Source organism: Diadema antillarum, unplaced genomic scaffold (assembly GCF_040938485.1).
Source record: "Diadema antillarum isolate AM-2024a unplaced genomic scaffold, OU_Dant_1.0 seq00000633_RagTag, whole genome shotgun sequence".
Taxonomy (NCBI): domain Eukaryota; kingdom Metazoa; phylum Echinodermata; class Echinoidea; order Diadematoida; family Diadematidae; genus Diadema; species Diadema antillarum.
The window spans coordinates 2,439,771-2,583,949 of NW_027271550.1; the positions used below are offsets into that span (position 1 = coordinate 2,439,771).

Here is a 144,179-nt window from a genome sequence, read left to right on the forward strand (position 1 = left end):
ATATTACCCTTAATATCGGGCCGACAGTCAACCTTGCTTGGTCGACCTCGCATAAGTCAAATAATCACCTATGTCGAAGGTCTTTTCAAGTCCTCTTCACTTTATAATCTATTGACTTAATCCCTAATAAGTCATAAGTCAAAGTTATTTTTTCAGTCCAAATAGATTCGACTTACAAGAGGTTGACTGTACTTCAGTGACAAGTTGAGGGAATGTGTATTTTTTTCAAAAAATTAAACTTTGTAGTATTCTCTCATTATATTCCTTATCATCCCATTGAGGACGAGTCCCGAGGATACTCGGGCAAGGGTCTATGGGAAATGTGTGTTGTAGCAAAATTAAACCGCCCTCCACGCACATTTGACATCATAAACTACAATAGTCTTCTCTACCAGCAGTAACTGCACAGAAACCTTAAAAATTCATAACTTTTCGACAGATTGTCTGATTTTCTTCAAACTTTTACTGATGTTTTCTACTGATATTGCTGCATTCACTAAATCCTTTCAGCACGTTAAGGTGAACTTGTCCTTTAATGTTTTAAGGAGGTGTGCAAGTCATCATAGCAAATGGTTGGTGGTTTCTGTTTGATGAAGGGAACAGTTGTCACTCTGGTGTTGCTTCAACCACACAAGCTGTGAATGGCACTGCCAAATGTCATCTGACAAAATTTCACCTTGCAATGTACACATATCCTTGTATTCCTCTTTTTCTCACTACCCTCAACAACAACAACAAAAAGGCTTTGATTCCACAGCTTCAGCATTCCTTCTTATAAAATAAAATTCCCAGATTTATTGACATAACATTCGTGATATATGCAACTGAGAACAATTCACATGTCACAATCATACCAACATTACATTAGGCCTATCTTGTAGAAACCTGCGCTTTCAACTTGGGAAATAAATAAATCATTCCAGCTTTCAAATAAAACACCTTCAGTAAATGACCATGATGGATGACAACTATTTCATTCATGCTAAAGTGGATCTTAATAGATCGCTTATCTTGTTATGAAAACCTACCCATAAAAATGAATAACTTGGCCAGCACTGTAAACGAACATCAATAAAGTTGAGTAACTCTTTGCCATTTATTTAACAAGGCTCTGTTTGTATAAATGCCGCATGATACTGGATTGCACCAAACCCGATTGTCCATTGTAGGCACAACAAACACAAGTAATCAACCCAAGTGTAATCTTAATTTACCCAGGTCACTGGCCAAGGGTAGACAGAGTTGCATGAGCACTAATCATGTCTTTAGAGAGCATATGGTCTACAATACGGCACAAATGAGCAAGTATATTTTGTTATCATATGGTAAATAAAAGTGTATCTATAGCACCAATTGCTTTGCATTTCAGAGAGAATTCTCTATAAATAAATTCTTGCTTGTAACGCATGACTGTGTGCTCACGAATACAGTGAATGTCCTGAAGTGACAGCCCAACAACTCACAAATAATGGTGTAAACGCACAATTCACTTTATAAAATAATTCCAGAATGGGCACACTAATATAACTTTAGTTTGAATCACTCCAACAACTTTCAAAGGGGATGACAACATACAATTAGCTTTCTTCTCCCAACCCTAATCAATTTGTGGGCAAGCTTTCATTCACTCTTAAACACAAGAGGGGGGAAACAAGCTCATGTCTGCTTTATGTATTTGATATCAGCAAATCAAAACAGTGTTTTTACCAATAGACCAAAATGGTACAGTACTACATGTTTATTTGTTATGCGAGTACCAGTAATATACTAGTAAGCTTCAGCTTAAAGGGTTGTTACACTTACAGTTTCGGCTAAGATGGGGCTTCAGGTTTCCAACTTCTTTCGATGATAATTTTTCACTTTTGAGATATAGAGAAACCTAGTGTTATGAAATATGATATTTGAGCGAATATTTCTAAGAAGAATTCAAAGTTCATTCGACGAAAATTGGTTTTGGAATGACTGAAATACTGTATCTAAAACAATGTGATCCTAATACATGTACATGTAAAAGGTGGGACCCACCTTTTATCAGGATTGCTTATTACTTCCACCAAGGGAGGAGGTTACTGGTATGTTTTCGTTACCATTGGTTTGTCTGTTTGTTTGTTTGTTTGTGAGTTAATTTGTTTGTTCTTGTGCAAAATAACTCAAAAAGTAGTTTACGGATTGGATGAAACTTACAGGAAAGGTTGAGAATGACACAAGTAGCAAATGATTAAATTTTGGTAGTGATCCAGAAAATTTGGGGGAATTTATGAAGGATTTTTGATAGTTTGACAGGTAGGGTCAATGAACTTGGGAGTTCAAGCTGCGCATTTTTGAGGTTTTGAAACGCACACTTAAAGTGCGTGCTCTAGTTTCTGCAGCTGGGCGAGGCGCGCCACGCAGCTGAGGGTTTATGACATAACAAAGGCTTCTATATTGGGAAATCGGGCGATTTTTCAGCATGTATACCTATGGGTGTGGAAATCACTGATCTCTATGGAAGAGCCCGAAGAGCTTTTCCCCAGTGGTAGAGAGGAGAAAAATCTCTTTGGGAAGAGCAAGATCATCAGTGGAAAGTATCTACTCGACGGAGGTCTGCGCTCTCAGAGTGCTTTTCTAGTTTTACTTTGTTTTTGGATATCTAAGTCAAGCTGATTTTCATCAAGTAACAACTTTGAATTCCTCTTAGAATTGTATGCTCTTAAACATTTCATGAAGTGTCTCACAAAAAGTTAAAAGCTGGATCCTAACCTCAACCAATAATATACCACCCCTTTAAAATTGGATTATGTCTATAGTAATTGAGATATATGAATAAAAAATATATATATTTTCATCAATTATTAAAGGACTAGCCAAATATCAAAAGTATGATCAAATCACTGGCGAGAATACATTGCTGATGCTCAAGGCAACATTTTTAAAATTGCTGTAAATCACAGAAAACTTCATTGAAGGATTGAGCAAATCCACACCACGCCCTACCTACCAAATACCCTGGCTCTCATATGGCTATTTTGAGCCTCATTTAAGTTCAATACCCAACTTCATCAATGCACCATACAAACTCAGACTGTGATCTGCATTGATATTCACTGCCAGCAAGATGTCATGAAAAATCATGCAAGCTATGTCCACAAAGGCGATGGCTACTATCTGGCCTGACCGGTCCTACATCTGAGCAATGTGAGTGGAAGAGCTCCACATTAAAATGATGTAATAAAAGGGGCATTCCAGATGATTTTCATAATTTTGCAATCTGTAGTACGTAAATCAACAGCTCCATGTATAGATTTGTGGAATTTATTGTGGCCCTTGAGCAGAAAAATCAATACTCTGAAAAAAAAAAAAAAATTACACTGAACAAAGATGATGACATAGGAGCCTCACATATTTCAGAAATGTAGCATTGCAGTTCCTTCACCTGTGTAAAATCTATGCAGGCTTTCTTCCTTGCTTTGCTTCCTTAAGCCGCTACTCATGCATTCTTATGGTGAGGCTGCCATGTCATCATCCTTGTTCATTGTGATTTGTTATAAATTTTGAAAACACTCTTAATTCTCATCCCAATCACTACAAATTCTGAGACTCATTGCCAAGTATATCCAATTTATAGTTGTCCACAAGTCAAAATCTGAAAATCATCCGGAGGTCTCCTTTATGAGTAACAGTAGTTCTTGTGGCATGTTCACACAACTTGAACCAATCAAATCTGCATGCCAGCGACATTTCTCAAAGCTGTCGTCCTGAATCAAAATTTCCCTTCAAGCCTTCTTGAAGTAAATTGTTGTGATAAAATGTAGTCAAACTCTGGTCCATTACAAATAAATATGTGAAGTTCTGTGAAAAACCATAAAAAACAAAAATAACATTAAAATGGTGTCTCTAATCTTGTTGCAGCAAGGTTGAAGTTTTCTTGTTTCAAATCATTACATTTAAAATATGCTCAATGAAGCTCTGCCTCATTTATAACTTAATGTATCAGTTGCAAAACATAAAATGCAAAATGCCAGATAAACTTCTTGAAGCTTCATCCATAAGCGGAAGGGGAATATGACAGAAAAAATGAACACACCCTGTAACATGTATGATTGTCATGGGTTCTTTTTTCATGGACAGTGATCTTGTACAAGTGTGACTATTATGATTCATTTTTCATGTGGTGACTGGCATGTAAGACACAAAAATAATTCATATGAAGAAAATTATAACTTTAAAAAAATACTGTTGGCTCAAAGGGTACAAACACAGAATTTGATATTTTTAGGTAGTACTAGGGTAAGAACTTAATTTCTCAAATCTGTCCAGCTTCGATCAAGTAGTATCGGTACTGTTCCAAGAGCACAGAGAGAAGTCACAAGCATGATTTATGATCATCATGGCTGTGAAACGACAACAACAACACCTTCCATGCCGGGTATTTGTTGCCCTTGATCTGGGTTCGTGACCATGACTGGAATGGTCTGACCACTGAGGTCTCCTGAGGTGAGGTGGATGGCGTTTTGCATAAGGGAGTCTGATGACAAGCTGATGGTCACTCCCGTCTGGTTGGCTAGGGATGTTGCCAAACTCTCCCCAGAGGGGCTCTGGACTCTGTCCAGCTCATCAATATTCATGTGAACACCGGTGCTCGGCGGCAGGCTGTTCTGCGACAGAACGTTCTGGATTATGGCAAGGTCTTCCTCTATTGCAGCAATCGTTGGCGATTTTTCCACCATCATCGTCGGCGGCTGAATATTTGCCGCGCGCTTGAGTCTGTGTGGGGCTCTTGGTTTGCGCATGCGCTTGGGTTTGTTGAGAAAAGCACTGGTTCTCATTCTCACCTGTCTCGTTTTTGTGTGGATGATTTTCACAGGGACACTGTCCTCCTCCTCTTTCTCTTGTTGCAGCGCCTGAAAGGATTTCTTTTTCCTTCCCCTCTTCTTCTTTGTGTTGAGTTCCTTGGGTTTTATTTCATCCACCTCAATTTGCGTTGTATCAATGTTGCAGCCTGCATCAATGAGTCTTGAGGCAAGCTCCACACTAATGCTGGTCCCTTCGATTTCCGACAGGCGCTTTGGGCCTCTTTTGGCGTGGCACCTGTGCGACTTCAGGTACTTTTCCCGCGCGAAGCCCTTGTTGCAGCTCGTGCACCGAAAGGGGAAGTCGTTCGTGTGGAGCTTCATGTGCTCGGCAAGGTTGGGTTTACGGCTGAAAGTTTTCGAGCAGTGGAAGCATTTGTATGGCTTGATACCGCTGTGCGTGATGATGTGTGCCTTCAGCTTGTCGGCACGGTTGAATGCCATTTGGCAGCCTGCAACGGCGTGAAAGGGGCAGCGGAACTTCTTGGTCGGCTCGTGAATCAGCATGTGTCGTTTCAGCTTGTCCTTGCGATTGAAGTCGGTGGAGCAGACAACACAGGTGAAAGGCTTCTGCCCCGTATGGATCAACACGTGTGACCGCAAGTAGTGCTCGCTCTTGAACTTCTTGTTGCAAATATGGCACTCGTGCAAGGATTGGGTGCTGTGCGAGACAAGATGCCGACGCAAGTAGCGCTCACACGGGAACACCTTAGAGCATTCCGGACAGGGATAGGAGTGCGTGGAGGTATTTAGGTGATGGTCCAATGCTTCTGGAGACGAGTACTTGCTGTTGCATTTTTGGCATTTGAAATCTCTGAAAGACAAAAACGACAAAAATATAACATGCACAATGTTTCTTATCAGAGAATTGTAATCTTTGCTGCTCCTCCTGCAAATTCATAAGTTTCACGTGACAGTGATGCTCTTTGCAGTAAGTAAAGCACTATTCTCCTAATAGGTCTGTAGTACATCTTGACACTGTGAGGTGACAAGTTTCACATGATTGGTAAAAAATTGAAATGACATGTTTATTAAGTTTGTGGCACAACCCCAAATGTGTCAAGTGCTAATACATTCTTTGTTGACAGTGATGCTCTTTGCAGTAAGTAAAGCACTATTCTCCTAATAGGTCTGTAGTACATCTTGACACTGTGAGGTGACAAGTTTCACATGATTGGTAAAAAATTGAAATGACATGTTTATTAAGTTTGTGGCACAACCCCAAATGTGTCAAGTGCTAATACATTCTTTGAACCAGATAGCATTTGGATGGATAAAGTGTTTCACGGGGCAAAAATTCAAGAATTTGAGCATTTTCACTAGACCTTTGATCCATGCCCTTTGACCCCATGGCCCACATTTTTCTTCAAATAATCCCTAACTGGCAATATCCAAATTTCATGACATTACTTTCAGTTACTTTCAAAACAAGGGGATAATAATAGTTTAACACTTTTACATTATCACTTTTGTTGTAACACTTGACCCCAAGGCCCACTCCTTATAGAATCATTTTGTGCGGTAATGCATGAATATACCTAGCTTAACCCATTGGAAATGAGTTGCTTGTTTGAGGTCTGTGCTCTCTTGAGTGCTTTTCTAGTTGCATTTTCTTTTTAATCTTGTTGAGAAAATTTTTCATCATACTGTCTAATGTATCTCCATACAATTTCTCTCTCCTTTTTTTTTTGGGGGGGGGGGGGGAGGAGGGGGAGACAAAAAGGAACTACTGGCTGGTAGAAACAGACTGCTTACTTCTGAATAAGCTTGGGCCCTTGATTTGGGTAGAGACTGTGGGAGTACTGGTGGACACCCAGCTCGTTGAGGGAGGAGAACTGTTTGTTGCACAGGTGGCAGCGGTAGGAGAGTTCCTTCTCGTGGGACCGGGTGTGCTCCAAGAACTCATCAAGATCCTTGAAGGTGCTTGCACATGACTTGAGGATACACTTGTACAGCTGGACAGGACAGCACAAGACAAGTGATAGGACACAATATTGACTTGCAAATAATATAACCTCAGAAAAAGCAAGAACAGGCCATTTGGAACTGACGACAGATTGAATTGCAGACTAACACAAATTACCATTTAATGTACGAGCTGAAATTTTCGCATACAGATATTTTTGCGAATTGCCACTTGGAAGACATCTTCGCGTGTTGTTAATTTCACGGTTGCAAGGGTCTAACTGAACTTAGTTATTCACCCATTGTTATTTTTGCGTGTTGTTATTTTCGCAGTTCAAAAGCGATTCGTGAAATTCGTGAAAATAAAACCACCGCGAAAATTTCAGCTCGTACAGTACTGTGTCTACTCAAGGAAGAAGCAAATAATCTGGGTCATTTTGTTCCGTTTGTTTCAGCTTGAAAAGGAAGTAACATCAACTGGAGATGTGCTGTTTACTAAGAGCACTGGTCTCCTGTAGTATCTTCTTTTTTATTCATTTCATCACTACTATCAAATCTAATGCACCTCTTTTTTTCCTAATGCATCAAATTATCCACCTGATGTCTATGTCACAACTCTCCCTTTCACTTATACTCCAACAAAATGACAAAAGACTATCAAGACAATCTCTATTATCAACAGTTTTGAAGGAAGACAGCATCATACATGACATCTTAAGATTACCATCACTGCACTCATGTTTATATCTCGAGTGGTCATAATCAATTCTTCTTACATGAAAACTGAAGATTCATGAAAATAACCCAAACAAAGTGTGCTTCATACCTGCTCATCTTTGTGTTGTCTCATATGTGTTTTCAACTGGTAGTAGTTCTTGAACCGTTCGTTGCAAAAGTTGCACACATAAGAGTTGTCCACCAGCATTTCTTCTCTTGGTATTGGTTCCACAAGGTCCTGACTTCCGCCTATCAGATGACAAAATAACATAGTCATGATTGCACAGATTGTCTCAGCTGTAGCTCTACCTGAACCTCGATCTTGCTTCTTTACAATATGCACCAAGTTTTACAAGCTGAATGGTCGCAATGTTCGTCCTTCATAACAATGTCGTTTTTTTTGAGGGGATTGTTTTCACATTATACGACAATGAAATCACTTATTTTGCAACACACATTTTGAATGCCAAGTTTTATTAGGATACCTCTAACAGTTTTTTAGATACGCTGTCCACAAAATTGATTGTGGACGGAAGGACGGACGGACGGACAGACAACCCGAAAACATAATGCCTCCGGCGACACTTCGTGGCAGAGGCATAAAAATAAATAAATGTTAGAAACCTAAAGTTAGGTCTCAACTGAAACTATACAATCCCTTTAATACCGTAGTCACACTAACATTCCTATCTTTGGACACCATCATGCTTTATTACCTATTATCTGACCACCAATGCTGTGTAATCTCATCCCATCCTGTGACCACATCCCCTCCTCATCCCATGTCAATATATTTGATCTCACACATCTGTGGAGTAAAAAACACTTGTCCCTTTGAGATAAACAAAGCAAGCTCTCATGAGCTAGTTTGTCAGGCATATGACAAGTAAAAGTGCCAAGTCTTGTTATCCAGATCGGTTAAATTACTGCTAGTTGTGCTTACTTTTATATTTATCCACAGTGACACATTATGACAGGCAAGTTTGTAACTTATTTTTACATTTTGTCAATGACAACTCACCTGCATCGAGTCTGATTTTAGCATTCTTTGCAGAATTTTCCTCTCCGAGATTTGTGACCTTCAAAATGGGCTAATAATTGGAAAACAAAGAGAAAAGGTGCATGTTAACAAACATATTGTAGTTGACTGTCCACACAAAAATCTCATGATATGCAATGTGTGTATCTGCATCACTTATTCTCAGTGTGCAAAGTAACAGTACCCTTTGCTTTTACGCTTCCTTTCAAAAACTACTTTTATTCACAGCAGAACAGGATTTTACTCAACACTATCACAGCCATGTACAACAGCTTTACTACAAGACATTTATATCAGTTCACTAAACATCACAATAATTGTAAGAATATCACAATGACTGTAAGAACAATTGTTGCACATTTATTTAAAAAGAAAACAAGGCAATCGCCAAATTGTGTCTCGCCCACTCGCGTACAAGGAATTGATATTTTTTATAACTCCCAGAAGTTAATTGACCTGCTTATGACCTTTGACCTTGTGGTGACCTTCAACACCCTAAGGGACATTTATCATCCAAGTTTGGTCACAAACGGAAAAAAGGAATCAAAAGTAATGAGCCATAATCGAAACGCGCCATAAAAACTTAACATTGGGCCCTAAAAATTTGTTGACCCCTTTCTGTGACCTTTGACCTTGTGATGACCTTGAACTCCCCAAGGGACATCTACCGTCCAAGTTTGGTCACAAACGGACATAGGGATCAAAAGTTATGAGCCACAATCAAAACGCGCCCTAAAAACATAACATTGGGCCCTAAAAGTTTGTTGACCCTGTCTGTGACCTTTGACCTTGCGACGACCTTCAACTCCCCAAGGGACATCTTCCATCCAAGTTTGGTCACAAACGGACAAAGGGATCAAAAGTTATGAGCCATAAACGAAATGCGCCCTAAAAACTTAACATTGGGCCCTAAAAGTTCGTTGACCCCTGTCTGTAACCTTTGACCTTGTGGTTACCTTCAACTTCCCAAGAGACATCTACCATCACCCAAGTTTGATTGCCATTGTAGCAACATGTGTCGAGTTACATGTGATAAGAGAGTCTTGCAAGTAAACTTTAACGTATGACCTCAAATGACCTTTGACCTTATCATGTGACCTCTTACGGCACCATAACATGAAGGTACCCCAAGTGCATCCATCACCCAAGTTTGATTGCCATTGTAGCAACATGTGTCGAGTTACATGTGATAAGAGAGTCTTGCAAATAAACTTTAACGTATGACCTCAAATGACCTTTGACCTTATCCTGTGACCTCCAACGGCACCATAACATGAAGGTACCCCCAGTGCATCTATGACCCAAGTTAGGTTGTAATCCAAGCAACTTATGTGAAGTTATTTGTCAAAAGAGAGTCTTGCAGGTAAACTTTAACATAGAAAAGAGAGTCTTGCACATACTCTTTAATATATGACCTCAAATGACCTTTGACATCATCACATGACCTCTGACAACACCATAACATGAAGATACCCCTAGTGCTTCTATCACCCAAGTGTGGCTGCCATTGCTGTAACAGTTGCCAAGTTATGCATCATAAGAGAGTCTTGCAGGTAAACTTTAACATTTGTGACGGACGACGGACAGACGACGGACAGACAACAGACGGAGGCCATTTGGATCCCTTAGTCTCGCCTTCACCTCCGGTGGGCGAGACAAAAAGTATTCCCTGTTTAGATGTGAATTCAACAGGCTGCATGAGGTTTGCGGACATGAAGCAGCCTGATGTCTGACCAATGGAAATATCCTGCCATCAGTTGCAACCACTGTCACTCAGCCATCTTGCATGTGGCATGCAACTGGTGAACACACGTCTTGTTCTACATGTGGTAGTTCACTGCTGCCTGTGTCAACATCCGTCAGCAAGGTATGCCTGCATGATACTATCACTGCACATTTCCTACATCCCAGCCGTGACAGTAACTGCTTGACAATATCGACATCCACAACCCCATCATGACCCAATTGCTCTCGTGCGAGTCCTGAGCCCAATCACAGACGTTAGCAAGTGTTATACAACACCTAATTGGAATGTAGCTATCTGATTGGTTGATTGCTCATCATGTGACATTTTTTTAAAAGTTCCATCCCACGCTGTGGCCGTCAGCCGTGCAATTTTGTTTGAGCAAAACTAGATAGCGCATGGCCGACGTCACCCATTTCCATTTACTTCCGTGTTAAACTCACGATTGACCCTCAAGTTTTTGTTCCATCGCAAGGCACTAATGTCACAATCAACAAACATTTGCCACGCGCACTCAACAATTACAAGCGCGCTTACAACCGCGTACTTTTGTCACTCATTTTTGTAAACAACTTCCACCGACCGGCTTCAAGTATGTACACTTACACGTAATGGTGAGTGTGCGGCTACTCATTCGTCTCTCACAGAAAATGGTTCCATTTCCGTGCTAAATTCAAGAATCTGTGTGGACCACATCTATTGACGTTCAAGGTGTTGTACGAAACAAATAGTGTATGGTTCTTTACTCATGCAATGGAACAAGATTTCGCACTCGGTGAAAGATGAGGCGCACTATTCTACTCAGCTTCGCTTCGTTGAATAGAGCACCTCTATCTTTCACCTCGTGCGAAATCTTGTACCAACACACTCGTGACCATTTGTGTATATACAAATGGTCACGAGTGTGTTGGTACGAGTGTGTTGGTACCCTTATAAGGGTTGAATGCACAATGTGTCACTCACTTTGCTGGGAAGTGTTGCTCCTTTGCCTTCTGGCCACACCTTGTGCGTCTGCATGTGTTTCTTGACATTGGACTTCTGGGCAAAGGCTCGCCCACAGACGATACACTGGAATGGCTTCTCCCCTGTGTGGCTCCTCAGATGCTGCTGAAGGTCAAAGTTCTTGGCAAAAGTTCGTTCACAGTAGTTGCACCTGTTATGATTCAGGGATACCACAGAATGGTACATTCTTGAGTGAAATCTACCCATGTCAAGGCCAATTCAATGCTACGATCAATAACAAAATTACAATTAACCATGGTTGTTGTTGCTGTTGTTGTTGCTGTTGTTGTTGTTGTTTTTTGTTTTTGTAGTTTCAATTTTAGTGATTACATCAGCAGTGTTTGTACAAATTGTTCCCTGTGGTCTTTTATGGTCTTGTGTCCATAAATTCACTTGCAAGGTACACAGTTTGAATACCGCTGTGCATAGACCTCTCCTATTAAGCAAATTTCATTCACTAAGGACATCACACTGATAATAGCTGTCCTACAAATAGTTTTGTTTTCCCTTTTGAACATATACGACACAAAGAAGGGCAATATCTCAAGTGAGATGTTGCACTGCACGCATGAGTTACAGCGTACGACAGCTTGTATTACACTACTATAATGTTACAAGTGCATTTATCATTTTAGTGAAGTTCCCAACTAAACTGCACAATGAAGTATATACTGACAGACTACAACACACGGCACTGCATATATTTTGCAAGTCTTATAATTCACAATTTAGAACCTGTAACACAATTGTGATACAGGGGGCACTATTTTTGCATGTTACTTTTAAAAACATCAGTCCACTTGCAAAATTCCACTGATATACGTTACAATCAGCACTCTCTAAAGTTACAGTAGGACTTTCCTTTTCATACTTATATAACTGGAGAAGCTAACCTTAATTTGCCTGGTTTCTTGCTTCCTGTATCAGTTCGCCTCTGCCGTCGAGCTGTCAGACTGTAGATGTGATCGGGTCTGTTGAGTGACTCACCATCCGACCCCTGGCCTACCTGTACATTGGTCATGGGCGCAATGCGGGTGAGCTCCACAGTGGCGGCATCAGCAGAAGAAGAGCTCTGGGGGCGATGGGGCATGATGGTGGCCGGCTGTACCAGCGTCTGGTGTTGTTGCTGCTGCTGCTGTTGTGGTTGCTGCTGCTGCTGCTGCTGTTGTGGTTGCTGTGACTGCTGCTGTGGCGGCTGCGGTTGCTGGGCTTGCATCATGGGGGCCTGCTGGTCTTGGGGCTGTGAGGGGTTGGGCAGTGTCTGCTGGATGGTGATGTTGCCTGGCTGGACAATGTGTATATTGGTCACCTGCTTGGGGAACAATGAATCAAATTTCAAACGTAAGGTGGCATCTCAACTGCAATCTGATGATTGAAATAAGAATTAGAATCCCAAAGACTATCAAACTATTGCATAATGACCATATATTTTGGCTGTCATGATTCAAACACTAACAACATTCACCATCAGCTGTGTCAGTCCTTAATCAACATACCTCTGACACACATCATGGCATCCTGTCACACTGTTTAGCACTTATACCAATTACCGGGGATGTATATTCAGCCCAATTCACTTACATGAAAAACAAAGGAGCAGAAAATTTAGTCTTATTCAACCTAGAAGAATGCATTATCTGCTATGCTACATGACCATAATCATGCCATGTGGCTATCTTCTGAATCACTATCACTGAATCAGTCAGTTATAATGTTTCCTTCTATGAAAACTATTTGATGTTCAACGACATATATGCTTTAAAACTAGAAATGTCGCTATGGCGACTGATGCCTCCGCCATAATGCATGATTCTCCCCCTAGGCGTATAGTACAATGTCTTCACAATGTGTGATCCATGACAGTTTCACATAACTGGCAAAATATTGATATGACAGGTTTGTCAGAAATGACTTGAATGTTCACTTTCCTTGAACTGGGTTTGCTATAATTGTCGAAGAGTGCAGGTACACATAATGTATTTGGGGAATTGAGAATTTTTACTTGAATTCTGACGGACCCTTTTATAAGTTTATGCATTGAGTAATTTCCAAGGTATGAAGAAAGAGTGTAATTACAGTACAAAATAGATTTTTTTTTTTTTTTTTTTTGGGGGGGGGGGGGCATTGAAACCTGACCTTTGACCCTTAACCTTTGACCTTTGACATTCTGGCTAGAAATTTCCTGGAGAATCTCCATTAGGTAATGCATGTATATACAATGTATTAAGTTTGAAAACTAATAATGCAAGAATTTCATATACTAGTGTATGAGGGAAATAGTAAAATATTGGTAGTTGACCCTGACCTTTGACCCCATGACTATTGACCTATGACACCTAAATTCCCTAGATAATCTCTGCCAGTCAGTACATGCATATGTACCAAGTTCCATGAAGATACATCGAACCATTTGTGAAAAAAGTGATATTACAACATTTTCATCTAACCTTTGACCTTTTGACCTTTGACCTTATGACATGAAACTCTCTCTGGAGAATCTTTATGCAGTAGTACATGTCTACACCAAGTTTCAAGAAAATACCTTAGGGCATTGCATAGATATTGGGGAAATAGCAACATTTTTAGCATTTGACCTTGACCTTTTGACCTTTGACCTCTTGCCAATGTCACTAAAATCTACTCAACTAATTGTCCCATCATACATCATCCTTGGACCAAGTTTGGTGAAAGCTGCTTCATCCAGTTTTGAGTTATCACGTAAACAGATAAATTTCAGGATTTGACCTTGATCTTTGACCTTTGACCTCAGCCCAATTTCACTAAAAAACTATTCAAGTAATTGTTTCATCATAAATCATCCTCCGACAAAGTTTGAAGAAATTTGCTCGATCCAGTCTTGAGTTATCGCGTAAACAGATACAAATTCATGATTTGACCTTGACCTTTGACCTTTGGCAGATTTCACCCAAAATCTAATCAACTAATTGCCCCATCATACTTTATACTTGGACCAAGTTTGGTAGAATTGAAGTCAATATTACTCAAGTTATCGCGTAAACGAAAGCGGACGGACGTACGGACATCCGGACGTACGTACAGACGTACGTACGGACGGACGGACAACCCGAAAACATAATTCCTCCGGCACCACTTCGTGGCGGAGGCATAAAAATAGGAACACTCTGCACTCAAAAGAAAACTTATAGCCAAAACTTCACTAGTGGCCAACAAAAATGTCTGTGACTGCACTACCTGTCCAATATTGAGAGCTTGCTGCATGGAGCTAGCAGAGCTGGTCGTCCCTGACGACACGGAGGTGGCTGACGTCAGCAGACGGGACCCTGCCTGTGAGGTGAGGAAGGGTGTGGTAGAGAGGGAGCCCCCATTCAGCAGTGTGTTCTGGAGCTGTTGCAGGTTCTGCTCCACGTTGGCATACTGGGAGATCAGCACCTCTTCTCCCAGCACCATGTTGGCCTGGAGCTGGGCCAGCGGAGATGGGGGCACCACGCCCACCCCTCCAAGGGACAGCCCCCTGCCCAGGGAGGACTGGGAGAGGGCAGAGAAGGCGCTGTTGGTGGTGGCCTGGATGGGCTGCGGGCGGGTGATTGTCCCGCCCGCCGAGTTCATGAGGCTCGTCTGAATGGTGGCCACACAGTGCTCCCGCTTGTGATTCATGAATGAGTTGAGGGATGAGAACTGCTTCTTACACTTCCCACACTGGAAGATGTCATCATCATCTGTAGCTGGATAAAAAAAAACAAACAATAATAACACTCCTGTTACTTTGGGCGGACACATCTTCTTTCAGAATTAAATGTGGTAACCCATTAAAGACTAGTCCTGAGTATACTCCAGTAGGTGTCTATAAGAAATGCATTTTATAGCAAGATCAGCTAGTCTTCAATGAGTTAAGATGCTCTTCTTCCCCAGAGACTTTAAAAATGATAAAACAGCTTCAGTACTCAGTGATAACTGCAGAGAACCTACCGTTAGGTCAATTCTACTCATATAGCAATCAACTAGAGATCTCTACCATTCAAGTTTATACCAAATTCCTGGCCTCAGTTTTCAGGGAAACAAGACAGTTTATGAGAGAAGTTTATTCACATCATTCACATTTGAGCAAACTCTAAGTGTGGTTTGCAACACAATTCAAAAGTTATTTGAAAAACTACAAGAATAATCATACTCAATCCAGAAAATGCCCTTTGTTAATACATCAACACTCTACAAAAGCCATCACTGTTTAAAATAGGGAGTTGAAATAGACAGTTCTAAGTAAAAGGCCCTTGTTTTGTTTGTCAGATTTGATAATGTGTTCGGCACTTTCAGTCAGTTAGTGTCATATCTCTACAGCTAGAGTGCCAGCGTCACATCTCTCCAGCTGAAGTGCCATGATTCATACATTGCTTTAGATCAAGGTAAACTCAATATACCTGTAGTCCAATGAGCTTTGTGCTTTTGATTGAATTCTGTTACAATGCTATCTCATTCAGAGCATGAGAGATTAGAAACTGGGCCTCAATTTTTGTAACCACAACAGTTTACATATTTATTAGAGTAAAATACATCTGAAGAGATGACGACGGACTGTATTTGATTGAATAAAATTCAACGCTCAGAATGGCTGCAAAATCATTAAGATATTAGACAATTATATGACAGCTGGAACTCACATGTTTTCATGAAAGATACTGTTTACCATTGGGAGCAGTGATTTAAAAAATGTTTGAGATATTACATTTGATGCATCATATGTGTATGTCAGTTGTAGCACAAAACATTCTACCACATAAAGATTTCGTAATAAAGCTTAAAATATAAGAAGATATCACTATTTTCCCCACTAAACCATATCTGTACACGGTTTAGTATAAAAACATTTTTACTATTACTATTGTTCACATTTTGCACTTAACAATACTTACCATTGATTATACTGATTCAAATTTTTATATTGGTTGTTTCTATCCCTAATTCATGTTTCAGAACTATTTTGAAGCACTAAAGCTGGGTTTTTTGTTTCATGTGCACATGGTAAATGCATTTAAATAGTGATATTGGTCACATATGCATGGGAAAATTACAAGAGATACTGATGTCATTACCTATAAATAAACAAAGCTCCCTCTGACCAGCACACAAACTTTCTAAAAACTTCCTTTGTTTACATGTAATGGAATGAAATGAATCATATCCAAAGCATCTAATGGCTGTATACTTGCCACTTTGACGATGACCTTTTCAGAAAAGGGCATAGAGGTTGATGAACTATTGACCAAAATCATAATCTTCATTTGTTTTTATATATAAATTTGTATAGTGAAACAACTTAATACACCCATCTAATTTACACTTCAATTGGTTATGATCAATAGGACTGTTTGGTGAAAACTAGTAGAACTTTGGAACATTCACAACCCCTCTTACATTATTTGATTCAAATGGAACTTTCACTGCAAAGTTACTCTTATTGATCTTTCGTTACCTGCCAAGGTAAATTAAGATAATTAAAAAAAAAAAAAAAACATCTGCACATGCCGAATCATGTCTCGTAATCGTTAACCACACTGTAATAATCAACTCTGCGTTCACACCACAAATCAACTTGATATTTTGATCTTGACATCTGACACCATATTTTCTGCTTTCAAGTGACCACAATGTCCCAGGAATATAATATTGTAATTCTAGTCCCAAGAATATAATTCTACTCCCACAAGAATTTGGGATATTGCCTGGTCTCGGATTTACCGGTTCTACTTGATGCAAACAAATTTATACAAATTTATATTTTTTCATAACTACTCTCTCCTCTGTTCTTGCAATGCAATTTGTAGTAATGGTCAAAAATCTATGTTAAATCTCCAGTCTATGAGAGACATATGCCCAGAACATTGTAAATGCTGCAAAGAGGTTGAATCAGCCAATTTTCCATGGATCATATTCTTCTTCTCCCTCCTTTCCTTCAAATTTTTCTGCTTCTTCTGATTCTCTTCAACCTTTTTTTTTTCCGTCTTTTTCTTCTACTACATCACCTTCTTTTTCTTTTCCTTCTGTACAGGAGCAGCTATAGTTAACAAGTACAAATCATCTGTAGGCACTGGTCAGCATTATTCACTCATTTTTCAAGAATGTCTGTCACACACTTTAGATGACACACCAGAAGTTGGCACACCCAATATAGCACATAAATGGCTAAAACAAAGCAAAGCAAAAGCAAAAACAAACTAAACTAGAGAGGGGCCGTCAAAGGCGGCAGACCCACGCCTTGTACAAAGTCGGGGTAAACATACTGTGCATTCGGTCATCTACCAGAATTCGGTCACTTAATTGCCAGTGTCCTTTATCACCAGCCAGTGCGTTCTACCAAAGATCGTACACTGAAGTGTACGATCTTTGGTTCTACAGTCACATCACACGCAAATCACATCATTTCACATACGGTAACACTCATTCACCACAGGAAAGTCCTTTAGTCTCCTCCAAAAATCCATCGAAAATCCCAAATTCCACCGTCAAAAGTGCAGATTCGGAACTTTTCCAAGCGCGCGCGAATTAAGTCCAGTTTAAGAGTATTGTCTACGCGACGGGTCGCCGAAAAAGCGCTAAAAATCGAGAAATACGTCGTTTTCTTGCGGGATATTTTGCTTATAGCAAGCCGAGAGTGTGTTGATATCAAAGGTCATATGAGTGTACGATCTTTGATGGTATCCACAAAAGCGCAAAAGAAAAACAAAATTTACGTACCCCCTAGGCAATTACCCCTATGATTAGTGTCTACGGAAATTATTCAATGCAAGGGTTAAATGCAAATGTCTACTGCACCAGTATTCGGTCACCAATGAGCGCCGCAACGTCCCCGATGCTATTTTGCACCAACAGGGTAGAGCGCGATGCATTTTCAGCGGCCTTGCACACGCATTGACATTGAGCGCGCATATCGTGCAGTGTGACTGCGACCGAGCAAATGCTCCTCCAACGAAAAAAACAATCAATTTTAATTTGAAAAATCATCAAAATACGGGCCAGTTTGTGACGACGGAGAACGAACTTTCATAAATCCAGAAGGACATAGTCCTTCAAATAGGCCTAAACGTAAATTTCGGAATTCTTACGAACATTTGAGCAGCGAAGTCCGATCGTTTGGGAGTTTATGTTTTCGTATGGTAGCGGAAAATCGCAAAGTGAGAAACGGGAAATTTTCGGAGTGGTCACTATACCATGGGGTCAAAACTTAAAGGTCGCACAGAATTTGCAAGGGTCAACCGATTATCACCAAAATCTAATCGATTCTTTCCTGTCATTATCCAGACATCCCCTGAACATTTCGTGCAAATCCATTTACCCGTTCTCTTGTTATCTTGTAAACAAACAAACAAACAAACAAACAAACACACAAACAAACAAACAAACAAACAAACAAACAAACAAACAAACAAACATACGGAACCCTTTACATAACCCCCTGCCGATTTTCATCGGCGTGGGTAACAAAATCAAAATCAAAAGGCAAGCTACGAATAGGTCCCTTACCAGCAGTGGGGTCTTGGACTGCATTGGTGATGGTGCTGGTAGAAGTGGTTTCCAGGAGACTCTGCATCCCCAGGCCACTCCCATCAATGCCTGTCACAAAACAGTGAGGCGAGTAGAATACATTTAATGAAGGAAAGGCAATAGAATGACATTGTGCAAATTTGTAGATTAACATGATGTGGTTTGGACTTTAGGTTTTGCACTCTCTACTATGATACTCATCGCATCAACTCGGCTTCCACTCAGAAGTCTGTGAAGTTAAATCTTTAAATTGATCTAATAAATACTCTTTCCATCGATTACAACCGGGAGTTATCGTGTTGAGCGACAGCACCACATATCAAGGCTGAAAATGACACTATCAACAATCTCATGGGATTGAAGCTTATGTTAGTGATGTATGCTATGATACATGTTGGGAAATATTTTGTGCCATTTTGACAAAGCTTGTTCAGACTGTACTGAAGATATTAGCTTCAACATGAAACTGCATTAACGTTCCACATTTGATGATAAAATCCCAACAAACTGGCAAATGTTCCCCCTTTTTCTTTTCTTTTTTTCTTTTTTGTACGAAGCTTTGCATGCATTAGTTGAGAGCTCCATTTTATATTTAGAAAATGGGCAACTTTACACTGGACTTTCACACTGATGCCCATGAACCTTTGCTTGGCAGTGAAAGTAAGTACTACAGGAAAAAGGTAGGTTTTCATGGCACTCAATTTCCACAATACAGACTCTGTATTCAATGTGAAGTACAATGCCCCCGGTACATGAGTAAAAAACCAGTACCAAGGTTCAGCCTCCCATACCAAAATTTGACCACGTGCAAAGGCCACCATTGATGTAGCCAGCGGTCAAATTTTGGACAGTGTTAATCGTTTGTATGGTGAAATTATGGGCTGCATGCTTGCTTGCTTTACTTACCCGCAAGAGCATCAAAGAGTGCTTGTGTCATGGTGCACGGTGTGCTGATCGAGCCAGAGGATGGTTCCTGCAGATTTAACGATGCTGAAGGCAAAAAGAGAAGGAACAGACTTTAAAGCGCACTGTGTTATCGTGTCGATGGATGTACTGACTGGCTCATCGGTCTTCCTATCCTTATTATTTTAATATTAAATGGGGACAGACAGAGACTCCAACCCTCCCGTTTTCGACGGGAGATCTCCCGCCGAAAGCCCATTTTTGCAAAATCTCCCGTTCTCCCGTTTGAGATTTGATTTCTCCCGCCCTGGCTCTGTGTCTCCCGGTGAAAAGGATTTCTTACTTTTTGCTATCGTATGTTGAAAAAATAAGCCTTAGATAGCACCAGAGAACATCTAGAACCCTAGCGTTAGGAACTCCGCGCTTCGCACACATCAACTTGGAGTCTCCCGTTTACTAGTAGTAGTACTAGGGCCTGGGGTTTCGGGCGGGAGAATCTCCAGATCAGAAGGTGCTTGGGGTTGGAGTCTCTGGACAGATGCAGAGTAGACCTTAGGTAGGAAGCATGCAGAACTTAAATTCTTGTTCGTTGAAGATTTCGACCATGCAGGACAAACATTGCACATCGTAACATCGCACATCGTCAGCTTGTTGAAAAGTTGGTGAATGAAGAATTCACACTGTCACTGACTGGATTTCAGCCGGAGCCTTGTTCATCTAACAATAACATTCTACATCTCAGACACGTGCTTGCCTGGTCCAAATAAAGGAAGACAGACGGTCTACACCCTGAAGATGCTTCATAAAGTCAAGACTCTGCGCTTATTCCCACATTCACGATTCTGTACTGTAGCTGTAATCTGTACAAATCTATAATGGCACTGCCCACTGGCACTGCACTGCAGAAGCTGCACAATCCACCACAGCCACACAGACACTGCACTGTCTCTAATGGTCTGTATCGTATCAGTGCTGTGGAGACGACAACACAGTAGGGCCTACAACGATTATCTCGACTGACTCTGTCTATAAACGTTAGATTCTCTGAACTAAAAGGGGTTCTTATCATGTTCACAAACGAAACAGGTCGCTATGTGTCCTCTTGCTGACTGTGTATGCACGGTCAGCAAGCTTAGAACTCGAATGAGGATTCCTATTACAGTCACTTACCGACAGAATATGAGTAACTTGTTTGTAATTCCGAGAGAGATTACCCTTGTCGTTGCAGAATCTTCCCGCTGAGGACAAGGCTACGCGTGCAACAAGGCGACCGATGAAGACAGCACCCTAGGAGAATCCGAATACACACACAACACACACACCTGCAAGCCAATGCTAAGCTGCGTTTACACTGATGATACCAGTGCCGTATTATTTTTATGTGGCCGATACCCGTTTGGAACGCACCCATAACGAGCTGTTGGATTTTTGCAAGGCAGATGCAATGGTAGAGACCACGGAAGCATTTGGATTCTGGACAGCTCATTGGCCCGTACCGTTCACGCTCGCTGTACACGGCGCGGCGAAGAATGCGGTAAGATGGCGGCTGAATGACTTCAAACTGGTTGACCAATAAGATATCCAAATACATGTGTACTTCCATAGAGGTCAGTAGTTAGAGGCCCGTGGTGAACTGTGCGAAGATGGACAAATATCAGACTAAGAGATGGACAATGGCGCTAAGCTACAATAACAAAACTCACAATATTGGGGGAATGACCTGAGAAAAAAGTTCCAACTTCATGCCGATACAAGTGATGAAAGTGTTGACGATTTGGATTTTGTGTACTCAATATGTGGTTTGTGTTTCTATAGAGAAGTTCTATATCTTAGTTTTATTGAGAGCTTGGCGTGTTTTCCTCCTTACTTTTTTGTTTGTTCTTGAAGACTCAAGTTGAAATGTAGTGATATAGGCCTACATGTAGTTCAATCTAACATGCTTTGAAGCATCCGTAGGCCTATGGTCGCTTGATCTACTTCAAGTTACTAGTACCATTCCTTGACATATGATATGTATTTTTTTATTCTTCCTTCAATTAAATCAAACGAGAAGTGATGGAACAACATATCAGAAAGAAGTCCATCAGACTGACCTACTACATACTTTAAAAAAAAAACCATTCTTATGGTTGGCAAATCATATTTTTGCTGTGAATAACAAATCATAAATGGTAATGTTTCTCCCCCCCCCCCCTTTACCAGTATGTCACATGATTCCATCCGTGTCACTGCAACCTTTGAGTGTATATCTTGGTGCAAAAAGAAAGGTTGAAGATATTCAAGATGCAACCATAATCACAATCTTTCTGTGTTAAAAATGTGCTAATGATACTGAAACAAAATATAGAAATGGAAATTGAATGAGACATTGGAGGTTCCAGGAAAATATGTTAAGATTATTTTGCCTCCTTGTCCAATTCTCTATTGAAGTCATAAAACCCAGACACATTTCTCAATCCAGCCCAATTCAATGACCCCAATAATTGTTTGTTGGTTGATCTATTCCAGGGGGTCCTTATAATATGAAGGTTATGAACTTCAGTTACTAGTGTTCTTTCATTCTGCCGTGCATGCTGTATTGAAAAAATAAAACAGGAAATGCTGACTTATCCTGTGTGTTTACAGTAAACGTTTGAAATGTCTTCTGACTTGTATGATTGTGTATTTCCTCGCTGTTGATTATTGCATGTCAAGGGAGAATGGTTAATCATTGTGTTATATAGCATTGTCTATGCAACAATGTACTTCTATGATATTATTCTCTCTATATTATATACAATTCTCACACTCCCCTCCCTTCTCGGTCTCTCGCTCACACACACTCTCTTTCTCTATCTCTACCTTGTCCTTATCTTTATCTACAGACATATCTACCTACGTACGCACCAGTATAAGCATCTGCTTATCTCAAGACAGCTTTTAAGGTTAACATGTTTAAGAGGAAATCCATCCCCCCCCCCCCCAAAAAAAAAAAAATGACTCCAAAAGAAAGAGAGAACAAATCCCTACAGGACAATCTAAAAATGACAAAAATCAAATATGAAGGAATAGGGAAGATATGACATTTGGAAATTTCTTTTTTTTTCAGAAAACATTTCTTGACCAGATCTTTTGAATATTTAAATGAGTGAGTTGATGATGTCATGCCTTCACAATTGTTTTTTGCATGTATGTTATACAAGTAATGTATATGAAATTAAGGAAAAAAATATTTTAGCTAGTACATGTAAAAGCATATTCCTATACCAAAATATATCAGAAGTAAAATTTGTTCTTTTTATCTTGGGTGGTATTAAGGCAAGTTTTATATTTATACAGCTGAACATATTCTGTATAAAAATTACGAAATGGATTAAGAAATTGTGAGAGCATGATCGACGTCAAGTGGCTGATTTGAATTTTCATAATGACTGGTCACAAAGTATTTATGAAAAAAAATGTACATTTCAGAATGTCAGTTTCCTTATTCTTATCTGATTTTGATAGTTTTTGAATCGTTCTGCAGGGATTTCTTTTCTCTCTTATGAAATTAATAACATTTTGGAGTGGAATTCTTCTTTAAAAGCTTAAAATTGGTGGGATGCCAGTACAAGCACATTCCATATCTATTATCTCATCTATGCATATTCTGCATAAACACATACACACACAAATACAGTGCACTCCCGTTATAACGAAATGCTCGGGACCGGCGGTTTTCTTTCGTTATAACGAAATTTCGTTATAACCGAACAAATACAATATATAACGAAAACAAGGAAACCACGCATATACATCTGTATATCACATTATGTTTGCTGAATACTAATCGTACACTGGAAAGCTATGTGAAATGTGATGGGATAACTGTATTACAATAATAAACGCAAGTTCCACTCAGAAAGTGTGTGTGGCACAAGGAGCGAACACACAGTGGTGTGAAGCGTTCACCCATGCAGAGACGCTATAAATGCTTGTTCCGCTACGTATTTTCGAAAGCAATTCGCATTTCGTTATAACGGAGCACATTTCTTTTGTTTTTCTTTGTCTGTGGCACTCGGAAAAGACTTCGTTATAACGGAAATTTCGCTATAACCGTGTTCGTTATAAGCGAATTTTGTGCCATAGACTTTAATGGTGATAATTTTGGAACCAGAAGATTTACTTCGTTGTAACGAAATTTCGTTATAACCGTGTTCGTTGTAACGGGAGTGCACTGTAGGTGTATACATACACACAAATGGACACACAGACAACTTTATCATACCAGAAAAACATGGACACAGATAATGTCCTGATCTCTTTTTTATACTTTCGAACTGTAACAGTCAAACACTTTACAGGACACTGCAGACCTCACAAAATTTCAGCTGCATTGGCTGCTGTATAACACCAAGCACCTACCCAAGCAGTCTTTATGAGGCATGTGACAGTGCACTCCCATTACAACGAACACAGTTATAATGAAATTCCGGTTACAATGAAATAGCAATTAAGGCCCAAGGATCATCTGCTCTATGTGTTCTTATTGTTTATTTATTCGGATATAATGAAATTTCAATATAACGAAAGAAAACCGCCGGTCCCGAGGATTTTGTTATAATGAGAGTCCACGTACTGTAGCTCCTATTTAGCATCTGGGGAAACCCCCAGATATTATGTGTCCAAGGTTAGATGGTGTGTGGTGTCTCCATTATGAGTCGACTTCATGCTTGTTGAAAGTATTGGGAAGACATGTACAAAGTTAGGAATACTGTATATGTAATAGAAGTTTCAGTGTCACCATTGCTGAATAAGAAGGCCACAACTGTTGGCAATGTCACGGTAGAACCATACTTATACACTATAAAATTAAAAAATATATATGTATAAAGAGAATTCCACAAAATTAAATTTTTAATAACAAGTACACATTCCTTTTACTTGTAACTGACACATTAAAGGTAATACCATTCCCCCTGTCTTATGAAAGAGGTATGTCAAGTATTCTTTTATCATGCGAAAAAAAAGAAATTACATGTATGTTGGATTCTGTTATATCTTCTTTAAATCATTGTCCCACTGTGACATCACAATCGTTGTAGTCTTTTTATCCAGCAACAATAGCACGTGGATGCAACCCAAATTTAACATTGCATAACTTTTGAAAAGACCGTTTGGTTTTCTCAAACTTCACTGATGTGCACATCTACATACAGTGCAACAGGGTGTAGTATATTATGTAATCAGGCTAGACTCGGACCAGACAGGGTGTCTGAGCTCTGTCGGCCAGAGGGCTTAATATCACATCACTCGTATATCGGAGGGATTAAAGAGACAGGTGTCCTCACATCATGGTGGACCACCATACTGGTAGTAGCAATGTACCGACGTATTTATGACCAGGCAGTCCAGTGTTTTGGTCAGTCTGTCTCGAGCGTTGGCTGAATGCAGCTCTTCCAATAAAGTCAATCTCTCTCTTAACTCCGAGTGTGTCGATCGTGTTCTATTTGATTGTGCTCATAGCAGGTCACTTCACTGGCGACGAGGATATTTTTCGAATGCACCTATACATGTACTCTATAGGATGGCTCTCATCGGGAAAATTGAGGAGTTTCTGGAGGGGAGAGAGGAATGGTCGCAGTACGTCGAACGGCTGGACCTCTATTTTAAAGCCAATGACATTACATCTGAGGGAAAAAAGCAGGCGACACTGCTCACAGTCATTGGGCCTTCGTCATACAAATTGCTACGGAACCTGGTGGCCCCAACCAAGATGACATTCCGGACATATTGGCCTAAACGACGACTAAGCCCAACAACTATGAAGCTGCGGACTTATACCAACCACGAATTGGAAGTCGTGGGCATGGTCGAGGTGCACGTCGCTCACAATGGCCAGGTGAAAACGCTCCCGCTCATCGTGGTCAAAGAAGATGGTCCCAGCCTCCTTGGTAGAAGTTGGCTGCATGAGCTGAGGCTGGATTGGGCAAGTGTGCATAACATGAACGCCGCAGCCACAACCGACGTCAACGACATCCTGCAACGTCACGACGCGGTATTTCGTGAGGAATTGGGCAAGTTCACAAGTCTGCAAGCCACGCTTCACGTGAACAAGGATGCAGCGCCCCGCTTTTGCAAAGCACGGGTGATGCCTCGCAATACGGCATCGGCGCGGTGATCGCGCATCGCATGGAAGACGGGTCAGAAAAGCCGATTGCGTTCGCCTCGCGAACACTTGCGGAAGCCGAGAAGAAATATTCGCAAATCGAGAAGGAAGGTTTAGCTTGTGTGTTTGGGGTAACACGCTTCCATTCTTACCTGCATGGGCGCCACTTCACGCTCGTCACCGATCACAAGCCCCTCCTCGGCCTGTTCAACGAGGACCGCCCTATCCCTGCTCAAGCATCAGCTCGCATTCAGCGTTGGGCCCTCACTCTCGCGAGCTACGAGTATACACTCCGTTTCAAACCGACAGGATTACACGCTAATGCCGATGCTCTCAGTCGTCTACCACTCGCCGATGTGCCGCCCACGGTGCCGTTGCCGGCGGAAACAGTGCTCCTCCTCGACACGCTTGAATCATCGCCCATCACTACTGCCGACATTCGGAAGTGGACGCGCCGTGACCCGGTCTTGTCTCGCGTGTTAACCTACGTAGAGCGCGGTTGGCCTGAGCAGCGAGAGGACGTCGATGTCGACATGAAGCCGTATCATGTGCGCCGCGATGAGCTATCAATGCTAGATGAGTGTGTGCTCTGGGGAAATCGGGTGATCGTTCCTAGGCAGGGAAGGAAGCAAGTGTTGGAGACGCTCCACGCGGGACATCCAGGCGTGTCTCGGATGAAAAGTTTCGCGAGAGCGTTTGTGTGGTGGCCAAAAATGGATCACGACATCGAAAGTACATCGAAATCGTGTAGCAATTGCCAGGAAAATCAGCCAATGCCGGCACCCACACCGCTTCATCCATGGCAGTGGCCAAATCGTCCATGGTCACGCCTGCACATTGACCACGCTGGGCCGTTCATGGGGAAATATTTCCTCATCGTGGTCGATGCGTACTCCAAATGGCTTGAAGTGATCCCAGTTGGTTCGACGACGACAGCGTCGACAATAGCGAAGTTACGGCTACTTTTCGCAACGCACGGATTGCCAGATAAAGTAGTCTCCGACAATGGTCCCGCCTTCGCTAGCGCGGAGTTCAGCGTCTTCTTGAAGAAAAATGGAATCGCACACGCGAAGTCGGCCCCATATCACCCAGCGTCTAACGGCCTAGCAGAACGTGCCGTTCGCACATTCAAAGACGCGATGAAGCGCACGGGAGATAGTTCGTTGGAAACAAATATCGCGAGATTTCTTCTGCAATATCGCACAACTCCACACTCAACGACAGGAATCTCGCCCGCTGAAATGCTAATGGGTCGTCGTCTGACGACCGCACTCGATCGTTTGAGACCCGATATCGCGTCACGCGTGCATGATCGTCAGGAAAAGCAAAAGCTAATGCATGACAGCAGCTCGAAGTCGCGTACCTTTGCTGTGGGAGACAAAGTGTATGCCAAAAACTTCACCTCGAAATCTCCCAAGTGGTGGAGTGGAGAAATCGTTTCGCAGAATGGGCCGGTTTCATTCGAAGTCGCTATCGCCGACAACAGCGGTCGGGCAATTAAACGTCACGCGGACCACATTCGCAAGCGTTACAATTCTACGATATCGCCCTCGAGTGGCGGTACATCTCGACTGACGAATACCGCACGCGACATCACCAGCGATGAAGGACTAGATATCCAAGGAAGTGTAGACGCGACCGCGACGACCGACCCACCAGCGGAGCTACCACCCCCGGTCATGTCGCAGAACGACAGCGAGCTCCAACGGCAAGACCAGTTAGCGCCGAACCGTAAAACCTACCCGATCAGGCAGCGGAATCCACCTGACCGATATGGATTTCCATAATGCCGACAAACTTGGTAGATGACACTGTGTTATATCAGTTGAGTTGTTGTTGTTTTTTTTCTTTCCTTATGTGTTTTTTGTTGTCTGTATCCCTACACAGAAACGAAGAGTAATATCTAGGCATGCCTTCATTTATACTGTAAAAGTTCGGGGTAGTATAATCCCAAATGCAGCGAGTATGTTGAAAAATTTACTTGAAAATCGGCATTTCATGTCAAGTTCATGTTTGTTTTAACTTATTCGTCCATAGTCAGGAACATTGAAACATTAGAACAATGCCTTCAACCCCACCCCTTCGTTCTGGAATTCTGGGCGAGTTTATTGTCAAGGTGTACTTAATTGGCAACTACATTTTTGTACACAGTTTGGGGTTTTAGTTTCGTTGTGTGTATACATGTCGTGAGTGTGATGGTTTGGAAGTTATATTCTCTCCCTCATCATCTCTTCAGATGCTATGATTATTATCATTATTATTTGGTATGTTTCGTTCATTCACACAATTGTTAGGTGATGCTATCCTTATTTGGTTTGTTTGGGCAAATGTCTGACAATTTTGTTTTGTTTTGACTTTCTTCCGTATATTAATTTGGCATTGTTAATTCCAGGTCAGTTTAAAAGGGTGACCATATTTTGCATAATACATGTATTTTAATTCCAGGGGTATGCTGACCAAACTTTCTGTGTTTGTGAGGGTCGCAATGGTCACCATCATTTGACGATAGAGTATAGCTTAAGTGAACATGTGTCTCAAAGGACGCTAAGTCCATTGTACATTATGTAAATGTTAGTAACAAGCGTAGTCAAATGCTTGTTTATTTCCTGTGTTGTCATGCTCTTATTCACAACAACGACAATAAGGCCGCTTACACCCTATAAGCGAATAGTCCGTGCATGGCTGCTCATGTAGAATGTTGTCCTAGGAAACTTTGTTCATGTACTATCTGTTAATATGTTCTGAATGTTTCTTTTGTTTCTTTTTGCTTTGTTTCATGTTTGTAATGTCTAGGAAATGTACCCCATATTCTTTACCTGGTCGAATGATAAGTAATACCTATATAATGATAATATTTTGTGAGTTTTTTTTTTTGTGTGTGTTTTTCATTTAGTACTTTATTCAGGTTATTTGGCTATGTGAATGCAGTGTTAATGATATAACTGTTGAAGACTGACGTTTTCCAAGTTTTGCTAGCTCCTATAGAAACTCGTTCTATTTTGATGCAGTTGCAAGTTATCACTTTAATGGAGGTTGTAATCTAAGGGGGGAGGAATGTAGTATATTATGTAATCAGGCTAGACTCGGACCAGACAGGGTGTCTGAGCTCTGTCGGCCAGAGGGCTTAATATCACATCACTCGTATATCGGAGGGATTAAAGAGACAGGTGTCCTCACATCATGGTGGACCACCATACTGGTAGTAGCAATGTACCGACGTATTTATGACCAGGCAGTCCAGTGTTTTGGTCAGTCTGTCTCGAGCGTTGGCTGAATGCAGCTCTTCCAATAAAGTCAATCTCTCTCTTAACTCCGAGTGTGTCGATCGTGTTCTATTTGATTGTGCTCATAGCAGGTCACTTCACAGGGTATCTGCATTCACTGAATCCACACATATATTTAGGTAAAGTTGCTGTAAATTGCACTTCGTACGACTAGCTCTCTACTGAACCTTCAAGGAGTCAAAGCCATTTCAATGGGGTGTGCCGAAAAAGGTATCAACAGCATAATACAGCTTATAAAGACATAGACACACACACACACACACACACAAAAGGCATAATACAGCACCCATATGCAACATACTCTTGGAATAGCAAATGTTTGACTTGAGCAAAAAGGTCACAAATAACGTTTCTTGGGGGTTGTGATTACAATGTGACATTGCACTTTGAGTAATCTTTTATTTCATTTTCCATATGATGATACTTTTTGCAATACACCATTCATATATCAGTGTAAAAATGTTGATGGTGCATACAAACCAACTCCAGTATGAAAAATAGGTCTTGCAAGTATTCATTCATACAATAATTCAGGGCATGCTACTGCACATACCCCACATAATCATCTCTTGTAGCAAGATCTCTACTACTGATATATTTTGATGAAACTGGCATACGCTTGAATGTGATAAATCTGAAACGAAATATGGATATCCCATGTGGTACATACAGACGTACCACATCTTAGTTTTCATGTGTGCTCTGTTTCCTTTCATTTCTGATAATTTGCTAACAAGCTTAATTCTATTTATCCACTCCAATAGAAAACATGGTGAAATATTTACAGTCCGCTCCCATTATGAAACTCTCGTTTCAATGAATTGATAATTCAGCCGCTAAAATTATTATCTATATGTCTTTATATACTTAAATGTTCAGCTATGATGACATTTTCTATACAATGAAAGAAAACTGCCAGTTGCAAGGACTTCATTATAATGGGAGTTTCCTGTACCATATTTCATTCAGTATGGTCTTTTTGGGCGAGTAGCCTTTAAGCAAGAATAAACATCAAGCCAAGACTGTTTTTGATGATGTGCATGACCTTGGACCCGATTTGTTTCCTTGCTATCAACTCTGGAAACGGATGCAGTTCTTCTTTTAGACTTCAGACCAGTTTTGTACTTGCAGCAGTCACAAAAACCTACATTCACATTACGAAAAGGACACGAATTATGAAATATGACCCCATTCCCCTTCCCCTTTCCCATTACTAAATAACTTTGATAACTAGGAGAATATGTAGCCCTTTTCAATCATCCCAGAGTACTCACACAATATACTGCATATGCTAATCTCTGTTACATTCTGATGTACCTTGGTATTTGACAAATGAATGTATGATACTGTATAAACCTTGAAACTACCTCAATTTGAAATTTGTACACACAGCAGAAGTCAGAGTTGTCCTTATACAGGCAGCTCATTTGATCATTTTATAATTCTGATGTGCAGTGAATATAACATCTTCATTATACTCTCTGATGCCTCTACCACATGAAAACAGTTTAGATTTATCTTTCCACATCAGAAATACTTTACCATACTTGTGGTGCACACACACCTGCATGATTTCATGTTAAGCTGAGGAAGGTCCACTGATCACAGGTAGGCATCCATTTTTTCCAGGCTGAACAAACATTTCACTCAGCTACAAATGGGTTTGCATTCACAGCCATGCAAACTTAACATTACAGAAGGGGTAATATTGACATGTAAACAGCATGATACACGGGCCCAAGTTGAATATCATAGCTATGGATTGTCACGTTAAGGAAAAAAAAAAGAACTCGGGGCCAGTAAAATGTTTTGCACTCAACATTCACATTAGGAACTTCATTAGCCTCTACATTTCTCTGATATGATGGCATTTTAACTCACCTGCAGTCATTTATTAATTTTGCAGAAAATAAGCAATCCGGTGCTTGTAAGGTGCCATTGTTTGGGGGACTGCTGTATGAAGACAGTCATGCATAAAATTCAAACAGTTATTAACAGCAGAAGAAACTAGGCAAATTAACACACTAACACACAATCATCCATCTAAAGTTCAAACACTTCATTTGGCACACCATAGCCCAGGGTAGTGTCATATCCCGGGTTATGGCATTATGTAGCACCATCTCTCAGTAGCCCAAGGTACAGCACTAAAAGAAATTAAATAATGCAAAAATAATTCAAACAATATGGCAAAATTTAGTTGGAACCCCATGGAACCAAATAATATACCAAAACACTTGTTCAAATCTGTGAAAGTTACAAATTGCTAACAACCAAGTAACATGCTGACAGATAATTTGCTTTGTCTGAAAAAAAAGAAGAATGTAGAATACTTATTCAAAGAACATTACAAAGAACATTAAATGTGACTTCTCCCAATTATCCCTTTAAAAATTCAAAAGCCAATATTCATCACTAGCCAGTTTGTATTTCTGGCAATAGTCGCTTGCAAGCTCTTTAAAATGTAACAAAAGTCTGACATATTATCAATTGGCAATATATTTGTATATATATATATATATATATATATATATATATATATATATATATATATATATTCTTGATACTTTTTTTTTTTTTGGTTTATTTGTGGGTGGGACACTGGGCTCATGGATTAATACTTATGTGCTAGCAAAACAACAACCCTATATTCAGGTCGTCACGGCTGGTGGTTTTCTTTTAAATATCAAACCAAAACCCAGATGTTCTGGAATGCAGATGAGAGTACAAAAATTACACATTTTCATGCTATGCATATGTCAACATCTGAGTCAACACAGGATGTCAAAGCAGATATGATTCTTTCTTCATTTTCATTGAAGTTATCAATATAATCTGCATCTTACCATTTTTTTTTTTCATTTGCAAAAGGTTTTATTTTTTCATTTGCAAAAGGTTTTATTTTCTGTTTCAAAACATTACCTAATATAATTCAGCAACATCTCCAATCCACAGTTGGTACTCTGGATCTACATTTTGAATTGAACTACACATGCTTTCCCTCTCTTTCACTTTATAATAGCTGATTCTATCAACCTGGACAAATTAAAAGAGACAGTCATTTATTGTCCCTTTATGCTTGAGTTGAGGCTGATCCTGAAGGGAAGAAATCCATCCATTTGTTATAGATCCCTCCAATAACCTTCTCAAGCCACGAGAATAGAGTATCCACACTATCCTGGAAAAAAGGGATGAGCACGAAAACGAAAAATAACTCTTGTCAAACAAATTTACAAAGGAGCTTCATATCTTTCAAATGCACTGTGTCCTCAACACAATCATACATAACCCATGTACAGATTTGTAATAATAAAGCTTTTTGGACACAGAGGGGAAAATGTTAGTAAAGATGACAGCATAATGATAACAATATAAATGATGATAAAAAATAGCATTACTAACATGAATGAAATAATAATCATCATTATCATCTTTATGATACTACTTCAATTATCATTGAATAACAATAATGTGTAGAGTCCATAATTTTATTTCCAATGTAGCTCTTTATAGAGAGCACTGTGGCATAGTGGACAAGACTCATGACTCCCAATCAGGACTTCAGTCTGAATCCAGTCCCATGCTAAAGTCCTTGGACAAGATGTTTTACCCACAATGACCCTCTTCACCCAGGTGTATAAATGTGTACCTGGCAGCACTAGGGTAATAATAATGGCAAGGCCCTCTGGGAGAACAGTACTAATACTATTGAGGCTAACCCTGGAAAGAAAGGTCATATGATTATCATCATCATATAATTCCATGGACATATGCACACAAAACAGTGAAAAAAAACCCCAAAACAAACAAGCTTGATGATACATCAGAGGTTTTACTTCACAGGTGACATGTTACTTACAAACTTTGTAAAGGCAATTACCAGATTTTTAGCACAGTTTAGCATGCTTTTCACATGGTATCATCAAGTTTGAATTCACGATAGTTTCCAGTTCTCTGTTGTCTGAGTTCAGTGCTTGGAATATCCACACTAGTGGTTGGACAAACTTAGAAACAAATTCAATAGAAGAACATTTTCTCTTACCATGAAAGTGAAAGTATGTACAGCGTTTCTCAAAACCATCATGACTCCGATGAACCAGATCCATTACCTTTCTCCTCCTTTTTTTCATACTTTTTCGCAGTTTCCTTCAAAGTGCCAAACAAGTTTCCAACATCAGGAATCTGTAAGAAAAAAAAATACATGATAGAACTAAACTGAACTGAACTGAGCTAAACATGTTTAGCAAAATTAATACAGATATGGTTTGGTTTTATGGTCTATTTGAGAATCATGACTCATGCCAAGTAGGGCTGTATTGCTGATTACTTTGCAATAAATGGTGCAGTACATGGTGAAACTCAAGTAATTATGAATGTTTGCTAGGTACTGCATACGCTGAATATATCGCAAGTCGAATGCTATGCGCAAATTTAAAAACATGCAAATGCATTAAGGTTGATCCTGAAATGAATGTGACATGCACACAGACACTCCCATGCTCAATACTCCACAATTGCTAATTTATCTGTTCGCAAAATTACCGGGAAATCCCAATTCGAGAAAAATCAGGCTCACTAAATATGTGGCGTATACAGTACTTTCAAACATCATGTGCCTACATTTTTGTTTGGAGACCTTTTTTGTCATAAGAAGTCAAAAATGACTTTACCACCTGCATGCAATCTCCATCTATGTACTTACTACTAGGAAGTACCGGTAACACAAAATAATTTGAGACATGCTTGTCTGTATTACAGCAAAATGGATGCATGGACACCAGATTGTTCTTACATTATAATGCTGTGAAAGATACACGCCAAACACAGTTCCTGATGCGAACCCAACCTGAAAGATTAAAGAAAAATCAAGAGAGAAAAGACAAATTGTCATATGTTATGCATTACAAGTAGACTAGAAAGGCAGAGAGCTAAATGTAGTTATAGAGAACATACAAAATGTAACTCAAAGCTGCTGCATATAGCATTTTTGTCACAACATAACACAAACATCCATACCAACTGAAGTTAAAGCACACAACTAGCAAACAGTTAGAGGATCTACGCTTGACACTCCCAGGTTACTTGCTATTACAATCTTGTAACTTTGTTGTGAATGTTGGTTAATTATCTGCTTATTCAACTTGAAAGAAATTGAAGATTGAGATATGATGAAACTATCAAAATTAGAAAAATGACAAAGTTTGTACATTAACTTTAAAGGCACATGGTCCCGGTGGTTTAGTCGAATGCGTACGCGGGCGCACGGCGCTAGTTTCCTATAGAGACCGACACTATCGACTCCTCATTAGCGCTTACACTGTGACCCATTTCCCCGAGTCTGAAGAAGTCTGATCCACTGTAACTGTTAGTCAGTGGTCCGATCACAGTTCGGCTCATGATTCGGCTGAGGGGGATGACAGCAGTAGCAAACTTCTTTTGTGATGTCATATAAGCACATATGCATGCACCCTGGCATTACTACAGACTGCATGATGCACAGAGAAGACAACGAAGGCAACGTTACCTAGCAACATCTACACGCTTTTACTATTGATGACAGCTCAACTTCGGCAATCTCCATATCAATGCTAACGGTGATCGGCAGTAACTACACTACCGGGACTGTGCGCCTTTCTAAGATCAGTGGCGGATCTAGGGGGCTTAGGGGTCCTCCCCCCCCCCCCCCCCTTGGGCTCTTTATTGTTTTGTTGTTCTTTGTTTTTATTTTGGGTGCATGGCCCAGGGGGCTTACCCCTCTCCACGACACAGACGCAATTTAAGCTCTGTGAGTGTGAGTGTGTATTACCGTTAGATTCTAACTTTTAAAGACAGAATAAACTGACCAGAAAGAATATATTTATTATTAGTGGAAAAATGAGCAATGAAAATGGGGTTCCATCAGGATTCGAACCTGAGACCTCCGGAATGCTACCCCGGTGCTCTTCCGACTGAGCTATTGAAAGCCCTAGTTCAGTGTTCGTCCCAGAAACCCTTAATTCTCAATGCTCGGATGGTCAGAAGCTATAGCAGTGTGTTTGTGTGTGACACACACGTGCACACTTAAACCTGGCATAAACCCGAAGGATAATTCAACTTGGGGATAAATGCGAGGGATCACCAAAGTGATGCAGCTTTTTGAGTATGTAACAAATAAAGACAGAATAGAATTAACTTAAGGGTTTCTGGGACGAACACTGAACTAGGGCTTTCTATGACTATAGCTCAGTCGGTAGAACACCGGGCTAGCATTCCGGAGGTCTCGGGTTCGAATACCGATGGAATCCCATTTTCTTTGCTCATTTTTCCACTAATAATCTAGATTCTAACTTTAACGTAAGATGCCATCAGATCAGGGTGGCATCACTATTACTACTGTACTTGTGTTGTGAGAATTGTAAATGTGAGACTGAGTTAAGAGCATACAAAAAGACATTGGGGGTAAGGGTATCAGTATTCAGTCAGCTACCGGTATTCGGTCACTTATCACTTGTCACCAGCCAGTGAGTAAGTTCAACTGTCTCAGCACACACAGATCACATCAATTCACATACTTGCACACCCATTCACAACAGGAAACTCCCTTAGCCCCTCCAAAAATCCATCCAAAATCCCAAATTTTACTGTCAAAAGTGCAGAATCGGCGCTACTTTCCAAATGCGCGCGCGAATTGAGCCCAGTTTTGATAGTACGGGTCGCCGAAAAAGCGCTAAAAATCGACAAAATACGCTGTTCTCTTGTGCGATTTTTTGCTTATTGCAAGCTTGGAGTGTGATGGTATCCTCAAAAACGCAAAAGAAAAACAAAATTTTCGTACGTGCAGATACACAGTGTCTCAATGTAAAATTACAAGCTATTAAGGGTTGAATGCCATTGCTGATTCCCCAGTATTCAGTCACCAACGCAACAGGTGCCGTAACGTCACCGATGCAATTTTGCGCCAACGAGGTAGTGCGCAGCACATTTTTCAGCTGCCTAGAACACGCATTGACTTTGAACACGCATATCGTGGAGTGACCGAATACTGGTTGCGGTGACCGTATTCTGGGGAATTTTCAAGGTGATAATCTGATATATTTGGGGATTTTGTGAAATTCTGTGTGATATTTAACAAAATGAAAATTGAGATTAAAGAAATTTGATATATTTCACATACATTGCTGTAGATATGATGTATGTATGAATTATTTTGATTTGAAAAATATTGCAAAAAAGCTCAAGACAAGTGACCGAATACTGCTGGGGTTGTTACCCTGTAGTATACTTGGGTGACCCGCACCTCGTCATAGTTAATGTTTGCGCATGTTTGAATCACATTTCGCCACTGAAATTCTTTGAAATCCAACTCACATACACGAAAAATGCTGAAAATTCCAATGGAATCACAAGTTCACTGATCAATATCGAAAATTTGCTGCAATCGTCGTCAAACGCGAACGATGCGAAAAAGTTGCGCGCTAAGGAAGGGGCCCGCAACTCGTCACCCGCGCTCCCATAGACAAAGCACGTAAAAGACGTGTGCGGGTGACCGTGATGCTCCCATAGACATACATGTAAAAGATGCGTGCGGGGACAGTGGTGATACTTATAACACGTATTCCGATTAAATTTCAGATTTTCGCGAAAAACTGTTCGGTTTTCACCACAATTTGCTTGGTTGTGGTAGCCCTGCCAAGTTTCAAGTGTACTGAACACAGTCCCGGGCATAAATTTTTGTTTAGTGTGCTTAAAACAATTTTAAGCGGGGTGACGGTATTCGGGCCCCTGACGAGGTGCGGGCACTTCACTAGGCTGTAGCTGTACGTAAACAGCTGTAGCGTCGTATGCATAACGTAGCTTTCGGGATTAAATCTAGAGTAACTGCGTCAGTAAGCGGCCATGCAGCCGTTTGCGGCAGGTACAACATACACGGTAATATACCGCTAAACACAGCATTGCACTGTTACATGCACACTACATGTACACATACACTAACACACTAGCAATCAACAAAAACCAACCGATAAAATGGGCACGATCTCTGACGAAAGTGAAATTTTCTCACCTAAATGACAACATATCGCATCCAAAATAAAATTTTCGGTACTTCTTAACTTAACAATTAAAGGTACATGGTCCCCGTGTTTTAGTCAAATGCGTACGCGGGCGCACGGCGCAAGTTTCCTATAGAGACCTACGCTATCGACTTCTCTTTGGCGCTTACGCTTTGGCCCACTTTCCCGAGTCCGAAGAAGTCCGATTCACTGTAGTCAGTGGTCCGATCACAGTTCGGCTCATGATTCGGCTGAGGGGGATGACAGCTTTAGCAAACTTCTTTTGTGATGTCATAATAACAAGCACATATGCACGCACCCTGGCATTACTACAGACTGTGCGATGCGCAGAGAAGACAACAAAGGCAACGTTACTTAGCAACACCTACACACTTTACTCCTGATGACAGCTCTACTTCGGTAATCTTCGTATCAATGCTAACGGTGATCGGCAGTATCATCAACAGCGCCATCTACACTACTGGGACTATGCCCCTTTAAGAAATAATGGTCCAAGAAACTTGATTTTTTTGTCGTTTTCCCGATGCTCATGGATTTTGAAAACATATCCTCACATAAAATAGAACTTTCGCGAGCCGATGTGGGCCGCCATTTTTGTTCGGAAAGTGGATGTTACCATCGAAAAAATTCAGAAAAACACGAGAAAGACATCAACAACACCGCCAGAATTGTGATCTTGTTTGCGGCCAATGTATGTGCGCCCGCTATTTTCACGTGCTTTCGCGATGGGAATTGGCGCTTACGCAATGTTCAGGAGACATGTGAAGGCGTTCAGCTAAAGAGCGCGGAGCACGCGCGTATTGCATAGGGATTGTACATCGTGCCGCAAGCAGAAATACTACGTCGCATATTGCCCTTATCGCAGAGACTCCAACTCTCCCGTTTTCGACGGGAGATCTCCCGCCGAAAACCCATTTTTGCAAAATCTCCCGTTCTCCCGTTTGAGATTTAATTTCTCCCGTCCTGGCTCTTTGTCTTCCGTTGGAAAGGATTTCTTACATGTTTCTATCGTATGTTGAAAAAAATAAGCCTTAGATAGCACCAGAGAGCATCTAGAACCCTGGGAATTTCGCGCTTCGCACACATCAACTTTGAGTCTCCCGTTTGCTAGGGGTTTCAGGCGGGAGAATCTCCAGATCAGAAGGTACTTTGGGTTGGAGTCTCTGTTATCGGCGAAAATTGTGCCGGGTTTTGCCCTGGTAAATAATGAAAACTGCGTTGGTCAATGGTAAATTTCTTTCATGAAAACAATTGCATTAATGAATAATCTTGTCTATGATATATGAAATGGTTGAAAATGATTTGCCTGATTTGTTTACAAGTTGGAAAAACCCTTAACAATGCTTAAACTGCCGCAAACGGGATATTTTACTCTACTCGTCTTTTATTTTCTCATTTTCTTTCAGTTAATTCCGAGTCGTGTATATCAGTTCGGGAAACCCACTCACAAGGGGGGCCCCTCCTTATAAGTAACCCGTCCCCCTTATAAGTAACCCCGTCCCCCTTATAAGTAACCCCCGGGGCACCCCTTATAAGGAGTCTCCACGCTTTTTTGCAATGCAACGCGAAAATGAAAGGACTGCGGCAATTCGATTGATTATGTCCATAAAGCTTCACAAGTTTCCTAGTTACTCACGAAATTTGAGCAAAATCGGTTTGAGGCATCATATCTAAAATCATGGATTTAAATGCGATGTCAAACGACCCATGCGAATGCTGAAATGCGAGCGATTACTGGCGCGAGTGTCGCCAGGCGCGGCGGCGCGGCAATGCTTGAGTGCAGACGTGGCGACTGAGTGGCAGACTCAGTCGCCACGTCTGCACTCAAGCATTGCCGCGCCGCCGCGCCTGGCGACACTCGCGCCAGTAATCGCTCGCATTTCAGCATTCGCATGGGTCGTTTGACATCGCATTTAAATCCATGATTTTAGATATGATGCCTCAAACCGATTTTGCTCAAATTTCGTGAGTAACTAGGAAACTTGTGAAGCTTTATGGACATAATCAAGCGAATTGCCGCAGTCCTTTCATTTTCGCGTTGCATTGCAAAAAAGCGTGGAGACTCCTTATAAGGGGTGCCCCGGGGGTTACTTATAAGGGGGACGGGTTACTTATAAGGAGGGACCCCCCTTGTGAGTGGGTTTCCCGAACTGATATGGTTTTCGTCCCCCAAATCCTCAAATAAGTGGAAATGTGGGCCTTCTCCCCGAGGGCCCTGCGCCCCGAGTACCAACCCCGAGCCCAATCAATCGACAATCCAGTCCCACACAATAATATTTGTGTTACTTATTTAAATTTACCATGTTGAACAGACTGTCTGTAAATAGCTAGAACTAGACTAGACGTGTAAAAAGTTTTATGTAGGAATCTAGGACCTACTAGAGTCTAGTACCGGTACGTATCTAGAAGAAGAGAAGAAGAGAAGACAGATATTACCAAAAACCCGAATGCCATGGCTGAACGTCACGATACAGAGAGTTGGTAGTGTATATTCTAGTTGTCCACGGTGCTTTCTGGCCTAAAATCCCCGCTGTTGTTCCCGATCCCTGGCTGTTGCATAATACCACCGCGTACAGTTTGTACGTACAAAGTGTGTACTAGGTGAGGGGACCTTGGTGAGCAGTGCAACCAAAGAGATTATACCTATAGAGTAAGTAGTCGCCATACGCGTGCGTACAAATAGTGCGTCCAAAATTGAAGAGGGAGCGCACACTCAGCTCCTGGCACTGGATCTAAGTCTACGTTCAAGTCATATCTTCTCATATCATATCTGGAATGATATGTTATTCTTCATTACACATTTTCATTTTCAGAATCTCAATGTGTTTATTTGTTTGAATATTAGTTTTTACGATGGTATCATATCATTTGAACCATTTGGTAGAGTCCAGACCTTTTTGTTGTTCGCAAAATAAAGAGTGGGAACTTGGGTGTAGACTAGACAGTACTTGAGCATTATGACGTTTGTTTCGCGTACATTCCCACTCAAGCCATAAAATCAAACAACCTCAGCACCATTATGACGCTTAAACATGACCATTGTGACGTCACAATAAAACAACGCAAGGTCACTGCGCCGAATATTCAAGTCGAGCGCATTAAACAGTGCGCTGCCAGGATCCGTGCAATGGCGGCTCCCACAACGGGAAATGGCAGCTCCCTCGCGCGGCTGCCTCCCCACTGGACTACGCCCTCTTGTGTTATAATCTCTTTGAGTGCAACACAGACGAATGCGTGCGATCGTGATCTGTGTGGATTGTTGAACTTGCAGAATATTTTCTGGATATCAATCGTGGCATTGCCAATTTGATAAACAGAGTACATCATAGGTAACACTGAAAGTACTTAGTATTATGTAGATTATACACTGTATTAGTATTATTGTGACTATCTCTGATATAGGGTGATAATTAATTTGACCACTTTCATTGACAGATCTCATCCATTCAGTGAGACATTCATCGCTCCTTCACGAAAACACTCAAACTTGGAAAATAAATCTCATTGTTCATGTGCTCAGTCATGCATGATATTTGTCAAAATAATTAAGTATCGATTGAAAGAAGAAGAGTCCCCTTTCCTCACACAAGCAACATTGACAATTATGAAATAGTAGCCCTGCAAATACCTTTTTTATACAGTGCAGAGACATCTCGACCTATCCCCCCCACCCCATTGCCCCCCCCCCCCCCAATTCAGGTTGTTATCACTTGTGGCACATTATGCGCGTTCCTTTTTTTGTGGGGGGGGGAGGGGTATATATGACACTCGGTATAGAAGGGGCTTCATTCGGGGGGATCCATATTTAGATTGGGGTCTACTAAGGATTTTTTTCCAAGATGTATTTTTGATTTTGGATAGTTTTAAAATGTTCCCCCAACAACCCAGTGTATGAATAGGGTCTTGAATAGGGTGAGTTACACCCCCCCCCCCGAAAAATTCCTAAATTGGGGTTGTGCCGCGGCTTACTATGCATTTTGCTGCAAAGCATGTCAGCTGGCCTTCTTTTCGTAGGGAAGTATTTTCTCTGGTATTATTCAGCACGAGAAAGTCCCTGAATAATATTCCTCTCCATATTCATGAGTGCTGACATTGTTTACAAAGTTACTTTTGCACCTTGGCACTCTTCCCTAGCTAATTTCAGGGGGTAATTTTGTTAGCTTCCAAAAACCTCTTCAAAAATCCTGCGATGTAAGGGGTTCAAAATCAACACATTGCCATCCTTAAAGGGGGTAAAAGATACTGGAACAAGCATATCTATATGTGTATAATAGTTAACCTCTTTCACTGGGGCTATATGATTAGTATACGGGTTATACTCACTATATCTATAGTATACTCATGTTATTAATACAATTGAAGGTATATACCCACTTTGGTATAGCGATCGGGAACAGGCTTGTAATAGGGCCTATGACACTCCCGAGGGTGTTTGGATTGTTTTGAAGGTATCAAATGCGAGTGTTGGTAATTATAAATGCCCGAACAAAATAATGTGCATTATTTGTGTTTGTAAACTGATGAGCTAGATCCTTGTAGTTTTATAAGATTCTATTATATAGCAGCAATTTTGCAAGTAATGAAACAGCAGGCCCAGTGTTATTCATTGCAACGAAAAGTGCTATAAATGAACCATCATTATACTTTACTGTTATCTGTCAAGAACAATAATGTAAGCAATGAAAAGAATTTATTAGATATCAAAACTGGCCATATGTATATATATATATATATATATATATATATATATATATATATATATATATATATATATATGTTGTATATTATAATGTATAAAATCACACACTACTCCACAGTTGATAAAGTGTTTAGAAATTATTACTATCAGGCCTATGGCTACCACCAACAATTACTAATATAGACAGAAAACTCTGTCTGTTCGATGGAGTCTTTTAACATTTTCTACTTAGGACCAAAACTTTGGAACACATTGGCACGAGAAATGCGTGAACAAAGCAAAAGATCTACATTTCGTAAATGCCTTGTAGATTTCCTACTCTGATAGATATTATACTGTAACAAGTATGATTAGTTTTCTATGTTAGAAAATGAATGATGTACATTGTATAAATATTAACAGCCATTTCAACTAACCATGCAATAATTTTTTCTTTTGTGTTTAGCTTTTTAGTATGAAGATCAAGGTGACCAATCTCGACTAGCACTTGTGCTAACTTTTGGTTCCCTTGTTAACAACAACTTTGTAGAATTATGCTACACGTATCATATCTAAACATAAATCTCAAATGTCATCCTTTAATTATGTATTGTAAAGGAGTAATAGATAAGTATTTTTTTTCACATATGTATGTAATTATACAATAATGTTATGATTGAAAATGTACATGCTCAATTGTTGTTGCTAATAAAAACTTCAAACTTCAAACTTCAAACTTCTACTTTGATGGATGGATAGATCCCTGGAAGCCAGTTTTACAATCTTCGTGGGACAGAATTATCCTGGCGATAATGGAGACTGAAATTTATTTCTATCATTATTCATAGCCGTGGTATATAGGCTATATACCCATGGCCGGCGCAGCCGTGGGTGCCGTGGGGGCCCGGGCCCCCACACTTTTTGTGCACCATACAAAGGCTAAGGTGTCACCACTTTGGGCCCACACTTTTTTTAACCCGGAAGTAGGTAAGTGGCACTAAAATAGAAATAGATAGGGATCTTGAAGCATGGTAGCGGTATGTGTTTTCTCTGAAGACCTTTTTTTTTTTTTTTTTTGCTTGTTAGCTCATGAAACCCGGAAGTGGGCCCCCACACTTTTGAAAACCGCTGCGCCGCCCCTAAACATGAATTACCTACTCAAAGGTGATAATGAATTTGACCGACCTGCAACACTGTTACAGGTAATCATTCCAGGAAAAGAAACTGAAATAAAACACATAACACACAATTTCTGCCTTTAATGAATATAAATGATAACCTCGGCATCTGTATGGATTTTTGAAGTACACGTATAATGTTTATACTTGTTTGGAAAAAATATAGTGAAGCTGAATCATATAGGCTCAATGTATGGGTTGATGAGATCAGGGCCCCGTATGAGATACTTTTATATTTCTTATGAAAAGGTTAGTCTTACATTTATGTATTTTCAAGTTAATCCCCAATGCCTTGTAAAGTGACTTGGGACAATGAGTATAATAATTAACACTATGACTATCTGTACGTCTATACATGGGAACCATTTATTGCGATCACTATCATCAGCAATGCGTTGTGTCTCATCAGTTTCTCCGCCTGGAGTTGTGCCGTTTACTTCAATCGTTCTCGCCGACAGGTTAGTTTTGTTTTCACACAGTGGATAGGCATTCATCGGTGTAGCCATACGGACCCTTGATAGTGTACGAGAAAAATATTGGATTGCGGTCCATAGCGACAGAACATGGCGACCAGTGCCCTTACTGAGGTGAATGCGACTTGATCCTTCTCCAACGTAAGTGCCCTTCTCCAACCCCAGACGTAATATATGGGCAAGTACATGTCTGGTAAGTTTAATTTGCATTTAGACTGATGAATTTATGCTTTACAGGAAGCAAGAAGATCTCATAAATGTGGTATCATTATCAACAAACGTTGCGTCTTCTATTTCCAACTCAACAGAGACGAACGTTTGTATACGGCGCGGCGCGGCGGTCCCACTGCATTGCACTGTGTGTATGCCATGAATAAGGCACTGCATCGATCTGCATCTGCGCTCACTCCCCTGGCCCTGCACTGTCTGGCACTGATACTCGCTGTGTGTGGTGATGATGATGGGACTGAGAGTAGCTACTTCACAAGCTAGATCTAGTAACCTACCAGTAAAGAGACAAAGTCCAGTTGGGTGTCCAACACATCGACACCCTAATAATGTTTTTCTATTTGATAGATAAAATAGATTACTTTGTTGGCCAAATCGTGATATCGTTCCCCTTTCGTTCTTCGTCGTGTGCATCTCCACTACGCACTATGCACTATTAATGTTAGTTTATGCAAAGACAAAGTCCATGCCGGTCCATGGCATGGAGGTTGAAAGAAGTCCCCGGCTATCCCTATGACGAAATGAATGACGGTGAATGGAGTGGGGACCTACAACTTTTCGTGATAATGGCAATACTTAAGTTAGATATCTCACAATTTGCCTGAAATTTTACTCACATGTAAAGAAAATAGTTTCTAGGGCCTAGAATTCATAAATAAGCGCGCATTAAAAATGCGCTTTGCGGTAGAATACATAACGTTACATGCTTCCAAGATAACAGCTTTGAAAAGAGGTGTCCACTGTCGAACGCGTGGGTTGTTATTTTTTTTTATGCACTCAGCTCAGTTGCGCTGTAATTTTGAAACTCTCGATTGACAATACGTGGGAAATGCACTTGATGCTTTTCCAATAAAATGGTGCATTTATAATCTACGATGGATCGTTGTTGATCTTGTTTACTGTTATCGGGTTTTTCAGTAAATATTTGGGCGTCTTCAAATCCCCAGTGAAGAATGCAAAACCATCCCCATCGCCCATAGTCTCATGCGTGAAAGTTTGTTCTCTATGCCCAATGCTATATAGTGTCAAGAGCCGGTATTAGAGGGGTGTCAGTTTCAATGCATACAGTTTCGATTATATGCTGATATGTAGTCCAGTTGTATGATTTTCTATTTTACACAAATGTCCCTCAAACTTACACCAATCTTTTGATTGTGTCTAGATCCTATTGCAACTTTTTAATGGTTATCTTTTACCTCGTAAAAATTTCACTTTTCATTCTGATTACAACATGTTCAAAGATGTCTGTTAAAAAAAAAAAGAATTCTAAATTGGAATGTGCATGATTTGTATCTTTTCAGTTTCTTCCTGTGTATGTGTTTACCTTACAGAGTTTCCCTGTGTGACGGCTTCAAAATGGACACAAAACTTTGGAGGGAAATCATAGAAATGAGATGCAAGCAGCTAGATGAGAAAATATCAAGCCTATAAGCTTCCTCCCAACATTTTCACATTCCAAAAGAGACAGTGACTGTTGTGGTCTGAGCAAGAGCAATGTCTGATGTTGTTGCGCGAATCCTGAAGGAGCGCCAGCGAAGGCCGGGCCAGCTGGAGACGGAGACAAAGGGCCAGTTCTTTTGGCGAGTTCTCCGCGAATCGATCCGTGACACCACCAAGTTAGTCAACAATGCAGACAACAAAAACATACACATAGGCCATGGAGTGCACCATACGCGGAAGATCAACCATCTGGAGCCGATCACGGATGTTATCTTCAATCCACAGACAGAGGTAATTCTGTTCTTCATCTCAACTCAATATGTGTGATTTACAAGTTTACCTTGGACACGATTAATTTTTGTAAAAGTCTCCTAGAGATCTTGATTGATCTCTCAAAGATCTCGGGGAGTATGTCAGATGATCGCTTAGTAGTCATGATTGGGCTCATTGGGAACATTCGGCAATCTCCAAAGTCCCGCAGACGTTGATGAGAAATTTGCTGGAAAATTAATTTTTCGTCTTTCAATGATATTTCAAATGTTTGTATTAGCCATTCCACGTAGACACTATATTCATGTTGTCTCAGGGGTCTTGCTAAGTTGTGGTCTCTTAGTGGTCTTTTAAAGGTCTCCATTATGGGAAATGGGGGCTATGTGGCATTTGATGGGTGATGAACACTGAGTGAAGACCATGAGTGTCTTGAGGTAAACTGTGTCTGCATCAGCAGCTTAGGGGTTTTCTAGGAATAGCCTAACAAGCATGGACTAGACACTAGAAAATTTTTCTCTGCTTGTCATTGTTTATCAACTTTGTGAGCGTAGAGGGTCAATGTCATTGCATTTGTTGTTGCTTTTTTTAATTGATGTTTTGAAAGGAGAAAGGTGTTTTTATTGATTGATCAACCAAACTTTTCTTCACTTGTATAAAATGCATGTTGATGTGACAATTTCTTGTGACTTGATAGATCTACCACTCACTCATCAGACTCATATTTGAAGAGTTTTTAACCAAAATGCACTAAATCCATTGAAAAACAATAGATTTAGCACCTTTTGGAAGCAAGCTCTTCATTTATTGGAATTAGTGATTTTTTTTTCAAAGCTTATAGGAGAATTCCTTTTTGTAGCCCCATTCCTGTGCCAAGTAATGTGACGTGTGAATTTATTTTGATTCAGGAGTATCTGACTTTGACCACAAGAGGCATCAACATCTTCTATTCTGATGGGCGTTTCAAAGACCTGTTTGAACCAGAAGAGTACATTGAAAGGCTGTCTTACTGCAGAGGCTCCAAACGATATGTGGGCTGGACACCTTCAGATAAATTCATTAAGGTAAGTTGTGTCTTGGTGCGAGAATACAGAATCTAATTGTTCTTTTAGGAAAAACAAAACAAAAGTTCTTGATTTAAGAAACAGTGTCATAAAAGCAATAGATGACCAGTGATTTTACAGAAAGCATGTCAATGATAAAGTAGAGGCAGTTTGATTATCTTGTTAAAAATGCTTGTTAAATGTTTGGAGCATTTTCTTCTTCTTTTTTTTCACACTATAGGGTATTCATTCTGCAAATGAACAATATGTCTTGGTTGTTCCTTTGTGTTTTTGTTTGTTTGCTATCTTAACCTGGAAATATAGTCCAACCCAAATTACAATACGTTCCTGTAACTATCTGTGTACAGATCTTTGCACCTGATTATGAGCTGATCTCAGAAGCCAAGTCCCCTCACCCCATCACCTGTGTTCTCTACAACGAGCCACAAAATGAAGTCATCAGTGCAGGGGTGGGCCACATCATGGTAAGCTGGCCATCAGAAAATGGTCGTCAAAGCAAGTCGTGATATAGGTCCACCATCAGGGGAAGGGGTTTGAAGTGTTCAATGATCTTTGAAATAAACCCTACACTGCAACTAGTGGTAGATGCTTATAAATGTTGCCATGTTAACATAATGAAGTAACGGTGCAAACAAGGATAGTGTTGGGTATATATAATTGGATGATGCTTCAGGTGAACCTGTCATTGCAACATGTTGGGAGGAAATACTGTTTAGTCTTCATCCCTGTATTGTCAAAGTTTAAAGCTTGCTACCCCTACTTGTATAACAGTTTTCCATGTTAACCTTTTGAAAAGAATGTCACATGAACTGTGCTAGAAATAGATTTTAAGCTTGGTGTTCTTGGTATTATGTCACTTGAAATCTGTTTTCTGCACCATCTTTTTTTTTAAGGACACACCAGTGAAAGGAATGCACTATTCTGTAAAATAGAATCCTCTTATGCAATGTTCTCTCTCTCTCTCTCTCTCTCACTCTACTCCTCTAATAAGTCCTGGTGCTTCCGATATGGTGCAAAGCATCTTATCCCAAAGAAGACGGTCCAGGAACACCTGTTTGCTCAGGATACTTTCACCATGCTGGCCGTGGAGAACACCGCCAGCCGAGCTCAGCGCTGCTTTGCTGTCTGTGAATCCAACATTGCAGTGTTCAACCTGCACGAGGGCGCCCTGGTCGAATACAAGCGCAACTTGCATGTCAGGAAAATCACAAGGTAGAATTGCAGCCCCGTTGTGTTCTCTTTAATCTTGGATTTAAAGAAATGCATTAAACGAGTGACTTGAGGTCATCATTTACTTCATGAGAAGTACCAACAATTTCTTTAAATGTCCTTTCCTGTACACAGTCTTAATTGTTAAAATTCATTTATGTGTCAAATATATTTGAAGATTATTTACAGAGATTTTCCCTTAGGGATATCCAGTTATAAGCTCTTTCCATGCTGCTATGAAGAAATTTAGAATCGTATGTATCTCAGACAAATATTGGAAGCTCATTCTGCAATATTAGTATGAGTGCTATCAAAGTCATTTGAATCACATCACCTTGTTAAACAAGTCATGGAGATACATTTGCCCAAATGTTTGTGGGATTAGAAGCAGAATTCATAGTTGCATTCTTTTTCTTTTCTTTAGTTTTATCAGGTTTTATGAAGCAATTTACTCTTGTATTTTGAATTTATCTTCTATTTCTAAAATGTCTTTTCCTCTGAAAACTTGACTGCATATGAACTTCAGCACAGATTTTCTCAAGGCTTTGTTCATCTGGTGGCAAGAATTCCTTATTGTTTGCTTGATAGGTATTTAGAGAGGAAGTGGAACTAGTTTTATACAATGGAAAAGCCTAGAATCTGTGGAATTTAATTATACCTCAATCAGAAAGTCACTAATTTGTCATTTTATCAGACCTTCCTGGCAAAAAGTCACATTTTTAGGAATGGAATTAAGCTTGATGCAACATGTTCCCTTCTCCATTTCTTCCACATTTTGTGCCCTTCCAGCGTGCTGTTCTTCAACCCGCTGAAGTATCTGATCACAGGGGCACGAGATGGCTCTATCAAGGTGTGGGACAGTGACTGGCACCTCAAACTGGTGTTTGTGGGTCACCAGGGGTCAGTGACAGCCCTTAGCATCTACCCGTACGGACCCTACATCATGTCCGGCTCGGAGGACGCCACCATGCGGGTCTGGAGCCTCGAAACTTGCGATGAAGTGGACTTGTAAGTTGTTATTTGAGATCCATGTCTCTTTACTGTACTGCCGTCTTTTTCAACCCCAGTCAAGATAACTCTGTGGTGACTAATGATTATTCTTTTCTTCTTGTATTGACTTTCTAATATGAGCCAATTCCTGCGAGCTTAAATGCAATCTGTGTGCTGCTTCACAGTACCTGTTGCATCTTCAATTATGCTTGAAGTATAGATTATATTCAAATGTCGTCGGCTGAGAACCAGAAGGGCATTATCACAATTTTAGGGGATATTGAGTTAATGGTGCAACAGTGTAGAGCTTGATCTCCTCTATATTATGGTGTCACTTTTAAATTGTTCGTTTTCAGTAAAATGTTAAAAAATAAAACCACAAGGGCACTATTTTACCCAATATTTGGAACAGCGCTTATATATCTACCCTCTTTTGATTTTAACTAAACTTTTTATTACATGAAAATTTATTGTCTTGTTTTCATTTATGCTCAAATCTTAGAATATGATAGCGCCCTTCTGGTTCTCAGCTGATGATGTGTCAGGGGCTGGAACTGTTCAAAATTCTGCATTTGACCTCCCATCTGACAGTTGCTTTGAACGATTTTAGGATGTTTGATGTCATGTAGAATTCATTTTACAGGGGGACATATGTGGTCTGATGCACATATTACCAGAGTTACATTACCAGTCATAGTATTGAATGAATGCCAACATGTTGTAAATTACAATCAATATAAGAGAGTGGAGACTGGTGTAAACAAATTGGTTGATCGATCACTTGCATATCATGTAATGTTCTCATCAAAACAGAATAGAGACTGGTGTTCCAGTGGAGGGACTTGGGACCCAGCTGAGGAGTGATGACATCTTCTCCTTTGCCGGAACCACTGTTGACCTCTGGAAACTCCGCCACATACACAACCTCTTCACAACCATAGGGTGAGGATATTGACAAAGTCTATTGTGGCAAAAGCTTACCACATACAGTATTTTGTTCTGCAGTAGCTGGTGCTGTTTCAAGTTTAATACATATTTAAACTGTTCAAAACTTGTGTGGTAAGAAAGAATGTATACACTTGGCCTTGGTATTTGTCCTCTGGAATATTTTCATAGATTTGGCGTAAATATTTGTTGATGAAATGCTCTTTCTCCTGTTCTTTTCACGCTTGGTGAAGTAGATTTATAACACACATATTGTACAGTTCATCATTTTGCACAGAAGGAAAATTTACTGTGTTTACTTTCCATTAACGGTAGTTGCAGACAAGTGCATCGATGCTGTGCACATTCATGACTGAATAATCATATAAAAATGAATGTGATTTAGTCATTTTGTACCTGTTTTCTGTATTGATTCATTTCTATATTTGCTAATATTTACTTTAAAGCAGCGTATATGGAGATGCAGCGTACAGTTTAGTTAACAGTTCTGCTGATTTCCTCTTCAATCATTCCCTGATGCCTGACAGTAAGACTTTCATGTTGGTTGCTTATCTATCATGATAATCCTAATGTGTTTTGATTTCAGGAGTAAAGTCAACAAAATCCATTTGACAACACACCCAGATGTAAGTACAATGACTTTTCCTTTAGATCTCTGACACAATATCCATCACAGCTTAAATGACTCAAACTGTCAAGAATTTGAACCATAAATCAATGCAGCAAAAATGAACACTTTAGGATATGTTAAAGAGTAAGGGTGCATGAAATTATTGTACAGTTTACCAGTTAAAACCTCATAGCATCATGATTTTATTCATTTTACTGGTGATATGATTTATAAGTTAATTATATATGAATCCATACATGCTAGGCAACTTAAGAAATTATGTTAGAAGTGAAGTACAGTTGTCAAATCCAAAAAACTTTTACTGAAAATTCTGTTTGATTAGATTTATTGGTCTCTCTTTTTTCATGCAAGTATCACTTGCAAAGTGACCAAATGACAAGGAATTCCAGAATCAAATTTAAGTTCAGTCAGTTGACACTTGCTTGTTTGTGTGTATGTTGCATGATACAGGTGGTGTCGCGTGCTACGTGCGTCTGTCGGGATGGCACTGTTCGGATCATCACGCCTGGTAGTGGAGATGTCCTGACAACGTTCTTGGCAGAGGATGCCCAGAACGGAGTTGTCGACGCGGCCTATGCTGGCAAGGAGAGTGAGTCGAAATATTTCACTTGTTTTTCAAAATTTACCTGTATGTGGTTTTTATGACTTCGCTTCTAAGGGTGCCAAGAGCATTACATCTTTTGGTTGTCTGTTTGTTGGTCAGTCTGTCCATCCCACATATTATTGTGATTTAAGAAAAAATGCATTAAAACATGTAATGAAATTTCTTTGTACCTGGAACAGCTAAACTGCATGAGATGTGAATGCACTGATTGAAATATGGGGGCAAACTCCCTCCAGGTCAGAGGTCCACAGGTATTGTAATTTTAGCTAAAATTTACATTTTTAAGCTGAAACTTTATCTAGGAATGTGCAACGGTAAAGGTGGTAGGAAAGGTAAAAAGAAATAGACAATAGTTACCATGACATGATACCGACGAAAGGTCAAAGGTTGCTGTAGTCTTATTATGTGATTGTAGATGGAAAGAGTTGAACATACTAGAAAATCTCGTGTATGTCAAACATTTCCAGTGTGAAGTGTACAAGCAGTAAGTGTTTCCACTGCTCAATTTTCTGATCGGTTTAACATCTTTTGACTCAACAGATATCCTGTTTGCCATCCTGAAGTCTGGCAAGGTGATAAAGGCAGACACGTCCACCAATCCTTGCAAGATGATAAAAACCTGGAGCCCGCCCACGGCCAATCCTGCCGACCGGAACGGCCTGAACTGCATCTGTCTGTATGAATACGTCGTCCAGTCCACCATGCAGAACGACACGTGGAAGGGCATCCTGAAGTCGCTGACCGCCAGCAAGACCCTGGACGCGGACACACAGCTGAAGAGCACGGACCGCACGCTGCTCATCGGCGGACGGAAAGATGGGCACGTGGCTGTTCTGGATTGGAAGACCATGAAGGTGGTGTTCAAGACAGATGTAAGTCAAAATGCTTACTCTACTATTGTCAATTCCTGGATGTTAAAAGAGGGTTCATTGAACAGAAGTTTTGTTGATTTCATATTTTCTATCTAGGAGACTTTTCCTTTGTAACTCTGCTGTGATACAACAGGATTGCACATTTGAGATCCCTGCAAGCTAGGCACAGCATCAGACACTGTAACATACTAACATCCAAATAGGTGACAGTTTATCACGCTTGATTCAGGCTACTTAACAGTATTGATTCAATCACATGTGCAGACAAAAATGTACAAATTTGGAATGTACATTGTATCGTTAAACATTGCACCACTTTTGTGTTGTTTTACTCCACATACAAGAGCCACCTCACACAACAAATATTTGGTCAAGTGTCATGTACAATTTCAATGAATCATATAAAGAAATGGGCAAGCATCTTGTGTCACTGGAAGATGAGCATAATATATTGGTTACCGTACTCTCATTACTCTGAAGTTTTGTTTCAAAATCCAAGAGGGAAAGTGAATACTGAAAAAAGCTCACTGATTATCGTGATGTGCATTGTCTATTATATTCTCTAACTCCATGCTCTTGATACACCCCATCTCTGCTAGGCCCATGGCTACAAGGGTGTCCTAGGACTTGCAACCAATGCCAAGAATGATCAGCTTATAACAGCTGGACTAGGTAAGAGTGTGACCTTTGTTCAGTGTCTGTTGTATTAGCCCTTCTTAGCTTTTCATCTTACCTCTGTTCATACATACGGAAGCCTAAACATGCAGCAAGAAGGCAGCTTGTTGAAACTCACCAAGGCCTCTACTGTAGGACTAGAAGATTAGAAGATGACTTGAAACAAGGTACCTTGATGAGTTTAAAGAAGTCCCTGGCCATGTTCATGCACTCAAAAGCAAACCAAAGCAAATCGTTCCAGTGCTACCATATCATACCATGCCAGATTTGGAGTGTTCAAGTGCTCTGTTGAGAAAGCGCAACTCATGGGTTATTTGGGTTACACATTTTGTAGCAACAGGGTCATTCACTTGGCAGGCTAAAGCTACTTACAGATGTCCCAAACAAAGGAATAAACTCTTTGCTTTATGACATATGTGTGTATTAAGTGCATTCTTCTCATACCAACTTCTGGTATGGTTATGGTACGATTTTGGAGCACATCAGAAAGTGGTCCACTTTTGGCTCGCTATAGTACGGTACGGTACACTTTGGGAGCGTTTGAGCGCTACTCTGGTGCAGGAACGGTACTCTTTAACAGAGCGCTCAAACTCACCCCCTGTTTTCACTTTCTCATCTAAACGGATCATCTTGGCAGGTTTTAGCAAGATGCTCTCGATCTCTCAGCTTCGTGTTCTAAACAAGGCTTCTCAGTAAAGTTTTAACAAGTCACTCTCTGATCTTTTGGGCCTGAAGAATTTTTCATGCAAGTTTCATCAAATTGCCTGTTTTTGCTGCACATTTAAACTTCAGTACTGACTCTGCCCTTTAGACAGCTTTCTGACGTCAAAATAATCTTCTCATTTCTAAAGTAGATATTGATGTATTTTATAGTATGCTCTTGCAGAAAGTAGCTCAACACCCTTTATTAGTATTAGTGAAATAATCCAGTATGCTCTTTGTGATATATGTTGATCTTTTAAACTCACAAAAGATAAGTGTTTAGTTAGTCTAGTTTAGTATAGTAGTAGATTCAAAACTAACCCAAATTATAGTCCTGTCATCAAGACTGTAGGTTTTAAAGGGTGTGTACAGTTGTGGTTGAGGTGAGGATTTAGCTTTTAACGTTTTGCGAGATATTCAGAAACCACTCTATGATATGTCAAAGAGTATGCAATTCTCAGGGGTATGAAAAGTTTACTTGATGAAAATTGGTTTTGAAATGGCGGAGATATCCAAAAACAAGGCGAAGCAAAAAGATCCTAATAAAAGGCGTAGCCTGTCGCCTTTTATTATTGTCACTTTTTCGATATCTCAGCCATTCAAAAACCGATTTCCATCAAATAAATGTTGAATCCTTCTTAAAATTACATGCTCTTTCATATTTCATAAGAGGTTTCTCATTATCTCATGTTGGAATGTTCAAAACATGAATCCCCACCTCAACCACTACTGTACAGTCCCTTTAAATTAAGATTTCACACATTTGCAATAGCATCAAAATTAACATACCAAAATGATATGACCTTGCCTTGAGAGAGATTGGACAGTTATTAGCCAAGCAGTTTCCTAATGAAATTTTTTAAATGTTATTTCAGAAGTAAAGGATATGATGACTACTTATAGAAAATGGCAAAGTTGACATGTAGTCATAATTTGAAAGCTGTGTAATGATTCTATTAACTCACTGTGAACTCATGCCTGTCTTTAGATTGTGGAATGATCAAAGACGGTAAGTTGGAAGATTGCACCAGATGAAGTGCTTTGCTGTGATATTGACCAAAACAGTTGCTTTGAGTCCTCTAACTTTTGTTACACATGCCATGCGTCCTCTTTGTCATGAATTGATATTTGTTGTGGACGCAAATGGCATGATGCATCGTGTTTATTTTTGTTGTGGAAACAGATGGTTTAATATGCAGCATTATTATATTGATGTTTCAATGCATGAAATATTGTACTTGGATGTATTGCCAGTAAAGTGATGGCACGTATAAATACAAGTAAATGTGCACACAAACATGCACACTAGCCCTTAATAAGCTTGCGTGCTAAAGACTTTTCCCACTCTGCCAAACACAAACACAAAGTGTAATACACGGTAATCAGTTGTGTGATGTGTGAGACATCAGTCCAGATGTGCGTCCTTCCCTGTTCTACCCACAAACCCTTGTCACAATCTGCATAGCACAAAAATGAAAGCACCTGAAAATATTTGTCCTTTTTTATGATATGTGCATCATCTAAGATCGAGGAACATGTGCTTCAATTGTTGGACAGAGCATGGAACTTTGTCTATTTGCTGGTAGTGCATTATGAACCACTAGGACTGTAAGGATGAATTTACCCTTGATTTATAGTGTGGGGTCAGCTACACAAAACGTCTCATATTAGAGAATCTCTACAATTTTATGTTTGCTGATTTGTGTTATGATTTATGTTATGATTTACTATCACTGCCACTGAAATATGCAGAGCAAGTGATAGTGTTTATTCATCAGCAGGCCTTTAAGAAATAACACAGTAGAATGGGTTTGCATATTCTCTCAGCAGTTGCTCAATTGCATGGGAGTAGACACATGTGTCCAAGCTTGATGCATTGTCATGTATTTCAAAACTTTAGTGCTCTAGGATGTGAGGACAGAAAATATGTCACTTAGGTGGATGTTTTATTTCATTTTTTTTATTTGCAAGAAGAATGTCTGCTCACTCGCAATTCAACCTCCCTTCCACTGCCAAATCCCTTTCCCAAGTCACCACCATCGCCACCACCAGAGCAATCTCACATTCCCAACCTACCCACTCATTTTACACCACCACTTCACCCGTTATAATCCTTGCTATATCAAATTAGAAAAAAAAATAAGCAAACAGATGAATGGATCAATTGATGAATAGCTGGTACAATGCATATTTGTAATAATATTATATGATATCTAATATGATATGATATGATACGATATAGTACGATATGGTATGATACGATGTATTATGATATAATGGTATAGAAAAATGGCTGAATAATTGAAATAAAGTATGCTAAAGCCTCAGAAACAAGAATTAGTTCTCACTCAACATTCACTTCATATACACCTTGAAACACATTCTTTGACACTGGCACTCCCAGTCATATTTGGAGTTGGCACTGCACATGACATGCAAAGTGTCCATATGTCTGGTTTTCACACCTCTATTCCTTCTTTCTGGCAAAGTTATGATTGGGTAAGAGGTTGAAAGCTTGGGTTGAATGCACATGTTGACATGCATTTCTTTAGTGGATATCTGTTGGGTAGGAGATGATTCCCAGGCATTCACAAGTCAAAATCTGCATTGCATATAATTGCTTGTACAGCTGTATATATATGAATGTATGTGTTTGTAATTTAAGTATATTCATGTATCATAATTGTTTAATTTTTGCTTGCAGTATTCAAAGTGATATTGAGGGAGTGTACTACAGAGTGTTAAATATATATGATGGTATATTGTGGTGTACGTTCCTCTGGGAGAGATGTACTGTAAGAGTGGAAGTTGTGCTTGCAGTATGGAATGTTTAATCTCTTTGATTTTGTGGAATTAAAAATATGTGAAATTTATTTTTTCTCGACTCGAGTGAAAAACTACTCACACAAAAGTTCTGCTTTTATGGTGTACTCTTGTATGCAGTGAGGTAGAAAAAATATTAAAGTCCATATTTTAGACATATGCAAAATCTTGCAAATATCAAAAAGGTTGTGCCTGTTGGAACATTCTTAGGTCATCTATTTTCTCTTTTAATGAAGACAGTTGTTACTATTGAGTTTGGAGGGCATGCAGTGTTCATTGTCCTACACCTTCTCCTTAAATGCTGCTTCTACATCTGAGTTTGACATTGCAGTTCTGATAGTGAATCCAAACACCAATCAGTTACCTCTCCACAATAATGACACATACAGACCTAATGGCTTCTGATCATTTTAAAGGGCACTCTTGTCAATCCAGAATACATTCAAATTCAACTTGTGACATCTCACACAGACAACGTGATCAAGGTGTGGCGTGTCTTCCCATTTGCTGAGGAGGCGCTGACGCCACTCATGTCCATCTACTGCGCCCACACACCCCTCCACATGACGGTCATGAAGACGACGCTCTGCGTGGCATTCCAGGATCCTAACACAGCGACGTACAGTCTGGTGCACTACAACCTCGTCAACAAAAGTGAGCAAAGTGCTTTAGAGTCACAGCTGGCTGGAGATGATGATGATGTCTTTCATGTCGTGCAATGATAGTAGAGCCACACTGTTACACAGCTACTGAGTACCTCCACTAATTACTAACCCCTAGCTGTACTATAAGCAATGACTTACTGAAAATATAAATCTGTAAATGATTATGGGGTTATTTCACAAGGGGTATGTGTGACCTTCGTTGGACTTGGGTTAATGGCTGGCTATTCATACCCCTGTGCGTAGCCACTTGTACCATTTGTATTTTAAGGCGGTTTACCAATTCCGTATGGGCAGTGATGGCCATCCATAGGTTGAATGTAATTCAAGTCTAACTTATGAATTTGAGTGTATTTTTGTGAAATACTCCCTGAGCTAATAGCCCATATCCAAAGGACCCTAGAATTGAGCCACCTTAACCTTTTTTTGGTGTTGTTGTGGAGCCTAATGATGCATAGCTATTTCAATTATCACTTCATAAAGGTTGAAAGTGATGCTTAGAGTATCTGAGAATCTAACCCACTATTTGAAAGTACACTCACACCTTTTACATTCTGCATCATTGACATACGGTACATTTAGGTACTGAGATTGTTGATGGAGTGATAAGACCACCAGGTACGATGTCTTCCTTTTTCCCTGTAATAATTTTCTTTGTTTTGTTTTTTCCATTGTGATAGGTCGTAATGATCACAGTCCTGATGAAGACCACATTGACAACATCACAGGGCTCGCGTGCAACTCCCGCATGAAGATCTTTGCATCCTCCAGCACAGATGGCACCATCAAAATATGGGATGACTACAATAGGCTCATCAGGTAAAAAATTTTTACTGTCACTATTTTCAGCACATTCAATTCTTACAGAGTGGGGAGGAGAGTGAGCAAACAAAGAAATGAGATATCAGGGGTGCAAGGGTTTGTGATTTTTCCGTCTTATGATAATAGACACTTGAAAAGAAGATACAGGTGAATGCTGTAAGTGGTACGTAGTCAAATGATGATGTTGTAGAGTAATATTTCTTTTAAACCCTTACATTGGGATCAGAAAATCCCATGGAGCTAATGATAATTTTATATATAACACCCAAATAGATCCTTGTCATTTGATTGGTCGTTTGACATTGATCATTTGCCCCATTTTACGATTACATTATCATTCATGCAGTTGTTGCTCTATTTACCGTGCAATCTTGGATCCATACGATTTGCTCCATTGCACACACGCCATGAGCCCGGCACACTACGTATGTAAAACACTTGCATTTGCAGTGTGCATGCGATATTGACGGACAGTGTGCTAGCGTATAGCACTCAGCACTCTCATGATCTCATATCTTGCACATTCTCTCTTGTTTCTAAATTCATCAAACATGAAATGACAAGGATCTATTTTTAGGTGTTATATACAACAAATAATAAATGTTTTTCATTCTTGCAATGGACAGAATATTTCAATCAGTGAAAGACTAAATTATTGATCCATTCAACGAGGCGCAGCGAAGTTGAATCGATAATTTCATCTTTCACCTCATGAAATATTCTGTCCATTGCACTTGCAAACATTCATTATTTGTACAATGTAAACAGCACAGACCTCACAATGTGAACTAAATGTCTCCTCTTTGTTTTTATGCCTCCGCCACAAAGTGGTGCCGGAGGCATTATGTTTTCGGGTTGTCCGTCCGTCCGTCCGTCCGTCCGTCCGTCCCAAAAGGTCAAGGTCAAATACATAAAATTTTACTATTTCCACCATATCTATGCAATGCCAGAAGATATTTTCATGAAACTTATTGTATACATGTATTACCCAATTAAGATTCTCTGGTGAAAGTTTGGGTCATGAGGTCAAAGGTCAAAAGGTCAAGTAAAAATATTAAAACTTCTCCTTTTTTTTCCTGTACCTTGGAAATTGTTCAAAGTATCTTCATGGAACATAGTATATATACATGTACTGACTGGCAGTGATTATCCAGAGAATTTAGGATTCATGGGGTCAAAGGTCAGGGGTCAAAGGTCAAGGGCAACACTTTAAAAAACATTTTATTATTTCCTTCATGTTTATGCAACACTTGGTGTATGCATGTATAACCTAATAGAGAATCTCTGGAAAGTTTTTTTTTTCTTTTGTTTCTGCCTCAAAGGTCAAAAGGTCAAAGATCAAGTGAAAGTGCTGAACTGATTTTTTCCTCCATATCTCGGAAGTGGCTCAAGTTATCTTGAAACGTACTACATCTATTGTATTTATGCTTGTTCTGCCTGACAGTGATTATCTTATGAATTTTAGGGTCAAAGGCCAGATGAAACTGGTAACAATTTACTATTCAATACAGAAATTGCACTTTTTGTCCATACCTTGAAAATTACTAAATGCATAAACATATGAATTTGTCAAAGTCAAGTTAAAGTCCTTAAATCCCAAATACATGCTCTCCTATTCATCCAATTAAACCTAGGTCAAGGAAGGTGAACATTCAACACATTTGTGACAAACTTGTCATTTTAATATTTTGCCAATTTTGTGAAAATGTAATCACACATTGTCCACATGTACTATCTAGACCTATTAGGAGAATCATGCATTATGGCGGAGGCATACCAGTCGCCATAGCGACATTTCTAGTTGTTTTTACTTCTCCTGTTACATTTGTAGGAGCATCAAGTTGAACGCTGAGCCACTTGGTATCGATTTCTGTAGTCAGCGGGGAGATCTTCTTGTCGGCATCGGCAACCACATCCACAAGATCAGCCATGATAGCTGTGAGTATCTTGATGGGCGTGGCTAGACTTAATGTGATGAAGCTGATGACAGCAAAACAAAGAGTGTTGTCCAATGACATTTCTCTGTATCCCTCTAGAAGCCACATAAAAATGTTGAAGTATCTGTACAAAACCAGCAAGGTTTGACAGTGTTTGTGCCACATTCAAGTGGAGTGCAAATTGTTTTGTAGTTAGAGTTAATCTACGTAATCCCCTTCCCCACTGCATAATTTTTTATAAAGATACAACAGCAGTCACTGGACTAGGACTTGCTTATCTATAGCACTGCTAAAGTCATATGCTTTTTATCCAAGAATGATTGCCATTTATTGCATCCTCTTTAGTCTGTTGACCTTGAATATTTGATTGATCTTCATCAGTAACAGCAATCTAGTATATTCGTGTGTATATGATGTGCTAAGCTATTACAAAAATTACATACATGTTGCAACTTTACAATGAGATGTAAATTTTGCCTGTTGATTTCAACCTGCAGACATGCCACGGGTGTACCTGCGCAAGATGGTATCAATGGTCTTTCCTGAGGTCCCCACCGAGACACCCCTGGCCTATGAAGAGGAAGGCCTGCGGGCCCTGTCACCTCTCAGTCACAAGAGACTCAGAGCGGCTCACTCCTCACTCTTCAAGTGAGTATGTGTTTCTACTTTTAGAGAATACAGTGATATAACATTCACTGTAGAGAATAGCCAGCCAAACAGCCATCACAAGGAGGGTCACTATTCAGAGGGTATGATGTTTAAAATCCAAAACATCACAGCTGCAAAGCTGATCTCTCATCATTTTTTTTAACGCGTTTTTCTGAGAACTGCAAGTTTCACATAGAAATGGCGTGAAATATCACTGCAACAACCAACAGGGAATGTACCAAGTGTAATTGGTTCACCTTTCCAACGATATTTTTTGCTATTTTTTCCTGCAGGTTTGAACGCTTCCTTGACACACTGACAGAGGAAGAGTCTGAGCAGATAACAAGGGAACGGGAAGAAAAAGAGGAGGTAAGCGAATTGTATCCTCTCAAAAACAAACAACAAACAAGGGAGATCACTGAAGTTCTGTACCTGGTACACAATAGGGGAGGGGAGGGGGCGAACATGATTTCATTTTATATTCAGGAGCTGCTGTTTAAGAGAACAGTAACTATGCTAGCTGGATTAGTTTGTTGCACAAAATACAGAGGAGTGATAATTGCCGTGAGGCAAAAGACCCTTTGGTGTACTATAAATTCTGTAAAAACAGAAATTTTTGCATGCATTAAACTTTTGTGAAGTACAGTGAAACCCCGTTATAACGAGTTCGGTTATAACGAGGAACCGCTTATAACGAGGTGACGGCGTCGGTCCCGTTTTCCTTCGCGTGTAAACCTATGGCGGAACTAATCGGTTATAACGAGTACGGTTATAACGAGGACAATTTCGGTGCATCATGATAAAGAAAAACATAAGCGATTTGATCGGATATAACGAGGTTCCATGTTCTTGACTTGCCGCTTTCAAACACGCGACAAACGAAACATTGAAAACCAAATTCACGCTATCCAAGTCTCTTTCCCGTTTTGCAGAGTACCGTTCCGTCCGTGTTTTCTTCTAAACCACGCAATAAAACACAGAAATACCTTCCGATGTTCCTCTTATACTAAGTTATTGAATAAAATAATTCGATTTCCTTTTTCGCGAGATACGCGTCCTGTGGCAGTAGCGTAAAATAGTTGAATAAAACGTTTGTTAATCTACTTTCAATTGCGTCGGTGTTCAGAAAAGAAAAAACGCATTTAACAGTTTGAATAGCTCTAGGTTTGTTCATTATCGATAACTCTAGTAACACTGCAATTCACTATGAAGATTTTTCTTTCTTTCAGAATGGTCTATGAGGTACAGATTTGTGTGAAAAGGATCACGACCTTCAAAATTCAATCCTGTCGCATATTTTTCAAGAACGGATGTACAAAACGCAAAGAGATATTCGGAAGAAAATAAAGAACGCATTTTAAATCCCTTCGGGCGCAACGATCATTATTATATTGTATAAGACTACAGCCATGACGGCCGAAATGATTCATGAAATCATCGCATTCCCGCTGGGCACAAACAGGTACAGATTTGTGTAAAAAGGATCACAACCTTTCAAATTCAATCCTGTCAAATATTTTTCAAGAATGGATGTACAAAACGCGAAGAGATTCTCGGAAGAAAGTAAAAGAGGCTCGGGCGCAACGATCATACTACCTATAGGTTTACAGCCGAAATGATTCATGAAATCAGCGCATTCCTGCTGGGCACCAACTGGTACAGATTTGCGTAAAAAGGATCACAACCTTCCACATTTAATCCTGGCCCACATTTTTCAAGAACGGATGTACAAAACGCGAAGAGATTTTCGGAAAAAAAACAAAGAACGTATATTTTTTAATCCCTTCGGGCGCAACGATCATGCAGCCAAAATGATTCATCAAATCATCGCATTCCCGCTGGGCACCAACAGGTACAGCTTAGCGTAGAAAGGATTAATTCCACATTCAATCCCGCCGCATTTTTTCAAGAACGGAAGTACAAAACGCGAAAAGATTTTCGGAAGAAAATAAAGGACGTATTTTAATCCCTTCGGGCGCAACGATCATATAATTACAGCCAAAATAACGCATAAAATCATCGCATTTCTGCTGGGCACCAACAGGTACAGCTGTGCGTAAAAAAGAATCAATCAATCCCGCCGCATATTATCGACCAGTTGCTAATCTTTCATTTCTTGGAAAGATTATAGAGAGAGGTGCAGTTCGGCAGATTCAGCATTATCTTTCTGATAGCAATTTACACTCACCCCTGCAGTCTGCGTACAGACCATTCCACAGTTGTGAAACAGCATTACTCAAAGTGTCAAATGATATTAATCTTTCTCTAGACCATGGCAATGAAACCATACTTGTTCTGCTTGATTTTTCATCGGCATTCGACACCATCAGGCATGATGTTTTACTGCACAGGCTGCAACACAAGTTTGGTATCACATCTCTTGCTTATAAATGGTTTGAATCATACTTGAAGCAGAGAAGGCAGACAGTTGTAATAGAGAAGTTAGAATCCTCTACTCATGTATCAGATATCGGTGTCCCCCAGGGCTCTGTGGTTGGCCCAGTGTTGTTTACCATGTATTCTTCTCCTTTACACGATATTATCATGTCCAACCGAATGTCAGGGATGTGTTATGCTGATGACACTCAGATATACATTTCATTTCAACCTTGTAACATGCAGGATGCAATCTCTCGAGTAGAATGTTGTATCAGAGAGATTAAACTATGGTCAATCCAAAATGGTCTTAAACTGAATGATGAAAAAACTGAGATCTTACACCTTACATCTCGATTTCGCAGAAGAATGGAACTTCCTGCTATAAAGATTGACAGTACTTCCATTGTACCTGGTAAAACAGCCAAAAACCTTGGTGTGATATTCGATCAGAATATGGTCATGGACAAATTTGTTTCAGAGAAATGTAAATCAGCATCCTTCGCTTTATATAAGCTTGGAAAAGTTCGTCAGTTTTTGGATGTTAAGACCACTAAGAAGCTTGTTCAGGCTTTTGTTATATGTCATTTAGACTATTGTAACAGTTTGTTGTATAATATCTCTGACTCACAGTTACATAAACTCCAGGCAATTCATAATGCAGCTGCAAGATTGATCACCCGCACAAAGAAGAATTCTCACATAACCCCCATTTTGAAACAGCTCCATTGGCTTCCTGTTCAGTCACGTATAGTTTTCAAGATACTGTTACTGACTTATCAGTGCCGCCATTCAATGGCACCAGAATATCTCAGTAAGTTCTTGGTCAGGTACGCTCCCTCTCATAAGTTAAGATCAACTCAGAAAAATTTTCTCCAATGTCCTATTATCACAACAAAGTTTTATGGTGAGCGATCTTTTGCCCATGCTGCTCCCACACTGTGGAACGCTGTTCCGTGTTATATAAAAGAAGCTCCCACAGTGTTAAAGTTTAAAACTGCTCTCAAGACATTTCTGTTCAAAAAGTATTATGAATGAGTTTGGTTCTGCATTTATGGTACACATATTGTACACTGCATTATTTCTTTCTACTTCATCCCTCTCCATAAAGCGCATAGAGACACCACGGTAGTGATATGCGCTATATAAGCACTGTGTTATATATATATATATATATTTTTCAAGAACGGAAGTACAAAACGCGAAAAGATTTTCGGAAGAAAATAAAGAACGCATTTTTGATCCCTTCGGGCGCAACGATCATACATTGTATATGATTACAGCCGAAATGATTCATGAAATCATCGCATTCCCGTTGGGCACCATCAGCGTAAAATACGTCGCAAGTTACGGTAAACAACGTATGTGTGTTTCTACTGTTTTTGCGCTTGAAAAAACGTAACAAGCGCATTTTATAGAATCTGATTTTTTGTTCAGTGTCAGTTCACACTACATTTCACAAACGAAAAGACATCATTCTTTCAGAATGGTTCAATACAAGAGGAAGAGATAGATGTAGAAAGAATCACGAATATGATCCTGCCGAGTAGGCCTACTTCTCAAGATGGTATGAACAACTATTATGCGATGAGACATTTGGAAGAAAAATAAAGAATTAACGCATTTCAACCCCTACTTTGTTCGTCTTTTTTTTTTCAATTCACAAATAATTTCCCTTCAATTCTCTCAATAAAAGCGATCCATAATTGTGTAATAGCAACGCAAAGGACGTTCTTAAGTTTGATTGATGGGCATATGACGTCATGCTTATGTTTTTCTTTGTTTTTGATGCGTACGGTTATAACGAGGTACCGGTTATAACGAGGTAATATCGCCGGTCCCACGGACCTCGTTATAACACGGTTTCACTGTACACGTGAAGCTAAGATTTGTGGAAATAAAACGCATGCAAAAGTTTTTGTCCACAAAATGCATTGAACACCAGTTGCCAATTTGCAAAAGTTTGATGCTGTGAATATTTCAGGCTTTACAAGTATAACATTTAAGTAAAGTGCAGTTTGTGGGATGGCCACAACTCTATGTATATGTGTGTGTGCAGATCACACTCATTGATTTGAGCCCTCTGTACACCTGGTATAAACATTTTGTATAAGTCATGTAGTTGAACAGGGCAGATATTGAGGATACATATCTGATCATCACAAAGTGCATATCATACTTTTACCCATTGTCATTGTTTTCTCCCCCCCCCCCCCCCCATCATCAGGCATATGCCTTGCTTGCAGCCAGAGAGGAGGAGCTGCGCAAGCTGCGAGACGGTGAGTTTGAGTTCACCAAGCTCCACGCCATCCAGAAGGGCTCTTCTGCTGCCAACCGGGTGAAGGCCTCGGCGTTCCGCGGCTACTGGGACAAGGTCCACCTGGAGACGGAGAGGCCCAGCATTCCAGACTATGACGACTGGGATCTGGACCGGCCCGTGGTGGACTACGACCCCCAGAAAGTGTGGATGAAGGAGCGCGAGCCCGTCGGCTTTTTTCCAGATCCCAAGCTGGCCAGGAAGCCACACCGGCGGCATAGAGTGCTGGACCCACTTTACGTGAGATAATCTCAGATCCTCTTCTCCCCAATCTTCTCAGTCTCTCCTTCTTTTTCTCTTCTTGTTCTGGTCCCACTGCTTGCTTTAATCCTGAAGATTATTTCAGATTTTTATCATGACCCCCCTCTCCTCCTCCCTCCCCTCCTCTTCGCCCTCTCCCTTGCCCCTCCTCACATTTTCCTCCACCCTTCCGCCTCGTCCTCTCCCGTCCCTCTCCTTCTTCCCCTTCCATCTTTTCCATTGTGCTCCAGCACATGTAGAGAGAGGATGCACTTGGAAGTACAGTTAGCTCTGCTTAAGTCAAATCTCTTTGGACTGAAGAAAAAAAAAATTAACCTATAATAGAAAATTTCATTTATTCAGGATGAAAAATAAGAGGAAATAAAAGAATTGGTGTTGAAAAACCTGTTCGACTTTAACAGGAGATACTGTACTTCTGTGACTTCGACCTATACAGAGTCTACTGTATACGTGGTACAATTCCTGATGAAGTATGTTTGATGTTGGCTTATGCTTGCTAATGTTGTGTGTTGTAGTAAGCAACCTGCTTCATAGAAAAGAAAAGACAAACTCGTAAATTTCAGCCGAAGGAGGTATTCAATAAAATGTATCATTAATTCCTTTTTCCTTTATATGATGAGCCGCTAATGGAATATCATGGGAATATTGAATTATATGCTTAGTACAGGAAAATTCACATTGAGTGTTCATTCTGATATTAACTCCTGTGACCAGAGTCAGTTTATAGACCGATTCTGTGACGCGCTATGTGTATTTTTGGCATGGGCAGCGACATTAACGAGGTGTCTCAGCCGACCCCCCCTCCTCTCTCCCCCACCCCCTTCTGCGCGCGGAATGAAAAACTGATGCATGGTTGCTTCAGCCAATGGGCGTCTCGTACTGAGTGCGCAAATGCTTGCTTAGTGCGCGAACCTTTGTTACATGTGTGCGATAAACATGTTGACCGTGGGGTGGGGGAGAGGAGGGGGGGTCGGCTAAGACACCTCATGGCTGCGCCCAGTGCCACAAAATGTCTGCTGCCCTCAACGAACCCGAATCGGTCTATACAGATACTATGCATTTTGTAAGTTTTCAATATCATTTTCTTTTTAAGATCTATATTTACATTTACATCTGACTCAGATGGGCAAATTGGAAATGGGCACCAACACCATCGATGATGAAGGTGATGAAGATGAGACAAAGGATGAACGTGAGGAGAAGCCAGAGAAGGAGGCAGACAAAAAGCCGGCTGAAGTGGCCGAGGTGGATGGAGGTACGGGAGACCAAGGGGAAGTTAAAACAGATGGGGACAGCAAACTGGTCAGCGATGGACAAGACACTGAGGATGAGAAGGAAGAAGTGAAGAGGGAACAGAAGAGCAGAGTGCTGCCGGAGGACAAGGAATTCCCCCTGCCCATCCACCCCAGGGGCTTCATCCCCAACTCTGTCCTGGTCCGTCTCATCTGGCCCCCTGAGGAGACTGCCAAGATGACGGAGGACAGATACCGCCCCCCTCAGCTCGATGAAGACCAGCTGGCTCAGATTGAACTCCACAGACAGGTGAGATTCCTAGGTGTCAACTGCAGGGCAGTGGGGGCATTGTACTTTCTGTGTTTCCATCAATTTTTATGTAGCTTGCAGGCTAGGAATTACACCCTCTGAAAACTACAGAACACTAACATTTGGCTGAATTAGTAAATTCTGTACAAAACTTCTCTCATATGGTCGTGATAAAGAGCATGACGTCCACTGAAAGCTGTGTTATTTTTGTCTCAAAACAAGTGATTTTGTACAACATGGTCACATGCAAACAGACTTTATTTATCCTCGTCAAGATGGTATTTTGTGCTATACCGCGTAAAAGAACATACACGAAATGTAACCTCTAGAGTTTGTGATATTTCATGTACATATATTTTGGTTGTGTGTGGACTTGTCTTAAACAGTTTACCTTTTTCTTAATGTTTGTAATTTGTAAGTCTATAACACATTTAGACATGACATGAATTAGTAATGTGTACTTCTAAACATTAACAACAATGATTTTTTTATTTGCTTTACAACTAGCTCATTTAATCTGTATGATTTAAGTTTGCATAAGTTTGAAGTGATAGATTTACCAACTGATTGATTTCAGGGTATATGTGGCATTACAAGAATATGTTGTTTGATCCTTTGTGATCTTGACTGACAGGAGTAGTGTGATTTGTTACATAACCAACACTTCCTATCTTGTCTTTGCCAAATGTCACTGTCGTTTCTTCAGATGACGATGGAATCCCCAGAGGTGAAAAAAACAACTGCACAAAAAACTGTTGCATCATTCTTGCAGTTTTATTTTCCACTGTTTCCCTGTCGTTCTGGCACGGTTTATGCATGCACATCACCTAAATCTGCATTTCTTTCTCTTTGCATTGAGCCTATTGTTGTTTTTTTCTGTTTTTCTGTTTTTTGTTTCTTTTGTTTGTCTTTTTTAAAAACATTTCCTGTGATTATGATGGTCTTGCATGGAAATCTGCACACTGACAGCATGGAGCTAGCCACCTACCTGTTTGTAGGCCACACATTCAATTTTGTCTGTACATAATTTGTAAATCAGGGCTTTGGTAAGAAGGTGAGATTGGGTCCAGTGAAATGTCAAGCCAAGTAAACTTTTACTTCATTCTGTGTAAGTGGGATACAGTAATAACCTTGGGTAAGTCAGTAAAGAGGCAGAATCTGTACTTCCATTCTGCATTGAAAAGATAAACATTAATTTTTTCTCTGCGTAGGCCTACCAGTTTGTTTTCACTTGAAGAGGAAGGTTTACACCAATGTCATTTTACAGTAGGTACCCTTTGCACAGCCCCACACAAACTTACATTTTCAATACCATTCAGGCTAATGAAATTGTTTATTTTCAGTATGGTGCTCTGACAAGAAATTATATTTGATTCGACGAAAAGAATAAGAAAGCATATATTTTTTTTTTTTACGTTTCCAGGGCAAAGCAATGAAAACTTTTTTTTAAAATTATGTATTTCAACATTAATACCAATATGAAATGCTGCAAGAAAATCATTTCCTTTAGGTGCAATTATATTTCAGTTAGTTTTCTTCCACCTGCTGCCTTTGAGAGTGCATGGGGCCCACAATCATGGCACCAAGTTTTCAGTCACTACAGAATACGCTTTGCAGTGGTTTGGCGGCACTCTGCCCTAGCTGCCTCTTCACACTCCTCCCTCTGTCTGTCTGTCTATCTGTCTGTCTGTATTCAGAAGAAGCTCAGATCCAAAACCGCACTGCTTTTCAGCACGAGATACGGGCTGAGAAAATACGAGAGGAGCGATCAGTACTCCCGGTTTTGGAGGGGATCTGCCCGTAATGTATGTTCACAGTCGAACCGGAATTTGTGTACCATCGCCAACATGGTGTTCCACTCATGTGTTCTCCATTGGTTTCATGCCATGACAATTAGGGTGATGATGTGCTTGCTCATGAATTATTCATCAACAGAAACCAGATCCAAGACTGTCAAATTCTATTGAGTCATTTATTTACAAAACAGAGACACAGTCTTTCCTTGTCAAAAGAAAGATCTCACTGAAACATCACATGTTCAGTGGTCGGGTCTCCCACGGCATGTTAATTTCACTTGATGTTGGATATTTCACATGATTTCTTATTTCAAGTATTTTACAAAAATCAAAATATCTGTCGACATGATCAAAACATTGACAAGGAAAACAAAAGAAGCAATAGTACCTACAGTATGTCAAACAGAAATGTAATTCATCGATCAGATATGGATAGCAAGTGCAGAGTCTGGATGTATTTGATTTTGACTATTGCTCTTATTGATATTGAAAATCAAGATTTACCAGCGAAAGTTTCAGCAGCCTTATTTCTAATATTCTGTAAGTTCCATCACTGGATACATCTACTCACCTTTCAAACGATGCCATTAGAAAAAAAAAAGTGAAAATATTTTGAGCTGCATCACCGAGTCCTGTGTCACATCTTTCATCTGTGCAAGACATCATAAGAAGTATTGCTTGTGAAGATGTAAAAAAGTGGTAAAATGACTGTCCCATTGAGTGTTTCGTCCATCAGGCTTGATGTGAACATTGCACCTCACACACAGCACATGGGCACATCATCATGCACACTGCATGTTTCTCCCCCAAAGCACTCTTCCACAATCCCACATATACAATATGGTGTAATGGCTGATGTCTTTGTCACAAGTCCATCACCAAAGAAAAAATAGAATGTGTGTTTGTCATGCACTGTCCTACAGTTATGCATACAGGGTGTGTTTTGTCATGTAAAATTTGAGTCGGAAATTTGGAAACTGCAGAGCTGTCATGTTTCATTTTCCAGCAGAGTTTCTGTGCAACTGAGCAGTCTGCAGTTAAAGGTTTTGTACATTCCATGATGTGTTGTGGATTCAACAAGTGTGAGGATGATAGTGAATCATATTTGTTTATGATTATCAAAAAGAGAAAAGAAAGAAAAAAATAAAATAAAATCAGCACTTGCAGTCCATGGAGAACTTTCCACCACCTCTTAGCAATCTTTCCATCTCAAAATTCACTTGTGCACCTGGGGCATTTGACTAAGAATACAGCATTTCTCATAAGACTTTCAGGCAAGAGTGCCAGCATTGAGGGGTGAACCAGATTAAGTTGAATGCTTCTACACCAAGGATGCCATAGTGCCTTTATCTTTCCTTCATTGTTGTTGTTTTTTTTTTAGCTTCTGAGAAGTTGAGAACTTATGTCTTTTAAATCCAGTATGTTGCAACTACAATGAGATATAGTTCTTTCAGAGCTCTCTTGTGATAACATGAAAACTATCAAAGTTGCCCCAAGGATGAGGTTTATTACAAAAGTACTTGCATAATCTGTACAGACAACGTTAGGTATAAATCACTTATTCTCAAATGCCCAATGTGGATCCTGGAAATCTCGAAAGATTTGTATCCCCCCCCCCCCCCTCTATTTCCTATTTCTTAAAATGAATGATATTTCTCTACAAAGCATGCATCTTTTGGGTGACATTGGTGCGGTATCTCTTTCTGATGTTGTTCTCATCCTTTCATAATACTTTACGTACACTGTATATTGGAGGTTGTCTTTCTCTGAAGAGGTCATATGTAACATTTTCTCTAACTTTTGATCCAACATTTTGCGTCAATTGATGCTACATTACAAATCCCAGATTTCGTCTGGATATTAGTACTTCTTAACAAAAACCTGAAGTAGATCAATGTGAAATATGAAGAAAGCCAAGAAGTTTCATTTGAAATTTTTTATTGCCAAATTCCTTATTACAAGGGGAAAAAGACGTGGAAATGATTATTTTATCCCACTTTATTAAGAGGTTCACTCAAAGATAGTAGAATAATACAGTGGGTGGGCAACTGTGTTTGTTTTGTTTGTTTGTTGGCTTGTTTTCTGGTGACATCACTTTTTGGACCAAGCAAGTCGAAATAAGAAACACTAGTTTTTTGTTTTTTGTTTGTTTCTGTTTACCGCTTCCGATTACTTCACAAATATGCCATGGTACCAAAATGTAGGTTTGATTTATCCAATTTATTCCAAAATTGATAGTGCTGTCAATCTTCATATTCATCACTGCAAAAACTGCTCTGTTTGTTTGTTTTTTCATCAAAACATTACAATGTTATTGTTTATTGCATGTTATTTTGTCAAGATGTCAGGTCAGTTACTAAAAGCACATACCCAATTCACCGTGAATGCTGAGTGCATATCTCTTGGTGGGAATACAGCATCTGATTAGAGTTCATAGTCCAGTCTATTGAGTGATGTCACACACTGAAAAATGTACAGACTCTTCTAATCCGTGGAGAGTGAATGTTTCCATCCTCAATCACTTTTTTTGTCTCTCCTTAATCCCATTGTGTCATCCAATTTGTAGATATGTGTGATTGCGTTCAGTTAAATCCCGCTCATCCTGTTTGTATATCCATGCAAACGAGTGGTGAAGTGAGAATAAGTTCAGCCGCAGTGTGATGCTGCTTTCATACTGTGCATTTACTGTGTAGAATCCACTCATTACGTTTTTCTTCCTCCATTATTTTTCCTCTCACTTTTTCACAAAATTGCTTTCATTGGATCAGCGAGTCATTGTCTGGTCTGAAGAAGATGAGGTATACTGTTTTGAATTTTTGATTCTCCTGATTTTTAGATGATAACGTCTCTTCCCTCTATGATTTGTAAATGATGATTGAATATTTCAGTTGTGCCCTACAGCTGTAACACAAGGTTGCATGCTGCTTGACTAATATACATATCTCTGAATACAAAATTGATCATCACATTTAAAATCTGAGATGAAATAGAGCTAGAGACTGGTGATAGGAGATTGAATGAACACTACTGTTATGTAAATGAATACATGCATGCAATATTTAATGAATATATATGTAATGCTTTGTAGTCATACTTAAATGCAAATATTTGGCAGTTTTCTTCAGATGAATAATGAGTAAAATAATTATCATCCTCAGTTTGCGTAATATAAACTGTGCTTTGTTTGATCTTTGGACTTTAGAGGACAAATGGCTATAATTTGATAATTGTGTTAATGGAATTTGTACTGACTCAACAGCTTGGCTGTGTGATGTCTCAATGCAAATCCACTTGCAGTATTCTGCAGTGGGTTTGATGTTAATTTTTTTGTCTGATTCTTTAATAGACCAAGCATTTGCAAATGATTTGTGACGATAATTGACATTTGATAGTTTCTAGAGTGCCTGGCTATTTTTAATGAGCTAATATTTTGCTTAATTTATAGCATAAAATAGCAGATTGATTATTAATGCTTGTTCTTACCTTTGGAGTGTTTTAACATGACCTAACACAATCCTAATTACAGGTACGTTCATTTAGATATTAAACATGTTGAGAAATTATGATAAATGAAACCATATTTCATTTAGGTCATGAATGTTCTGCTAATTTCCATTGTAAACAAAATCACATGCACACAATTCAAAGAATGGCACATACACAATAATATTTGAGTGTGTGTACACATGTTTTGTGTATTCGTGTAGCATGCATGTATGTCAATCTTGACATTTTCCACCTTGTGTGAGTCAACAAAATTTGTCAAGTTGATCATCCACAAAAGTCAGGATTTTCTTCTCCAGCAGAAGACGAAAATCGCGAGCAGAGAGGGCAAATTTCGCGTAAGTCAAAGAGCTTTGATTCGGTGGTCCCAAAGGTTTGGACTTACATGGGAGTTTACTGTCTGGGAAAAGAAGAAATCAACTTCCTTCAAATACTTTTCAGAGGGTTATCTATGCTAATGAGGGACAGGTGCTCTTTGCTCGTGTTTGGTGGGGGTCTTTGTATTTTTCTTGCTTCAAACAGATTTTCCAGTAATGGATGTTTGATTCTGACATGTAAAAAGGTTTTTTTTTCTCTTGTTTCAGAGGATAAATCGATAGACTTCTCTAAATTGTGCAGGTCATCCTTTATCATCAAATAGAAACCCAGTAATGACCTACTAAATGTCTTTAGGAAAGTCTAGTGCAGTGGATTTGATTTAAAATGGATGTCTCAGTACACCAAGGTTTTGCATTGTGGTGTGTTAACCTGTTGAAAAAAAAAAAAAAAAAAATTAATGACACACTTTTGCCGTAGAACCCTAGCACGAGTACACTAAAGCTCTAAATTGGTTGGAATTAACTTACAAATGAGATTTGAATTAATCAACTTGATTGAAATCAATGTAGTTCTAATCATTCAATTTTTTTTTAGTACAAGTCTAGAGTGAGACAAATAATAGTTTCTACTCCTAAACTGAACTGAATCACCCTTTCCTCGTCAGTTTGAAATGTGTCACCCACACAGTTTCCAGTGTCCTTCAAACCTGCACTTTCTCCTCGTCCAGTCAAATGTTAACTGATATATAACACCCCTTTCTTTTTTTAACTTCCTCACTTCCACACCCTCCCCCCCCCCCCCCCCCCCCCCCCGTATAACAGCTGCTAAGTTCCACTTTTCTTGTGTGCATGAGCATGAAGAATGCAATCTCTAAAAATCGTTTTGCCTGATGAGCTCACATACACAATAACCGTTAAGCCGTAATGGCATGGCATGAATAGCACGCAGGCATGAATTATACTGACACCAGTGTTACTTTATTGGTTTATTGGCCGCTACTCTGAGATCATAGTTTTGAATTTTTCCGATGTCCTTGTATGCAACCAGGATTTGCCCACGGCCGATGGTGATCAGGCAGAGGTAAAATATATAACTCACCGGTTGAAAAATTTGTCTTTCCATGTACAGCACTAAACTATATTGTCACTCACAGATGAACACAGTCCTACTTGCATGGAGAGCATTGTAATACTGAAAAGAACACTTAGCTCAGTCTTGATAACTGTCTGCACAGCTTTAGTGCTTAGTGTTGATCTTTTTATTTGTGAAGCATGAAGAAAGCCCAAGATGTGTCCTCTATCAAAAGCCATGCATGTGACCCACAGTGTAAATCAGTTATTCATGCTTCACCCACATCAGGAAAGATCGGGAATTGGTTCGTTTAAATTTTGTTTATCACCTCAAGGCAGTTAAAAAAAGATGAACTTATTTCTCGGAAATTGACTTTTGTAAGGTTTTAATACAGTGAGTAATTATAATACAAGGTTGATTTTGCTGAAGTGCATTAATGCTGAAGTGCCACGTCAACTCCATTTTTCTGTAAACCATTCAAATCTATAGATCGACTTCATAAGAAGTACATCTGTATACATGGTTTAATAAACAGACATTCTTCAGAGACAATATACTTGAATGTTTGATATTCATCTTGACAACCCGATAATCACCCAGTATTGGATGTTTTCTATCAAAATCCACTTTTACACATTACAGACAACTGATATCTCATGTGATTAAGTGTCCAGCAGGCAAACAAATTCCATTTTTTTCTATTAAATTGAAATGTAAATAACATTTGAATGCTCTATGAGTGTGGCATATTCCAACAGATACCATTGTGAAGTCATGTGTTGCTGCAGTAACCTGTAGGCCTACTAAAGAAAATATTGCATGGAATTCAATCTGAATACATGAGAACGACAATGAGTCAACTTTGTATGACATTCGAGGTGAAGTCGAATTTGTTAAATGGCTAAATATTACCTATCATCAAGTTCATAGTTACACAATATTGCTATAAGTTATATTCCTAACATATTACTCCTCGCTGCTGCTTTTTATACGTGCATGTTCTAAAATCTCAATTATTACCAAAGAGGTACCTGTACCCCCTTGCTATAACCAGTTAGATAACAGAGATATATGTATACACCTGCACAAGATTGATAAATTCCAGTAACTGAAGGTTGTGTTACAAGAATCATGACCCTATTGTGTAATTAACAGTTTACCGATGTTAATGAAAACAAAAATCAATGTACATGCATGTATATCACTTAATTTTTTCCTTCCACCGCTATACTGCTTTAGACAGAGCCATCTGTACTAAATATGTGACACTGTGCGCTTCTTTTCGAAGATTGACTTGCCATGGATTTTACATTTAGGAGAAGCCCTTAAAAAAAGTCTATTATTCTCAGAGCAAGGGAGCAAGGGTAGAGATATGCTAGATTATCTCAACAGTTAGAGATATTTGGTATGATCAAAATTGTGATTCAAGATTAGAATGCTAATGATCCTATTTTATATCTAAACTAGCAAATTATTAGAATTCAATCTCATTTCTGAGAAAGAAAAACTCCTGTAGAAATTCAGAGCAGTAAGTTCTCAATCATCATCATAAAAAAAGAAAGAAATCTGTCAATAAAATGTTGCAGGCATGTATTCCCATGACTAGAAAAAAAAAACTGACTAGATTTGTGTCCTAAAGTCACCAAAGATCATTATGAGAAACAACTGCAAAGAAATTTATTTCTCAATTAGTTTCATTACATAATGAACAAGTGTTTAGAAAAGAAAACACCTTCTACAGAAATTTACAGCTCATTTAATATGTGTATTTTTTTTTTTTTTTTTTTTTGGGGGGGGGGGATAAAACATCTGAGGTATGAAACATCATTTGTTTCAAATTATAGATCTGTAAACCTTTGTCCTGAATGAATGTGGTAAGTTTTATGTGGTCTTGTCTTTTGAGTGACAATTCCTGTGTTATTTGTTTATCGTTCATTCTTGCAAAGTGCCCATGAACATGCCTGTGTACAGAGTGGTTTTCTGTCTTCATTTGTGTTTTGTCAATTTCCAAATCCACTTGCTCCATTGTTCATGGAATTTACCGGCCCCAGGTATAATCTGATGTTGTACCATAATTAGCCAAGCCACTGTGTGCGCAATGTTCATGGACTCCACCAACCCATACCAGTGAAAGTGAAATGATTTCAATGATGTGATTATCTTAGTTTGAATACTTTCCCTTACCAACATGGAATCATGTGCAGATTACTGGTGTACATTTGGGAGCACAAGGAAAATGTTTGTACAATGACTATTTGATTAGGCCAGTAATTATGTCATTAAAAAAAAAAATGTGTAAAGATCAGCTCAGCTGCCATCATGAGAAATACTTTCTTGATGATTCACCAAAGTGTCTGCATAGAACAAACCGTAAAACTTTGTGGTTAGTTTGTGCTAATCCAAAGATGCTGAAATTCTGATAGACAGTGATTATTTCATCAATTTAGGTGTTTTCTTATTTTTTTCCTCATTATTTCATTTATTTTTACAGTCAAAACTATAGACGCAATCATTGTATGTCATAATGACATAATGATTTCCATTGTTTTGGGAAGTAGACGGAATGTAGTTTACCCATGATAATTTCACTTACAAATTCATTCAGATGTGATATATCCACATGAAATGCACTCTCTGTGTTTGTGATTTCTTCGATTATGACAAAGAAAATATGAGGTAGAAAGAACCAGATTTTGTATTCCCTCTCCCATACCATATTCAGCTGATATACTACGATGTGGTAATATGCTTGCAAATGGATTTGCATTCAAATCGCATAGATTTCTTCCAAGTAGTGACATATAATTGGAGTGTGTTGTGCAGCACAGTGAAACTGATTCATGCTGTTTGCCACTTGGCACTTTGTTTCAAAGGAATTGGAGAAGAGGAAGAAATCTGTGGAGGAGCTGGAGTTTGGGCCTCCGTCCACGTCCCACCTCGCCAAGAGGCTCGGCATCAACATCGAGAAGCCGACCTCGCCCAAGGAGATCGAGGTGGAGGAGAAGGACCCCACCCCGACTCCGCCCCCTACTCCTCCACCAGAGGAGCCCAAGGAGGAGCCCAAGGCCCCGCCCAAGGTGGCCACCAAGATGAAGGTGGAGAAGCTGATCACCAAGCCAAAGCCGCCTCCCCCCAAGGAGAAGACCCCGACCCCGCCCCCCTTGCCCACCCCCTCCCCGCCCCGCCCGCCGACACCCCTGCCACAGTTCATCACCCAGTTCAAGGGAACCGAGTGGTTTGAGCAGTACTTTCCCAATGCCACCAACAGGGTGAGCTGCCAATTGATATCAGGCAAATTTTCTCACTCACATAAATTCTGATCTCTCAGAGCTGATGACAAGGAACCATTCAGCACTTGTTTACTCCACCAATTTGATTTTTTAGCATCTGGATCTTATGGCATATTTCTAGGGCAATTTTTGCTGTCATGGTTTACTTCTTATAAGAATTCAGTTCAATTTTGGTTGGGTTTTGACAAAGACTAAAACTAACCAATCATTAGTAATCACATTGACTTGTCAGCTTGGATTGATATCTTAACAGACAGAAGTATCTCAAGCCTTGTTCAGTGCTATATTTCCCCCTTCCCCCGTGTAAACTTACCTTGCTCCCTCCCCTCCCCCCTCTAGACTTTCCCCAAGCCATGGACGGTGACGGCCTTTGTGACCATGCTCCTGCGACTGATCAAGATCGCTGACTACGGGATGAAGACACCCATCCTGTACTCCATCATCACTCTCCACCAGCAGGACCCCATTGCCAATGCCGACAGCGTCCTGGACATCATTCTCGCCATCCTCAACAAGAACAACGGACCCACATGCCACGACGAGGACCAGAAGGTTAGACTTTTTACGTCATGATAACCTTGGAAACCAAAGTTAACAAACTAGTGGCTAAGGAAGCTATATTAAGAAATTACTAGCCAGAGCTCAAAGTTTACCATTCATTGCTTATAATGTCATGTGAGGGTTTTTTTTTTTTTTCTTTGTGCTCTCTTCTTCCTTTCCTTTTTTTTTCCAACATTTTACCTATTTCTCAAATGCAAGCAAGTGCACTGAACTTGATAGGAAGCTGGAGTTGGAGAGTTAGAAAGTTTTGTCAAGTGGGTTGAAATAAATTTAGCTGCCGTTTGGGTACATGCACTGGTGGTATTTTTCCACCAAGATGACCTTAAAGTTCCTATTAAACCTGCCTCTTGTCGTAAAGTTTAGCCTTATTACCTATGTTATATACCTATGTTAGTAATATCTCTATTGATTTCTTTAATTTTATTTGATTATGCAACCAACTATGTATAATTACCAAAGTACATGATAAGGTAGGTATGCTATTTGTATGATTTCATTTGTCAGTGTATAATGAAAATGCCATGTTTTCTGGGAAGGGTGTGCTAAATGCATGTTGTACACATGTATATGCATGAGTGTATTGTATGTACATATGATACTCGGCAACAGTATCCAGAAAAATGCAAGCCAGAATTTACTTGCTATACAAAAGCAAAATTCAGTTTGTTGTGACAGAAAATGAAGGTCCAACATGACTGTGGTCAATAATGTGATTCATGACGTATTCATTATCTCTACCTCCCTCTTACTCAGGATTTCATTGTTGCATGCCTCCATTTCATCAAAGCGTATGGAGTCTTCAACAAGAAAGTTGTCATAGAGATCATGGTGGAGTTTGTTGATGGTGATAAAATGGTCAGGTATGTATTTCAGTACCAAAGCTGAAAGAAGGGCAGTTATCAAATTCCCATACTTAAGTTATCTTGATGGTTTCCTCTGGCATGATGACTTGATGAATGTTATATTTCAATGAAATTTGGGAAGATATTTGAGGTTGTGTTGAGTTGTTTATTTTTGTTTCTGTTTTTTTTTTTCCAGGGGCTTTAAAGGGACTCTGTTAATTGCAGCATTTAGTCATTATGATATGTTTTTGGGATCCCTTTTTTTTTCAATTTTCAGACGTAATCTTTTCAAATATTCTCAGATAATGCCAGCAAACTTGACCCAATGACAAAATAAAATCATTGTCTGTCTAATGGTAAAAAATGTGCAGTAATTATTGTTAAGATATCATTTTCTGGTAGCTACTATACAAATGCCATAAATTCTTATCCGGGGTAATATTAAAAAAATGATAATAATATCATAAAAAGTGTTTGCCATTTAAAATCACATTTCCTTAAAGATCTGTGTCTCTTCTGCAAATGAAAGATGAACAGAATTCAGACAAAGTGATGATGTCTTTCATTTTTGAGACTGAGAGCAACTTGAGCCACAGAAATAAATGTCATATGACAGTACGAAATTTTTAATAACCAATGACGTAGATTGACAGAGAAAAGTTGCATCCTCTACAGGGAGATGGCCCACGACCTTTTCCTCCACATGGGACTGGAGGACGTCCACAACTACTTCTTTAAGGAGCTAGACAGCTGGGATGTGTGGAGCATGGAGGAGGAGAGCCGTAAGAAGGAGGTCAAGGAGATGGCCCAGATGTGGCTGGACCAGTGGATGGCCCTCTTCAAGGTATGTTTAATATTAAACCCTTAATGCTACTTCCCACCCCCAAGAAAGTGTGCACCTTCTTCCCGCCTTGCCTTGTTATAAAATAGTCTTCTTTACATCAGGGCTTAATGACAGGCAAGTTCCATTATGAGAGCCAAGAGACATCACGCATTCCTTAACCTGTTGAAGATTAGTCCCAAGTATACCCGTTACTCAAGCGGGTGTGTGTGGGTAAAGTGTGTTAAGTGAAATCAACTCGTCGTCAATGGTCATCAAAGTGTTTCTCGCCTGGAAGCTGGAAGTGTTACAGTACAACAATGTGTATATCTAAGCGTAGGGTTTCAAACATACACACTGCACCTGTCATGCCTTATATGGCTCTTGTTTTGAATATGTCCATGCATCAATGAGCACTGGGCAAATTTCTTTTTTGAAAAAAAAAAAAGTTGAAAAAAAAAAACTTACAAGGAACAATGGACCTTTATAAACACTTCGTGACAGCTAAAGGTTAAAAGCCAAAATTACAATTTTTATTGAAACAGTTATTCAATAGGGACACTACTGCACATTTACATTTATTCCTCGGCCATAATCGAGCCCGACAATGGGCCACCAGAGAAAAGACTAAAACTCTTTTTGCACTCACTTTCCTTTACCCTCTCCCAGGGCCACCTGAAGCGCTCCATCGAGCAGCTACAGAAGGGGAAACTGACAGGCAAAATCTCCAGGAAGAAGAGCATTGACAAGGGCAGCAAGGCAACTGGCTCCCCCACCAAGAGGATTCTCAAACCATCTGGGGAGGTGAGATTGATTTCGCTTCTCCAATGTCTCGATCATCACCCAATAGTGTCACATACGTATGAATAATTTTATCACAAAACTAGCTAACTCCATTCTTGTTCATTGGAGATATTTGCTATTCAAAATGCTAAAAAAAAAAAACACATGAAAATATAGGATATCTTTCATCATAACTTCAAGAATATTCCTTATGTTACAGCTGAGGTACACTGTACCACTGGAAAGGTTTTATTTTACTCTATCTGATGATGGACTTATTTCAAGATGATTTAATATGGCGCTTAATCTGTTTATGATCAAACTCTTCGTACAATTTGCCTATAGAATGCCACAGTAAGCTACAATGCCATGATAGTCCACAGTAATCACATCCAAACACAACATGATTTCACCGGGATATCAAATGCAGAACTGTGTGTTTAGAAATGACAGCATTTGGAGAAGTAATGAAAGATGACCAAAGGAAAGCAGATGTTTGTTAAACGATTCAAGTGGTTATCTGGCATTTAACAACAGCTTGAGTACTGCACCTGCAGAGTGAATGATTTAACTCTTTGATTGCCAAGCCACCATCTTTAATCTGTCTGTTCTTTCTTCCTTGCCATGCATCAGAGTTCATTGCCCTCCATCTCTGAGCCAGGTTCCTCTTCCCATGAGTCAGACAAGCACTCCGAGGGCGGGGTGTCCGAGACCAAGACAGCATCAGCCACCTCTCCTGACCATGCCCCCGAGGAGACCTCCTCACTGCAGCCACAACCTCCCCAGCAACAGAAGTCCCTCACAGGTATTCATATAGGCATCCAGTTGGATGCCTATATATTCACAATATTTAGTGTGTCCAGGAATTTTTATGCCTCCGCCAACGAAGTGGCCGGAGGCATTATGTTTTCGGGTCGTCCGTCCGTCTGTCCGTACGTACGTACGTCCGTCCCGTTTTGTTTTTGTCGATATCTCAAGAACCGTGTGGTGGTTTTACATCAAACTTGGTATGAGGGTATATCCAGGGGGGATAATACTTTGTTTGGATTTTAGGGTCACGGGGTCAAAGGTCAAAGGTCACAGGTTATTTTGTGAAAAAAAAGGTTGAAAATTCATGTTTTTCTCCATATCTCGCAAATGGTTCAAGGTATCTTCATGGAACTTAGTATATATGCTTGTTCCAATGGGCAGTGATTATCTAGGAAAGTTGGAGGTCATGGTTCAAAGGTCAGGGGTCAAAGGTCAAGGTCAACTCCTCAAAATATCACTACTTTCCTTATATTTATGCAATGCCTGAAGGTTTTTTTTTTTTTTTAACTTGATGTATGCATGTATGACCCGATATATATTCTGTGGGAAGTTTCTTGCCAAAAGGTCAAAGGTCAAGTGAAAGTGTTGAATTGCACTTTTTCCTCCATATCTCAAAAGTAATCAAGGTATCATCATGAAACTTACATATTTATGCATGTTCAACCTAACAGTGATTCTCTTTGGAACTGTGAGGTCAAAGGTCAAAGGCCAGGTTTAGATAATGCTATTTTCCCATTTGATACTGAAATTATACTTTTTCTCAATACCTTGAAAATTACTCAATGCATAAACTTATAAAAGGGTCAAAAGTCAAGTAAAAATCATCAGTTCCCCAAATACCTGCACTCTGACATTTTAATCATTCATCCAATTGAACCTAGTTCTAGGAAAGTGAACATTCAGCACATTTGTGGCAAACCTGTCATTTTAATATTTTGCCAATTGTGTGAAACTGTCATCACACATTGTCAAGACATTGTACTATAGACCTATTAGGAGAACCATGCATTATGGCGGAGGCATATCAGTCGCCGTAGCGATATATCTAGTTTGTTTTTTAAATGAAACTTTTTCTGAAATTTTGTTGAGAATGCCTCATGTGTCTTCAAGATTAGAAATGACTGCGGGCAAAGTTTGGAGGATAGTCTTTGCAGATGCAAGGAATGTATCACTGACAAATTGAGTGTGATTTACATATGAATTAACAAATATAAAACTTAATTATCAAATACTAGTTATACATACAATAGGTCGATATGATTTTATGACAAATTTATTGAGACTCATGGTTGACTTTTGCAATGTTTTTGTTTGTAAATTGAGGCTTACTTCATTTTTTTCCCCTTGAACTGTACTCCACTTTTGCGAATTTAACCACTTGCAAAGTTGTTGAGAAGTCCCGATTCTCGAAAAATTAGACTTGCTAAATATATAGCGCATACAGTATATAGTTTAGTGAATCCAGAACTCTCCGCCATGTCTTCACACCACCACAGTGACCTTCAATGTCCCGCCGGACATGTCGGCCCTGGACAACATCCAGCCGATCGAGGCCATCAACTACTTTGTGGAGATGGAGGTGGAGCGGCACCTGGAGCGCCTCAAGATGGCCGCCGTCAAGGAGCAGCGGCAGAAGGAGGAGGAGAAGAAGAACACTGTCCTCGTCCTGCCAAAGATCAGGAGGTGGGTGTTTATTTTGTTGACAAGAAATCAAATGAATAAACAAAAGAAGAACACTGTCCTTGTCCTGCCAAAGATCAGGAGGTGGGTGTGTACTTTGTTGAGGAGAAAACAAATGAATAAACAAAAGAAGAACACTGTCCTTGTCCTACCAAACATCAGGAGTTGGATGTTTACTTTGGTGATGAGAAAGCAAACAAACAAGAGAAAAATGTGTCTGAAGAAGCTTTACAGTTTACCAGTGATGTTATTGTTTGTGTGGCTCTGTGGGTAAGTCTGCTTTTTTGCAAATGCACAGAAACTCTTCATTTGACGTTACCCTGAGGGTCTGTGGATGTGCATCTATGCATTAGTGTGTCTCTGTTTGTGTCTATAATGAATGTATGGTATGTATGTGTTGCGTGTCAAATCATGTGTATGTCATGACACAGCAATGTTTATAGATGCCTGGAATGTACACTTCTCCTTTCTTGTTTCAGCTATTGTCAAGGATTACCTATAATGAAATGTGTACTATACATCTCTACCTCCGCTGCCTCTATGTCTATGTGCAGCTTACATGCTATGTATGCCAGTATCAAAGGCTGATTTTATCCCCCTCTCCCAGTGAGGCTCATCATCCCAAGTAATTAACAGCCATTTTTTACTCTCCAAAATGCTGTCAATATCAGTGGATCGGGATCAACGGTGGTAGGAAGGTAAACTAAGAGTCCCCAGTCATAAGAGGGACCCCAAGCTTGCTGTGCCGCAGAACTTTTATATGAAATATTATACAGTGAAATACATTTTAGTTTGTTCTTTTTTATATATAAATTGGTAAATGTCTCTACAAAAAAAAAAGACACAAAAATACAAGTGTACTTTAAAACTGCAATACATCTTCGTTATCATGTTTATCTTATGTATGTAGGGTGATGGAAGGAGAAGAAGACAAGACATACATGTGATGTAGATGGAATAGAAAAATAAAGCATTGACACAGATTTACTGTTCCGTCCATCACACCTGCTGATTTTAGTTTACAAATGAAACGAAGCTTTGTAAATAACATGCACTAATTGGCATAATGATTGATTAAAGCTTTGGTTATGCAATTTGGCTTTGGGACTATGCACCAGATGGGCATAAATTGGGCAAAAATTTGAAATATTGCATGGCTCACTTTAAAAGAGAAAGGAGGAGCATATCCTAAGACAATCACAACAAGACATTTAGGCTTTCTAAACTATATGAACTTTTATTGGGAGAGTCCAATATGCTTCATCCTTCCATCCTCCAATTTGCTTTAGAGTTGAACAATTTTCAGCTGTGAAATGCAGGTTCAATGATATTCTAAGTATAAAACAGTAATAAGTTTGAAAAAAATAAAACTGTGTGTTTGAAAATGCCATGATATGCGTGCAGTGTGATTTGCAGTGATATCTCACAGTGAGTGTTATGCACCAATCGTCAACCTTTGCCGGAGCTGACTCCACACAAGTCAAAAGCATCACCAAGTTGAAAATCATTGTGATCATTCTAATGGATTTCCTCTTCCTTCCTTGGAAGACAAATGAAGAATAATTTATATGGAGGCTGAATTTGTGTTAAGTAGATATTCTATCTCCAGTGTCACTGAGTTCAACTTGTGTGAGGTTGGCTGCCATTCACCAAGTATGCAACTTGACTCTTTGTACATATCAAGCAGGAGCTATATCACCTGAGCTATTATTTACAAAATTTTAACATTTGATGGAAAGGATTACCATATTTCTGCTACTTTCTCTCAAATTACAGCATGCAATTCCTTTATGAATTATAAAGAAACTGTCCATTTTCCGACAGTTTTGATACAGAAGAGCAAAAAAAAAAAAAAAAATGTTTAGTGCACTCACATTTGCTGTTTCACTCTCTCTTGCCAAATGCTTGTGTTTTGTTAGTTTCTTTAAATTCTTTATATCTTACTATTTCACAATTAAAATACCTGTTGCAAAGAAGGGCATGTTTTGGGGTTCAGAATCTTGTCTCTATTTGGGCATCTCCACCTAACACACATTCGTGTGTGGCGGCATTTTACTATGATACAAGTATGGGCTTTCCCAGTTAAGTTTTCTTCTTTAAAATGGTTTGTTGTACACATTTTTCAACTGCTGCTAAGCACTGCTTTTAAGAGCACAGAGGTTTACGCACATTCAGAGAGAGAGAGAGAGAGAGAGAGAGAGTGTGTGTGTGTGCAGTGGATTAGAATGAAAAGTAAACTGAACTTCAAAGCATCCACAGACGAAATTTTAATAAGGTACATTGGTCCCTCCCCCCATGTCATGAGTAACAGTGGTTTACTTCTTTTACTAATGACTGAGCAATATAATTGCATGAAGGTGATTTAAGCATGTCCTTTTTTTGCGTGTTCATTTGTGCAATCAACTGAAGGGAGGAGTCTGATGAAGATGACTTCATGTCAAGGTTTGTTCATGTCTTTTGCCATTGATGAGTTATCATCCTTTCAAAGGACTGGGAAATCTATTGCGTTCATCATTTCTGTAGGGGTTTGCTTTCGGAGAGGTTATTTGTTTGCTAGGGGTAGAACTGGTGAGATTCTATGAAATATGTATTATAGGGTTTATTCATCATGTGATTGCCTTAAAAAGTCATTACTTAAACTTCATGTCTGATTTTCATTCATTTTAACCACTGCTCCTTCCATGAAAAAGGCACAGTGATGTGGAAATATAAAAATTGTACATTTCTCTGTTAGGTATGTACTCCTGTTTTAAGAATATGAAATGCCCTTAAAATTGCACATGATCAATTTAATCAATATGGCATTCTCACTATGAGATGTCCAAGGGTTGTTAAAAAAAGTAGTTTATATTTCCTCCTACTTTAGTATTCTATTAGTTATGCTCATGTCACAGCCATAGGCACTTGCATTGCCTATTTCAGTGTTCTGAATGACATTGTTTGAGTGGTTGTCACTGTCAACCATTTTTGTTTTTGGTCACTTTTTTTCTGTAACATTTTGAGGTCAGCATCAAGTAGCCTATGTGCTGAATCTACACTCAGTACCAAATTTGATAAAGTTATCGTATAATTGGTTTGCTACAGAAGGCAAATAACATGTAACTCCTGGTTGTTGAATGGCTTTTACTGATTTGTGTTGCTCTTGATTTCCTTTGCAAATATCATAGAGATTTCTCTGATGAAGAGCTGCGAAAGAGGTAAAGACGTATCACTGAATGTTTGACTGCAGTGCTAATACTTGGGTGTATTGAAGTGTAGTATTGCTTCTTTACGAAATCTTTCTCACAAGGCTTAATCATTTGTTTATGTAGAGTGTTTTTATCTCAAGAACACAAGATATGTTGCTTCAAACAAGTACCAGTGCTGTTTTTGACTGAACTTGACCGCTGTGAATGATCATATGTTACAGTGATACTCTTCTCCCACAATGTCAATCAATCAATTACTCAAGTCGGGTAGTACTCCCAAGATCCATGGATATTAAAAAGTTAATTCCAGCGGACTTAGTCTTTCATGATCTCAGCAATGTCTTGCATCTTTTGAGACCAAGTGTCCATCCTTAATGTACTAGAGCCAACAGAGCTGCAATCAGTTACTTACCATCAAAACTCATGCAGGAGCAGAAGTCTCCTTGCTGTCTCTAATTTTATATACCAGTATATATACTGTATACGCTGAATATTTCGCAAGGTTTTTATTTTCGGAAATTTCGTGAGTCGCGTGCTATTCCCGAATTTAAAGACACACGAAGATATGTATTGACTCTGATCCTGATATGAATGTGATGTGCACGTATGCATTTCTCCATTCACTACTGTACTCCACGATCATGAATTTAACCACTCGTGAAATCATCGGGAAGCCCCGATTAGCGGAAATTTACTAAATATGATGTATGGCTTATACAGTATCTAAGCTCATGAAGATGCCCACTCTATGCTTTTCTGTAGCAGAATTGTGTCTTCATGTATTTGTTTATTGAGGCATTGTAGAGATAGATTTTACCAATTGACAACTACTGTAGCAAATTAAAGCATAGTGTCTCATAAGGATTTGGCATGATCTAATCAAGGTATAGAGAGACAATATATTCAGCCGTGGATAAGTTTAAGGTATGCCATCATTATGAGCAGTTGGCTCTTTACATACGTACATATATTAAGCTACACTTGTTCCTATCCTTACTGGCCAAATTTGACAGAAATCCATCTCGCCATTGCCATCTTTTTTCTTCTTTTTTTTTCTGTCCTTGTAAAGGCTTGGGATCTTGTCAGTCTGGATGTTACTAACATAAACTGTGTGTGACAATGTCATTGAATTTGAAATTTATGCGATTAGAGCAAGTGAGGATTGTATAATGTGTGTGTTTGATGTGAGTACCACCATTTTGTGAACATATAGCACAGAAGCTGCACCTAGTTTGTGTTTGTTGCACAACTGAAGTCTACTGCCCAGATGGCTACCAGTTGCACATAGCAAAGAGCCTGCATACAAGTCAATGCTCTCTGCAAGGAACCTTATAGGCAAGAGAGACTTCTTTCACAGACAGTTTGACTTGTTGGTGTTATAGACAGAATTCTTCAATGTGGGATATTATGCAGCCTCATACTGCATTGTGTGGTATTGCTGTGGTGATTAAGTTACCTTGTGTTAATAGTTAAGTAGATAGGTCATACATTCACAATTCTAAGTGCTGTAATGTGTCATCTGAGCTGCTAGTGAGAACAAACAATATTTTGTACGGAAATGAGTGAGTATTATTTTGTATGAGTTTTCAGACAGTACCATATAAAGAAACATAAATGTCAGTTTTTCCTTACATGCAGCTGTGGATGTAATGAAATGATACAAATGTGATAGCATTTTTTATATATTTCATACGATTTTTTGTGTTTTTTATAATGTTTAGAGGTCATGATGTCATGCATACAAGTAATTTGATTTGGGGCTCAAGTCCAACTGTGGAGCTGTAAGAAACAAAATATTTATACCCCCGCCAAACGAAGTTTGAAGGGGGTATATAGGAATCAGCGGACGGTCGGGCGGTCGGGCGGGCGGTCGGGCGGTCGGGCGGTCGGGCGGGCGGTCCGTTGCAAATCTTGCGTCGCGAACTACTTCCTCAGTTTTCAACCGATTCCCATAAAACTTGGCACAGATGTGTGCCTTGGGTTGTAGATGTGCAAGACGTATTTTTTGACAGTACCCAAAAGTACGTTGCCATGGTAACGGCATATTATGGGCAAAAATGGGTACAAATCTTGCGTCGCGAACTCCTCCCACAGTTTTTGATCAATTTTTATGAAATTAGGTACAGATGTTCATCTGAATATGTTAATGTGCAAGACACATATTTCCGCAGTGGCAAAAGGTGCGTTGCCATGGTAACGGCATGTTATTGGTAAAATGTAGGGCAAAATGCTTCATGGCAAAACTGCTTCATCAGTGTTCTTCCAATTCTCATGGAATTCATATTGAGTGTTTGTCTTAGGATATAGGTCAGCATGACACATTTCTTGACAGTGACAAAAAGTATGTTGCCATGGTAACAGCTCACATATTATGAGCCAAAATGATGGAAAATTTTGTGTTGCAAACTACTTCCTCAGTTTTTGCCCAATTTCCATGAAACTTGGTACAGATGTGTGCCTTTGGTTGTAGATGTGCAAGACGCATTTTTTGACAGTACCCGAAAGTACGTTGCCATGGTAACGGCATATTAATGGCAGAAGATCAAGGAAAGATCTTGCGGATTTAACTACTTCCTCAGTTTTTTGACCAAAGCTTATGAAATGTGGCACACACCTTGATCTTGGTGGGAAGATGTGGAAGACATATTTTTCGGACGTGTCGGAAGCTGCGTTGCCATGGTAACGGCATATAAATGGCAGAAGATCAAGGAAAGATCTTGCGGATTGAACTACTTCCTCTGTATTCGACTGAAGCTCATGAAATGTGGCACACACATTTGTCTTGGTGGGAAGATGTGCAAGACATATTTTTTGGACGTGTCGGAAGCTGCGTTGCCATGGTAACGGCATATTAATGGCGGAAGATCAAGGAAAGATCTTGTGGATTGAACTACTTCCTCAGTTTTTGACAAAAGCTTATGAAATGTGGCACACACAATAGTCTTGGTGGGAAGATGTGCAAGACATATTTTTCGGACGTGTTGGAAGCTGCGTTGCCATGGTAACGGCATTTAAATGGCAGAAGATCAAGGAAAGATCATTCCTTGGGTAAGACTGTCGTCACGGGGTGGGGGTATTAATCACCTTCAGTGATATTTCTAGTCATGGTGTGCATTGCTCAGCCACTAGCAGTTTTGATAATCTAGCGTAATTTCATTAGTCAGCAGTCGGCACTGCTCTCCATGAAAATTTTAACTCTGAAAAGCAATTGTAGTACCATTATTTTATATACTCTCTAAGGTATTAACTCATGATGCATTGCACTGTGATTAGATTCTTGAAAGATTGGTTTGAATGATATGTCATTTTATTGACAGTCACCAGCATATATATTATATCTCTTAGTCAATGCCTTACCTTGGCTTGGAAATATTGACTTCTTTTTTTTATTTTTTTTTATTTTTTTGGTAAAAACTTGTCTTCACAATTAGTAAAATGTTATTATTACAACAATCATGATATACCTTTCTACCCACAATGCTAATAACATTCAGTGAAGGAGGTTCATCAACTGACTTCAAAGCAGCAAGGTAAATAAACATTCACAAGTTTTTGCTGTCTAATCACAGTTGCTTTAAAAAAAAATGAGGAATGTGCCTTAAGTTTATTTGCAAGGTTAAGCATCTTATGCTTAAATTTGATATGTGCAATTTGATAGTACAATAATCAGACATGACATTTACTGTATTTTTTTTATCTATGTGGATAAGGAGTCTGCAGAAAGTATGTGATTATGGATTATTTCCCCCAGTTACTCATGTTAATGAGATCAGCACTTTTGTGATATAATTTATAACAAGTCATGCAATATGAGATGGAATATTAAATCGAAATGCATTCATTAATGTAATATTTTCACAAGTCGGTACATGTACATACATTGTATCATATGTACAGTAAATAGAGATAGAGAGAAAGAAAGAAGAGGGAGAGAAGGAAGAGAGAGAGAGAGAGATGGTAAAAAATATGTATAAGATGTTGAACATGACATTACTTTGCTTGGATTGCAAATTGGTGTGCATATGCATAAGCACATAGGTTACATATATTGAAAGAAGACCTGCACATGTTTACGGATTGCAATTCAATAGATGCTCAAATTAAAGTTTTTTCCATCCTCGGCAATAGTACCAGTTTCCCTAATCTTTGATCCATTGTTGATACGTAAGATCATAGATTTATTTATTGGCTGTGTGTAAGGTAATTGGTAGTACCTTGTTCAAAGAGCATTGTCTATTGAGTGAAGTAGAATTACATGAAAACAGAGTCCTTTCATAGACCAGTGAAATCACTTTGTTATATCAAAAGTTTGTTATAGCAGTGTTTGAAAAACAATGTGACATACAAGGAACACTGAAATCTGGGACAAGAGAACTTACTATTAGAGTCTGTTGTAATCATTTTTCTTTATAATTAGAGTTCACTGTACTATATATGATTTTATTGACAATCGTCCATGATATCTTTCCGTGTTTACTTTTTGCATTATTTTTTGTTGTTGTTCATGCTTCCATGTTGGTGGTTTTTTTTTGTGATGTCCTCTTATAGAGAATGGTGGGAAGAGATGAAGAGGTATGACATGTCTTTCTCGTCATTTCTATTTCAAGAGAAGCATTTTAAGATCAAATAATATAACTTTCGAAATCAGTGTAAAGATCCTAAACATTCATTTCTTTTCTTTTATAATGCAGCTGAGATAATTTCAACTCAGAATCACTGTTTATGTATTCTTCAGTGCTACAAGCTGTGCTTTATGAACCATGAAAATGGTCTAGCAGATCAATTTTGAAATTCTTTAAAGCTAAGTGTACTAAGTAATTCGACCAAAATTATAAACTGAAATGTTCAGCAAGTTTCTGATTTGCAAATAATTTGGTTCGTTATGCACAAGATATTTCAGTAGAACACCGTGAGAGAAACCAGTCTCTACCCTGAGGGGTGAATATACTGAAACACATTCATTTTTTTTAAATGTGTTTTTTCGTTTTGATCAGAAATTTTGAAGAAATCAACATGACATTATGTGTTGTTAATCATATTCCTGTATGTATCAAGGTTCTGCTTTAGTTAGTACAGAAACATTTGTGAGGTTCAACAGAATTATATCTACAATGTGTGCCAAATAAAACAACAACAATGCAACTTTCTGTGTTCTCATAGGGTAATAGTTCAAGTAAAACTTAGAACTTAAAACTTCAGACTTCAAGAAACGGTCAGTATGCAATTGTTGTTATTAGATGGTACAGCTCTCGCTTGCATCTTTGAAATAAATCTTATCATCTAAATTCTAAATTCTATGTCTATGATGTTGGAATTTTGAAATCACCTTTTTCTGTTATAACTTACTATTATATGTGTATTCCACTGATGACATGCAATCATTAGAGCGAAAAAGAAAAAGAAGAAGCAGAAAGAAGAGAGGTATTGTGTGACGTGTCTTAGCACATCAATAACATCGTTTTCTTCATTTTCACCTTGCACTCTGTTTTCTATTAAACAGAATTGCTAATTTTGTAACTTGTTGAGGGTGTTGACCAGAAATTGATGATTTGTAGAACTTTTGAATGATGACCAAGAAGGTGAATATAGGTGTACCATAGTACAAGATCCTTCTGGTGGTCATAGTTCAAACTGTTTTGTAGAAAATGAATATCAAATGGTTTGTGTGTGTGTCCCTTGACAATCTGACCTTGGAGTATTACGTTAAAAAAAAAAAAAAGTTTAAGGGATATTCTTCTTTCTCACTAGTGTATTCATTTATCATTTTTACTGACCCGAGGCATGTTTTTTCTTTCAGCAAATGCCATCTTCAAATAAATTTGATATGATAATGAGAGTTTATGAAAGAAGGGTTTCCTTCAATATTTATGGAATCTCTGAATCACACCAATAAGAGCTAAGAACTTGGTGAATGATTGTTGTCAACAAGGTGAGATTGAGAACATGTTAGTTATAGTTTTCCCTAATTTTAAATCCATTAGTCATTGAATTCAAGATAGAAATCATGCCAATCCTGGTCAGTTGTGAAATTAATAAATAGTGCCATTGAAGAGAATGGAATTAGGAGAGTAAGATGCTGAATTCTATGTGTTAAAAGGGAAATGCTGTGCAGAGAGAAGAAAGATTATGGATAATTGTGCAGGTACTAATATTTCTGTCACGTTCTTGACATAATAATCTCCTTGAATTATGATTCGTACATGTCATTCATGAATGATTGTTGTCATATCTATTGTGTGTGTGTGTGTGTGTGTGTGTGGATGTGTTTGTGTGTGTGTGTGTGTGTGTGTGTTTAATTCCTTATGCTTTTTTAATTCTTTTTCTTATGCACTAAGAGCAAGAAAGTAGACCTTACATTTGCACCAGATCACATTCTATTCACAAAGTGTGATTTAACCATTTATTCGTCTTGCAAAAATATATACATATATTTTTGAAGTGAAAGGGGCACTCATCTGCAGTGTTGCATACTTGTTACGATGGTGTGCTATGTTCTCATGCACAGAAATTTAGGGATGAAAAAGCAGTCTTATAACCAAGTCTGCAAGAGATATCTGTCAATGAGTCATGTTCGTGAGTTATGTTCACATTTGCATTGTCATAAATTGTCTGTCCTAGTTGGAACAATATCACTACAGGTTGACCTAGTAGAACTTTGTAACAATTGTCTAACAAAGTCACGAATGTTATCACTTTGATTAATTTCATTTGCGTTCATGTATTACAGTAATGTGACATGCTTTGTGAGAAGTTTATAATTGATTGAACATGCAATATATTTACATTGAGAGCAGCTGTATAAAAAAAAAAGTTGTTTTCTGACTGCATATTGGAGGGCACAGTGTGAGTATTCACTGTTACTTACTTTTGCTGTGTGCACCATACATTTCAATGATGGATGGAGGTAAGGAATGAAATAGACCAGTTGATTATGTATTCAGATATTGATCATGTCTAATTCATATCTCTGTCAATCAATGTAACACCACAAATCTGATTGTGATCTGCCTGAGGCTTGTGTATTCTCAAAAACAACATTTAAAAAAAAATATCAGCTATTGAAATAGAACTTAGAGAAAGCACATGAAGTGAATATAGAGCTTGTCATTTTCTATCTAATTAAAAAAAGGTCAGAAAAAAGTGGGAAGGGTGATATTATGACTGCATTGGTTAACTGGTCTATTTGTTCAAACCTTGGATCTCCTATATGGTTCCCTGTTGCATTCTCTCCTATCCCATGCCATCATATTCTAGGACAAGGAAAAGGTAATTGAACTGCTGGAAGGGCAGTGTGTGATGCAAAAGCAGTAAACTGAATGTGATGGTAGTGTGTGAATGAGGACTGTATAGTAAGTGAATGAAGAAATAGGTGGCCAGATGTGAGTTGTCTAATGTTGAATTTGCCGGAATTGTTGTGGACGCTATCAGTTTAAGGTTTCACATCTGTTGAATTCTGATCACCTTCGTTTACCGGTACAGTGCACTCCTGTTATAATGAACATGGTTATAACAAAATTTCAGTTACAGTGAAATAAAAATTCTGGAGGATACATTATCCGGTTAGAAAAAAATTTCGATATAACGCAAGAAAGGTGCCGGTCTCAAGGACTTCGTTATAACAGGGGTCCACTGTATAGTTGATTTACTGTAAAACTTTGAACAGCATGTACTATGCAATACTCAGAGTGGGTACATGCTTGCAATACTCAAAGTAGGTGCATGCTTGTACAGGGGTTACACATGGTCAAATCTTTGTCCAAGCTGTTAATGTCTTTATCCAAGAATGCTGATGGAGGGCCTGATTTAATTTCCTCCTTTGTGTGTGTGTGTGTGTGTGTGTGTGCACGGATCTGTCGAATGGTTCAGATGAGAGCAACTATAACTTTTTGTCCTTCCTGCTTTTATTTGAATTTTATTTAGACATGAATATATCTATTATACGACAGCAAAGTGTAAAATCTTATTCACGGTAACTTGCTTCCTACTTTTGTGGATGAAACAAGAACTGATATACAGTGATTTTTTTTTTTTTCATTTCCTCACAATGACTGCATCAAAGTTAAAACTCATGCTGTTATATAAAGTTATTGTTGTTTTGGTTTTTCTTTTTGTCAGTGCTCAGTAAATTTAGCTAGTGATCTATTGCTATATGTTTCTTAAGATGACATATCCTAATATTTATCAATCAAAGAAATGAAGAAATTTGCCCATGCAGTTGACCTTACTTCATCCAAAAAAAAAAAAAAAAAAAAAAGGACAAAGTTGATGTGTGTATTAGCATTGACACATCTTTCACTCCAGCCATGGTGGCAGTGAATGAAAGGATGGCATTCCCGCATTTAGATTCTACTAGAGGCTTCTGCTCGATATGCTTTGCAAGACATTTTATGTTGTTAACTCAAATCAGACAAAACACAACAATATGATTAGTTCTGTTATGTCACATTTCTATTTCCTTTTGTCTTTATGTGTGTTGTGTGTGTAATCCACAGTAAGCCCAGTCTAGTTCGTCTCGGTGAAACCCACACCAGTACCTGCAAGGACAAGCGAGAGACAGTTTTCCAAACAGGTTAGTGTCAGTAATCTCTTTAAAAAAAATATATATATATATTCTGTGCTCCTTGATTTGGTGCAAGTTTTCAGATACACCCTGCAGTTCAACTTGCATGAGTATTCAGAGTGCTGGAGGAGCTTATATATCATTCATTGTTTACGAAATCTTTAAGAATTTGTCATGTTTTGTCCAATTCTTCATGCTTTGATATGAAAATTATTACTCATATTCATGTCACAGAAACATCTTCTATTTTTTAAAGTACTAGATGCCAAACTGTATTTTGACATTAGGAATTGACTTTAAGATTTAATAGATGATACAGCAGATAAGAAATACTGAAAACATTTAAACTGACCTAAAAGAGCTGTCTAATTACACTGAGCAGCCTTGTTACACTCAGCAAATCAGTGGATACCATTTTTGAATTGACACATTAAAAGATTCATCAGGGATATCATTTATCTAGAACTGTAAGTACATTTTCATTGCTTCCAAAAGGCATTAAAAAAAAAAAAAAAGATCCCTGGATCCTTTTTCCTGCAGAAGATAATGCGGTGAAACTCAAGAGATAAAAGCAAACCTGCAGTAATAATGTTAAGAGGATTGGGGTAAACAAACAAACTCTTGTAACGATGCATTCTGGTTGCGAATGAGAAGAGGTTCTGACAGATATTCTCAAATGAAAGAATACTGTCCGAAAGTACAGACAGAAAAAGTAGTCAGATCCATGTTGTAACAACCAACAGTTTAAAGGGCAACAAAGCCATCTGTCGCCTTGCTGATGACTTCCCCCACCCCTTCCCCCCATACAGAGTTGAGGTTACCGCCCCTCCCACACCAGCTGCGCAAGAAGATGGAGGCAGATGGCTTGTACAGCTTCACCAGCAAGATAGACTTCCCTCTGAAGACCTACGTGCTGAACCCGTTCCCATCACCAATCGACCTGTACGACCAGCTACACCAACCCATTCTCCTGACGCTGCGGTCCTCCCAGAAGTACTTTGTTCCCGGCCAGTCGGTGGTGCCATCAGAGAACTACAGATGATTTTGAGATGCGGACGAGATCGAAGGGGTAGCGCTCGATGGCATCAGTCATTGCTGCTGATTTGTCTATGGGATATCTGCTTGTGGCACCCTTTTGATGAGCACTTGCTATGAACATTATAAGAGTATTTATTTAGCTTTATTGTACATATTACATCAGTTGTAATATATTCGACCCCCTCACAATGTAGAGGCCATCAGTGATCAATCATTTAGATTATGGATCAAATTTTCAAAATGACAACTGCCAAATGATGTGTAGTCAATCTTTGGTAATTTCAGAGCTGCCAGAGCGGGAAAAAAAGAGATATGAGATACTGCGGATATATATGTTGCGACCTTTTCTAAAAGGTTTGATGCTAATGACGTAAGTACGAGTGGTCTTTGAATAGTGCAAATTTGGTATCAATAATTCAAGTTTAAGCATTGTCACAAAATTAATAATTTCCATGCCACTGCAAATGGCAATCTTCAAAAGGGATAAAGTGGTGGGGAAGAAATGTTTGAGTTACTCTTTTTTTTTTTTTTTTTTTTGGGGGGGGGGGGTATCTTAAGGTTGCTTGTTGGTTGGTTTTTGTGTTTGCAGTTTTCTTGATTCTCTGACAAATGGCCTGACTCTTGCCTCTAATGTGTAGAGGTCACTCGGTCCATTTATATTCTGACCATGAACCAGCGTAATTCTCCATTTGACATACTGTAGTAGTCATAGCAAATCTTCCCATAAGGACATCTTTGTTTTGTGAAGGAAAGAAAGAAGTGTATGACCTTTGTTTGATGAAAAAGGGGGCATGACAAAATGCATTGTCCTATGCATGGACTTCTGTAGACCTGTATGAATTGCATTCTCCTCATCTTCATAATTTTTTTTTTGACAGTTTGTGTCCGCCAGACCATGCTAAAGTTTACACTTCCTGCACAATCAACCACTGAGAGCCAATTAAAGACCTTTATTTTAACAGTATACTACTACTGTGCTTTTCCACTGAATTTCTGCAGTGATTTTGAATATAAGATATCTATCTTATGATATATCTTTATATCAGAGATGTAAAATCGACAGGATTTTTTTCCTTTTTTTTATGACTGCAAGAACAAGAAGAATACATCTGAAATATTGTGAAATACAGCATTCCAAGGTTTGCACCAATAATTTCAAAATATATATACCTTGAGCATGAAACACATTATTTGACATCAGTGATCTTTTGCAGTGATTATATGTGGATACCAAAGCATTTCTGCCAAAAAAAAAAACAAAAAAAAGTTATGTTTACGTTCCTGACATTATTGTTAAATAAAGGAAAACCTAACCACAGGTCAGCAGATATTGTGCGATGCTATGTGTGTGTTTTGCAGCAGAAATGTCATTATGCAATGAAATAATAGCATTTTCCTCATGATAGTTGTAAATACAGTATGCACTCACCCCTACAAATGACCACTAAAAAATGCCAGCTAAAGATTTCTTTCATGCAAGTTATGGAACAGCTTGACTTTCGTTTGGCAACTAGAAAATTCACCATGCCACTCATGCATCAAGTTCTCTCCAGTATGCGTGTCTGCTGATATCACTGCATGGAAGTGTGACACAAGATATTTGTGCAACTTACAGTAATGCTGTGCTCAGAGTTTGTTTGTGTCATAGTGTGTCTTATTTTGATGCCTTTTTATATCTTCATGTCACATATTTATGATTCTACCCTCGGCATACAGCATCATTACCCAGTATTCATGTATGTACACCCAGGCAGAAAGTATGTCAGCTCAGCAATTGGTGTGTTTGGGGGTTTGTGTCCTGCCAACAGCCTGTTGATTCCAAGGTCTTTCTATCTCAAGAGTCTCAGAAATTGTATGTGGCTATCAATCACACTCAATTCTCATGCCCATGTTCAGTATGAAGTGAGAATTGCAAAAGTGAAGAAACTCTAGCTAAACTCTAGCCAGCTATCTATGCATTTCCTGAGAATGCAAAAGAAATGTATCACATAAAGTTTGGGAATATGTGATTATCCAGTGAAAGTAGGTTTTTGTTTAGCGTGGTACTTGGTTTTTTTTGACCTGTATTGAACATTTTGCTACAAAATGCTACTCCTTCGCCATTTCTAACCCGATTTCGATTCCGTTTGCTTTATGTGATGGCACTAGGTGAGGGCTTCAAAACTTGTACACAGAATTTTGACCTTTGACTTCTTTGACCTTTGACCTTGATTTTTTGACCTATATTGTACATTTTGCTACAAAATGCTACTCCTTCGCCATTTCTAACCCGATTTCGATTCCGTTTGCTTTATGTGATGGCACTAGGTGAGGGCTTCAAAACTTCTACACAGAATTTTGACCTTTGACTTCTTTGACCTTTGACCTTGATTTTTGACCTGTATTGTTCATTTTGCTACAAAATGCTACTCCTTCGCCATTTCTAACCCGATTTCATTTCCGTTTGCTTTATGTGATGGCACTAGGTGAGGGCTTCAAAACTTCTACACAGAATTTTGACCTTTGACTTCTTTGACCTCTGACCTTGATTTTTGACCTATTGATATTGTACATTGGTTTTCTTCGGAATTGATCAGTTATTTCATTCCCCCCCCCCCCTCTCATTTACATCATACTCTGTGATGTCACAAATGAGCAGATTCTTATGTAGTATGCACTTCACTTTTTATCTGTCAAGTGATATCGAGTAAAAGCAATATCGTCATTCGTTTTTACCAAGCAGTGTTACAGCATAAGAGATTCAAGGTGCATTTCTGCAAAAATCATGTTCCCTTGTCCAGAGTAAAAGAATATAAGAATTCTAAGAAAAATTATAATCTTTATTCAAAGTCAGTGAAGACATACTCTTATCTTGAAAGCATTCCGTGAACAAGCCGTCCATGACTAATCTTGATGACACATGAACTGTAACGCAAGATCATCATTTGGAGAGAAATTAGTCAAACTTCATACCAGGTTGAATGTGCGGCAGAAAGTACATGTATTCATAGGAACCCAAAGTATCAGTAACATAAAGGTACCAATTGCCTTTTTCTACTCATGTTTGAGATATACATAGTGCTCCCTGCTGCCTTACAGAAAATCTTTTTAAAAGTAGGATCACATATTAATTTTGCTTTGTTTGTTTTTGGCAAAATATTATTTTCATTCTTTTGTTGTTGTGTGTTTGTTTGTTTATTTTGGTCACAAGAGTAACTCATTCCAACTGCAGTCCTTCAGTGCGACATGTAGGGGCATTCCAGTCTATTGTTTCATATTGGAAAATTGTGTATGTGATGTTTTGATGATAATGTATACATGATGATGGTGGTGGTGGTGGTGATGATGGTGATGATGATGATGATGATGATGATGATGATGATGATGATTATGATTATTATTATTATTATTATTATTATTATTATTATTATGATAATTGTGATCAATTATGAAGCATCTGTGGTGTCAAACTTCTGTCCGTTGCTGCACAAAAGTATTATGAGCTGATGCAACTTGTACCTGTACAAAATGTATTAAATGAAATATACCTTTGGCCTTTGCTACTAAAGTGGCCTTTTGAAAATCTACCCGTCCATTCTATGATCCACCCCATATCCGTCCAATGGAAGAAATCCACCTATATCTGTATTCATATTTTGTATCACACTTTGCTATGTGTATATATTATTGTACAGTATTAAAAAATGCCTTCAGTATAATAATGAAGAACAATGTGTGAAGTCTGATTGTATATACTTTGCAAGCAGGTTGTCATAAGTCTACATGATGTGCTTTTTTCAAGCACTTAAAAGGGGTCTTTTGACGGTGATTTAAATGTAGCGAATTTTGATAAATTTCGGCGAGCGAGCGCAGCGAGCGAGCCGAAAATTTTTGTATTTCAGCTTACAAAACATGGAATTCTTGCCATTTTTTGCTTATCAAATCTTACAATTCTAATCAAGATATAGTGACGGCCTTATAGATAACGATTTATACCAACAAACTGAGGACTTGAAAAAAATACTCTAAATTAGTGCGCGCGAGTGAGCCGAAATTCGTATATATTTGTCCGCGTCATCATCAAGTTTTGTTCTTACCTTCTTTTTTATATATATTTGGCGAGCGAGGACAGCGAGCGCGCCGAAAATTTTTGTATTTCAGCTTACGGAACATGGAATTCTTGTGTGAACACAATAAACATTGTCATTTTGTCCGCGTCATCATCATGTTTTGCTTTTATCTTGTTTGATTTGGTTTTCTGCCCCCCCCCCCCCCCTATATATCCATAGGCTGAGTGTTGTAGAGTGTAGAGAGAGAGAGGACCTGGTGTACTGTCCAGAGAAACAGTGCAATATATGGTTTTCATATATTAGGAGTGCTTTACTTTGGCTTGGTAGTACGTCATTACCTTGAGATGAACAGGTTTGATTGGGATAACGAAGCTTGACATGGAAATCAGGATCAGTTTTTAAAATATCTTTTGGTTTCAAAGAATTTTCAGTCATTGCAACTGTCACCTAGATTTATAAAGCTTCTTCATGCTGTGCTTTGAAAAGTTACCATAAACATTACCCTTATCATTTCCAAAGAGTTCTCTATTTACCACCCTTTTATATGTATATGTATGTATATATATATATATATATATATGTATATATATATATATATATATATATAAAGATAAGTAACAAAGCTGCAAGAAAAGTTCATGCTGTATTCACCAACGGTTTATTTCTTCACACAAATTTTCGAGCGTCTCGCCGCCCTTTCTCAAGCGTATCAACACTTGAGAAAGGGCAGCGAGACGCTCGAAAATTTGTGTGAAGAAATAAACCGTTGGTGAATACAGCATGAACTTTTCTTGCAGCTTTGTTACTTATCTTTTTATCTTGCCAACACGTGGACTACCTTATCAACATATATATATATATATATATATATATATATATATATATATATATATATATCCCAAGTGCGAGAGATCGTTCCCTTCCCAAACGTGCGTGGTGCCTCAATGTTGGTTGCATATATACTGAAAGAAATTAGACTGAATTATACAGAAAGAATATATATATATATATATATATATATATATATTTTTTTTTTAATGTATATTTATATCATCATCATCATCCTTGTTTAATGTCCATTTTTCTTATCACTGGGGTTGGACAGGTCATTTCCTTAATGGCTCCAGTCTATCAGGTTAATATGGGTGATTTCGACACCTTTTGTCCTCTTTGATGGTTTCTTCCCATGTCTTCTGGGGTCTCCCATGTGGCTTTCTCCCAGCAACTGGGAAAGTGTAATACAGTAGATTATGCCAGGATCAAGCAAGCAAGCAAGCTAAATAATGTATCTAGTTAAAGAAAATGTTTATCCAAGCATGTGTTTGTAATTCATAGTACATCACTGTTTTTGAAATAGGGCCTTATATTTGTACACTATAGCACTCCCAGATTTATTCCAGAAAATAAAGATCAAAGACAAAGAATTTGAACCGCAAGTGACAAACTTGATGATCTTCAATAGATTTTAATTTCCTTATTCTCCTCATCAGTATAGTGGGGGAGGTAGAAGTAGTTTTGTATGGTGTACATACAATATTACTAAATGGAAATGTTATATGCTTAATTGTTGATGCTGTCCCAAGATATGAAGAGTTTGTTCGCAAAAACCGATAAGTCCATATTTGCCAAATGGAGATATTTACGATTAAAGGTCAAGAAAAATAAAGTGAATAATAAGAAAATTTTTGCTTCTTTTGACCATGACTTCAAAAATGTACCTTTATATGTAGTGACCAATATTTCATTTAAAAGGTATTATTTTGTACTTTATGACAGAGACCATTACTTCAAAATCTTCAAAAATGGACTTATCGCTTTTTGCGAACAAACTCTTCATATATAAATAAGATAAAGATTTGACTTTTCTTGTGTGACATATCTTTACAGAAATCTGCTCAAAATGAGTGAATGTACACTTGAAGAGTTTGTTTGCAAAAACCGATAAGTCCATTTTTGAAGATTTTGAAGTACGGTCTCTGTCATAAAGTACAAAATAATATCTTTTAAATGATATATTGGTCACTACATATAAAGGTATATTTTTGAAGTTACTGTAAAACGAGGAATTTTCGCGTGCATTTTAATTTCGCGAATTTCGCGAGCGCCAAAATTTGCGAAATTAAAATGCACGCGAAAGTTTTTGTCTACACTGCATGCATTGAACGTCAGTGGCAATTCATGAAAATTTCATGCTATGAAAAAGGCTGTCGGCTCCAATTCGCGAAAATTTCATGCCACGAATTTATCATGTTTTACAGTATGGTCAAAAGAAGCAAAAATTTTCTTACTATTCTCTTTATTTTTCGTGACCTTTAATCGCAGATATCTCCATTTGAAAAATATGGACTTATTGGTTTTTGCAAACAAACTCTTCACTTCCTTCCAGTCACATTACGTGAAAGATTTTGAAGAATAAATAATACATGAGAATAACACAAATGGTGAGTAGACTTACACCTGCTCTTTTTTGACAACACCATATGATCAGAGTAGAGAAATATAGAGGCAATTAAAACAGGAAGTTATCATGCCTGATGATTACAGATTCTAAATTTGAATGTGAATTCAGAATCTTGATACCCACAATAGGTTTATAATCACATCATTACAAATAAAGCATAACCATTGAGCTCATGGTTATTATATTTCTTTTACTCATTATAGGCCGGGTCTTTTCTAGCTACCAGGTAGGCCCTATGTTAGTCTAGTTGTTATACTTTTTCCTCCGATTTTTTTTTTTTTTTTTTTTCAATCACTAGTCTTCTGCTGTTCATCATACAGAGCTAATAAGGTATTTTGTGCAGGTCACTTGGATCTTGATTTGTATTCCTTTTTTTCTCTCTTCTTATTCTTGTTCTTTTGTGTTTCCTTTCTTTTAGGTGGGAAGAAAAGTTACGATAAACGAGGAACGAAAATAAAAGGCCAATCAATAGAGGGCGCCGTCTGAATTCATGTTATTCAATAGTTGTACCCTTTTCGTAAACCATCGAATCAAAAGGAAATTACCCATGAGCCTCATTTGCGTAACTTTCGTACTGGCTTTTCTACACGTTTGAGTCTTAAAGATAAGATATATTTATATGTCTGGTATTTGCACATGATTCTATTCATTTTAAATAATATATATATAAAAAATAATTATTTAATATGATTTGATTTATTTCAGAATGAATTGTTCTAAACTATACATATTATTTATGACTGTAACTGAGGCATATCAGAATCGGGTTCAGGTCACGTACTTCCGTGCAATGAAATCGTGGTAACAGCTAGAATCGCAGTGCATACATGTGTAGAACTTTACCTTGTACTCGACTGTACTTTAGTCTCGTCGGACGTTACGAAAATCATGGCTGCAGCTCTCAGGAAAACAGCGGGTCTCTTGCGGGTAAAATCGGGGCTTCTTAGTCCCAAGGCAAGTATCATTTTTTTCTGAAATTACGATTACGCTGAAGGGCAATATCCGCAATATCGACTCGTTTAAATTATACTAAACCAGGCCAGGAGAGCAACTTGATACCAATTCACTGTCACTCACTGCGGCAGTGTCAGGAGTGAGGAGCAGAGGAGTCGTTGAGTTTTATCATTTTTTACTTTATCGGCTCTCCTCTGCGGTAGACAGAGTCACAGTTCAGAAACGTGCCGGTAGATGTGTCGTGTCCGGACACGGCAACTTAACTGATTAGTTGAGTTTACGAGGCGATCATGGCTCCTAAATAGTCTATATCTGCTACAGTTATCTAAATTTTTATCTGATTTATGGTATGGAGTAATTTATGGTAGGAATACAAATGCCGGCCGGCGTTCCTGTGATGACCGGCGAGTTTGCAGCTAACAATCCAAACATGGTAGGCCCTACTGAATTTCGAATACCACTATGGTTGGTCCTACTAAGTACTAGTACTACAGCCATGGACAACCTAATTTTTATCTGCCTGATAAGAATATTTAAGACTGAAATTCACATAAAATCTTGACTTACGTGATTGAGAAAATCCAGCACTATCAAATGCTGTTGTCCCCTTTTCAATTCGAAGTTTCAGTGCAAAAATATCGCCGTCGAACTTGAGTGCCCTCTTTTCAGCTCCCGCGGTGTCACTCCTTTGTTAGATCGACCACTTTATTTGTGTTGACAAAGCACACAAACCGAGTTGTACTGAACGCCGTGTTGTACGAAGCTTTTTAGAATGCGTTGACATTACATTACAATTCAGTTAAAATATTCTTTTGAAATTTTGTCCTCGATTTACACCGTTAATGAACAGTGAATTTTTGTTTTCCCGCACAAACTCATTGACAGGCAAAGCCAATACATTTTATGTGCTCTGAGCGCAGTGCAGTGCACAGTAAGCGTTCTGTGCACCAAAATTAGTTGGTCGGTTTCAAAAAGGGTGGTCGATGTGTAGTAGAGTTACCATACTGCTCTGCACACTCACAAGTAGACTCCACACTAGAGTAAACCACCAGCTTTTGGACACTTAAGCTTTTCTGCAATATTTGTTCAACTCAAATAATACATACAAGATTATATCTAACAATGTATGCTAGATATATCGAACTACTTCTTTTCGATATTGATTTTGTTAAATACATCAAAAAATTTCACAAAATCCCCAAATATTATCACCTTGTCAATCCCTCAGAATTTGGACGGCCTCTCCAGAATTCGGGCACGTGCTATGCAAGTTCAATGTCAATATGCATACAAGGCTGCTGAAAAATGAGCACGCGCCATACCTTGTTGGCGCAAGGTTGCATCGGGGACGTTGCGGCGCCTGTTCATGTCCGAATTCTGGTCACTCGGTAGCTCGGCACTTGCATTCAGCCCCTGTAGTAAGCTGTACATTTATTCACTGTAATCACCACGTACAGAGATTTTGTTTTTCTTTTTTGTTTTTGAGGATACCATCACACTCTGAACTTGCGAAAATCTTATAAGTGAAATATCTCGCAACAGAACGGCATAATTTTTCAATTTTTAGCGCTTTTTCGGCAATCCTGACTCTCAACACGGGACCTAATTCGCGCGTGCTTTGGAAAAGTTGCGCTTATTCTACATATTTGACAGCGAAATTTGGGATTTTAGATGGATTTTTGGAGGTGTCTCGGGCACTTTCCTGTGATGAACGAGTGTGCCAGTATGTGAAACGATGTGATAACTGATATGCGTGTGTTGTGACAGTAGAATTTGCTGGCTTGTGATAAGTGTCTGGATTCTGGACGCTGGCCGAAAACTGAGGGTTTTACTCAAGCTAGACAAACAGCTTGATTCATCTCTAATTTTATTATGGTATTCAATAATTGCTTTTTTCTTCAATCTTTCTTTTTTTATGCCTCCGCCACGAAGTGTCGCCGGAGGCATTATGTTTTCGGGTTGTCCGTCCTTCGGTCCTTCCGTCCGTCTGTCCGTCCGTCTGTAATGAATTTGTGGACAGCGTAACTAAAAAACCGTTTGAGGTATCCTAATGAGACTTGGCATGTATATGCATGAGTGGACGAAGTTGTGCCTATTAACTTATGGGTGCTCATGCTCGAGGTCAAAGGTCAAAAGGTCAAGGTCAAATGCTAAAAATTTCACTATTTTCCCCGTATCTTTACAACGCCTGAAGATTTTTTCTTGAAACTTGGTGTATACATGTAATACCAAATAAAGATTCTCCAGAGAAAGTTTCGAGTCATGAGGATAAAGGTCAAAGGTCAGAGGTCAAGTTAAAATTTAAAAATTGCACTTTTTTCTCCATATCTTGGAAATAATACAAGGTATTTTTCATGGAACTTAGTACATATGCATATACTGACTAACAGTGATTATCTAGGGAATGTAGGGATCATGGGTCAAAGGTCATGGGTCAAAGGTCGAGGTCAACTCCTCAAAATGCCATTTTTCCCTCATATTTCTGCAGTACTTGCCAGATTTGTCTTGAAACTTGATATACAGTATACATGTATTACCCAATGGAGATTCTCTGGGAAGTTTGTTGCCCAAAGGTCAAAGATCAAGTGAAAGTGATAAATTTCCCTTCTTTTTTCCATATCTTGAAAGTGACTCAAGGTATCATCATGAGACTTAGTACAGCCATGTATTTATGCATGTTCTACCTGACAGTGATTCTCTTGGGAATTTTAGGGTCATTAGATCAAAGGTCCAGGGTCAAAGGCCAAGTTAAAATGCAATTATTTTACTGTATGATACTGAAATTACACTTTTTCTCCATACCTTGAAGGTTACCCAATGCATCATAGACTTATAAAGGGGTCAAAAGTCAAGTAAAGATCGTCAAATCCCCAAATACCTGCGCTCTTAGGCAGTATACCCATCCATCCAATTAAACCGATTTCAAGGAAAGTGAATATTCAACACATTTGTGGCAAACCTGTCATTCTAATACTTTGCCAATTAAGCCTATGTGAAAGTGTCATCACACATTGTCAAGACATTGTACTATAGACCTATTAGGAGAACCATGCATTATGGCGGAGGCATACCAGTCATCATAGCAACATTTCTAATTCTTTTTTATTTTCTTTTTCCAATTTTGAAATTTTTTTGTTTTATTTTTCCCAGGTTAGCCTTTTTAGTATCTTTTCATTCATTTCCCACTTTCAGCTGATAAGCCACTCTTAACAGCCACTCTAGCTCTTACTCTCTCACTTCAACTCAAATTGACCTCCAAAACAGAATATATTCATTTTAGATTGATAGAAATTTAGATATGTCCACATGCCGTATTTTTCCCTATTGGTACCTTGCAAATTTGCCTGCTTGAGAGGCTCCCTGTGGAATTTCCAGTTATTTTTCAGCTAAAGAGTGTCGAATGTGCCCGAGTCCCACTTACAAAGAACAAAAGCAGGAGTTACTTGCACGTGTTATTGGAAGTGAGAGTACTCTCGCACCTGATTAGGCAGTTTCATCAATGAATGAAACTACCCCTGTTCCAAATAGGCACCTGCTTCAAGCCTAGATAAATGGTTGTGATCTATGTGACCATGTAAAACACTATTTACATTTATTCAAGTCCATTCTTTTTGTACCTTTCACATTTAGTGGCCAAGGCGAGGATTTTTGCAAGACAGTGTAGTTATGGTAGTGCACTTGGCTTACAAACTGTAGCAAAACAGAAGTTTACATGGTTTTCTTTTTCTATACATGTATCTACCCCAGAGGATTTCAATTTTACAAATGAATGACCTAATCAACTGTGGATACTTGCTGGAGCAAAGGAATGTATAAAATGAAATATTAGAATAACAGCATCATCTCAAACTTCATCCTTGTCTATCTTAATTCCAGGCCCAGCTGAGTGGATTTTCACATATGTCAAGGACTAAAAGAGTGGTAAGTTGATGTGTATCATTTGCATTTTGATAGTAAAAGAGTATCACCAACTTTGCTTTAAATGATGAAATTGCCCCTAATTTTTATATTTTCGTGTGTTATTAACTTTGCAGCCCAACCGTAAACCACCAAATTGTGAAAATTATAATCATCCTGAAAATAACAGCATTTAAAGCAATAACGATGCACTTATTATCAGTGTGCCAATATACTTTTTGATGTGCATCAATCTTGTTTTCTGTTATTTGATTTTCAAACTATGTGTAATGCTCTTATTTATATGCTTGGAAATCAGTTTGTATACTTAGGCATGACAATAAATTATTGAATTGAATTGATTTGATTTGATTTGATTTGATTTGATTTGATTTGATTTGATTTGATTTGATTTGATTTGATTTGATTTGCTTGGAATTTGATTTCAGATTTTTTGATTTGATTTGATTTGATTTGATTTGATGATTTGATTTGATTTGATTTGATTTGATTTGATTTGATTTGATTTGATTTGATTTGATTTGATTTGATTTGATTTGATTTGATTGATTTGATTTGATTTGATTTGATTTGATTTGATTTGAACTGGATGAATGAGTGTGTTATGTTTTATATCTCCCTGACACCCTGTCAACCAGGCTCTTGCAACACTCGGCACACTAGCAGCAGGCAGTGCGGGTCTTGTGACCGCTCTTCACATGTCGGTCAATGCTGAGGAGATTGACATCCATCCACCTCATTTACATTGGCCCCACAATGGCATCTTCAGCACCTTTGACCATGCAAGGTAAAACAGTCAGGATGACACACTAGCATCAATTTTTTTTTCCGCTTAAACTCTCCATTTTCTGTACTGTTCATTTAATGCTGCTGTTGTGGTTGGTTAGTTTTGTATGCTGCCTGTTCTTGATCAAATTTGTGGATGATGTAATGCAAGAACCATTAGAGGTATCCAAGTGTACCTTAGCATATGTTTGTATTAGTAGACAAAACTGCTCCTTTCAAGTTGTGAGCATGCATGCTCGAGGTCAAAGGTCATAGGTCAAGTTCAGAAAATGGTTCAAAGAATGCTATAATTACTTAACACATTTGGGGGTAGTGCCATCAAACTTTCAAACATATCATTTCAATATCTTGCCAATCATGTGAAACTGTTGTCTTACATTGTCAAGATGTACTGTAGACCTATTATCAGAATAATGCAATATGGCAGAGGCATACTACTTCCCATAGCAATGTTTCTATTTTTTCTGTTCAAAGAAAATGATTATATGGCTGCATGCATTGATGGAAAGAAAGGTGAATACAGTCTTCATGATTTCAATTTTTTGTAATTTTTGTTTCCATTATTCTTCTTTCAGTTTGAGACGAGGCTACCAGGTGTATAAGGAAGTGTGCTCAGCCTGCCACAGCATGCAATATCTGGCTTTCCGCAACCTAGTTGGTGTCACCCACACAGAGGCAGAGGCCAAGGCAATAGCTGAAGAGGTGAAGCAGTGAAATACATTTTTTTTTTCTTTTTGGAGGGGGGGGGGGGGGGTTCATGCCCGAAGCCTTGATGGAAACCTCAGCCATGTGAAATTTGTGGCTTCACAGCTCTATATTAGTGTGAGGAACAAGTAGAAATTCAAATCACAAATGGTCCTGATAAGGCAGTGTAAGAATCGTGGTTACTTGGTAGATATATTTGTAAAGTTTAGAGTCAGAATACTGCCAAGCATGGATATCTATGAGGATGTCTCTATTCATGTTTTACTTTTGCTTGGGCTTCCCTTCTCCCCTTCCCTTCTCTTTGATATATATATTCTTCTCTGAGTTAGTGCAAGGTTGGACACTCCTAACCCTTTTTTATGTGTTATTTGCATCCTCGCCAGTGCATAGTTTTCTTGTCCTCTGTGTAGCACACAATGTGTTCAAAGAAAGATGATAAGACGTAGTAAATGTTATAGAAATTAAGGATGGTAGGAAGAGAAAAACAAGTTAACATGAAAAGAAAAAGAAAATAAGAGAGGTGTAAAAGGAAGAATGGCTTTATAGTCCCATGCAGTCCAGTAGTTCACTTTCAAATGCAGCTTGAAAAAGATGGGTATGAAGATAAGGAAAGTGCTTGAATTAGTAGAAGGTAAAATGTAGAAAATGGTATTGAATCGTGCTCCTTGTGATATTCTTTTTGATAGTACCAAATTGTGGATGGACCTGATGAAGAAGGAGAGATGTTTGAGAGGCCAGGAAAGCTCTCGGACTACTTCCCCAATCCATACCCCAATGACGAGGCTGCCCGTGCCGCAAATGCTGGTATGTGCCATTACGACAGACTGTTGTGTGTACTGGATTTAAATCTTTGGCAATGATGTTCCACAATGTCATAATTTCAAATGTCAAGTCAAGTTATTTTGTTTAGCCTAGTTGATTTCTGTGCAAAAACTTGGTGAAATATGCATGGTTTGGGGTTTAAACATAGAGAGGAGTATTTATCTTAATTCTTGCTACATTGTTTATGATTCATCCAGTTATTGAATTGTTAAATCAAAGTATGTTCGAGACTGAACCTGACCAAGTTATTAACCTCAAGCGTGACATCACCAGGTGTGATACAATATTGTTCGGTATGTACAAGACCCTATATAGAGCATGATAAAGTTTTTTTTCTTTCTGAATCAGCTGTTCTTATTCATTCATTGACACTCGGGTCATTACAGTCAATAGAAATATGGTTAAACCATACCAAATTCTGATTGTTCTTTATCATAGTATATCTCTTTTGATTACCAAACTAATCGTAAAGCGATGCCTGCAACACCCTTCTATGTTTACAGGTGCACTTCCGCCTGACATGAGCTACGTCTGCCTCGCTCGCCATGGCAACGAAGACTACATCTTTGCCCTCTTGACTGGCTACTGTGATCCACCTGCCGGTGTAGAGATCAGGGAGGGGCTCTACTTCAACCCCTACTTCCCTGGCCAGGCCATTGGCATGGCCCCACCCATCTACAATGAAATCATTGAATATGAGGACGGTAAGTGATGAAATAGCCAGCTCTGCATTGTACATTTGCACCTTCCCTCAGTGTTGGGTGATTGTATGACTGTTATCATTGAAATCATCTGTCCTTCTGTCTTTTAATGGGCTCTTGCTTATTTGAATAAAGTTTGATCCTTTGCAGTTCACAGAATACTCTTCGAGGGCATGTATAATAAATTTATGAGTGGATCTTGAAGCAAAATTAGTGATTGGTCAGTAGAATGCGGTCAGAAGAAGAATAAACATATGAAGCAAGCCTAGTTTCGTGTAGTGTCATCCGATAGCATTTTCTGTGTTTGATGTTTATGATGATATAACAAGATGTATGTTTATGGAGATAGATGGCTCAATGAACTCTTGTATTGAGGGATACTGAATGTATATCTTTGGACAACAAAGCTGATTGCATTATGCGTTGTCTTCATTTCGTGTGTATGGTCTCTGTAGGCACACCAGCATCAATGGGACAGATTGCTAAGGATGTGAGCACCTTCCTTCGCTGGGCCTCTGAACCGGAACATGACCAGCGCAAGAGAATGGGACTGAAGGTATGTTGTCACTAATTCTTTGTAAGCTATGGGATATTCTCCAGAATTTGGATTGCTTGTCTTACACACACACACTCTCTCTCTCTCCCATTTTTTTTCCTCTATTTTTTTCTGCTGATTTTGCACAGTTTGTGAGGAAGTGGCCAGGAGAATCATATCAGATTTATATGTCTGCATAATGTGAAGCAGGTTTAGGGAAATGAAGAATACACAGAATGTATGGGGTTGTGTGCATGTACTATTTACGACTCAAGCAAGGTTTTCTCGTATAAGACTTTTAAGGATGACCTGCATTGGTTTTAAGGATGACCTGTTTTGGTTTTAAGGATGACAAGTTTTAAGGATGACCTGCATTGGTTACCAAACTGCCGCCTCTGATGTTAGATAGAAGTAAGGATATAAGTGATTAACTACGTATAAAACCAGTTGAAAATTTCAAAGAAGATACTGACTGTAGAGATCTAAGCTGCATTTTGTTTTTTATCATCACTTCGTAAGACTTTTCATATTAGTTATATTTCATTATGAATGATAGAAAAGTTTGACTCATGCACAAGGTATATTTCATGAATTGTGTAATGATAAGGCATCAAGCTTAAAGAGGAAATGCTGTAAGCTAAAGGCAAAATTGCTGTGCATTTTCTTATGTAACACCTGTAGAATGTAATGCATAGAACTTATAAAGAGAAGTTTGTGTGAATATTGACCGATTCTGTGAGGCGGTTTGTGTATTATCGGCATGGGCAGCGCCATTACTGCTGTGTCCCGGCCGACCCCCCTCCCACTCCCCCACCCCTCTCCCTACATTAGCACGCGCACAGAGTGAAAAACTGATGCATGGTTGTTTTAGCCAATAGGCACCTCGTACTGAGTGCACGAATGCTTGCTTAATGCGCGAACCTTTGTAACAAGTGTGCGTACTCCTGCTACAAGTGCGCGATAAACATGTTGCCTGGGGGGTGGGGGAGAGGAGGGGGGGTCGGCTGGGACACCGCAATTTGAGCTAATGGCTGCGCCCAGTGCTACAAATTGTCTGCTGCCCTCAACGAACCCGAATCGGTCAATACGTGTAGTATGATGCAGACCATTCATGAACATTGTGAGGATGAAAAGATGAAATCTAAGCTGTGGTTGAGCTGCAGTGAGAGAGCCAGAGAGAGATAATGTAGAGTGACCTGTAGGAGCACTTCTATTCATGTGTGTATTTGTTCTCTTTCTCTGAACACCTCCAGGCTCTCTTGATCCTCAGCTTGCTACTTGGCGTCTCCTACTACACCAAGAGACACAAGTGGTCTGTTCTCAAGTCAAGGAAGCTTGCATATCGCCCGCCGACAGCGTGATTGGTCTCTGGCTTTCATCCTTACATCATTCTTGAAAGTTGAAAGATCCTTCCAGTCTTTATAGGATATCCAGACCCGACAAACAAATCAGGAAGAGCAGACTGTACCAATACTCAACCTACCCCTCTCCACAGAGCTTTTAAAAGGAAAATGGGAACACCAAATGCTCTCAGTATATTTATATATATATATATATGTCCATGGATAGGTGTGTGAACATCATTTTAAACAGCTACTTAACCAAATTTGGTCAAGCATGGTTTAGTGCAAAAGGATGTCGACCTATAACATGAGCTATTCCTGCCAAGCATTTAAAGTTTGTGCTCTGTACTGTAATAGTATGCTTGTCTAAATATATGACATTGACCTTCAAATAGGCTCACTCGCAGACTCTGTTGTTAACATTGCATTAACACGTTGATGGATACAGAATTGAGCAATATGCAAGGGAGAAGACTGTAATTAGAGTTATTTGACCCTTTTTATGGAGTAAATTCTGCTGTAGAATATTCCTCTCAACTTTGTGAATCGCTGAGTGAGTGTAATTATGGCATCACTGAATATTTGTAAATACTGATGTATGCTCCCTAACATAGAAGTAGGAATAACTGACTTTGATTATGACATAACAGACACTCACCCCATACAGTAAATTAAGCTTGACATTTTGTTGGAAGGTGAAATGTTTGCTGATATTGTGCTAGAAGAGGTAAATGGATGACAAATGCAATGTGTTATTATTCTGTCAATGGAAAACATATCTGTTGATGACAAAATCAAGTTCTTGCACACACTCTGATGCAGGGATTTCCAACTTACCAGCATTTTTACCCCCTTGAAGCACACTTGCATTGTACATAAAATGAATTTATTTAAATCATCCAGATACCTCTATCCTATAGATTTGCACATCTTTTTACAGTTGATGTTGGGATCACATATTCCTTGTTCTGTTAAAGAGTGGAAGTTGAATTGAAGGAGTGAACTGTTCCACTTTGGGTGGAAACTTGGGCAGGAGCTCTTTTTCCTGTTGTGGACTTGCTAGTATAATAAATGAGTATGTTCATTGACATATTTGTATGAAATCTGGCCTTTCATTTGACTGTATCTTTGTCTTATCATTTTTCCTTCAGTTTCCTATTACACGTGTATTTGAACATGTACTTGAGTTGTTGCTGAATTTGAAAGTTTACTAATTGTAGCCAAAATTTTTGCAATTACATGTATGATGCATGCATTTGTTGCAGAACATGAATACCCAGTGTTTTATTTCAGTACATCACTCGTAGCATGTCTGCTTCATGAGAAAAAGAGAGAAGAAAGGGGGCGGGGCGGCGGAGGAGATTGAAAGAGAAAAAATAATAGTATTCTTTGTACTTGTACTTTCTACCCTTTGGCTGTGGAGGGTGTCCAGTGCCTTGGCATTTAGCAATACATTTTGATAAGGTAACCTGTACTCTGTATTGTTAATACTATAAATTGAGTGCAAAGATACTTAGGTGTGTAACAAAAATAACAGCTACAGTACACACCTCCATGAAAGTGGAATACTAGTAGCTCGGAATAGAAATAAAGGCTTTGACACCTAGATATTCAGCTTGTTCCAAAAGAGATACACCTTCACCATAACAAAATTGAACTACACTAGACAAAACAAGCAGGATGTTCAAGACAAAGTGTAGTGAAAATTATTCCTTGCTCTTTCCAAATGTAAATTTTGAACTCTTGATCAGCTGCACTATCAACATGAACAAAAGAGCAGACCCATTTTATGTCAATTTGCTGATTGCATGTTGTGTTCTGAATTCATCTTTGTACAGCATAGCTTACGAATTTTAGGTATCATGTACCTAAATGTAATACAGTGTACCGGTAAATACCAGTTTAACACTGCACACAAGGTTGAGAGTAGAGGGGTTTAGAGCTCGGCTGATTCCTCAAATATGCATGCGGGAGAAATCAGAATGCAGTTGATTCACCCTTAGGCAATTTAATTCACAAGTTTGTGGTAGATTGACAAAGTTGGATACATTATCACAACTATATCAACACAATCTGAGAAATGATGTTGCCACATGCATGATATTTATTGCAATGTGATTCACATGAATAATAAGAAAAATTGAACAGACTTCATTGTCACACCTTGATGGAAATAAAGATATTGTAATTTATATAGCAGCGGCGGATCCAGAGGATGTCATGCTCCCCTCTTAATTTTTGGTTAAAACAAAAGAAATAAAAAGAAAAAAGTGTGGGAGGGGTGCGTGCATCCCCTCTAATTTTGCAAAGGCACCTCCCCTTTACGGAATTCCTGGATCCACCCCTGTATAGGTAGCTTCAACAGAAGTCCACTACACATACACCATGGCCGCCAATCTTCAAGTAGGGCCCTGGCCAGCCAATATTCCTTTTTTTTTTTTTTTTTTTTTTTTTTTTTTTTTTTTTTTTGGGGGGGGGGGGGTAATTTGTTGTTGTTGTTTGTTTTGTTTTCTTTTTGTTTTTTTTCAGAGGGAAATTTTATTCAAACAAAAATATTCAGACACAAATAGAAGCCATTCTACATGATATAGCACAAAACATACAAGATGACTGATAATCACAAATGCTTTAGATTTGAATTAGATTTCAGCTGATAAATGGGATTAAAAAAAAAAAAAACCTTCAGGTTTTTCCTGACATGTATTCGTCCATCTTTTTTTTGTGTGTGTGTGTGATTTTGTAATTGACAAATTGAGGAAGAGTGTAATTTTGTTGTTATGGCAGAAAATATGAAATATTTTGCTTACCAAAAAAAAAAAAAAGAACACACACACACAAAAAAAGGACAATGTGCCATTTCTTATTTTCTATGGAGCCATATATGAACATACTTTTAGTAATTTTAATCATATTCTATAATATAATTTCGTGTTTATGAGGAAAAAAAAACATCCATGTAACATTACATTCCCAAAACAAACGAGAAATTGTTTCTATATATGAATTGTCAGGGATGCCCATAGTAAAAAGTACTTTATTAATCCTGGCAATTCCATGTAAGATTTGAAAGTGAGAATAACAGTCTTGTTATCAGAGAAGATTTATAGGGAATACTGTATATTTTTCACTAGTCTAAACTTTAATTAGATATTTCTACCCATATTCAGATTTAGGTGGTTGAAATATCTTTGCCCTTAGTTTTTTATTCATATATCAACATACTTTTGGTGATTTTTAACAAATTAGCTATGTCATAAATTGCTCTGAAATGTTTGTTATGTCCAGCTATTTCCAAAAGTGTGAATTTTTATTCTAAATCTCTTGACAAGAGAGCAATAAGATCTTTGGATATGTGGCTTCACTTTTGTATACATAGATGAGAGTGAACTTTGCTGTCTTAACCCTAACTTGGGGAGGAAGGGTCTGGGAACCCCGGCCCCACCCACCCTCTTGGGAATTTTTTTCACTGCCTAAGACAGGCTAGGACTTTTCCACTTGTATTTCATGACCCTTTTCTCTGTCTTCTGCATGTTTTAATGCCAACAACACATCTGTTTGGGTCAGACCCATACTATAGGTGCCAGCTTATAATTGCTGTATAAGAACTCCCAAAATATTCCCGACATCATAAGAGTCAAGTTACACTGAATTTAGAGTGTATGAATAAGATTGTACATCATGATTTGCCACTTGAAGAAGAAGTGGGTTAATATTTGAGTTTAATTCAAGGGATTAGTAAAGTTTTGACTTACTTTTCAATCTTAACCTTTGACCTGATGGGTCACATTTTTTTATATCAGCTCATTTTGTTGGGCTGTTGAAATTTTTGTTAAAGATTGATTTAACAATTGAATAGATTGCTCTTAAATGTTTGTATATCATTTTTAAACTCTGTAGTTGTTCTCTTAATCCAATTCATTGGATGGATTGAAAAAAAATGCCTCCAAACAGCTTTTTTTGGATCAAAATTAGTGTTGTCCCTGTTGACCCCAAATTTGGGGTCAAAAGGGACAGCATCATTTTATCAAAAAACATACTTTTCCACCAAATATTTATTTTCTTTCACAATACCAAATTAAAGGTATTTTAGGTGGACATAAAATCCCCACATAAGATTGAGTCTCTGGGCTGCATGAAAAAAAATACAATCATTAGAACTTTAAATTTGTCCCTATTCACCCCGTTTTACGGTATTGCATCTTTAGGGCTTTTTACACTTGTGTTTCTTAACCCCGGACTTTCTCTGACCCAGGACTATCGTTAGTCCCGTACCAATTTTTTCAGCTTTTTACACTCGCCAATTAGTCCCGTACTATCTCCTGTCCGGGGCTAAGGAGAAAACTGCCCTTTTTACACTCGTATTTCTTAGCCCCGGACTTTCCAAACCACATGAATATTCATAATTACGCTGTGTACTGTACACGTACACGCACGCACCGGCAGCACTTGATTACCTCGTTTCTGATTGGTCAGTGAGGGTCGGACTTCGTCTCCGTCGCTTAGCCCAGGATTATTTTTTCGTTCTGTTTACACTCACTTGCTTGGCACCGCAATTGCGGTGCTAACCCCTGCTATTTTGCAGGGCCAGATAGTACCGTACTATCGGTGGGGCTAGCCCACTTTGGCAAAAACGAGTGTAAACAGAAAGTGGGCTAAGGATAGTCCCGTACCAACGGTGGGGCTAAGGCCCCCCCTTAGCCCCACCGTTGGTCCGGGGCTAAGCAAAAATTTACAAGTGTAAAAAGCCCCTTTATTTCATTATCAGTCACTGTTTTGTTTCTTGTTTGTTTGTTTTGTTTTTTTTCAATTTGCCTTTTCCACCCAGAGGGGACTGCATGAATGACAGAAAAATATTATGAAGATTAAACAGGCACCATTTGGCTCTAAGTTGTTCAAAAACTTATGATGCTCCTCCATGCTCCTTAGAATATAATTTAACTTCAAAATGCTCTTTTCCAGACATTACCTTTAAAAAAAAATCTCATTCACACGAATCAATACATACTAAATTTGATACATGTACCATGGGCCTATGCACATCACGATGATCGAGAAAAAGTGAGCTCGCACGTACACAGAGCGCAGCTAGCTAGCTAGCTAGCTCACTAAGAGTTCTGTGAGCTAGCTAGCTAGCTAGATATTCTTGCGGTCGGCTACACGTCACTTCCGGTTGACTGGAGTGAAAACAAACAGCTTGCAAGCGCTAAAAGCATGCATAATGCGCATACTGCATGCTGTGCATGTTTATGTGCGACGCGTATTATGTGCAAAGGTACTCTACGCAGACATGGGGACTGTTTTTCATTATTCATTTTGTCATTTGTGCCATCATTCATGAGATACATGCATCATGTCTTGCCAGCAATATTCTAAAAATCTGGATCCTGTCGATCGATCGGTCCCGGTATTTTGCCAAGTTGAAGGCATGCCGGACTGGACCTGTGCCCGTATGAAATCGCGGCAGGACTCTGGATCAACGAACCGACAAAATGGCCAGATGTGCAGTAGAACCTCTTTGAGTAGGCCCTACCCCGATATCTACGCTTACTTAGTACCTCATAGAAACTTCAGGTAGGTCTATTAGGCCTAACGTTAGTACTGTAGTGCTTAGGATAGCGTCTAATTTAGAGTAGGCCTAGGGCCTAATCCTGCCGCCCGCACAGCTGCAGTACCAGCTTGCGCTAGCGCTATGCTCGCGGGGCGCCCCGGCAGAAAACACGTACAGAATACCACTCCAGGCTCACGCGACATAGAGAGACCATGACCGCGCATGCGCATTTCGCAATTTCGGCGCTGAATATGAATTTGACATGAAGCGTTACATCGGCTACCGCGACTGAAAACAAAACGTTTTGCCAGTGTTTGCGAAGGTTAGTAATTCGATTTTTAGTCGCATTTTTGGTTGAATTTAATTCTGTAACTACTTTTAGTCCGTAATCAAGCTTTATGCTTCTCCTTGATGTCGGTATCGGTATTTTTTGATGGCATTATTCTGTAACCTGCGGTGCATGTTAATAGTAGTCTAGACCCTACGAGAACGTTGTTACAGTCCCAGACATGAGATTTCATGATGGGAATTGATAATATGATGCAAACGTCGTGCGAAGCTTCTATTTATACAGCGACTGGGCTGTGTATCTATAGTAAATACGCATAACACATGACACACCCCACCCCCTGTGGGCATGGCCGTGGTGATTTGTGGATGTCTAGGGTCTAGTTTACTTTAAATATAGAACCCACATTAAATTAATTTACTGCGGATTCTTCTTCTACCACCCCAGTCCACGGATCGGATCCACTATCTGTGCAGTAAAATTAATTCTGTCTTGTTGTTGATGCTGGTATGGCGTATAGCAGAATTTTGCATGTGAGGCGAGGGTTGTAACTTGTATTTGTACAGAATAATATTTCTAATTTAATTATTCTTGGAGGCACGTACTGTGCTGTGGGAAATCTACTTTTTTTTTCACTTGACAGGAAAAGGCAAATTTCCTATTTGAAAGTAAATTGCAGAGCAAATGGGGTGCGCTCATGTATGACATCTCAATCTTTGCAAATTTATGTTTGATTGATCACAACTTCAAAAAAAAAAAAAAAATCGTAACTTTCTCAGTTTTCACTGGAATTTGCTCAAACTCTCCCTGTCCTGTTCCTCCAACGTTATATTTCGTGCTTTTAGTCACTCAAAGTCAAACTAACTTTCATTACAGGTGGCATATCTAACAATTAAGTATACACCCACTCTCTCTCACACGTGCAGAGACTCCAACTCTCCCGTTTTCGACAGGGAGATCTCCCGCCGAAAGCCCATTTTTGCAAAATCTCCCGTTCTCCCGCTAGAGATTTTATTTCTCCCGCCCTGGCTCTGTGTCTCCCGGTGGAAGGGATTTCTTCCTTATTGCTATCGTATGTTGGAAAAATAAGCCTTAGATAGCACCAGAGAACGTCTAGAACCCTAGGAACTTCGCGTTTCGCACACATCAACTTGGAGTCTCCCGTTTGCTAGGGGTTTCAGGCGGGAGAATCTCCAGATCAGAAGGTGCTTGGGGTTGGAGTCTCTGCACGTGTATAACCGGTCAACACATGAATACATTGCTTTGCCTTTGTTAACAAATCAGATGTACAACTTTTGACTGCACATGTTCATCTCAAACATAAATGAAAAAGGGTAGAATTGCATAATTTTTTTTTTTCAGTTTGAAACTGTATTTAATACTCACTTGAAACATTTGATTGCGTGCATCTAATTTCTTGATGCTCTTATTCCGATTCAGGCCCTTGAATGATTAAAGTGAGACCATCATCATCATGGCAGCATATCTCTTTCCCGTGCTCAGTTCAGCTGAGCTGGTGGCATGTCTCCATGACATTATGGGAGAATCGTTTTCTGATGAAGATTTCAAGAGTCCTCAGGTTAGTCTTTGAATTTGAATTCACAGCCATTAGTTAGATGGATACAGTATACTCTGTAAATGTGGCATAGTGGAATTCAATCTTTCTAATTAGACAGAACACAGTAGTGATGAAATTCCGGTAAATTTGGTAATGTTTTCAAGTTAGCTTTGAGTAATTTATAATCAAATATGACTTGACAGCTTTGATGGTAAATGACAAAGACATACATTTGTAGTATTTTTCTTTAATGTGCACTGAAAAAGCATGCATTCCATCAAAAGAAATTGGTGGGAGAAGGTGCTGTTTTCAGGCTTACTGGACATCAGCCTAGTCAGGGCTGCACACTCACCCTGGTGCGACCTATCTGTCGGACCAGTAGGTACCCAGTTTTTCCATCTTTTACTGAAGTCCTTTCTTGAAAAAGTTACTGGTCCAACAGTGATTTTTACTGTTCAGGGACCGTCGGACCAGTGCCAGTGTGTGGCGTTGGCCTAGGGATTATGTCTGGTCCATTTCTACAATACATTGCCCTCCCATTATAATGAAGTCTTCGAGACCTGCAGTTTTCTTTTGTCATATCAAAATTTTGTTATAGCAGTAAATTACATGAAAATGTATAGATGGTAATTTTGGGACCTGAATTTCTACTTCATTGTAAAGATTATTTTGTTTTGTCTGTGTTCATTAGAATTGGAGTGCACTGTATCATCTTCTTCTTTTTTTTCTATAGTGGAACAGAATACTTTTACCCAGCTTACTTCTGAAATGGAAAAAAAAAGATGCATACACTAGGCTGTATATCATTTCTTGAAAAAAAAAAAATACGGTGCTAGGAAGAAGATGTGCATGTGTTTGAGTTCATTTTTCTGTGGTATCCCAAGATGACCGCAAGGATTACAAGGACATGTTGTTGCTACTAGTGTTCCTATCATTTACCATGACCGATAACCAGCCAACTAGAATACAGAATCTGTATGCTGCCTTCCTGGAGACCATTGTCAACACACAGCTGGACAGAATCAACCAGCCACAGTGGACGGCATCCCAGGTTGTCATGCACCCAGAGCTCTACGACGGCATTTTTCCCATCATGAACCTGGCTATTGCCATGTGAGTAGCAGTCCCAGAGATTGCATGTAACAGTAGGAAATTTGTCCCTGGTTAAAGTGGAGTTCTTGATAAATAGAATCAAATCAAGCAAACAAAACTGTGAAAGTTATCCGTGAAGGAAGCCTCAGGTTACCAAAATGAGAATTTCACCTTTCACCACAAAGGAATATCAGCTACTATATCTTTGCAAATTTGATGAGGTCATGGATGATGTCATCCCATCACTGATGTCCCTTTCACTGGTACACAAATCTTAACTAGGTTACCCTTTTTCCTCAAAATTAGACAAAATACAACATATCTTCTGAATCAAATTATTCCTGAGGTTGAAAGATAATGTATAAACAAAGTTTTCAGTGTACTTCAAGGTTGACATGAAAGGAGTGCAAAGAAAAAAAAAAAAGATCAGCAATACAAGTCAATCATAAAATGAAAAATTGTATTTTTCTTAAGCAAAATTCAAAAAATTATTCTTTTCACTTTCAGTCACTGGTCTTATTGCATTTTCAACATCAATTATTTTTGTCTCCTATTTGTATCATACAGGCAACGGTTAATGGTAGCGTGTCAAGTGACAGACTTTAAACTGACTGATCTTCTCAATCCAAGTAAGTCAATAAAGGTTCCAACATTGTTAATAACATTTTTGCATAACAAGAATCTTTTCTTCTGGTTAAAGTATGTGTAGTAAACCCAAAATTTGACCATGCATGCTTGCATGACCAAAATGGATTATTCCACCAGTAGCGTTTAGGTAAAATTTAGATGCCATGGTAGTTTAAACAGAGTTTGTTTGTCTGTTTCTTCTTTCTTGTAAGGGCATCCTTTTTCCTTTTTGATATAATTATCATCCAACAAGGTCTTTTGTGGTGTGATTAATATTTATTTTTTAATCTTTTGGTTGCTTTTTTTTTTTAGATGCAGAAGTTGTGTAGTCCTTTACTATTGTGTTTATTCTCATTTACAAGTAGAAAGGAACATACACACTTGACTGGGGAGTGTGAAATACAATGAGAATGATTGGGATTTTACTGAGTGATGTTGTATAGTAGTTATTTTTCTAATGCTGCTCTGGCCCATTTCATGTCTTATGCAGAGCCCAAGAGGACAAGACGCTTTGTGAGTGCCTTGATCAACTTCTGGAGGTTCAGCGTAGAGAGAGAGGAGGCATACAACAATATTCGTCAGGAAATTGTATGTCCCTTCTTACAAAGTCAACTTGCATTTCTAATCCGTAACATGACTAGTTGACAATGGTTTTGCCGTTGTTTTTGTTAGGATCGAAGATTCAAGTTTCGAGTTCATTATCATTTTTTGTCTGTTGTATTCACAGAATTTGGGATATATATCACTGAATATATTATGTTCATTCAATACCCATGTGTTTCTAAATGTTGCACCTGACTTTGCACATGGTAAGACAGGGGTTACATACATCAGGCTTGATTTTCCATTGCCAATATTTTCTTGTACCCATTCTACTGAAAATGCATCGCCAACTTTTTATATTTTCCATGATGCATAGAGGTGTGCCACTGATATGGCAAACCTAACTATACTTTCCTTTCTGAATTCACACATACTTTGGGGTCTGTCAGAACTTTACCTATCTTTTGCTCTGACATGATGCATAATATTTCTCACATCACAGCAAGGGTCCATTGCAGAGCGAAATCAGCTGAAGGAGAAAATCAATGAACTGAAGGAGAAGATCAATTTGATGAAGATGACACGGGCAGAGGAGGAGGTGAAAGTCAATCAGGTAATCAGACTTGGGTTAGTTTGCATGCTAGTATATTACACTGTGTAATCATTTACCCCATTCCTTCAGTGAGGTACAAGTCAAATACATAGGACTATTATTCATTTAAATCTCAGACAATGTGTGGATTCTGTCATTCAGCCATGCTTTCTTTTTCCTTTAAGCTAGAGGCTGTCAAATAATTGTAGCAGTACAATCAGAGCTACTGAAGCATCTATGCCAGTTTTGAAGGCTCATTTATTTACAAAGTACAATTACATACAATGCACACATAGCCATGTGCATTGTTATTATTTCTGTGGCAATGTCTGCTTCTAGGTAGTTTTGTCCCCTTTGAAGGATAAAACATAAATTCTTTAGCCCTTGCAGGTTTCTAAACCTCCACACTGAATGATGAAAATATTATTATTATTACTATTATTTATAGTGCGCTTTTCCCACAAGGCACAAAGCACTTACAATCAATTCAAAGCATGTACGACAGTATGTGTAATTGGATTAATGTTACAGCTACGAACTAGTTGCTACTAAAAAGATGTGTTTTCAAGGCTTTTTTGAAAACACTGACTGATGGAGATTGTCTAACGGTAAGTGGTAAATTGTTCCAGTGCTTTGAAGCAGACACAGTAAATGTCCTATCACCGGCTAAGGTGCGAGTAACAGAGTATGTGAGACGAAGCGGATCACTGGATGGCCTCAAATTTCTGGTAGGTGTATATAAAGTCAAACAGGCGTCTAGATATTTCGGAGCTTGATTGTTGAGGATTTTATAGACAAACAAAACTAGTGTGAAAATATAATTTCAAATTATCAAATCCCCCCCCCCCCCAAAAAAAAACAAAACAAAACAAAACAAAACAAAACAAAACAACCCAACAACACATACTAAATAACACATGATGTACAGTTCCTTACATAATCTTTACAACACTTTGGCAATGGAGCTTCCCATAGTGAGATATCGCTTGTAAATTTTGAAAACTTGACTGACCTGTCTCTGTCCGACTCCTAGCTCCTGGGCATCATTGACGAGCTGGACGGCAAGATGATGCCACAGCAGCAGGAGCAGGCATCCATCCAGAGGGAACTGACCAGGCTAAAGGCTGCCCTGGCAGAGAAGGTCGCTCTCCTGGTGAGTGGCTTCATGAACCCCCTCCTCTCACCCTGATCTATTCACTGACCAGACAAGAACCTCTTTTAACGTCCACTGCTGTGATGACTGGACATGTATGCTTCAACAGCTACATTGCTTTGCTATTCTTATTGAACTGCAGTTATTAAGAGGCAAATTGCGTATTGCACATTGCCCTGTGATATGGGCCATGAAAAGCAATATTAAATTTCCTTGCAAGTAATCTCAAATGATTTGAAGAAGCTTTATAGCATTACACAATTTCTAGTTACATCAAATGAGTTTATTTTTCTGTGATGTCTGCCGTGTGCAATTTAGTTTATTTTCAGCAATGCACATGTGTGTAATGTGAAATTCAAATGAAATGCAAAATGTGTCCGAAAGACTATTGCAAAGGCATTCATTGTCTTGAATTTAAAGGACTAGTTAAAGGTATTCTGTTCTGTTAATGATCGTGTCAGGTAAGAAAGTACTTTCAAAGCAACCATTTTTTTTTTTCATCAGTAGTAAAATCATGAAGACTTAACAGAAGATTGAGGACTTATGAAAGGAACATAAGTGTAATTAGGTTTTTTAGATTTTTTTTCATGTATTCATAGCCTATTGATGTAATATATATCTTAATTTTGCTTACGTTAGCGTTAAGAACTTTTAAAGAATGATAAAGTCACAATTACTCTTTACAGTGTAATCCATAACAGTCATACCATTTTTGTGTCTGGTTTGTTTGTTTGTTTGTTTGGTTTTTTTTCCTACCTTACAAAATTATCTGCTGAGTCATTCCTGAATTACCATCTTACAAGTTATCACTGTCTATACTTTTCAGTGATCTATCCACTTATCATTATGTGTATTGTTTTGGTCTTTTTTTTATCACCATTTTTTTGTTGTTGTTGATTTGAATGTATCGCAATGATTGTGGAAAGTCAATTCAATTTAATGATTCAGTTCCATTGACCCCACTTTGCCAGGAAAAACACAAGCTGTCGATTCTCGACAAGCAGGAATCAGTGAGGAAGCTTCAGGCCCAGGTGGTCCAGTCGCCTGAGCGGATGAAGGCCGACATCTCGCGGATGCACAGCGTCCTGGCCTCGCGCAAGGAGGCCAAGAACCAGAAGGGGCAGCGGCTCCAGGAGCTGCGAGGACAGAACGAGAACTGCCAAGTGCTGCTCCACTCCAGTGAGCAGGGGGCCGCCATGATAGCAGGCATCGACAGCGAGCTGGAGAAACTCAGGTGAGCATGCCAGATTACTTCTGTCTCGATGAAGTATTAATCAACTCTGGCTTTGGTGTTTTTCTTTGAATACCTTAAAGGTGCTGTTTACCTTTGGGAGCAGTGATTTATAAAATTTTCGAGTTATCGCATTTGATGCATATGTGTAGGTCAGTTTTATCACAAAACATCCTACCATATAAAAAATTTACAATAAAGCCTAAAATATAGGGAGATATCACTATTTTTTAAAATAAACCATGACTGTAGATGGTTTATTCTAGAACCAATATTAATGTAACTATTGTTCACATTTTGTATATTTAATTAATATTAATTGTATTGATTAACAATTTTACATTGGCTATTTCTATCCCTAACTCACATTTTCGAACTATTTTGAAGCACTAAAGCTGGGTTTTTGTTTCCTCTGCATCACGTATGTGGGGTCGTCATAGGCGCTTCATCACCGTATGTAGAGCGCGGCCATTGTGCAATCCGTCGAGAGAGGGCTCACTTCAGCATTTACATTAAAAATACTTCGATTCGGTCTCCGTTCGAAACTACTCACTATCGGAAGATGATGACTCAATATCTGACGTCATTAAAAAAAGTTCAGAGTGGTTATCAAACATATTAAAACTAAAATCCAAAGGAGCAACACATACACAATCTCTCACAAAAAATCAGAACGTTCCTAGCTGGACATTCACTTCACAATGCTCGATATTTCAACCATGTGTCGCTATCATGCATGAGTCGGTCCCATGGGACACACAGACAGGATCGTAATTAGCATCAGATTTCAACACATTTTCTTGACTTTTTCATATTTTAAGTTGCAATTTTCTGTGAAATGTGATAGTCTTTTTGACATCATTTAGGACATTTCTGACAATTATCTGTGGTTTCTGTTCATCCTACAGTTTTTTTGTGAATCATTTATGCCCCTTGCATTTGACCTTGTGTTACTGCTCAGGGCTATTCAATTCACGCTTACGGCAAATCAAGTAGATGGTTACCGCGCGCGGGTTGTGCAGATATCATGCGGGCCCGCGGGGTAGCGGAGCGGGGCGCCGGGCGCGGGTAGGCAGAGGGAGGATGGATCAAAGGAGTGTGTCAATATTCATTACACTACTTCCTGTTTTGTGCTGCTGCCGTCATAAGCTTACAATCAATCAAACTTCCTTCAATTAAAAAAGACTGGATTGCACATGGCACTATACAAGACTGCACAACTCTGTATGCAAGTGAAATCTACTTTGAAATCATAACTTCATTATTGCCATGCTGTTATCATTCACATTGTCATCACAATACAAGTGATATGTACCTGGTAGGTACCACTACCAGTATCACTATCAAATTGAGACTGCAGACAATTTACAGGAAAGCAGAAAATACTGGTAGCTGTAATTTAATTTGTTTATCAATAGATACAGTGCAATATAATTTCATCTGGCATACGAGTATACCTAGTTCAAATTATTTGTTTGTTGCTGCACATTATATTGTACGTACACCTCAACAACTATGAACAGTCGAGTATGCTACAGATGTCATGTCATTTGATCCCATTGATTCTATGATTGTGTGGCAGAAGTATCTCAACAACATATGAACAGAGGACTATGCTACAAATATCATATGTCATTTGAACCCATTGATTCTGTGATTGTTTGTGTGGTAGTAGTATCTCAACAACTTATCACAGTTGGCTATGCTACAAATATCATGAATATGTCATTTGAACCAATTGATTCCATGATTGTTTGTGTGTGGGTAGTAGTATCTCAACAACTTATGAACAGTTGACTATGCTACAAATATCATTTGAACCCATTGACTGTGATTGTTGTGGTAGTAGCTTGCTAGAAGAAACTTTTGTTCAACACTGGGTACCGGTACCCCACTATTTTCCTACCCTTATATAATATAGTGAACACCATCACCTTTCATTACTCTGGTCGCTGAATAAAAAGAAAAAAAAAACTTGACCAACTTTCATTGCATCAACTGCATTGTTTTGCAGCGCGAAAATCTGTACTTTCAACAAAGAACCAGGAAATTACATCTCTCTCTCTCTGCAACACTGTTAAAAAAAAAAAAACATCACTATAGCAGTAGCTAATACCGGTACTTTTTCAGGTCACGTCACATTATTATTGTGCATTTTGTCAAATTCATCAACAAAGATACAAAGTATAAACAACCTCCGCATGCACTGTCACTTTAGACTCATATATCACGTAACGTATCATGTATATTTGATATAGAAATTATGTACCAGGTACTTTTTTTTTTAATTTCTTTTTTGGCACATGATATGCACCATGTATGGCAAGTAGATTATTAGGCATGTGTTGCAAATTGCCCATAGCAACCTACACATAGACCTACTATCACTGTTGTTAGGGTCTAGTAGATATATTATTAATATTATTAAAATAAATATTATTACTAGTTTATAATATATACAGGCTACACTCAATACAAGATATTGCAAAGCCAATGTGTAAATGCACGAATTAATACCTTAGGTTTGATATGTTGGCCGACTATTTTATTACTGATGATCTGATTTAAATTACGTCTAGACCTATAACAACGACAGACTGCTGTCTGACTAATCACTGCTAATGTAGCGATTGTTAGTAGCACTCTAGCTGGATACACATAGGAACCTAGTCCTTTCTGGTCTATTTTTAATAACAAAAACTTATTGACCAATGAACCATGCGGTACAACATGCATTCTGCATGCAAATTAGCTTATAAACCAGCAAAATAGCACGACATAATGCAGCGGCCACAGGCATGCGCCAACTCCCAAAATGCACGTTCACGCATCGAACAATGGACGACATGGGACCAAATCGCTGCGCCTACGCACAAGGGGGAAGCGCGAGCGCCACACCGATAGAAATAGAATTCTGCGGCTATTTTGTCAGGAAAGAATGTAATATTTTTTCCACTACAGAGAAAACATGCAATACCAAGGGCAGTCTACTTGATCGTTATAACAGAAACAATAACTTGACACGAGATCGTAAATATATCACCTCAATATAATAAAAATCTGACGCTAGCAACGCAACAGGTCATATTTCAGTAGCCTACAGGGTCCACGAAACCTTATTATACCCCTTAATCGGGAGGATGGGTCAATAAGCAAAAAACTGTAGGATGGAAGCCGACTGCCTGAAACAGGCAGACGTGACCTCTTTCATTCAAATTTAAAAGGAATAGATACAAAAAATTGTTTAAAAATTATTATTGACATGTTATTGATAGGCTATAAATAATTTGCATAAAATCATATTTAATGCATAAAATTAGGGTTACAAAAATGTACACGTATATGGAAATTTTATTAAGATCTTGCAACTATGAATATAGTGTTTTGAACATATGAATATGCATGAAGTAAGGAGACCTGTACTTTCCACCCTCATTTTGTTTTTATTTTTCCAGTTGCAATTCAATACAGGGGTAATTAAAAATGCAGAGCTCATCAGCGACGAATTGTTCATGTTGTCAAGTTCGATTACGTCATAATCAATGTGGCGACGTACGTATATGCGCGCACGCTGAATACGTGGCATGTGGTAAATAATGCCTTTAATGTGGGAAGCAGTAATGACACAGGGAATATTTGTCCACTGGTGCTCTAGACATTGCCATTAGTTCTTTTTGGAGAAAGGATTTGTGGCCAAGGTGTCTACTTCTTTCTTTATTTTCACCTCCACCAAGGAGGTTATGTTTGTGCCGACATTGGTTTGTTTTGTCTGTTTGTCTGTCTGTCTGTTTGCAAAATAACTCAAAAAGTTGAGAGAGGATTTGGATGGGATTTAACCCTATTCTAACTGGGGGGGGGGGGTCAAATTGACCCCCCCTCGACGTTTCGCGCCACGATTCCGCAACACGCAAAGATTTTGCCGCGTTGTTTCACAACTTTTTTCATTGAAGTCTCCTGCAAATTTTGAGACCAAATTTGCGACGTCCGGGTACACCATTTTGAAGTTATGTAATGTTTTGCATATGCATGTCAACACAAAAACAGCTCAAATTCATGATATCGTGTGCAAATCCAATGCAAATTGTGTTTTTTTGTTAAATTGATATAAATTAGATTATTTCAACTTTTAACCATTGAAATTAATCAATTCTAGTGTAGATAAGCCTGAAAAAGTACCTGCAACAAATTTTGGCAAAAAAACAATAGAAAACAAAAAGGTCGAAAAACAATAAAATACATAAGAAATTAACAAAACAATAAAAAACAAAAGAAATTGATTTTGATCGCGCTATTTTTTTACATGAAAATTGTTTGATATGTCTTGAGGAATTCTGACACAAAAATTTAGCAATCCTTCAGTCTTTTTGATGGAGTTATAGGTAAAAATATAATTTCATGCACAAATTTGCATAATTAATTTATTGAAAATAGAAAGGAAATATTTTTCTATTGTATGACCATGTAATCTTGTAGTTGACATCCAGCTCTATCTTTAGGCAAAATTTCGCAGCTATCGCGCGATCGGTGGCCGAGATCTGAAGGGGGGGATCAAATTGACACCCCCCCCCCCTCCAGTAAAAACTTGGTCTCAAATAGCCCAGTTAGAATAGGGTTAAAGGAAAAGTTGGTAGTGATGCAAGGAATAGATGATTAAATTTTGGTGGTGATCAGTATCACTTAGTGTCTGGATGCTTGAATTTTTTGAAGGATTCTTTATCATTGGCATATAGGGCCAACAAACAGGGAATTCAAACTGCGCATATTTGGCGTGTGCATAAGCAGACTGAACGCACGCTCAAAGGGCAGCAGAAACTATGGTAGAGACACTAGAAAGGATTGTTTATCCCTAGGGAATAGGGCCATTTTCAGCATATGTGTTGTGGGCGGAAATGAGCTGCTTGGTGGAGGTCCATGCTCTTTTCTATATGTTTAATGAGGTTTTCATTTCTGACTTTTTTTTACTTCTCTGTTTACTCCTGTTTTTTATCCACATTTTTCATACTTCCCACCCTTTCCCTCGTCCTCTCGACGGCAGAGAGGCCCAGTCGGGGCTGGAGGAGGTGCGAGACCACATCCAGAGCGAGAAGGACCAGCTGCGGGACCAGACGGCCCACGAGGGCCACCTGAGCCGGCAGCGGGACACCAAGCAAGAGAAGCTGGCCAAGTTACAGCTGCAGCACCAGCACACGGTGACCGCCCTGAGGGAGAACGTCCAGCAGGAGAGCAGGTGGGTCAAGTTTTTATATCTTTCTTCTTAACCTCATCCTTCTGGATGGCCATCCTTTATCATAGCTTTTCATATCATCTGTACTCATTGTAATGATGTGATACGATATTAATCTATTTGTACAGCACAATTTCCATGTACATGTCAAATGCATTTAACAATCGAATCACTCATGAAACAAGTGATTTTTGAGATGTTTTTTTAAAACGTTAAGAAATTGCTGGTTGCAGAGGGTTTGAGGTAGTTGATTCCAAGCAATGTGCTTATCTGCTGTTATTTGCATGTTTCACCCTGGGTAAGTCTCCAATCTGTAACCTGTGACCTCCTGCGTGCCGATCGGCAAACCCTTGCTGCAGCAAAGTGGATGCGAAATACGTCATACAACCTAAGCCCCTGTTGCATGTGCCATCCGGCAACCCAAACACATGCAGGGTTAAAGAAGAACTCATTTCCTTGTTAATGTTGACTTGAATTGATTTTTGAAAAAAAATCATAATGATGCAGTAGCCAAACATGCATTAAAGATAAGGTAAGAAGGTTATGGAATTACAGAGTTTCACAAGCTGTCTTGACCCAAAACAGCAATATTGGTCACGTTCAAAAATGCTAAATGGATGTGGTGATGATGCCATCACGTCACAATTCATCCATATTTGTGTATGCGTAAAAATTGTTATGAAAGAGTCATTTGGCAACTACAACTACCCGTACCAAAGTCCATATGGCTAGGTCACTGCTGCAATAGAATGATTTGATACCTTAGGATATAATCCATTGCAAAATGACTTCAAAACAAAGGTTTGGTGTATTCCAGTCTTTTGTTAGAAGATCCCCTCTCATTGCACTTATGTCTCAACACAAAGGCAAGACCCCATCCTCTCTTTTTCTCTCACTCTATCATTTTATCTCGCTCAATTTCTCTCTCTCTCTCTCTCTGGTCTCCAGCTCACTTGAGGAGTACTGCCAGGAACAGGAGCGGAAGCTGAGCCACGTCTGCCTTCTCAACGAGCAGAAGAACAGCCTCAAGAAACAGGTCAGTGTGTGGTCTAGCTGGTCCTTCTCCAATATTCTGTACTGGGATGAGGAATGGGAGGGGAAAGGCAGGTAGATACCAAAGAGGAAAGAGCTGGTCTCTATCACAGGAAGGAAGGAAGGTCATCAGTATGATCTGTTCATGGTTTGCGACTCTGCAAATTTTGTTAACATTGAAGTGACAACACATACATTGTACCAACATTTGCAACTTTCAAGAATGCTGACTCATTGATTTTTAATCTACCTAATATGCAAAAGAAGACAGGAAACCTAGACCAGTTGTTTCCTCCATCGAATTGGCCAAGTCATCCTAATTTTGCAGGAGGGTCCATGATAATGCATATGATGTGGTGTGGTATTTGGTACCTTTGGGTACGAACTTAGAATTTACCTCTTTGTTGATCTTTGATTTTTGTTCTTGTTCATGTTTTTTATCACTGTACCGTGGGTAACCCAAAAATGGGTGAAAATACTCTTTGTTGTGTTAGTGACCTTAACAGAGTAAATTTTAGGAAATTCCTGGATCCGCCCCTGATCTGTGATTGTTGGCAGTCTTGTCTGTCTCACTGAGTGCTCAGGGCATTACGATTAGGGATTTAAACATTCTTCATATTTTAACTTAACGTCTTGTTTATACTTTTGCTGACCATCAACACAAATTGTGATCGAGACATATGGGTATGATCATAACATAGCCAAGTTAATGTTATAAGATGACATCATTTACTAAAAGTTTAAAGCGAGGTAAACTCTTTATGCTTAATACTTCACTTGAATCACATATGCATTTTAACCCTAAAAAGACTGGGCTATTTTGGTAGCTCGAAAGACTGGGGGGGGGGGGGGGGGGGGGGGGGGGGGGGGGGGGGGGGCCTAAAGGGCCCCCCCTTAAGATCTCGGCCGTGGATTGCGCGATCGCCGCGGAAATTTGCACAATGGTAGTGTGCGATGTAATCTACAAGATCATATATTTAAATTTTCCAAAATGGTCTTCTTTTATTTTATTTTGATTAATTAAGCTAATTTATGCGAGAAATCAGACTTTTTGATCTAAATCAATAAATAAAGCTCCAAAAGTGCTCATTTTTGGTCTAAATATTCTTTGTGGCATTCTTAGCAAATGTACTTGAAAAAAAATTCGGTGTCAAAATTGATTTCTTATTTATTTTATTGTTTTATGAATTTCTTATGTATTTCTTTGTTTTTTCGACCTTTTGTTTTTGTTGTTTTTTCCAGCAAAATTTGTGGCAGACCCTTTTTGAAGCATAATTCTACTAAAACAAATTAATTTTAGCCATTGAGAGTAAGAATAAGCATATTTATATAAACAATGTGAAAAAACTCAATTTGTATTGACTTTGTACACAAAATCACATTTTTGAGCCATTTTTGGTCTCGCGAGCATGTACAAAAAGTTATGTAACTTCAGAACCGTACCCCCAGGCATCACAAATTTGGTGTCAAAATGTGCGGGAAACTCGAAAGAAAAAAGTCATAGAGCATCGCGGTGAGAGCATTGGGTGTTGCAGAGTAATCGCGCGAAATGTCGAGGGGGGGCCTTTTAGCCCCCCCCCCCCCCCCCAGTCTTTTTAGGGTTAAATACCAAGGTAGCCTCCAGGGCTTCTCTGTCTTACTGTTCTGCTTCAAAGTCCCTTGTCGTGTATGGATTCAAGACTTTATGAAAGGTCCTGTTTACCTTTGGGAGCAGTGATTTAAAACATGTTCAAGATATCACATTTGATCCATATGTGTAGGTCAGTTGTATCACAAAACATCCTACCACTAAAAAAGATTGCAATAAGCATAAAATTTTAGGAGATATTACTATTTTTCTCATTAAACCATAACTGTAGACGGTTTAGTGTGGAAACACTTTTATTATAACTATTGTTCATATTTTGTATTTAGTAATACTTAACATCAATTATACTGGTTCAAAGTTTTACATTGGTTGTTTCTATCCTTAATTCACATTTTATAACTATTTTGAAGCAGTAATGCCGGGTTTTTGTTTCTTCTGCAAATGGTAAATTATGCCTTTAAACTCTTTTATTAATTGAGACTGCGATAGCTTCAAGGTATTCCACTGCATGACACTGCTAATGACAAACAGTGTGTCAGTAGTCCTGGAATTCCTGGAAAATGCCTGTTTTGTCAGTGGGATCTAGCTTTGATTTCTGATTTCGCTGACACTCCACACAGATGACGGACAAAGAAAACGAACATGCGGAAGTACTCAAGAGGAAAAAGGACAAGTACGACAACTTACTCATCGCTGTAAGTACACGTGATATTTTCACCATTTACGTCAGGTACAAGTTTGGAAAGATCCATTGAAAGATAGGGTGACCAATCGGAAGCTATGTTGAATGCATATCACCGCACATGTTATTCGATCAAAGCTGTAGCGTGACTGTCAGGGAAGTTGCTAGAAGAAAATTTGAAGACTTAAATCTGTTTTCACCATCATAATACTGTGTGTGCATGTATGTTTTAGGTCAGGCAGTTGCTGAAATAAAAACAAAACTTTTTGGAAATCACCTTTTTGGTATGACTTCACCCTCTGTCCCATGATTGAAAAAAAAAGAAGAAGAAGTAAAACCAAAAACTACACTAGTCCCACAAATGCCCATATATGTGTTGGAAACATTTGAGTTCAGATGGTCTGACTTATGCATGAAGCCAACTGTGGATTTAACAGGAGACGAAAACATCATACATACAGTAGCATTAGTGCTTGATTCAACCTGGGACCATCATATTGAGACTTCAAAACATTTCTTAGTGCTATAATTAGTCCCAGTTAAGGGGACCAATTAAGAAGACTGTAGCTTTTCTTTGTTTTATTTATTTTTGTTAGAAGCCACAAATGCAATATATATAGGTTTGCCCAGATTCAACTGTTTTGTTAACTTTCCGTTTTAGTTTTTGTAGGTTTTTTTTTTTTTTTTTTTTTTTTTTTTGGGGGGGGGGAATAGTTGGGATAATGTTTGAAAAATTGACCACATTCCAGGAAGTTTATGGAATATATACTCATTACTGTATTTCATAGAGCAGAGATAGGAGAAATTTAAAAGAAACAAACAGAAAAGAGAAGATGTCTTTTGTAATTTACTGTGGCTGTTTGTTTCATTTGGAAGCCGTATAATCATATATCAGCTGGCCAGACATCTGATAATGAACACGCATGATTGTCTGGACAGACAATGCAGACCAAAAATTAATCAATTTCAGCATTGCAGTGAGAGGCCATACATGGCGAGGGGGACTGCTAGCTTGGAGGTGATTGATAATGGATGAGAGAAAATGACATACCAACTGGTCTCCATGGCAACAGCTCCAGGCCAGTTGTTATGAGTGTCTCTTGAATGCTTTTTAGACAACAAATTCTGAAAAGATACCTTGATCTGGTTCAGTTCAGTCCGCTTTCATTCAGAGAGTCTTGAAAAACACCTAGAAACAGCTGAGTCGCAACAACCCCCACCAACTCTCAGATGACCTCATTAGAGTGTAGGGAAGGGGCGAAACAACAAGCGGCCTGTAGAAATTAATTATTTCACGCTTATACATGTAGGCAAACAGCAGACAGTGAAATCATTTGCCTGTTGCCATTTCCCCCCCCCCCCCCCCCCCTACCAAACTCTGGGATATACATTGTATCCCAACAAACAATGCTGCTTCATGCAAACACACTCGGCAGTTGCAAGACACTCCTTCAAAAATCAACTGCTGTAACAAATACCAGGGGAATTTATTCTGATTATTTTTTTTCCTACACTGGTAATCATGTCCTCTCTTAGGGCACACCTGATTAATACAAACAAAAGTATTGAAAGACCATAAACTTTTGTGTGCACAAAACTTTCCCAAATTTTGCGAGGAGGCAAGATTTGTAGAAGTTAAATGCGCATGAAAGTGTTTGTCTACCCAATGAATGGCATGTCAGTGGTGATTTGCAAAAGTTTGATGCTGCGAATATGGTCGTCGGCTCCTATTGGAGAAAGTCTCATGCCGCGAACGTTTCTAGTTTTACATTTACCATTCCATCCATTTATTTTATTCATCAGAGTAAGGAGAAACACATGACCCCCAAAACAGAGTTTTCACTGGTCAGCAGGGAGCTAGATATTGCCTAGCCCCCCACCCCCCCCCCACCTCCGAAAAAACCCCCACAAAACCAACAACAACAACAACAAACATAGAGAAACAGTGAAAGAATTGTGAGAGTTTCCAAAGCATTGGTGGGTTTTTTCATGAAATCTGTAAGTAGGTGGCAGTGCCTGTCAACATTTGACAGATGTGAAATGTGAAGCGAAACTCCCGAATTGTAGTGCTGCAAATGGAAATGTAACTTGTGAGTAGATTTGACTTTGTGCTGAAGCTAGATTTTCACTCATAGTGATGTTTGTATGTGTTTGTCTGTCTGTTTGTTTTTCCAGCTGGACTCGTACCACAAAGATCTGGCTGTTGGTTGGGAGCAAGCAGATCCGCACCAATTCCTGGAATTTTGAAGTCACCATTTGTAGACCCCCCCCCCCCCCCCCCAAAAAAAAAAAAAAAAAAAAAAAAAAAAAGAGTCACTTTGTACCCAAACATGCATTGGATGGCGGTGCTCATAATTGTCTCAGCAAGTAATGATATTATGAAGATTGAGAGATTGGAAATGGAACAGTCTCTTTCTTGTTGGCCAGTGCATTTTTGTGTCTAATTCTCTTTTATCTTGTCCTATAAGATGATATAATTTTAAAAGAAAAAAACCACAGAATGCCTACTATTAGTGTGTAAGCATGATGACTGTGTACAGTGTATATACAATTTTATATGCCATTCACACCCCTGTTTTTCTCCCCATAGGCTGTTAAACACCACCCCCTAGGGTTTGTCAAATACTGTAAAAGTGAATATATTTGCGCTAGGTCTGGTAAGATGAGTTTCACATGTCTTTAATTCCACTACTGGATTATATAGCAAGCGAAAAATATTTGTGCGCTTTTATTTTCGCGCTAGTTTCTGGTTGCGCCAAATGTATGAGGATTTCAATGTCCACTTCTACAGTACCATGTCTATTCAAGTTTTATGTTGATGTTAGCATTGCTACAATATGTGAAATGGATGGCGGTTTAATCCTTCCTTCACATTACTTGTTTAAAACAAAACATTCAGGGGCTGCACCTTTTCAAAGTTGACTCGAACCAAGCGCAATCACTTTTGTTTTCGCGATTGTGCAAAGATAATTCTAGTGTTGGAGATCAATTATCATGCTCAGTATTGCTTGCTTTAATCATACCTTTGGTGTTGGGGCTCAATTCATGGCAGGTGCATTGGGAGCTGAAACCAGCACCAGCACAATTACTGAACATGAACTCATCCAATGTGACAATTTCTAAGTTGACAAATTGTGATATCACACCCCAGCTCTTCTTCATAAAAGTCTGAGCTTGCATTTTCCATGTAGTGTGTAAGGATAAACACAGGACTGAGTAATAAAAGCTAAGGGCAGGGTGGAGTTTGCCTTGTCAGCCTTGGTTCGGCTGGTTGACACAGGCTTGGTGCAGCTGAGGACTCTTTGGTGTGTGTTTCATGCATCTAGCCAATATCAGACTGTGTCGTACCAAGTATAAATATGATGGATGTTGTTCCATTCAGAGGTAGTAGAACAAATTGTCTGTTGAGAATGAGAAGAGGTTTCAGTCTTCTCGAACACTTGGTGGCAACTTAACGCCCTTATCATTCTCAACCGATGAAATGTGCTTTTCTTTGGATGCCCCCAAATTTTGACAGAATTCAATGTGCACACAACGACTTCTTTTGTTCTCAAGAACAGTCCTACCTACATAAGAGTTTTTAACTCAATATGCATTCGCATTACTGAGAGTTATTCATGTCCACCTGTGTTGTGCATCCACAGACATTTAAAACCTATGAATTTGTAAATTTGTATATAGTGTAAAGATATACATTTGTAAATACCTTGATTCGGCTTTGGTGCTGTGAGTAGCACAGTTTTGTCTGTATGTCATGTACATGTAACAAGTATTTACTGGATGTGTACAGGTATTTAATAATTATACATGTAGATGCTATGAAGAGAATCATTTACACTCCAGCTTTGCCACTGTTTGATAAAAAAAATCACAAGAATAATACATGAATATAATAAACATGTGATAACAGCTTAAAAACTTCATTGTTCTTCAAGACTTTCAATCTTGATTCATTGCTTACAGAATTTCTGGCACTGAGTGGTGATACACATATTCACATAATTGGAGCTGACGCCGTGATGTTTCTGACGGTTCCATGACATAAGAGCTCCTGCGACAATCGCACTCATGAAATTTATGCACGCTATTATATTAGCCAAACATAAATTCTACCTGCAAACATAATCCTAACCGTAATCCTAGTCATTATATCAAACTAAACCTAAAACCCTAATCGCAACCCTAACCCTATTAGTCCTTGGAGCAATAAGACCAGGGCGATTGTCACAGGAGCAAATGTCTTGCCACCTTTCTTGACACTTACAATAAATATTCCTAGGTCTCTCCGTCCTCTCTCTCTTTCCCTCTCTCTCTTTGCCACCCCCCCCCCCCACCACACACACACACACACACACACACACGCACACACAAATGGCTTCACTCATCCAATTTTTGCCTGTCCTTCTATTTATTCAGTGGAGATCCCTTCTCCTTTTTCTGTCCCCTTCTCTTAAATCACCTCCAAGGAAGGCTCTTTCTGGCTGAGTTCATCACCAAACACATTCCAGCCTCACCGATTAAAGGAACTATGCAGAACAAAAGCATGTTGATTTGTACTGATATATAATCCCAATCATCAATTATGTGGCCAAAAGAGTATCTAAATACACTGTAGTTGCCATATATTTTATGATAATTTAATAAATATGATATCTCTGCAATGTCTATGGTATCTATTGTATTGGTAACATGGAAGCAAGTTATACTCACTAGGGAAAGGTGCATTCTAATGTCTTCATCATGATAATTTAGAAATGATTGACAGATGATGTCACTTTGAGAATCTTGCTTTGTCAGGTTTTTAGTGGGCATCATATCCAAGTAGTCTGAAGAAAAATAGTTGATACAGTAAAAGTATTATAAAATATATGGCACATATTTTAGATATTCATGATTTGGCCACATAAGTGATGTTGAGGGTATCACGGAATCAACACAAGGCATGCATGTGCATTATATAAATTCTCATGACCCATTGACCACCGGTGAAAGAAGTATGATGAAGGGTGACTGAACGAATGAAGGTTTGAGGGAAACTAGAAATGAATTAAAAAAAAATAAATTGACCACTCAAACGGCCATGGATCAGCTAACATGGCGACCTGCATGCATCCAAAAAGCGTATCAGAGACTGTCTAGCTGCTTGGAAAGTAAGGTACAATCAACTTGCCTATTAAAGTCGAATCTACATGTACATTGTATTTGGACTGAAGAAATAGCTTTGACATTGAGAAAAATCAACTTATGAGGGATTAGAATCAATAGAATATAAAGAGAAAGACTTGAAAAGACCCTTGACTTAGGCAATTATTCGTCTTTTGTGAGGTCGACTTGGGCAAGATGGACTATTTGGGATAGAAATGAAATGTCAATTTTTCACTTTAATTTCTTAGAAATGAGCCACTCCTTTGTGACTGCTCAACAAGAAAAATGTTCATACACATCTTGATTGAAAGGAAGTCAGTTCATTGGGAGAAATTCTAGAGAAGTAACGCAAGTACTGTGTTGGTCTTTTCATATTGGAAGCATGCCATGAGGATATTACCACAGCTGTTGCCATTAAGGTGTCGACAGAATGTTAGAATTCATGTGCTGCTGACATTTAACTGCAGTGGACTTGCATTATTTACCACTTCACCTTGCCATGTTGAAATTCTATTATATCAGGGTTGGAAAAACAAGTTTAAATAATCTAAAAACTTTGGGGCAAGAAAGTTTTCTTCGCTACAGGGATAGTTTGCTGTCACAGTATGCTGTATAACTAGGGTCCACTGTACACAGATGCAACCTCTTTGCTACTCACATATCCCATTTTGCCAAGATATTCATTGAAGTGATGCTCTCTGCTTTTGCTGCTTCAATTTTGTCTTCTTCAGGCAGTTTGTCCTTGAACATCTGTGCAAACAACATGCTTGTTATGGGCATTTTTTGTTTTGTTTTTGTTTTTTGTAGATGGGGAAGGGATGTTGAGAACATGCTATCAGTGTTCTAAGGTCAATCCATCAAAACATCAATAACGAGGCTTGTTTGTGTTGACTTGCAACAGTAGCTGTATGTGACACAGAGAAAGAAGAATGCAATGACCCCGTTTGTACTTGTACTTGCTCCACAAATTAAATGTTTATTCCAGAATAATCAGCCACAAACAGAAATGAAAATCCCAAACGAAGAGTATCAATTCGACAAACGTGATCATACATGTACAGAAAGCAGCAGGACACTTAACGTTTCCTTCGTAGCAATGTTAAAAAGCCATTCTTAAGAGTAAGACAATGACGATAATCATAACTACCAGCGTTACATGATCGATACCTTCTAGGCATTTTAGACACTGAGCGTATTCTGAGATAAATCACTGTAAAAGATGAAGATTATTTTAATTTGAAAAGCAGATGGTATTTACACTAGCAACTTACAATAGTACATGTCTTCCTAAACAATCTGCACCACGAAAGCATCTCCATAAAAATGTTGAAACATACATGTAAATTTTGCATGTAGATGATATCTTGTGCAGGTAAATTACACATTTCTCAGCCGAAACAACAACGAAAAAAAAGAAGCATGGTTGTATTGATTTCACATTTGATGCACCATGAAGACAATACATACCTGATCACTACTAAACAGCATGATAACTGGATCTTAATCCATATAGAGGTGACAACACATAAACTGGGATATCCCCAGTGACATTTAATCACTCGCTTACACCACATTACATCTGTATCAATGATAATAATTGGCATACTGTCGATTTGTGGTTCCACTCGGTCCATTTATCTCTGTAATGTACACTCACTTCCCTAGCCTGTTTATTTCTTGAACCAATTCCAGGGGGGAGGCAATTCACACTGCACAAAGCTAATGGACTAAAAGACAAGGTGCGGATATGCACTGGAAGTAAACTTTTGACCGAACCACTCGATCTTTGGTGGAGTAGGGATTATTAGTAGCCTTAACATCTCTTTTTTAGCAATTCATACTAGTCTTTGGTTGAAAATGAATGACAAGCTACACTGTCTAGCAGACAAAGACAATCCATCCCTGTACTCAGGTTTGTCTCTGGGCACATGATGGGTGCACTGTCAATTTTGGGTGGGTTTTTTTTTTCTTCAAAACTATTCTTTCTCAGACCACCAGGTTTGCTTCTCTTGGAACTCTTTAATCAGTGATTGTCAAGAAATCAAGACAATCCTCCAAACCAACCATGATGCCTTCCTCTTTAGTCAGTGCTCATTACTGCAAAGCATTCAGAGCACCTCATTCAGACTGCTTTGGTATGAGACAGGAAAAAACAAATGGAAATCCAAAAATTATAGACACTGCTTCCCTGCACTGGATGGCACTTTTCAGCATTTTTATTTTTCGCTTTTCAAGTGATTCTACAAGGACAATCTATTTTTGCTCTGATGGATAAATATAAAGAGCAGGGTCGTGGTCACTGTAAATCAGGCCAGCAGCCCTATAAGTGCAGACATGAGGTAAACAACAATATTCTATTTCTGTTTTCTGATACAACAGTATTTCTACCTTGTCCTTCCCAGACTACTAGGATAGACATCTGTAGTAAAAAAAAGTATGCATTCAAATATTTGAAGTTGACACTCATTTCTTTTTATCGCTGAATTCCATTGTCTTTTATTGTTGTGGTCTGTTCAGAGATTGTGTGTAAACTGGTCTGATGCACAAACTACTAAGCTTTCAGCAATAGTGAAGGCTGTCTACCAAGCATTATCACCTATCACCCCCACTCCCCTTCCTCCCCCCAAACACTCCCATGTTACAGGCTGTCTAAACCTGCCTCCATTTCATACTGTTGAACAATGGCCTCATGGTAGATACTGCACTTCAGATGGCTAACAGTGAGATCTCGACAAACTCGGGATCGGATATATCAAACTCGGGTCTCTAGTGTTTCTACCTCTTTAACCGCCATCAAGCTGTTCATTAAACTCCTCATTTACATAATATACAAAAGAAAGATATCTCCTCAGTGCAGAAAACTTGAGAAGGGAGACACCAACTCCTTCACTATCTTATCACAGGTATACAGTCGTCCTACACTTTTTCTTTCTTTTTTTTAAAAACAAATGTTTAGAATAAGGAGTTGAAACAGACTGAAAGATCAACTTTTATGACCGATGCTGATACACTCGTAATATTATAAATATAATACAATTTGCTAAATTCTTTACAAAAACACATTGTTAGAGCAATATCATAAATATATAGCTTATACATTCTATTTACACATAGAGATCTTATATATTTTGTTCTGAAAATTAGTCTTTCATGATGCACCAAAGTACTCCCCTTGTACAGCCCCAGCGAATTAAAAAAAAAAAAAATAATGATATACTGTGCAACGTTTCACAGGAAACGACAACATGGATCCTGAAGTACAAGTGTTGGTATTAGCTGCTTGGAATTCCCATCACAGGCCATGGCGCAGTGTGCGAGCCTAGCTTAGAAAGAATGGTTTACAAATTTTGTAGTCAATGAGAAGCTGCCAATTTTCTGACCAGGAGCTACATTTTAGTCAGCATTTTATATATCAGGGTGGAATTTGGCGACAAATTCCAGACAACATACACCAAAGTTGTCCACACCCATCAGTGATGAACTACACGTTATCATAGTACAAACAAACATACAAATAAACAAGAATAAAGACAGAAAGCATATTTCACATCTTTCTTTCTGTTTTTTTCAAGAATTATCGATTGCATCTCATCTTAAAGAACCCATCTTTATGGACAGTTCATCAAGGTGTGATTTTGTGGACAACATAACTCATTTGCATTATGAAACAAAAAAAGAAAAAAGTGAACAAACAAAGAAAGCAAAACTGACATTTCCTCACTACTCTCTCAGAGTGCATGTGAAACCAATTACTCTAGTAGTCTAATTCAATTGGACTGCTACCCTTGATTAAAAAGTTACATTGCAACACACTTACGACAAATGGTGAAGATATATCAATAATATCATATTACTTGGCTGACGCAACTTCCTAGCAGTACAGCAATACCAGTGACAATTACCAAATCATCTTCAGAACTTGTTTATTTTCTGAATCATGGCACTATATTTATTTCTATGTTCTCAAAGATGCATCATGCATGTGAAACAAGAGAGCTTTTATGCACGTTAAAGAAGAAAGCATAAATGTCCCTTGCTTGCTAATCCGCCATTGACCGTGTGACATGGAGACTGAAGACTTCACACAAAAATACAGCACATCGACTTTAATAGTACAACAGTTTTGACAATGGGGGGGGGGGGGGGGCATTGGAGTGTCCTCATATGATGCTGTTGTTTTACACTCAATTCAAGAAAACCACTTAGCTAAATACTGCTTTGTCTTTAAATTATGTTAAGGTGTTTCCCCCAAGGACACCATGCACTCACTCACAAGACCTGAGAGCTGCTCCTTATTAATTTTATAATCAGTCATCTACTGTACCTCATAATTTGGTCATGTGGGTGCAATCCATCATACTCTTGTCAAACATTCATGCAAGCTTTATCTGGGTCAATCCCTGCAGTGGCTAAAATAACGGTGACTTAACGGGTGCACTTGAAAGTTTTGGGCCGGAATGACTGCAGCGCAGCAGAAAGAGGAATTCATAGAGTTACAAATACACACATTTAAAAAAAGAAAAAAAAAATTCCAGCAAATTGTTTGGTCTGCTCATTAAGACTATTGTGTTAAAATCTGATATTGGTTCTATGTCATTCAAGTGATTCGTGGTTGTGTATCATGCTGCTCATTTAACACCAACAAACATTAATGATGTTTAATGACTTTGTGCATACCTCTGTTGACAAGTACTATAAATATGAGTGACAAATATAGAAAAAAATATCAATACATTCTTCAAAAAAGTCTATGGCTTGACCATTTTTAATGTCCACATTAAAATATGCATAAAGGCATGAATGCACAAATTCAATACAAGCACACATGAGCGCGATTATGCTTGCTACACCAACGGCCACCATTCTCACTGCAGCAACTGTACCATACTGCGACAGCACGAGCTTCTCACATTATCTGCACAAGCGTAACACATAGGTAATGTATTGCATAAGTTCACAATTCTTTTGTATTTGTGAGTATGTGTGTGTGTGTGTGTGTCTGTCTGTCTGTCTGTATGTGGGTTGTGTATGTGTGTGTGTGCCTGTGCACACAAGGGTAGTCTGAAGACAGCCCAGAAGTGAAAGCAAACTGTACATTTTTAAGAAAGCTTCAAAGGACAACATGCCTGCCAGAATGTGGCTGCTTTCTGGACAGGATGCAGACATGACAATCAGACATACCGACACATAGACATAGATACAATGTAAGACAAGAAATAATTACACTCGGGTATATACATACATATACAAACTGAAAAATACAAAATGACACCTCGACTACGTAACCTTGCACCGAATTACGCTCTGACGATGAAGATCTGGCAGATGCCCACATACACAGACTTTGTTGTTGTTGTTTTTTCACTGGGACATTATCGGACCACGCACACCTGTAACTGTTAAAAATTGGACAGATTCACGAGTTCCATGAGTAGTTCGTACAAAAAGACAAAACACTGTTCACAACCATGGACATATAACATCACATGACCCAACGGGTCCACTCATGTGACTTATAAAGGTTGACATGCTCTTGGCCTGATGTATTTTAAGAAGGAAAAAACTCCCTTTGAATCTAATAGATAAATAACTGACATAAGGCCCACAGGACACACAGGCCCATCTTGGTCAAATGATTGTGACATCATTTTGCTCTGATTTTGCTCTTTGCTTTGAGCACTAGCAGGCCACAAACATGGCATTTCTCAGCTCGGCTTTTGGGGGAGAACAGACTTTGGGTCTCACAAGAAGGCTAATACCAGAATAATCCTGATGGACGAGGTTTGTGAGCCATTTACATGACTTTCATTAAGTATGTGAAGTCTAGTGACATACCATCACACATTATCTAACGTGATGGATATGAAAAATGATGCCACAGCCGTCATAAGATCAAGACAAATTTCTAGGTATCCTTGAATGCCATACTAGACACACACAGACGCACAAAATTAGAAATCTAATGTGTTGTCAGTAACGAAGAGGACAGAAATTACAGCCATAATATTCAAACACTTCAGTGCTCTCAAGGAGGCTTATATTGTGACAAAACAGGTTAGTAACGTTCTAATGGTAGTTGTTACAATGTTGGTCTGCCTTGAAATACATTGGACCTTATAAACAAACTTCAGAGAGAGAGAGAAAGAGATTTTAAGGAATGGGATTGAATTGGAAACTCGTAGAGCCACTGTAATACTGGGTGCTAACACAACGCTCCCGAGAGGGTTTCATGTGATAACATTTAGCATTTCATCTACACACACCTCAATGACACACTCACAGATTCTCTCCTATATGTAAAGCATGTTGGGAGCAGGGATTTGGTCTGCTTTGTGTAAGAAATATATATCTATAATATACTCTACATAAACTCCATACAAACATCTTCCATCGTTATTGCACTACATAAATGAGCAAATATAGATTTGGAAAAAGAAAAGAGAGAAAATTCTGAAAATGAAGGATAGAAATGCAACCTGCGAAAAAAAAAAAATTGAGTCATCAAAAAATCCATCTGCTGTCATTTGTTTGACACCAAAAATGTCATTTCCACAAAACTGACTGACTGAAGTAGCAGACACAGCTACAGGTTTGGCTGCAACCATATGGAATAATAGGAACAATGGTTGTGACATTCAACTGGCATCAAAGAGCTCATATCATAAGCAGGTACTTGATTGCTTACTCGCCACACGCCCTGTGTAATTGCTCTGCGATTAAATTGCAGAGAGAGATGCGAGGTGCTAGGCTTACCCCTCAAGGCTAGCATGCTAGCATACGAGCAACCAAGGAGCAGCCAAATCCGAGGAGTGGGGACCCGCATCAAATTTCAAAAGTTCAAGTACGCCCTGTAAAAATGTTACTTGCGCGTACGAAG

The 144,179-nt window shown here is 38.9% G+C and overlaps 5 protein-coding genes and 1 long non-coding RNA gene across 6 annotated transcripts in view; 3 read left to right on the top strand and 3 right to left on the bottom strand.

The window, feature by feature from the left end:
* Nucleotides 1-4,354: 4,354 nt before the first annotated feature.
* LOC139736231 (zinc finger protein 341-like) lies at nt 4,355-20,893 on the bottom strand. The gene is made up of 11 exons (XM_071646964.1): nt 20,828-20,893; nt 19,661-19,744; nt 18,734-18,823; nt 14,450-14,940; nt 12,462-12,545; nt 12,130-12,371; nt 11,198-11,387; nt 8,473-8,542; nt 7,561-7,700; nt 6,585-6,784; nt 4,355-5,643 (listed from the first exon to the last, which is right to left on the bottom strand). The coding sequence occupies exons 2-11, from the start codon at nt 19,689-19,691 to the stop codon at nt 4,365-4,367; spliced, it is 2,817 nt and encodes a 938-aa protein (XP_071503065.1). The 5' UTR covers nt 19,692-19,744; nt 20,828-20,893; the 3' UTR covers nt 4,355-4,364.
* Nucleotides 20,894-32,069: 11,176 nt separating this feature from the next.
* On the bottom strand, nt 32,070-39,671 carry LOC139736232 (uncharacterized). Its single transcript, XR_011711243.1, has 4 exons — nt 39,556-39,671; nt 33,861-33,914; nt 33,111-33,250; nt 32,070-32,246 (listed from the first exon to the last, which is right to left on the bottom strand). It is a non-coding gene; the product is annotated as an uncharacterized lncRNA (long non-coding RNA).
* Nucleotides 39,672-43,541: 3,870 nt separating this feature from the next.
* LOC139736233 (uncharacterized) lies at nt 43,542-94,728 on the top strand. Its single transcript, XM_071646965.1, has 36 exons — nt 43,542-43,641; nt 45,008-45,407; nt 46,292-46,447; nt 46,795-46,911; nt 47,439-47,659; nt 48,446-48,664; nt 49,460-49,588; nt 50,178-50,217; nt 50,673-50,811; nt 51,367-51,698; nt 52,298-52,370; nt 54,064-54,084; nt 56,370-56,552; nt 57,241-57,379; nt 59,214-59,320; nt 59,817-59,967; nt 60,261-60,336; nt 64,571-64,900; nt 66,044-66,463; nt 67,170-67,190; nt 76,026-76,421; nt 76,782-76,994; nt 77,757-77,863; nt 78,521-78,689; nt 79,335-79,469; nt 80,082-80,253; nt 81,755-81,941; nt 82,610-82,636; nt 84,348-84,380; nt 85,106-85,135; nt 88,621-88,656; nt 89,675-89,698; nt 90,512-90,547; nt 92,381-92,392; nt 93,619-93,695; nt 94,496-94,728. Exons 2-36 carry the CDS (start codon nt 45,171-45,173, stop codon nt 94,726-94,728), a joined length of 4,998 nt encoding a protein of 1,665 aa, XP_071503066.1. The 5' UTR covers nt 43,542-43,641; nt 45,008-45,170.
* A 7,373-nt stretch (nt 94,729-102,101) lies between these two features.
* Nucleotides 102,102-111,107, top strand: LOC139736234 (cytochrome c1, heme protein, mitochondrial-like). The gene is made up of 8 exons (XM_071646966.1): nt 102,102-102,188; nt 106,065-106,109; nt 106,745-106,893; nt 107,468-107,594; nt 108,284-108,401; nt 108,923-109,123; nt 109,576-109,676; nt 110,909-111,107. Exons 1-8 carry the CDS (start codon nt 102,123-102,125, stop codon nt 111,014-111,016), a joined length of 915 nt encoding a protein of 304 aa, XP_071503067.1. The 5' UTR covers nt 102,102-102,122; the 3' UTR covers nt 111,017-111,107.
* A 7,202-nt stretch (nt 111,108-118,309) lies between these two features.
* On the top strand, nt 118,310-134,427 carry LOC139736235 (kinetochore protein Nuf2-A-like). The gene is made up of 11 exons (XM_071646967.1): nt 118,310-118,414; nt 119,349-119,506; nt 120,053-120,114; nt 120,603-120,700; nt 121,158-121,268; nt 122,281-122,400; nt 123,372-123,634; nt 128,667-128,858; nt 129,804-129,891; nt 132,096-132,170; nt 134,333-134,427. The coding sequence occupies exons 1-11, from the start codon at nt 118,310-118,312 to the stop codon at nt 134,402-134,404; spliced, it is 1,344 nt and encodes a 447-aa protein (XP_071503068.1). The 3' UTR covers nt 134,405-134,427.
* Nucleotides 134,428-142,916: 8,489 nt separating this feature from the next.
* The window catches only part of LOC139736174 (C-Maf-inducing protein-like), a 100,330-nt gene continuing 99,067 nt past the window's right edge, over nt 142,917-144,179 (bottom strand). Inside the window, exon 17 of the mRNA XM_071646908.1 lies at nt 142,917-144,179. This exon is cut by the window's right edge and continues 1,523 nt beyond it. The gene's annotated coding sequence lies outside the window, so the exon portion shown is untranslated.

What these genes read in the sequence shown, in the direction of transcription:
- LOC139736235 (XM_071646967.1), top strand. Translation starts at nt 118,310, where the DNA reads ATGGCAGCATATCTCTTTCCCGTGCTCAGTTCAGCTGAGCTGGTGGCA. An exon ending in GACTGATCTTCTCAATCCAA is followed by an intron (nt 120,115 to 120,602) that starts GTAAGTCAATAA and finishes TGTCTTATGCAG; the next exon opens with AGCCCAAGAGGACAAGACGC. An exon ending in ACAATATTCGTCAGGAAATT is followed by an intron (nt 120,701 to 121,157) that starts GTATGTCCCTTC and finishes CTCACATCACAG; the next exon opens with CAAGGGTCCATTGCAGAGCG.
- LOC139736233 (XM_071646965.1), top strand. Translation starts at nt 45,171, where the DNA reads ATGTCTGATGTTGTTGCGCGAATCCTGAAGGAGCGCCAGCGAAGGCCG. An exon ending in GGCCTATGCTGGCAAGGAGA is followed by an intron (nt 50,812 to 51,366) that starts GTGAGTCGAAAT and finishes TTGACTCAACAG; the next exon opens with ATATCCTGTTTGCCATCCTG. An exon ending in GCTTATAACAGCTGGACTAG is followed by an intron (nt 52,371 to 54,063) that starts GTAAGAGTGTGA and finishes GCCTGTCTTTAG; the next exon opens with ATTGTGGAATGATCAAAGAC.
- LOC139736234 (XM_071646966.1), top strand. Translation starts at nt 102,123, where the DNA reads ATGGCTGCAGCTCTCAGGAAAACAGCGGGTCTCTTGCGGGTAAAATCG. An exon ending in CCAAGGCAATAGCTGAAGAG is followed by an intron (nt 107,595 to 108,283) that starts GTGAAGCAGTGA and finishes TCTTTTTGATAG; the next exon opens with TACCAAATTGTGGATGGACC. An exon ending in TGCCCGTGCCGCAAATGCTG is followed by an intron (nt 108,402 to 108,922) that starts GTATGTGCCATT and finishes CTATGTTTACAG; the next exon opens with GTGCACTTCCGCCTGACATG.
- LOC139736231 (XM_071646964.1), bottom strand. Translation starts at nt 19,691, where the DNA reads ATGACACAAGCACTCTTTGATGCTCTTGCGG. An exon ending in CACAGCCCCAAGACCAGCAG is followed by an intron (nt 12,372 to 12,461) that starts GCCCCCATGATG and finishes CAACCACAACAG; the next exon opens with CAGCAGCAGCAACAACACCA. An exon ending in TAAAATCAGACTCGATGCAG is followed by an intron (nt 7,701 to 8,472) that starts GTGAGTTGTCAT and finishes GTCATCTGATAG; the next exon opens with GCGGAAGTCAGGACCTTGTG.